Source organism: Ruditapes philippinarum, unplaced genomic scaffold (assembly GCF_026571515.1).
Source record: "Ruditapes philippinarum isolate M1 unplaced genomic scaffold, ASM2657151v2 ctg3660_1_1_1_1, whole genome shotgun sequence".
NCBI lineage: Eukaryota > Metazoa > Mollusca > Bivalvia > Venerida > Veneridae > Ruditapes > Ruditapes philippinarum.
The window spans coordinates 8,929-143,130 of record NW_026859966.1 but is presented as its reverse complement, the minus strand read 5'-3'; the positions used below and the strand labels follow the sequence as shown (position 1 = coordinate 143,130).

The 134,202-nt window shown below is 32.6% G+C and overlaps 3 protein-coding genes across 4 annotated transcripts; 1 reads left to right on the top strand and 2 right to left on the bottom strand.

Annotated features, from left to right (window-relative positions):
- Positions 1-12,524: 12,524 nt before the first annotated feature.
- On the top strand, positions 12,525-82,186 carry LOC132758444 (kinesin-like protein KIF13A; the record flags this gene model as incomplete). Its single annotated transcript, XM_060750118.1, has 29 exons — positions 12,525-12,667; positions 14,793-14,902; positions 19,464-19,610; positions 27,805-27,967; positions 29,683-29,845; positions 30,742-30,915; positions 34,201-34,347; positions 35,040-35,189; positions 36,508-36,675; positions 37,390-37,538; positions 39,262-39,394; positions 40,191-40,434; positions 41,370-41,496; positions 42,183-42,238; positions 42,658-42,788; positions 57,080-57,301; positions 59,546-59,599; positions 61,171-61,323; positions 62,340-62,417; positions 67,225-67,257; positions 68,596-68,659; positions 69,905-69,943; positions 72,051-72,092; positions 74,287-74,405; positions 76,865-77,664; positions 78,434-78,510; positions 78,775-79,242; positions 80,760-80,969; positions 81,616-82,186. Coding segments are annotated over 29 exons (4,776 nt in total), but the record flags the coding sequence as incomplete, so codon positions are not given.
- An 11,810-nt stretch (positions 82,187-93,996) lies between these two features.
- LOC132758445 (uncharacterized) lies at positions 93,997-103,480 on the bottom strand. Of its 2 annotated transcripts, XR_009629576.1 has the most exons (5): positions 103,323-103,480; positions 97,983-98,149; positions 96,874-97,041; positions 94,288-95,411; positions 93,997-94,232 (listed from the first exon to the last, which is right to left on the bottom strand). XR_009629576.1 is itself a non-coding variant. In XM_060750119.1 (4 exons), exons 1-4 carry the CDS (start codon positions 103,331-103,333, stop codon positions 95,038-95,040), a joined length of 720 nt encoding a protein of 239 aa, XP_060606102.1. In that variant the 5' UTR covers positions 103,334-103,480; the 3' UTR covers positions 93,997-95,037. The 2 variants fall into 2 exon arrangements, 1 of the variants encoding a protein (XP_060606102.1); XM_060750119.1 differs by having other exon boundaries at positions 93,997-95,411.
- A 6,966-nt stretch (positions 103,481-110,446) lies between these two features.
- Positions 110,447-113,191, bottom strand: LOC132758447 (uncharacterized). Its single transcript, XM_060750121.1, has 3 exons — positions 113,096-113,191; positions 112,279-112,350; positions 110,447-110,955 (listed from the first exon to the last, which is right to left on the bottom strand). The coding sequence occupies exon 3, from the start codon at positions 110,948-110,950 to the stop codon at positions 110,465-110,467; it is 486 nt and encodes a 161-aa protein (XP_060606104.1). The 5' UTR covers positions 110,951-110,955; positions 112,279-112,350; positions 113,096-113,191; the 3' UTR covers positions 110,447-110,464.
- Positions 113,192-134,202: the final 21,011 nt, after the last annotated feature.

The following is a 134,202-nucleotide window of genomic DNA, read 5'->3' as shown; positions in this document are numbered from 1 at the left end:
TTAAAGTTATTATTCTAAAGTGTTGCCAAAATTCTGTTGAAAAACAGGGTCTGCATCCTATTTATGACACAAAAGATGCTGCAAATCTCAACAACCAATCAGAAATGACCATAATGGACTTTCCTTTAACTAGGTTGTGTGAGATTTAGCATATTTACTTAATTACATATATTTGCAAACAAAAATGTATTTTTTAATATAACAATATGTATTTACAACAAACAAATACAAAACAAAGTGATAATGAACATAATGAAATCAATAAACAATAAAACATTGACTGATTGTTTGCATAAATTCCCTACAAATAATGGAACAAACTTTGGGTTGGTCTAAGTGGTCTAAAAGAGGTTATTCAGGTTTAATTAGTCAAATCTATAAATAGAATTCTATAATTATCACTCTTAAAATGTCAAATATATAATCAAAATATACTAAATAATTAACTTATCTTATTTCTAATTATAAATTTCTAATAATTAATGATTAAAGTAAGTAAAATGTGCAAAACAAAAGTGATACATGATTCATCCCTAATTCTATAAATAGAATAGCCCTGGAACTTTTGAGAAAGTAGTCCCCAAAAAAGTAGTTCCCTTAGGATGTGTTCAAAACTCAATATTATTTACATAAAATACAGAATTATTAAAGATACATAATATTTATACTGTGAATAATAAAAACACAAAGAAAATCATCATTAGAATACTTGAATACTTGTTAAAATGATGAAAATATTCAGCCCTTATTTAGCTAAACAAGAGTGATCTCCCTTTCCAAGTTGTCAAGGGAACCTGTAAGACTTAATCATGATTATCTCCCTTGATCATAATTAGATATCTACTGGTATTGATTAAAAGTAAATGAACAATGATGTAACTTTAAATTACAAAATATGACATAATATTTACATAATGCAGCATAATCAAATGAATAGATTCCTAACTTTACCACAGTAAGAATTGATTATCTTGGCTAAGAGTAAGCAGGGAGAAATAAATACAGTGAAACCCCTAAACAAAGGTCATTTAAAGAATCTGTAACACAATTTTTTTTATGGTTTTATATCATAAATATGATGCTTAAATTAAGATTTATCAATCTTGTAAGGTCCAAAAAGCATTATTTATAAAGGTATTACCGAATTTAAGATTTCATGTAAACAAAGGGAGGTAATAAAAAAGTAATATTTTTTATAGAGTCTAAGTCAAATTTTTCAATAAGAAATGAATGCATATATTTTAATGATTACATATAATATGTAGAAATATTTGCAGTCTATATTTTACATATTCTTCCATGTTTGAAAATTGTTTTATTAGCATAAATATATACATATATATAATTTCACTTAAGTGTGGTATGCAACCTCAATACAACATAGAGGATCTTTAATGACCTTTATAGACAAGTGGTATTTATTATGAGGTAACTTTGTTCTATTGAATCCATGAAAGTTTGAATGAAGACTGGTCTTTATGCACAGGGTGGTCTTTATTTAAAGGTGTTCTTTAACACAGGTTTGAGTGTATTATATTATTAAGTTACACACATATTATTTATAATGGTATATAGCCTGGTTGTTTAGTGGCTCTAATGAATTTCTCTGGTGTATCAAATTACGTTTTACACTTGACCAGTGCTGGTGATAGTGTTGCTAATACTATAAAATGTCATTACATATTGAATGGTCATACAGAATTCATATACTATTGAATGATGGTGAGGGAAAGGCTGGAGGGCTCATATTTCTTCATGTGAAATTATTTTATGATTTTGCTCAAAGATATGACAGGAGTGGTTTATGTTATTTGTGTTCAGAAGAATAATTATGGATAATAGCGGAGATGGCCTGTGAGTGCTCAAAGGTTCTATAAATTTTCATTTGATTTACAGTTTCCATTAATTTTCATGTAATGGACTTAGTATTTTAGTGGATATTAGCTAAGGAGTTTTTACACATTTTTGCTTTAGGTTGGTTTTGAAACTGTGGAAAAATTTGAGCTATTGCCACTGTCATGTTGACATTGTTGACCACCTGTTGACATTTGGAAACTTGATTTTGGCCATTTCTTCATGAATTGTCTTCATACTAATACCCACAAGGCCTTCAAGTTGACCAGACTGATTGTGACCTTGACATTAAGTCTAGGTCGTATTTTAAAATTTTGCTTGACTTTGCTACAACTGGTCATATCTTTGTTATTTATGAATGGGTTGTCTTCATACTTTGAAACAACATTGTTTATGACAAGACCATCAAGTTGATGCAAGACTAACTTGACCTTAAGTTTAACACAATTGTCTGTTAGCTTAGACATCATAAAAAAAATTTACAATTGCATATTTGACAATCTTTTAGCTTGACTATTCAAAGATTAGAGAGACCTATTATACTTGGCACGGAATCAGTGTTGCTTTCATCCTTTACTAAAGTTTTTATGTGCAAATTGGTATTTCTAAAAACTACTGAAGGGAATGGGTTGAAACTTCACACATTTCTTTATTGTAATTATCTAACAATTTATGGACACAACTAGGTCCCATAACTCTGAGTTATCTTTTTACAGAGTTATTCCCCTTTTCTTACTGTCAATGAGAAAAGTCTTAAGCATGCTGTCTTACTGACAAAATTTCTTGCTAAAAATTTTCTTTGACAATTACCCTGTGCTTTCAAAGAATTCACAAATTATAGCTTTCTTTACATTCAAATTGGGAGAATGTTCTGTCAAGTTCAGATTTTATAAAAAGGAAAGTGATAAAGTACATAATTATATATTATTTTTCTTTCCTGGTGATATTACAGATAAGGTATGGCTAATAAATGTAGTCCCTGTAGAATAACAAGTTATATAGGATGCTAAACAGATTGCTTTTCTATCAGTTTAGATTAATTCCCTGATGAATTCTTATATCTAGTTAAGAATAATATTGTCATCCAAATAAAACATACTGTGGAATTTTTGTCCTGTTTTGTTCATTCAGTATTTTTTTTGGCAGTCTTTTATGACAAGGATAAATATTTCATTTAATTTTTTGATAAAGATCATATTCCATTATAAGAAAGATTACATTTCGTTACTATGACAAAGATAATATTTCATAACTATGACAAAGATAGTATTTCATTACTATGAGAAGGATAATAATATTATTTCATTATGATAAAGATAATATTTCATTATAATAAAGATTATCTTTCATTATGAGAAAGATAATATTTCATTACTTTCATAGTTATGAAATACTAGTATATCTTTGTCTTAGTCTATGACAAAGATAATATTTCATAATGTCTTTTAAATTGACTAATGACACCTTTAGTATTTCAGTGATTGTATCAAAGATACATCAAATTTCAGGGAAAATAAACAACAATCAAATAATAATACCGGATTAATCGTCTCTTAAAAATTTTATTTTTCAAAATATGTATCAATCATTACAGAACATTTTGGCTCTTGATTCAGAGAAAAACTTCTTTTTCTTAAATTTTAGATTGCCTTTACGTACTAAGAAAAAAAGAATCACTCCATTGTCAGATTGTATTGTCAGTGTATTGTCAGTTTATTGCCAGTAAATTTTAGATAGTTTCCAGACTGTGCTGTCAGTGTATTGTCAGTTTGTTTCCAGTGAATTGCAGATAGTTTACAGACTGTACTGTCAGTGTATTGTCAGTTTATTGCCAGTGTGTTTCAGATAGTTTTCAGACCCTGCTGTCAGTGTATTGTCAGTTTATTGCCAGTGTGTTTCAGATAGTTTTCAGACCATGCTGTCAGTGTATTGTCAGTTTGTTTCCAGTGAATTTCAGATAGTTTCCAGTATGTTGACAGCTACTTTTTACTTTTGTTGTCAGTGTGTTGCCAGAAGAAAATTTTGTAAGGGTAAATAAAAACAAAACAAAAATGTGATGAAAGTGAAACTTATTTTCATGTGAATTAAAACCTCAAAGGTATAATAGTAAATAAGTGTCATTAATATGTTTTTGTCACTGACTGTAGGCTATAGACATCTAAGCTATGGACTTGACTAAGTTATTTACAAGCCTACTAAATTTTGTCATTAAGATAACAGATGGTAGTGTAACCAACAAGCTTGGTGACTATCTAATTGTATTATGTTAGTCATATTCGTAAGACAACAATTTATAGTTTAGCTATTTGATACACTGTAAAAAAGTTTTAAAAATTTGGATACAATAAATAGGTACATATTTTTATATTTTAAAACTGCCAGCTTCTTTGAATATGTATATATGAATGTATATAATTTGAAGGCATATTTGAATGTATTTGGTAAAAAGATAAATTCCTTAGCCTTGTACAACAGTATTATAACGAAAATGTCTTAATTTTGTGATTTTGAACCGAGTATCTTTGAATCAGTAACACTCAGTGTAACTTTTATACTTGAATCCTTGTTTTTAGAATTCTTTAAAACCTGAGTTACCTAGTTTTCTATGCGGATGCCCTTTCCTCCTTAAAATAATAAGGACATACAACCTGCACAACTTGGACAATAAATATTCATATACATCAAAGAAATTAAAAAAAGAATGTGATGAACATATATTATATTTAAAAACTGAAAAATAATGTACTTGTATTTACAAGGCCAGAAGAAATGCACAATATCAGATACAATATCACATATCCAATAAAGTAAACTTTTATTTATTAGCTACAATTGTCCCCTGAGGGAATGCAACACTCAAACTGTACCGCTGACTTTGGTAAAGTGACCAGGTAATGCTAACTGATTCATACTTTATCTATGAAAAATCTTAATTTATAGTATATATCACAAGGCTTGTTTACTTTCCTGTAGTATTCAGGGTTTTTCACATATAGTTTCTTGCCCTATATAATCCTGTGGGTTAAGGTTGTCTAAGATTCTCTAGCCTTTGAGACCTTGGAAGTTTTGAGAAGTTGGAATCCCACAAAAGATGTTGAATCTTCATACGTTACGCTAACCTAATTAATTAACATCTTTTAGGCAGTGGTCCTTTTATAATTTACATGGATATGCCACATTTATGGAAATTCTTGAATAATGTAGTGATGGGTTAAGTCTTTCTAAATTTAATAGGAGTTAACCAGTTATTGCACTTAAGTGACAAAACTGTTGTCCAATTATTCTAATTGAGATACTCGAGTATAAATTGCAGGCACAATTTGCGCTTGTTAAGCAGACGTAACTGCATATCAATATCCGGGTAGAATTTGTCGTATCTCACTCTGGATGTATCCACCCGGATATTATAGCAATAACAGTTTTCATACATCAGTCAGTTTGGCATGTTTTTGTTTAAATAATTAATGATTTTCAGTATTGTAATAGCAGGGAAAACGAGACTTATTTATTATGGTGTGGGATTGATTTTCTAAGGTTTTAAATATTGTAAATAAATGTTTTGATACTAAATTTAATATTTATTGTACTATATAAAACGGTGTCAAGTTGTCTTGTGTTATTCTGCTGCTGCAGCTGTGTGTAAAGTTTGTTTAAAGTTTTGAAATCGATGTGAAAGATTTGATATCACACAACTCAAATGAGTTACGTTGGTCGGACAATATCCAGGAGCTTGCAGCAGGCTCGGATAGAAGCTGGTAGCTAGAAGAGTTTAAAAGATGTGTTGACAGTGCGATAATGTTGTTTATTGTGCTCTTTCACTAGGGGTCATCTGTGGTCAAGTCAGGTTAAGGTCCTTGACTTCAAAGCACTTGCCTCTTACTGCTGCGGGTTTGAATCCCAACAGGGAATTTAGTTTCTTTCATGTGATGAAGCTATCCAGCTAGCTTACGGGAAGGCAGTGGTTCTTCTCAGGTTTCCATTTGTGCCTGAAATACTGCACAGAGAGCACCTGAGGTCTTCCTCCAACAGTAATGCTGGAAAGTTGCCATATGACCATTTCCTGTGTTGGTGTGACATAAAACCCAACAAAAATGAATATAGATATTTTACATATATTAATTGGCCCCTGATTTTCAAGATAAATTTTTTTCCCTCATTTTATTAACATAAGGACTGGTCATTTTGACAAATAAATAAATAACATGTATTTAGTTTATTTTGTAAATGTTAAAATATACATGTAAATTGTCAGAACTTGATGCAAACTTATATGAGAATTAGTTGAAATGCATCAACAAACTGGTAGTTCAAACTCTTATTATGTTTTTCTGTATGAGAAGATTGCCTTTGTAGATCCCAGCTTTGTTTTACCAGAGAGAAAGCTTTTAGAGTAAAAAAGGAAACTCTTGGAAAATATGGATTATACCTTAAAACATGGTTGAACTTGACTGTGAATTGATCATTTTATCATATCAGTGTTTGCTGTGCACTTCAACTCCTGGAATGGTTTGGTTTAAACTTTGAGTAATACATTTATGGAATAATTATTAGAAATTTCAGTTCCAACATCTGAACAGGTATTGTCAAGTTTTTTATGTTGATTTTAGTATAGGTGTCTCTGCATGTATATAATTATGAGTAATTACTTTTTGTTTGAATATAAAGAAATTTTTTTGTATGCTCCCCAAAGGGAGAGAATTATTATAGTCGTGACCTTGTCACTTCGGCCGTCCATTGTGCTTGTCTGGAGCATAACTTGAAAACCCTTGGACATAATTTGTTTACACTGCACACAGTGGTTGCACAGAGTGGTAGAGGGCATTGAATGCAGTGTGGAAGAACCATAACTCTGTTTTGCCCAGTTTTTGATTTTCTCCGCTTTTAAAAAAATCTTGTTTAAATATGTGGGCAGGGGTGGCAAATTCAATTGTCCATTTTCCCAGCTTGTCCCACAGCCTGTACGCACAAGAGGAAATTTTCAAGAATTTACTGTATAGATATATCCATACCGATAAGTTAAGAAATGTTTCAGATAAAAATGTAAAAAAAAGTAATTCTAAATCAGATTTTGCCGACCCTGTCAGAAGACAGACTAAAGAGAAACTTTTTTTCGGAGAAAATTGATATTTAAGAAAAAAATAATTTGACTTAACTTTGAGTGAAATTTCAGTGAATATTTCAGTGAACATTTCAAGTGACTATTTTAAATGTGATAGAGTGAATCTAAGATTGAATGTTTAGCATTTTCTATATGGTAAATCTCTCATTATCTTAACATCCTTTTAAAGTTCTCGGAAATAATGTCTGTAAAATATATGACAACAAAAGATAAATTTAGATTAATGGATCGCTCTGGAGTTTGACACTCTATCATTTGGAAAGGTTAAAACAAAAAAAAAATTCAAGTTTGTAAAAGGATGATTTATCATGTCACTGAGAAACGTTGTCTATTTATACAGGAACTGTGTTTCAAAATCAAAGACAATTTATCAGTCATAATATATCTTTACAAGGTAAACACAAAAATGCAAAATCGATCAGACCTCAAGGTTATAAAACTTCTTTTTTTTTTTTAGTTATGTCTCAAATCTCAGGATTTTCATTGGTCGGTGATGATTCTGTAGCTGTTTCTGACCAATCAGTTAATGGAGATCTGAGTTTGAGCTTAGAGAATTTTTTATAACCTTGGGGAAAGGATGGACCAATTTTTATCTCCTCTAAAAATTTTACCCTGTAGATATCTATGTTTTGCGTAATGGATTCTACGTCTTGAATTTGGAGCAGTGCATTATAGAAGTTACAGGGTAGTCAGTATCAATAATTATGAACATGTTCTGCATGCATATTTTGCCCCTGATTTGAATTTGGAGTAGTCCATAAGAAGTGATCGGCTTTTCAATGTCATTATGATTGAAAAGTATTATGCATTTACGGTGCATCACAATTATTTAAAAGTGGTAACCCTTGCATCACTTCCGATAGACTTATACAAATATGTTTACTAAATATTTATTAAAAATTATTACTGCATTAACCTTAACCTTTAATGCTGCTGGAATCGAGGTTGGTTATCTTTTGCCACCAGTATTATAGAGCCCAGCAAGCCTGCATGTCCATCTTGTCCGTTTCTGTACTGGTGGCAGAGGCTTTAATCACTTGGTTCCAGCAGGGTAAAGGTAGATGAAATTTCATCATCTCCTACACAAGGATCACAATTTTAAGCTTAGATTAGTGCAATTAGCTGGGTCTTGAATATTAAATCCTAAGATCTTGTGTACAAAGGTTATAAAAAGGTAAAATTTGAAGAAATTTATTGTGTGATTTTTTGTTTTAATTATCAAAGAGATTAACTGAGCCTTTTAAAATTTTGAAGTACAAACAACAGTATTTCATCCTTTAAAAGTGGGTGGTGTATTTTTTGTTTCATTTTCAAGGAGAATAAATGAGTTTAAAGTAATCCGCCATTTAGATTGCTCTGCTACTGTTGTTAAAGCTACCGGCTCGAAAGGTTAAATAGCTAATATTGTCACACTGTGTTTTCTGCCTTTTGCTCTCTGTTAAATGATGTTGCATGAATTCCAGGAATTAGGAAATAAAAAACAGCTGGCATTGTATTACAAGGTAATTTGTTTGACACGATATTTTGTAATCGTGAAATTTGTAATCGAGAAATTTGTTATTGTAATTACTAAGAAACAGATTTTACTTTTCTATTTCTGCACATGTTAAGTGCAAATTAGGAGTAAAAACTACCGTAGAGCTGTCATTGGTAGAAACAATATCGATGTATCATTAATATTTTTCCTATGATCCATAATGAATATACATTTCAAAATATCAATAATTTTGAGTAATTACAGAAAAAAGAATTAAAAAAATAAAAATAAATTTTTAAAAAATAGGTCAGATAATTCCAAAACAAGTATGTCATGCAACTGACACTATTTTTTTCCCCACTTTAAATATTTCTGTTACAAAACATATACTTTTATATCATGCAAAGTTAAGATAAATTCTATGAAAGAGTTTTCAATTTGCCTATACGTCTTATAATATGAAAACTATAGTGAACTTTCTATAATAGCTGATAGATTTATGTAATGGTCTTGTCTGTATATAAAATCGGATTGTCTGCGGAATTCATAGAGGATTTCATTTACTAAGATTATTTGAAATAGCAAAATGGTATTGAACAGAAGGGTTGACAGAAGAACTGTTGTAAGTCCTCTCTTTATTTCATATAAGTTACTGTAGTTCTGCAGTCATCCCTTGAATTATGTTAAGATGGTATAGAAGTGAAGGCAGGCTGGCAATTATACTGATAGGTAAGGCACAGGCACGCCAATATTTTTGCAACCATTTACAGAATTCCTGTGTACAACTTTTCTAAATTTCCACATACAAAAATCTGAATTGATAATTTATTCGTCTTGCTATTTCTTAATATTATGTAACACTAAATTTTTGTCATGGAATTTATAGTTTAATAAACAGAGAATCATTAGATTATGATATATGTGATTAAACATTATTATTAATATATTATGACATACAGCAAAATAACATGATCTATTAAATGTAATAAAGAAATTCTCTCCATTAATGAACTTGAAAGTAAATGAAAATTTCATATTTATTGACTAGCAATATACTGCAGAATCATTATAATTTGTGGGGAACTTAAATATTCATGGTTTTCAATGATATGTCAATCCACGAATTTAGGATCCAACGAAATTTAATTTCGTCTGTTGTAAGATTATTTTGCATCACATTTTTTTTATTTTACCTTTTTTTGGAAAAAAAGAAAATTCCATGAATTTTAAGAACCCATGAAAAATGCTCTGTGAGACAAAACCACGAAATTTCATGCCCACGAAATTAAGTGAATTTACAGTATTTGATTCCGTATAAGTCTTGCGTTGGATCTGGAATTATGTTATGGGATTTGTTAGTTAATGGAAATTTCTCATTATGAAAGTTAGGGGACCAATAAAGTATTAAATTAATAGACAGGGACCAATAAACTGTTGGCCCATTCTGTTTTTGAGTGTGCTTTAAGCTTTTGGTTAATTCCTCACAGAGATGAAGGTTCTTCTTGTCTTTAAGAAATTACGGCAAATGCAGCAAGTGTTTCTTCTTGTTTTATGTTGGCATCAATGTTTTGATTTAAAAGCTATTTTTTGAGGTTTTGCAATGGGGGAAAAAATGTCACATTGTAATGTTTTGCAATAGAAAAAAATAATGTGGAAATAATAATATGCCACATTGAGAGTGGAAAAAACTCTCTACATTAATCCACATTGAGAGTGAAAAGATTTCTAGATTATGCCACATTGAGAGTGAAAAAATTTCTACATTATGCCACATTGAGAGTGGAAGAAATTTCTACATTATGCCACATTGAGAGTGAAAAAATTTCTACATTATGCCACATTGAGAGTGAAAAAATTTCTACATTATGCCACATTGAGAGTGGAAGAAATTCCCCACATTATGCCACATTGAGAGTGAAAAAATTTTTACATTATGCCACATTGAGAGTGAAAAATTTTTACATTATGCCACATTGAGAGTGAAAAAATTTTTACATTATGCCACATTGAGAGTGGAAGAAATTCCCCACATTATGCCACATTGAGAGTGAAAAATTTTTTACATTATGCCACATTGAGAGTGAAAAATTTTTTACATTATGCCACATTGAGAGTGAAAAAATTTCTACATTATGCCACATTGAGAGTGGAAGAAATTCCCCACATTATGCCACATTGAGAGTGAAAATTTTTTTACATTATGCCACATTGAGAGTGAAAATTTTTTTACATTATGCCACTTTGAGAGTGAAAATTTTTTTACATTATGCCACATTGAGAGTGAAAAAATTTTTACATTTTTTCACATAGAGAGTGAAAAATTTTTTACATTATGCCACATTGAGAGTGAAAAAATTTTTACATTATGCCACATTGAGAGTGAAAAAATTTCTACATTATGCCACATTGAGAGTGGAAGAAATTCCCCACATTATGCCTCATTGAGAGTGAAAAAATTTTTACATTATGCCACATTGAGAGTGAAAAAATTTTTACATTATGCCACATTGAGAGTGAAAAAAATTTTACATTATGCCACATTGAGAGTGAAATTTTTTTAACATTATGCCACATTGAGAGTGAAAAAATTTCTACATTATGCCACATTGAGAGTGGAAGAAATTCCCCACATTATGCCACATTGAGAGTGAAAATTTTTTTACATTATGCCACATTGAGAGTGAAAAATTTTTTACATTATGCCACATTGAGAGTGAAAAATTTTTTACATTATGCCACATTGAGAGTGAAAATTTTTTTACATTATGCCACATTTTGAGTGAATTTTTTTTTACATTATTCCACTTTAAAGGTGGAAAATATTCTCCATATACCAGTCACCCTCAGCAATTCAAGTGTTAATTGTAATACTCTCTTCTGTTCTTCTGGTCCAATTTTTGTATAGCATCTTTTTGTAGGAATATTTGTTTTTGATAAGCAGCAATACCTCAATAAATTATTGATCTTCAAATAAATTATTTATTTCATTTCATGTAATTTGTGTCATTATTGCGTTTGGACCTGAATAAACATAAGTTACATAACTATATATATATATATTGTTGTGCAACAGACACTAAAAATTACAAAATTAATACAACTAGGACCATAATTATAGATTTGCAGTCTAGCCCTGCACTCTGTTACGTGTGATTCGGTGATTACACGTTAGTTATTGTCTCTGGTACCCATTCAGAAAGGCAACTTTACATTGTCGTCCTGTGTCATACGCCTCATCAACTTTTAAAGCTTCTGGTTTATTGGTTAGAGTGAACGATTTTAACATGTCATATTCAATTTAATCTAATGTGTCACCAGTTACAGTACAGTCCTTAAAGTGAACAGTTTTAAAAAGCGCCAGGCAGAATTAAATCATCAGACAGATATAATATTTTTTTACTTTGTACCATAATTTGGACTTTCATAATATTTGGACTTTCTGATGATCTGAACTTGTACCATAATTTGGACTTATGCTTTGATTTGTACTGAGACCATAACTTGGATGAAAATCCTACATGCAAGGGACTAAATTAAGTAAATAGCTGGACTTGTACAAGAATTTGGACTAATACAATAGATCTACATCTATAATCTGTATCAATTTCATAATGAATTTGGACTAATATTAGAATTTGGACTTAAAACTTTATTTGGACTAATATCATAATTGTGACTTACACCATAATTTGAACTTAAACCATAATTTGGTCTAGTACCATGATTTGAACAATTAGGGCATGAACCATAATTTGGACTAATTATATATCAAGGATATATACCATAATTTAGACCTAAACCATGATTGGGACTTTTGCTATAAATTGGACTTACCGAGTCTGAAATTCTTATGTAATTTTGTTATGATGAATGTTTCCGAGGGATCACTTTGTTTCCAGATTTTTACACCATAATTTTGACCTATACCAATTTAGGACATTTAGCACTTATATCATACTTTGAACTTATACCATAATGATACAGAACTTGTACAAAAATTTGGACCAAAATACCATAATTTGGACCAATACTAGCATTATCTAGATTACCACTAATGCATTATTGTTTTTATGATTTCAGGAACATACTTTGGTTGGTTGTCCAAATGATGTGACGAAGCCAGACATACAGCTGCAAGGTCTAGGTATCCAACCTGAACACTGTGTTGTTGATATCACTGAAAATGAAGTTTTTGTCACTCCTGTGGAAGGTGCAAGGTACATGACGTTTATACTTATTTTTATGCTGCATGGAACAAGTCCTTTATATAGAAAACATAATTTCCATGACTGAGAGGTTATGATTGTTGACTTCATATCACTTGCCTCTGACTGCAGTAGGTTTGTGCTGCCATAATAAATGTGAATAGGTTAGCAACATGCCTTGTTGAGAGTGAATAAAATAGCAAAAAGAGAGTGAATAGATTAGCAATATGCCTCATTTAGAGTTTATAAATTAGCAACATGCCTCATTGAGAATGAATAAATTAGCAATATGCCTCATTGAGAATGAATAAATTAGCAATATGCCTCATTGAGAATGAATAAATTAGCAATATGCCTCATTAAGAATGAATAAATTAGCAATATGCCTCATTGAGAATGAATAAATTAGCAATATGCCTCATTGAGAATGAATAAATTAGCAATATGCCTCATTAAGAATGAATAAATTAGCAATATGCCTCATTAAGAATCAATAAATTAGCAATATGCCTCATTGAGAATGAATAAATTAGCAATTTGCCTCATTAAGAATCAATAAATTAGCAATATGCCTCATTGAGAATGAATACATTAGCAAGATGCCTCATTGTGAATGAATAAATTAGCAATATGCCTCATTGATATTGAATAGTTTAGCAATATGCCTCATTGAGTGTGAATAAATTAGCAATATGCCTCATTGAGAATGAATAATTAGTAGCAGTATACCTCATTGAAAGTGAATAAATTAGCAATATGCCTCATAAAGAGTGAACATATTAGCAATATACCGCATTAAGAATCAATAAATTAGCAATATGCCTCATTGAGAATGTATAAATTAGCAATATGCCTCATTGAGAGTGAACAAATTAGCAATATGCCTCATTGAGAGTAAACATATTCTCTGTATGCCACATTAAGAGAAAAAAAATCTCTATATTGAGAGCGAAAGATTTCCCTATTTGCTTTATTGAGAGTGAAATTTCACAATTCTAGCGTAAAAAAATCTTCACAAAAGAAAAAATATTCTATACCTAGAGTGAAAAAATACTTACATTGGACATTTAGATGTAACGTTAACATTAAGATAAAAAAAAAAATAGAAACCACTACAAGGAAGGGTAATTTTGGCTCTTACTGTTTATTTCCCTTCTAACTGTTGCGCATTGATAATAGACACATTTATTCCAGGGGGAAATATTTTTTGTTTAATGGACTTTCGCAGCCTTTTACATTGCCCAAATGAATCTCGTCTGCGGCACCCTATGGTCAGTTAAGTTTACTTTTCAGGAGAAACTAGATTATGCGTACCAGGAATATAATTTTCTCCTCTATTAATTTCTGGAAGAGAAATAAGCTGGGTTTTTTTTTTTTTTTCGTGTTCACCTTTTTATGAACCCAGTTGACATTCTGTATGATAAGTTTGTATTTGTTCGTTTTTCTGGTGAAAAAAGTGGATTATTGCAATTATCATGATATATTTATTGGAATTAAGCTGAGAAATTTTGTACTTTATATATACTGTCTTTCTGGAATGATACTCGATCAAACCAAATGTATGAAACTAAGTCTGTAATTATATATCTTTAATTTCATCTTTCCATGTCAATTAAAAAAAATAAAAGGATGTGATGTTAAGGGTCGTTTTTTCATGCCGGCATTCATACATTAACTATTGAAAAAATTCACTTGAAATTTTACACAGTGACTGGCCAAGAGCCCTTACTGTAGCATGGTTCTTGATAAAAATAATTCCCGTTTGTGACCTTTGTAAATTCCTATCAGCTTTGAAAATTCTTTGCCAATGTGTGCCTTATTTACCGCTCTAAATTTTTAATTTGAAACTTCACAACATTTATGAAGGATAATTATGTTTGGTCACTGACCAAGACCCATAACCTAAGCATGTTCATTGATTGAATTATTCTCCTTTGTAGACATGGAAAATTTCTTTTTATGCCCCTGCTTCTAAGGAGCTGGGGTATATATTTTTAGCCCTTGTCTGTCATACTGTCTGAAGACATTGTTAGGGGATTCATGTCCTATGAACACATTTCTATTTATTTTACAGAAAATATGTAGTGTTATAAATATATATTATAATGTATGGTATATTATTTATTTTTTTTTTCAGAACTTGTGTGAATGGATCAGTGATACATCAGTGCACAAAGGTGAAGCACGGGGATAGAATATTGTGGGGAAATAACCACTTCTTCCGCATCAATACACCAATACAAAACAGTAAGTTTGGTTATATATCGATAAAAAACACAATACGCTTATCACTCCATTGTGAACAATAAAAGTTTGTCTGTACCACTGGATTAAATGGCAAAATCCCACATTTGCAAAGTTAACGATAACATCTATGGTGTTAAGTTGCTTGTTCAATGGCTTGCCCTATGATAATAGGGTTTGAACCAACATGCCACCAATGATTAGTTTACTTGTCCAATGTACAAACCACTTTGCCAGTTAATTTGATAACATAAAACAATTTGATAACATAACCAATGAGCAATGAATTATGGACAAATAAAAAATGTTGCAATATGTGTTATCTGGAATTCGACAAATATGGGTTTTTCCAAGCTAAATCCCCAACCCCCACATACACACCCTAAGCACCACCAGCACCCACAGTATAGAGCCTGTTCAGGGTGCAGAAATTTCCAGGCTGGCCTAGCTTTAGACCAGACTCAGTTGCTGCATGTTCCTGTAAGATAGAGGCATATAAAATGATAAATGACTTGAAATTCACAGAAAATTAAGATTATAGAAATATATAATCAACAAAAAAATTATTTTCCATGCCCTATTTTATGATGTATTCATTTGAGGATTTTTTTTTTTTGTACAATTATTGACTCTTGACATACATCATTTTATTTGTTCAAGCCCTCTGTTGATAATTTAGAATTACTGGCATGGTATGTTAAATTTTCCTTCAGAGATAATTGATTTTTTTCCCTAGTATTCTGATAGAATCTAAAGAATCTAATGCAGATAGACAAAGTCAATTTGAGTCTTGCCCAAATGTAAATAAGATTTGAAAGTCTTTGTGTATTTAAAATGCCCCCTGTGTTTACATAGGGCCGTTGAGGAAGAATTCCACTTTTGATTATAACATTTGTAGTAGAGGCTGATCAATAGGGCCAATTTATCTTAGCCGTGTCTTGTTAACTTGAGGAAAATTATATTTTTCTATCGGAAAAAAATAACAACCAACTCCAAGCTTTCTGTTGAGGTCTGTTTTTTTAAAAAGCCTGCCTGAAACAACAAGTTCAACCATTTATATCTCCTATAAAAGAAGGAGAAAATATAGTAATTGGATTAAGTATGTATTCCTCGCGTTATGTAACAAGTGTTGAGAGGAAATCCAATTTTAATGAATTTAAAAGAATCCAATTTTAATGAATTTAAAAGAATCCAATGGTTATAAATTTAAGAGAATCCAATTTTAAAGAATTTAAAAGAATCCAGTGTTGATAAATATAAAAAAATCCTATTTTAATGAATTTAAAAGAATCCAATGTTAATGAATTTAAGATAATCCAATTTTAATTAATATAAAAGAATCCGATATTAATAAATTTAAGAGAATCCAATGTTGATAAATTTAAGAGAATCCAATGTTAATGAATTTTAGAGAATCCAATTTTAATGAATTTTAAATAATCCAATGTTAAATAAATTTAAAATTATTAAAATTAGATAAAATTATTATGTTAATAAATTTAAGAGAATCCAATGTTAATAAATTTAAGAGAATCCAATGTTAATAAATTTAAGAGAATCCAATGTTACTGAACTTTTTATCTCAATTTTCCATTTAATTTGTTTTATTGGTTAAATTTTGAAGAAGAAAAAATACAATTGTACAAAGAGGTAGGTGGGGTTAGAAAATATTGACTTAATTTTTTTTTAACATTTAAGGAGCTGAACTAATAAAGATTCAAAAGCCTAAATTTAAATAGTTTCCAAAGCTTTTATTAAATGACATTTAGCCCATTATTTCTGTCTAAAATGCAAAAATTTCAATAAAGTATAAAATAATAACTTACAGGTAAAGAGTTGTTGCCCTTTAAAGACACAAAATGTTTCTAACATAAAAACATGAACAAGCTATGCAGAAAAGAAATAAACATTTTAGGCATTTCAACAAAATTCTGAAGATTTTAATGTGTAATGTGTTTCTTTTAATCCTTTAATGGTGATGTTGTTACAAATGAGATTTTTTTTTACTCAAAGATTTGTGTGGGTGGGACTTGGAGATTGAATTTGCTGAACCGCAAGCCTCTCGCCAGTCTTTTTGTTGTAGCTCTTCAAGGGGACATAATTATTGTAAAGCATATGAAAGGTCTTCTTTAGTCTTACTTATTTCATACACTAAGTGTTGAATAACTGTAAATTCATTCACTGAATTTCATGTGTGGGAAATTTCGTAGTTTTGTCACAAAGTATATTTTTGTGGGTTCTTAATTTGTGAACTGTTTTTTTTGCCAAAAGAAAAAAATTATATAAAGTGATTCAAAATAATCTTACAGCGGACGAAATGAATTTTTGTTGAAACTTAAATTTGTGGATTGAAATCTTCACTAAAAACCATACATGTGAACTCTCCCACTTTTAGCGGGAGACTCCCATTTTTTGCAGTCATATTTTCAAATATTTTTCTTAAAATAAAGGGTATTTTCACAAATTAAAGAAATTTTCCTATTTTTGATGTCAGAACTTCCTTCTTTGTTTATTGCAAATTCTAAAGTCTCCCTCTTTTTGAAGAAAAATCTCCCACTTGATCATCAAAAAAAGTTCACATGTTTGACCAATACCACGAAAATTAGATCCCAACAAATAATAAAGGGTTTGAGTCTCGGTCAGGCTGCACATTTTTCTCACCCTGTGACAAAAACAAATAATCAAACAAACAGACAGACAATTTTTTTCCTACATCACTTTATGATTGAAAACCCCATAATAGTGACAGTGTGGCTGAAAACTCAGCCTTGAAAAAGATAAAACATGTTATATTACTACCTACAAGCATCATGTGTCACTAACTTGATACAAAGTAGTTTTCAAACAGGTATCATTTTGTGTAATTAAGGATTTGAATTTCAGTTATTTTGTGTGAAGTAAGCACATCTGTTTAAAAATAAAATAGTTGGTGAAAAAGAAAGAACAAAGCACTGTGGGTTTGGTTTATTTGTTGGATGTTTGAACTGACAGGAAATGAATCATTCCTGTAAACACTGCAACAAAAGGATGGATTTTCTGAGTGTTTGAATGTTTTAATGGAATTTAAATGAGTTTTATGAAAAATTACCAAGGGATCTACGTTTCATTTTACCAAAGGATGTTGAAATGAGTTAGAAATTAGTGTGTAAAAAAACAGATGTTATTAAATGATAACAGAGAGACCAGCGGCAAGTAATACTGAATTTAAGTATTGGTTACTGTTTATTAGTAAGCATTTACAAAAATAAATTGGTCAAGAATGGCACAGTTGTTCGACTGCTGTAATTTTGTAAATGTTTACTTTTGAACACTAACCAAGTAATGGTTTTATAAACTGTCGATTTACTACACTAATTAACAGTTTGCCAATTTATTAAAGTAAATGTGTTACGATTCATCTGAAATATTGCAATTCTATTGGACCAAAAAAAGTTTCAAACTCTAAACAATTGTAGATTGAACACTACATGGTAGTTAGACACTATTAAGAAAAAAATTAAAAAAATGTTTTTTTAACAGTTTAAAAGAAGTAATGTTTGATCAATTTCATCTGTTTAAGACATTAAAAATATTCTTTTTCTTGTTAGCGTCAAACTAACTGAGTTGTTGATCTACTTTTATTATGCACTTCCAGATAAATGCGACGTTTAAATGAACGGTTAAATAAATGCTATTATAGACAGTTTATGCAACATGATGGATATCTAAATTTTGGTATAGGGAGTCACTTTGGTCATGTTTCAGTAATTGATCCACTCTATTTTATTTCTTAAATTATCTCATTGGTTAATATAACATCTTGATTGATCGTTCGAAAAAAGAAAATTAGTTCATTCACTGAAACAAATGATATACTAAAACTATTGAATTGTTTGCTTTTGAAGTCATGAATTATTTGTTTTAAAGCCTCGTTTGTCATGCCTTATTCTTAATAATTGTAGGACAGACTTTATAATGAGCTATGATTTTGGAAATAATTTTCTTGGAACAAACAATTTTGTTGTCATATGTTATGAAGTGCCGTAGCTCGTTTACAGCCTGAAGTTTGAAGTTTTTTTTTTCTCTATCAGTAGTTGATATGAAATAATTTTTCATGATGTCAGTGGTTATAGAAGTTTGCGGAGTGATTGAGGGAGGTGGGGGATGGGGAATGTTGAGATGATTTGATCTAACTTCATATCTATATATCCACATATGCACTTTCACTTGGGGTGTGGAACTCAATTGCAAAACGCATTTAAATTCCAAGTAAAATGTAAATTTGTCAATCCTAGCACATGTGTACTTATCATATACATGTATATATAAAAAAAACAAAAAAAAACCTTAATATAAGCTGCTTTGAAAAAAAATTCATATTTCAACATCTATATTAATTAAAAGCGTTTTGAACTCCACACCCCAAGTGTCTGTGCACATATGTAGCTTCCAGTTAGTATTTGAAATTCCACATATGTAGTTCAGGATCTGTATCCATAGCTTTGGATCTGTATCCATAATTCCACATTATGTAGCTTTGATACAAAGAAGGGATCTGTGTTAATAAGATGTAAATATTTTTCAGGTCCAACAACAAGTAATCCTGAAGATGCTGATCAAACGATCGACTACAAGTTCGCTCAACAAGAGTTGATGATGAAAGAGTTTAGTAATGATCCTATATCAGAAGCTATATGTGCAGTAGAGAAACAGTACGAGGAAGATAAACAAGGTACGTATGATAAAACTACCAACATTTTTAGTTGTTTTTTATTTGAGCCGCGCCATGACTTAACCAACGTACTGGGTTTGCGACCAGCATGGATTCAGACCAGCCTGCGCATCCGTGCAGTCTGATCAGGATCCATGCTGTTCGCTTACAAACCCTATAACAAGTAGAGAAACTGATAGCGAACAGCATGGATCCTGATCAGACTGCGCAGGTGCACAGGCTGGTCTGGATCCATGCTGGTCGCAAACCCATTATTTTGGTTCTGTTGTGACGTGGCTCATTTGTTATCTCTAATTTTAGTATGATAAGAATGTATATTAAATGGAAAAATATGTCCTCTGAGCCATGAAACTTGTAGTTGTCACAGTTTCTTATTTACCACATATTAGAACAAGTAAATGACATAATAGAACAAGAGTAATGATGTATTAGAATAAGTGTAATGACCTATTAGAACAAGTGTATTGACATATAAGAACAACTATTTGACATATAAGAACAAGCATATGACAGATTGGAACAAGTGTAGTGGTGTATTAGAACAAGTGTAATAACAAATTAGAACAAGTGTAATGATTTATTAGAACAAATGTAATGACATAGAACAAGTATATGACATATTAGAACAAGTGTAAAGATGTATTAGAACAAGTATATGACATATTAGAGCAAGTGTAATGGTGTATTAGAACAAGTGTAATGACATATTAGAACAAGTGCAATGATGTAGTAGAACAAGTATAATGACATATTAGAACAAGTATAATGACCTACTGAAACATTATTAATATTTGTGATGTATATCTTATTTGGAACTGCCATTTTCTGAAATTTTCTCTGGTGGAATTATTAAAAGCAATTGTATTGCAATTTTTTTTTTCCCTCTCTTTCTTTGTCAGTTTGATATCCAAGTAAGTAAATGCAATATTATTATCAAAGAAAAATTTAGCTAGTGAAAAAAAAGGTCAGAAAATTTTGATATTGAAATTGAGCATGTCTATTTCAATTAAAATGTAATAAAGCTCTTGGGGGAGAAAACATAAAATAAAAATCTTCCTAGCTTGAAGACAGCATAAAAAATGAGCTTTTAGAATTGAAAATTATTCATGAAGAAAACAAGGAAATTAAAATCGGACTAAAATACTGATGGAATTGTGGGAGAATTGTTCTTGATGGAGAAATACGAAATGAACTGGAATATAGTGGGAATAAAGAAAAACGCGTCTTGGAGGTATTGCGACTAGAAAACCTATCGTTGTCATGTTGAATTGCTTTAGAGTTAAAGACAGGCCAAATTGACACTTGAATCTTTAAATATTTCTACAAAACATTATCATATTCTGTTTCAAATCTGGGCAAAGGTTAGAATAAATGATTTATAGGATTTTTACAATGTTAAGAGGCTATATCTGGAAAATTGGAAAATGCCAAGGCAGATCGGAGCAAAATTTGCTAATACAATCAATCGTTAGGTTTAGAATTGGCCAAAAAATTGAACCTGTTCAAATTTGGTTAAATTTTCTTTTTGAGTAAATCTAGCCAGCTAAAATGCTTTCACTGGATATATCAATCACATTTAGTTGACATGGTTTTTGTCAATCGGAAATATTTTTGTCTCTCGCCAAGTATTCCTCATTCATCGAGCGGATACAAATTCTCAGAATTACAAAATATTTTGAGAGGGAATTGTTTCAGTGATATTGTGCATAGTGTTTAAATGTTATTAAATGATGAGATATTTCAGTGAAATGTTCTAAGAAGTCGCTCATTTTCTCCATTTTTGCATTTTTTTTAATTAAATAAAAAAGACCATTTTCTGTTTTTAGCTCGATTATTTTAAGAATAGGAGAGCTGTTGTACTCACCTTGGTGTCTGCGTCACACTTTAGTTAAGTTTTTTCATGCAAGTTGTGATCTTCAAAACTACTGAAGGGAATAGGTTGAAACTTCACATACATATTTGAGAGCAAAAATAGGAGGTCACTATCCAAGGCCCAATTAAGCCTTAAAATAAATTTCAACAGAATTACAAGTGTATGGCCATTTTTTAACTTTGAAAATTCTACATTATACAGGCTCTTGTATACAATCAAGCATTGTAGTTGAGCAAGCTATCCTACCAGCAGCTCTTGATGGGGAAAAATTATGGAATATACCGGTATAACAATGTATTGAACCTGTATGTTCCTCCAAATGATTCTGTGAAGTAATATAATGATGGGTCTGTCCTTCTTTTCTTTCTGTCACATTATCTTACAATTTAAAGGGACTCCACTGAGTTTTTTTGACATAACATGTCTGATAATAATTTGTTGAGAAAAATGTTCCATTTAATGTAGATCTAGACCAATAACTTGAGTACAAAATTTCAGTTCATTTGCTCATTCCATTTTTCCAGAATAATAATCCTAATTATGAAAATTTAGCCAAAATTGAAAAGCATTGCATTCAAATATTTCACGTTTTTTACGCTTTAAAACCTGAGTGGAGTTCCTTTAACCTTTTACCTACTGGTAACAACTGAATCTACCCATCTGACCATGGTTAACAATCCTGTTTGTACATATTTATACCCCCAAAAACGAAGTTTGGGGGGGTATATAGGAGTCACCCGGTGGTCGGTCGGTCGGTCGGTCCAGACGTCTGTTGCATTTTCCTTGTCCGGAGCATAACTTGAAAACTAAAGGTTGGAATTCAATATAACTACATACAATGGTCAAGCACATTGAGAGGAAGTGCAGTGCACAAGAACCATAACTCTATCTTGACTAATTACAGAGTTATTGCCCTTTGTTACTTTTCCTTGTCCGGGGCATAACTTGAAAACTACTGGTTGGAATTCAAAACAACTTCATACAATTGTCAAACACAATAAGGGGAAGTGCAGTGCACAAGAACCATAACTCTATCTAAAGTAATTACAGAGTTATTGCCCTTTGTTGCTTTTCCATTGTATTTTTTTTGTCCAGACCATAACTTGAAGACTAATAGTTTGAATTCAAAATAACTTCATACAATGGTCAAGCACATTGAGAGGAAGTGCAGTGCATAAGAACCATAACTTTATCTTGACTAATTACAGAGTTATTGCCCTTTGTTACTTTTCCTTGTCCGGGGCATAATTTGAAAACAACTGGTTGGAATTCAAAACAACTTCATACAATTGTCAAACACAATAAGGGGAAGTGCAGTGCACAAGAACCATAACTCTGTCTAAAGTAATTACAGAGTTATTGCCCTTTGTTGCTTTTCCATTGCATTTTTTTTTGTATGGACAATAACTTGAAGACTAATAGTTTAAATTCAAAATAACTACATACAATGGTCAAGCACATTGAGAGGAAGTGCAGTGCACAAGAACCATAACTCTATCTTGACTAATTACAGAGTTATTGCCCTTTGTTACTTTTCCTTGTCCGGGGCATAACTTGAAAACTACTGGTTGGAATTCAAAACAACTTCATACAATTGTCAAACACAATAAGGGGAAGTGCAGTGCACAAGAACCAAAACTCTATCTAAAGTAATTACAGAGTTATTGCCCTTTGTTGCTTTTCCATTGCATTTTTTTGTCCGGACCATAACTTGAAGACTAATAGTTTGAATTCAAAATAACTACATACAATGGTCAAGCACATTGAGAGGAAGTGCAGTGCACAAGAACCATAACTCTATCTTGACTAATTACAGAGTTATTGCCCTTTGTTTCTTTTCCTTGTCCGGGGCATAACTTGAAAACTATTGGTTGGAATTCAAAACAACTTCATACAATTGTCAAACACAATAAGGGGAAGTGCAGTGCACAAGAAGCCTAACTCTATCTAAAGTAATTACAGAGTTATTGCCCTTTAATGCTTTTCCATTGCTTTTTTTTTTGTCCGGACCATAACTTGAAGACTAATGGTTGGAATTCAATAAAATTTCATACAATGGTCAAGCACATTGAGAGGAAGTGCAGTGCATAAGAACCATAACTTTGTCTTGACTAATTACAGAGTTATTGCCCTTTTTTCCTTTTCCTTGTCCAGGGCATAATTTGAAAACAACTGGTTGGAATTCAAAACAACTTCATAAAATTGTCAAACACAATAAAGGGAAGTGCAGTGCACAAGAACCATAACTCTTTCTAAAGTAATTAAAGAGTTATTGCCCTTTGTTACTTTTCCATTGATTTTTTTGTCCGTTCCATAACTTCAAGACTAATGGTTGGAATTCAATATAACTACATACAATGGTCAAGCACATTGAGAGGAAGTGCAGTGCATAAGAACCATAACTCTATCTTGACTAATTACAGAGTTATTGCCCTTTGTTACTTTTCCTTGTCCGGGGCATAACTTGAAAAATACTGGTTGGAATTCAAAACAACTTCATACAATTGTCAAACACAATAAGGGGAAGTGCAGTACACAAGAACCATAACTCTATCTAAAGTAATTACAGAGTTATTGCCCTTTGTTACTTTTCCATTGCCTTATTTGTCTGGACCATAACTTGAAGACTAATGGTCGAAATTCAATATAACTTCATACAATGGTAAAGCACATTGAGAGAAAGTGCAGTGCACAAGAACCATAACTCCATCTTGACTAATTACAGAGTTATTGCCCTTTGTTACTTTTCCTTGTCCAGAGCATAACTTGAAAACTTAGTAACTGTTTGGAATTCAATACAACTTCATACAGTTGTCAAAGGAAGTGCAGTGCAGGAGCATAACTTAAAACGTACTGGTTGGAATTCAAAACAACTTCATACAATGGTCAAGCACAATAAGAGGAAGTGCAGTGCACAAGAACTATAACTCTATCTTCAGTATTTATAGAGTCATTGCCCTTTGTTCCTTTTCTTTGTCTTTTGGACTTATTACAGAGTAATTCAATTAAACTTTATCAATGGCCAACCACATTGAAAGGAAATGCAACATATAAGAACCACAACTATCTTTAATTGCCCACAACCATAACTCTATATTTCAAATCTTTTACAAGGTATTCTGTTACTAGTAACATCCTGATTTCCGAAGCAGTCTTGTGGGGGTATAAATCACATTTAGTGATAGTTCTAGTTTAAAATTTTCCCCAGATTGAAAAATGAACAAGTCTAGTTTAGATAATTAGGGTGGTAAGGGTTATGCAAGTTAAGCCGTGTGATCTGTTGTTCATCTGCTTCTTAGTTTGGTTAATGTAGGTCATATTTCGGTGGTTGGTCAACTTTGACCCGTGTTCCTAGATAACTAACCAGGTAACCATTAATCGCCAACTGCTCCGCAAGTGACTGACTGCTATTTATTCCCACATGATTTCTGAATCAGCGATGAGTGGCAAACGACCATTTAACACAATGTCTGTGAATGAGTATTAAAATCAGACAAATATCTTTTAGATTTCTAATACAATTATGTACACTTTAACAACATTAACAACGGCTCTACGAATTTTGGGTGGTATAAATTTGAAACAGATGAGATGAGCTGCACGTATAGGGAAGAGATTATCGCCTAACCCTGTTATTTCTGTAACAAAAAAAAACAACAAAAAACAGAAACCAATTTAAAACAGCCTAGCATATTGATTTTACATCAAGCATATTATATTATCCAGTAAAACAATGAACATTTGTTGTAGTTTTTGTAGATTAAAGATATATGGTCAAATTGTATTGATAAGCTCAAAGTTGATGTTTTAAAAAAAAGCAACTTGGTTTAAATATCCATTTAATCTTGTGTTGAACAGACTTTGATACTTGAAATATACATTAAAAGTATAAGAAATTGCTATATATAAATAACAGCAAACTCCATATTTTTTTATTATTTCGGTAGCGCTGTCAAAATAGTTGTTGTGCATATATCATCAGCTGAATATTTTTAACACAGTTTCTTGTTCAATTTCTTCTAAATGTGAAGAATGACCCAAAATTGAAAAAGCACTGCAACGCTTTTCACTCAAAAATGCGCAAAGAATAGCACACAAAAAATTAATGTTTTAATTTGTTTCTGAGTATATTTCTGAATCATCTTTTGCATATCTTTCTGTCTGTATTAAAGTAGTCTTACTGTTATGCATTCCCGCCAAAAGATCTTTTAACATTGGTCAATATCATGATTATTGAAATCGGTCATTACCGGAACGTTATTTTTCACAATCTTTGGTATTCAATAATTTTTTAACTGTTTATAACCGGAATTTAGTACATAGTACATAGCAATAAAGGATAAGCGATTGTAAATAATCTAATGCCCAATAATGTTCCGGAAATAACTTAATGGTACGATATTGGGCGATGTTAATTTTTTTTTTTTTGCGGGGGGGGGGGGGGGGGGGGAAACAGTATAACTATCTTAAGTGCCCAGCTGATCCCTGAAAGAAATTCAAATTTTCTTTTTCATCTTAGTGGGGTTCCTTTAATAGTCTATTTAAGGCCCATTAATTTCTAACAAGTTAATTATTAACCATACAGCTGAGCCATGACTTTTGCCTCTTTCTTGTTTTGGCAATTAGTATAATTATAGTGATTAAGTATTTTGTATGGAAGAGAAAGTACAACTTCAGGTTTAGGTTTTGCTACCTTTATTATACTGTGTTAATTTCTTCAGGTGATATGTAAGTTCTAAATTCATTATTACAGCACTATAAAACGCATGTTTGCCCTTTCTACGGAAGTAAAAACCTAATCATTTCTAAGGCTGAATGTGCCTTTAACAACCAATTAGCAGACTGCTTCAATTGTAAATTCAAAGAAAACGGAAACCCTTAACAAAATTACAGCTGGGTAATAGTTCTTTTAAGGTTACTGTATTGTTTCCAATTAACACCCACTTTCTAATTAGCCCCCCCCCCCCATCCACCACCACGTTTCGTAGCAAAAAATCGTACAATATAAATTTAGAATCTATAATAAAAATGCAATGCAAAAATTTAAAAGTAACAATGACAAAAATGTAAAATCATTAAAAACTTAATCCTGTATTACATATTATATATTATAATATTATTATGTCATAATAATGACTTTCATAATTGAACATATTAATTATAGTTCTAATTAGTGGAAACCCCCCCACCCACCTTTTGAAAAAAATGCAGGCGTTTTATGGAGATAATGTTATATGGGTCTCTTTTGCTGAAATTTTTGCGAAATATGAGGAACTTGAAAGGCTTGTCTCTTGCAGTGACATCCAAAACTGTGAATTTTGTATCTTAACTGCCGGGCTTTCTAAGGCAATTTTATTGCTGATTTATATTTCTGCATGTTCTGGTTTTAATTACGTGAGTTAAATTAAATGGATTTAAATTTTGATAGAATCATGGCATGCTAAAGGAGATTATAACCACTTGAAATTAAATCTCATTTGAGTAGCTTAGAGGAGGATATTTGATTATCATCTTATTATTGCCTTTTAATTCCTGAGAGAAAATCAGCATCTTCTTTGAATGAGATTTTATCCTATTGATGTTTTTTTGTCCCCTTCATGTTGACAGTTATTTGTTGCTCCACTTTTTCGGAGAAAAAGCAGAGCTTTTTGTCGTGACCTACTTAGCAGCATTGGTGTTCAATGTTATTGGCTAAACAATTTTAGTTTATTCACTTCAATACTTGTAATCTATGTTATACATTGAAACTTAATATGCAGGGGCACTTTGAGGAGTTCTATCTGTCAGACTCATTTTCAGATTTAAAGATCAAAGGTCAAGGCCATTATAGGATCTGTAACCACTATAGGATCTGTAATATCAAAGCATAAAATTGGTTATTAAATGAAAGTGCATTGAGTTTGGAATTTAAACCCTTTCATTTGTTTAAATTTTATAAAATCCGCTGCTTGTAAAACCCTTTTTTTGTGAAAAAAAGGTAAAAGGTACTGTCCCTCTGACCCCAAAAATTAAAAAATTGGAATTTTAATCAAACAAATTTAGCATGATTATGTTGACTTCCCTAAATGTGGGATTTTCTTTTTTATAATTATATTTATTTATATAATAATATAATATAATTTTACTCCATCAATGCCGAAAATTTAAAAATTTTTTTTAATGAATTTCCTTTGAACTCCTCAAAAAGCATTTTTGTGCTTCTTCATAAATTCAATTGGTTACCTTCCTGAATATGTTAGTCTATATTGTATTTTGCTTTGGTTAATGTTTAATATATAAGTATATAATATAAGTACATAAATGTTTTGTTTTTGTTTTCAGTGGCTCTAGAACAACAGCGTCAGATGTACGAGCGTCAGATGCAACAATTACGTTACCAGCTTATGTCACCAGGTACACCATCCATGCCATTCCCGCCTGTTATGACCCCTACCGGTGTACAAAGTGGAATACAAAGGAAATATCAACAGTGGGCACAAGAAAGGTAACTCTTATTCACTGTTGTATAATTGTCGTTAGAAGGATATTTCTTTTATACCCCTACATGTATTTATAACATGTATTTATAGAACAATAGCTTCATTGCTAACCTTGACCTTAAAATAGGGGTTCGATGGTATCGAAGGGCAAATCTCCTATGTGATAATTAGTTTCAAACATTGAGTGTGATTGTAATGCCTCTCATGGCTGATTTAGAAAATGTATGAGAGTAGTATTTGGTCAGTTTTGTTATAAAATTGGTAATTACCGGTTAGAACTGGAAAAACCAGTTAGGTGGATCGACTTCCGAGATACGACCAAAACATCTGTTAAAAAAGGCCTTAGAAATATGTAAAACAAAGAAAAAACACAATGTATCAAAATACATTAAGTGGAGCATGGCTAGACTTAAGATTTTTTGTGTCCGCAGCTATTTTTAACATAATGATTTTACCCGATATTATTTCTTCAATATTTATGTTTTCTCTATGAAATCATGTTAGGGTTTGGGTAAGAGGGTTATGGGTTAGGGTTAGGAATTTTTAAAAAAGGATTTTGCTATGGACAGATTCTAAAAGTGCTCTTTGGAGTATATGTTTGATGATAATAGTTTTGGGACACATTTGGACGAGTTTCACTCAAACTGAGCATGTGGGTGTATGGTGAAGGTGTATAGGGTTTTTTTTATTCTCTCTCAAATACAGTAAACAAAATCAACAACATTCTGCTAGTTAACTTCAGCAGACGGTAATTGGAAATTAAGGGCAATAAATTTCATGTTCATTTTCCCCGCTTTATCGGAAAGATCGGTTTTTAAAACAATATGTAGAATGAGAGAGATTGATGCTGCAAAAACAAGGGACATATTTTATCTATTCGTATCCATTAATAGCAAAGAATTGACTTTCCGGTGAAAATTTGAAGTTAGTTATTTGATTTCTTGTGATTTAATGCCATTGCATACATGAATAAAGGTTTAAAATTGGTTATTGAATTTTGAACATGGGACATCCATGTTTTATATTGATGGGAAGTTATGGTTTTCTTTTATGTCTCTATAGAATGGTTTATGAAATGATGATTGCTGTACTCAAATGTTTAGTTAAAGTGAGTTATGCACCTTGAATTAATTTTATTTACTGATTTAAGATTTCATGGTCCTTATTTTGAGGGATTGACATGTAGCTTTTTCATATAGTAAGTGAAAAATAAGCCCAAAAATTATTTATATGAAACGCCTTATAAGAAGTACAGATTAAGAGAATTACTATTTTGAGGAAAAGGTAGCTGGAATAGAATCATTTGTATCTCTTCTGTTATGAAGAAAAGGTTGACCAATTATGATTGCTGTTACAGACGCTTTCGGGAGTATTTGTATAGATATAAATGCAGAATTAAAACTGTTCTAAAGAATTTCTTTGCACATTAGAATTTGATGACAGAAATATTTAGAGTGAACAAAAAAGTTTAGAAAAAGTCTATATGAAAACTTTCTAAATTGACCTTAATGTAGCTCCTTATTCATACATTTTAAAAATTATCAACATGAAACTTGGAATACTTGCTTATAATAACATGGTACAGTTTTATGACAAGGAGCTTAATTTTTGGAGTTACGGACCCTTTTAACTTCAGAATTTTTGTCAGAATTTGTTATTAAGAGACAAATGTTAACACTGCATGCAGTGTTCTTGTATTAATTTTGCTGCATTTTTATAGAGATAAGATGTTCAAGCACAGTCTGTCGATGCTACGTGAGGAAGTTGTTAAAGCGAACTCATTGGTGCGTGAAGCTAATTTTCTAGCGGAGGAGATGGGGAAACAGACGGAATTCCATGTCACTTTACAAATTCCAGCATCCAATCTAAGTCCAAATAGACGGGTAAGATTTGTTATTTTCAACAATTTTTCTAATGTTAAAGGTGTTAAAGTCAATATAGTAACAGAGCAGTCCTTGGTCTAGTTTTAAAATTGAATAACTTAATAGGATCGAGATTTGACAAAAACATTGAAATAATTTCAATTATAAATTACAAGTAGTCCCTTTCAGGGGCTTGCTTTGTATCTAGTGATTTATATTTAAAATGAAAATCAGAATCGAAATTGTAGAAGAACAGAAAATGAACTTGTTAGTTTCCATGTCATGTCTTTGACATGAACCTCTGCTTTGAGAGAGGAAAATTATTGGAAAAAAAAGTAAAGAAAAAAAAAAAGGATAGTTTGATGATCCGTTGATTCTTTGTTGTAAATGTGAGACTCGTCAACAATATTTAGTTCCCGGCATTGAAACAGAATCCTCAATTTAAAGTGACAGTGTTCACTTGGACAGAGACATTTCCACTAATTGAAATAAGTGGCTATACAGATTTCACCACTAAACTTACAATAAAAGTGGAATTAACAGCGAAAACCATACAAACTGTGTAATGATTTATTTATCTCATCACTGACACTTGTTTAGACAAATAAGAGATTACTGAAGGAAATGGGTTGAAAATTCACACATTTATTTTAAAGTAAATTAGAAAGTTACTGTCCAAGGGCCATAACTCTAACATGGATTTTGATAGAATCATGGTCCTTTTTGAACTTTCTAAAATTCTACATTATCTAGGGTCTTGTTATCAGGCAATGAGAATAGTCAAGGACGCTGGCCTTTTTACAGCTTTTGTTACATTTTAGAAAAAAAAAAATCTTTAAGAAATAAATTTTGTTTGTATTATATCAGACATATTATGTTGTTTATTAAACACTTTGTCTGTATGATGTTATTTACAGAGAGGAGCATTAGTATGTGAGCCGGCCATCTTGGTGCGTAGAAAACATCGTGGCAGCCAGGTTTGGTCGATGGAGAAGTTCGAGAACAAGATTATAGATATGCGTGACATGTATGAGGATCGTAAATCGCAAGGAATACCTCTACGGGTAGATGACTCCGATGAATCTGAGTCGGTTTGTGTAGTCAAGCTTCGCATGACGTTTTCATATTTTTCGAAAAAATGTATATTCCCATAGTCACAACTATGTCCGGTAATAGATGTTATCTGGAACACAGTAAATATGGGTTTTTCCAAGCTAATCCCCCGATACAAACAAACATTTCTCGTTATAGCTTCACAATGCACTACCGGTCATAATAGATGAGTCAACCTGTTGCGCTTATTTTCGAATCTGTAACCTTTAAAATTTGCTTGTATCTCCAGATTAGCTGAGGAAAACCCAATATTCTAAATTCCTGAGTAAGTTTGACGGCCTGCATATTGGTCCGGTGGTAGTTATGTCCAGTCCATCTCTCGCCGGTCAACACAGGCTATTTTTGTCTAAATCATATTGTCTTAATATTTCAACTGGACGTTCCTTTTGACACAAGCTTTGTATAGACATATTGATATTTGGTCTTTATCCTTAAAATTAAATGACCGTCAAAATCAGGAACTTTTCACCGCATTTAAGCTTGTCTGTTTCGAAGAAAGTTGTTAGAGAAGGGGGGATAATTATGAAAGCAATAATTTTGGAGTTATGCCCCTTTTAACTTGGATTTTTTACAGACATGTGTTTACACTGCATGCCGTGGTGCCCCTGTTAAACAATTTTTCATTGACTTAGGAATTTTGTAAATATTTCTTGATATAGTAAAATTTGAAGATTTTTTTTTCATCAGAAGGATGTGTTAAAAAAAACAACCCAACAACTGATGAACTAGTGAAGTGGGAATATACATTTTTTAGATTTTATCTGTGCAACTAAAAGACATGAAACTGTCAATTGTTTGTTTCTGAATTTAACTAAAAATAATTTCTAAATACAAAGGTTTGGAGATATTTTCTAAATTCAAAACAATGTCCTTAAGGAAGATCATTGTTGTAAGTGGTTTGTACTTTAAGTCAGCTAGTTGCACTCTAATGGCTTGCATTTTTTTATAAATTGTGTTATTCTTATTATTGCAGTGATGTTCAGTCTTCTATACTATTATTATTATATTACGTTCTGTGACATTTGTTTTCTTGAATAATAGTTGACCAAAGAAATTGAATGCAAGAAAATTGGAATATGACTCTGTAGTTATAGTTACTTTTGATATGTGCATAAGGGAATTTAAATGGTTTACTGTCCTTAAGTGTATATTGGAGAAAAAAATTCTTAGGGGCCAGTTACACAGACGGTCGGTCCCCAATCGGTCATTTAATTTTAAATTTACTCGCTGTTATGATCAGTTGTCATGCATGATTTTATTTCTAGTTTTCTGTGTAAACAGCCATCGGTGACAGAAAGCAAACTCAAACGGGGTTGGATCGGTGATAAAAATGCTGAAATACTATCGGTTTTTATCGTTTGTAAATCGGAGCTAAATCGGGCGTAACGCTAATTAATCGGTGTTTGATAGCTAGTCATCAGTGGTAAACACTTTCGGTCAGATATGGCCGGTGATTCATATTTGGTTATCTTTGTCCGATCGACGATATTGGTGATTAAGAGCTTGCAATTATCTTGTGATATTAGGTTGCTGTCGGTTATTTGTAAAATATTTTCACCGATCGAGAATTTTAAACATGTTTAAAAATCCCAATCAGTAATTTTTCACGGATGAAACTTATCTTTCCCCAATAGCAGCTGACAGGTGGAAAACAGGTGACCAATCGGTGATATCGGTGTTAAATAAGTTGTCATCGGTTCACTCCATAATTTGGCTAAAAAAACTACCGATCAATCACCGATGGCTCTGTGTAACTGGGGTGATACCAAATGTAGGTTCTATATTTATGTTTAATGTTGATGCTCATGTCTTCTCCTTTGGCAAAATGAAAATTCTTTGGTATTTTGATCTTTGACCTTGATTCCAGTGGTCATTTGTCGCTCACTGATGATGCTATAGGTAGTAAGTCACTAGCCTAAAAATGGGTATTTAGTTGCTGGTTATCCAGAACTTGTTAGTTATCCAGAAAACCATTTAGGTGAATCAACCTCTGAGATATGACTAGAAATGTGTTACAATCGCCGTAAAAAGTCCAGACAAACTAACTGATTAAATTGACTACTTTAAATTTCAATTAGGACTATAAATTATGCATTTGTATGTAAATAGTTTATGCATGAATATTGTGATATATAGAGTGGTTGCTTTAAGTTTAGTAGGCAAAATATTTTATGTGCTGTAGTTGGATAGAAAATATTTATTATATGAGCCGCGTCACGACAAAACCAACATAATGCGTTTGCGAACAGCATGGATCCAGACCAGCCTGGACATCCACGCAGTCTGATCAGGATCCATGCTGTTCGCTATCAGTTTCTCTACTTGTAATAGGGTTTGTAAGCAAACAGCATGGATCCTGATCCCCCCGGGCAAGGGGTTTGGCCGCGGGCCATTTGGGTTTTTATGTGCGGGTTTCGCAAAAGGGTTTTTTTACTTTGGGTTTTTGGGTCTTTGACGGGGTTTTCCAAATTTATACCCACCCTTGCTATTTTTTTATTAGGTTTTTTCCAAACCGTTTGAGGGGTTTGGGAAACCGGCTCATTTGTTTTTTTTGGGAAATTTCTTTTTTTAGGGGGTTACCCCAGCTAGTTTTAAAGAATTTAAATTTTGGGGTTTTTTTGGTTTGCCTAAGTTGGGCCACTTTATGGCCCCTTTTTGGTTTTCTTCCTTCCCCCATTTAATTTTGGAAAATTTTTCCCAAAAAAAACCCAATTTTTTAATTTATTTTTGTTTTTGTTGGTTTTTGGGCTTTTTTTAAATTTTTCCAACCAAATTTTAAAAATTTTTTTTTTTTCCCGGGGAAACTGTATTAGGGTTGACTTATCTTGCAAGTTGATTGGGTCAATATCACTGAGACTTAAATAACCTTGTCTGTATTTTAGGCTATGTTTTAGCTTTGTCAGAGTATGAAGTATTATCCATTGTTGTTATTCATTGTTGTTTCTGATATTTTTGTTTTAATAGGAGATTTAAAATAGCATCAAAGGACGAGCAAAAAAAAACCCCCCAAAAAAAATGAAAATCCATTTTAAAACAAATCCTGTATTTTCAAAGCATGCAACATTTTTCTTTTGTAGCTGATTTTTAAAATAATCCAGAAAAGAACTGTGAATTTGAATCGTTAATACTGTTCTAAGAAGATTTTCAGATTGAATTTTTTTTATAATTTATTCACAAAATATGAAAATTTCACAAAATAGAAATGGAAGTCAAACACATTTCTGAATCAGCGGAGTTTTAATTACGATTGTTCTTTTATACAGGATGATGGACCGCCACAAAAAGGCGACCCGTTTTATGAATCGTACGAGAACCATAACCTGATCGGAGTTGCGAACGTTTTTCTCGATTGTCTGTTTTACGACGTAAAGCTCGATTATCAGGTGCCTATCATCAGCCAGCAAGGAGAGGTACGTACATTATTCTGTCATTAATCTTACAGATATATTATAGGTTGGGCACACGGGGCTAAATGGTTAAGGTCATAGACTTCAAGCCACTTGCCCCTCACTTCTGTGGGTTGGAATCTCTCCCAGGACTTCAGATTATTTCGTGTGAGGATGCTATCCAGCTAGCTTCAAAAATGTAGGTGGTTCTACTCAGGTTCCCATTTGTGTCTATGCATGGACAGGCACCTGAGATCTTCCTCCACCAGTTAAGCTGGAAACTCACCATATGACCATTATGATGTTGGTGTGACGTAAAACTTAAAAAACACAACCGAAATTATTTTTTTTAATTATTAAGAAATGTTTGTGTGAATTCTAATTATAAATGTCAATATTTTAGTGAAATTCAATTAAATTTATATCATTCACTTATTCAGCAATTTTTAAGGATAACAAATCCAAATGGGGGGGGGGGGTAAAAATGAGACTATTACAGCCAAGTTGTTAAGGGCACTGACTTTCAATCATTTCCATCCTCTATGGCTTATAACCCGAATAATAACCAAGGACATTACTTAAAGTGTAATTGGAAATTACTTTAACTGAAATAGGAAAAGAATTGGAAATGACTTAAACTGAAATTACTTAATGACTTAAAAGTGAAATTGGAAATGACTTAAACTGAAATTGATATAGAGTACATTAAATATCAGGTTGCTGGTAAACTACACATGGAGATATCAAAGCTAGGTACGGCCATGATGGACCGCTACGCAGATATAAATGATGACAGTGATGACGAGGAAGGTAACGAGGAGGACGCTGATCGATCTATGTCAGTAGGAGCTCCACTCATAATCAGAGTAAGTAGAAAGCCTTCTAAATTGCTGATTTTATGAAAGTGGATGATGATGAATTTAAACCCAAATAAATTTGAACACGTTTCATGAGGTTATACAGGGGTGACAAAATAAACTGTTCATATTGCCCAGGTTGTCTTACAAACCTGTATGGACAAGTGGCAGTTTTCAAGAATTTACAGTATAAATATCATACGGACAAGTTAAGAAATGCCTCAGATAAAAACGAGCAAATAAGTCAAAATCAGATTTTGCTGTCCCCTGATAATAAATTTGGCAAAAAAAGAACTTATATGTCGTATTAGAATGATTGTTACACTTACACATGGAGTCATGTGCCATGGCAATGCGGGCAATAAATTTAAAGAAAGAACTAATAATCTCAAAACATTTTTTACATATGTCATATAATGTGTATGTAAATGATTTGCCAGTCTAGATTGGTTTGGGTCGGAGAAGTCCCCAGTGTTGATCTTTAGTTTAAAGAACCTGTTCTTAAATGAGTGTGTTTTTATTTTCAGCACTGGAATGAATATTAGCGATTCAACTAAACTTAAGGGGTTTTAATGTTGAAAAATTTATTGAGTATTATCAGTAAATGTGTTTGTGTCTGCCATAATTCCGATCACACATCCTCATTTTATACTATAGGGAGATGGAAATAAGATGGGAGGAATCCCATACTAAGCTAAAAATTTACCATATATCAAAATAAACTCTTCAATATAGAGGTACTGTTTAGATTCTATAGTAACTATAGTTACTGTGATATCAGCGTGAAGGTGAGTTTTAAATGTGGATCGAGCATTTCTAGCTTGACTATGTGAACAATAGTGAGAGCTATTGTGTGACTGTCACTTTGGTGAAGATTTTGCATGCAAGTTGGTTTATACAGAATTTATTTTAGTTTGATTGTGTAGGAAGCTATAAGCTTAAAGACACACTTTCGAATCCATTTCTGGAACCAACCAGTATTGAGCAATGAGTGTACAGTTTCTTGCTCAAGGAAACAAGGACTTGCCCCTGACAGGGCTTTGATCCCATGCCGCAAGCGATCATTAGATTACTAGTCCGAGGTGTTAACCACTCGGCCAGCATGCAATTTGGTGTCACACTTTAGTTGGTATCTCCAAAACTACTGAAGGGAATGGGTGAAACCAAATAAGGATGTCACTGAAACCTCAGAAAATTCTACATTGTACAGCCTTATAATTTACTAACAAGCACTGAGAATAGTCCAGCAGCCTGTACTACTGATATCAGTTGTTGTTGAAAATGATACCTGTATATAAGTACAATGATTGCTATCTTATTTTCACAGGTAAAGATATGTGAAGCAAAAGGCCTGCCAAAAGATTTATCAAACTTTGTGTTTTGTCAGTACTCTTTCTGGGGTCATGATGAACCAATATCTGTACCCCCAGAGATTAACCCTGACACTAGTAAAGACAAGAGGGACTCCAAATGTATCAAGTTTAATCATGAAAGGGTAAGAATGAAGAAAATTGATTGAAAAAATTACCTATATCATAATAACAATTATATATAATAATATATCATAAAAACAATTATATCATAATAACAAAATCATAATAACAATTATATCATAATAACAATTAAATCATTTTAACAAAAAAGTAAAAAAAACTGAAATCATAATAACAATTATATCATAATAACAAGTGTGCATCAGATTTTATCTCAATACTTTTCTTGTTTTCTATGGAATATAACCATATTATACTTTTTACAAATGACACTTTTGCTCTTTAAATGAAAATACAATTAAAACCAGATTGTTTTAATTACGTTTTGTCATGTGATAAAAAGAATTTGACATCTAAAAAAAAGTTATGCTTGCCAATGCCTTGCTCGCCTTAAAACATTTCCTTTAACTCTTTTTCTTAACAGTTGAATTTTAATGACAACTCATTTCAAATTCTATATACATGTATATTCTACTCCCTTACAAAAAAATGCACAATTGTTTTTTAAAAAATTCTTTGACCCAATTATTTACATGTGAGATAGCTTAAAATACTACAATATACAAAATATTGTAGAATCTTCTACAGTGCCCTCCGACCTCCTCATGCCCGACCGAGGGGCGTCTAAAATCTGTACCACAGTGCCGATTAATTTAAGATTATATTCATAAAACTATGGATAAACGTTTTATATAGTCTTTTTTTATGTCTTTCAGGATTTCAAAGTTTACATGTCAGAAGAGTTCATAGAGTATGCCCAGGAAGGGGCACTGTTTATAGAAGTCTGGGGACATAAAGTTGTTGGTTTTGGTCAGTCGAACTCCCAGATAGATAGTGTGGCCAGGTCTAATTCATTGGTGGACAGGTAAATTTTGTTACGTAAAATGTTGATCAATTTCGATTGTACAAAGTTATGAAATCAATTTGAAAGATGTTTGAGAGTTTACTTATAAATGATCTTTATGTCTCGCACATAATCAAGATGCACTTTGACCCTTAACCTACTGAATTTTGTAATGTTGTAATGGTTTGTTTTGCTTTGAATTTTGATAGTCAAAATACTGAAATAGAGCTACCAACATTATATAGCCTGGTCAGAATGCGCTAAAGTGCACACTGACCTGGCTCTATACTGGTACTAAAGTCTAACCACTTTTAGTTCCAGAAGATTGGTTAATGATTTGACATCATCAACAATTTACTCAAATATAGCCTCCTTAGTATCTGCTGGCCAGAATAGCTTCAAACTGCGACAACTTCATTTGATTTTTATTCAGATTTGATGTGTTTTTAGCTCACCTGTCACAAAGTAACAGGGTGAGCTTTTGTGATCGCTTTTCGTCCGTCGTCCGTCCGTCCGTAAACTTTTACTTTAAATGACATCTCCTCATAAACCACTAAGCCAATTTCATCCAAACTTCACAGGAATGTTCCTTTGGTGGTCACCTTAAAAAATTGTTCAAAGAATTTAATTCCATGCAGAACTCTGGTTGCCATGGCAACCGAAAGAAAAAACTTTAAATATCTTCTTTTAAAAAAACGTAAGAGCTAGAGCTTTGATATTTGGTATGAAACATCTTCTAGTGAGTGTCTACCAAGTTTGTTCAAATAAAAGCCCTGGGGTCAAAATTGGCCCCGCCCCAGGGGGTCATTGATTTTCCCTATATGCATATAGTAAAAACTTAAAAAATCTTCTTTTAAAGAACCCAAAGAGCTAGAGCTAAGATATTTAGCATGAAACATCTTCTAATGAGTATCTACCAGGTTTGTTCAAATAAAAGCCCTGGGGTCAAAATTGGCCCAGCCCCAGGGGGTCATTGATTTTCCCTATATGCATTTAGTAAAAACTTAAAAAATCTTCTTTTAAAGAACCCAAAGAGCTAGAGCTAAGATATTTAGCATTAAACATCTTCTATTGAGTGTCTACCAAGTTTGTTCAAATAAAAGCCCTGGGGTCAAAATTGGCCCCGCCCAAGGGGGTCATTGATTTTCCCTATATGCATATAGTAAAAACTTAAAAAATCTTCTTTTAGAGAACTCAAAGAGCTAGAGCTAAGATATTTAGCATGAAACATCTTCTAATGAGTGTCTACCAAGTTTGTTCAAATAAAAGCCCTGGGGTCAAAATTGGCCCAGCCCCGGGGGTCATTGATTTTCCTTATATGTGTATAGCAAAAACTTAAAAATCTTCTTTGAAAAAACTCAAATAGCTAGAGTTTAGATATTAAGCATGAAACATTTTCTATAAAGTTTGTTCAATTGAAAGCCCTGGGGTCAAAACTGGCCCCGCCCCAGGGGTGTCATTTATTCACTATATGTGTAAAGTAAAAACTTAAAAAATCTGCTTTTAAGAAACCCAATGAGCTAGAGCTTAGATGTTTAGCATGAAACATCTTCTTATGGGTGTCTACCAAGTTTGTTCAAATAAAAGCCCTTGGGTTAAAATTGGCCCTGTCGGGGTGGGGGGGGGAGCTATATACAGGTGAGCGACTTCAGGGCCATCATGGCCCTCTTGTTTGTTCTTGAGAACTTTTACTAAAGGTTTGAAATTCAAGTTTGATTATAAGAAGTGTTATAAAATGTTTCAGATGGCATGAAGTAACAAGGAAGATAGAAGTATGGGTAGAGATACACGAGGTGAACGATCAAGGGGAGTATGCCCCTGTTGAAGTTAAACCTCAGTCTGACGTCCCCTCGGCTGGCGTGTTCCAGCTTAGACAGGTAAAATAATTATTTTGGTTAAGGGTGTGGTGCTATATGCTGGAACCTGCTTGTTTGCCAGCTGTTAGATTGCGTTTGTCTGGGGATGTAACTATTAGAAATAATGAATATTGAACTTCATAGATAGTTAAAAGTGTAAAGAACTACAGTGACTATAAACCATAACTCTTAGAACTTTTATGTTATCATTTTGTATGATTATTGTGTATATTACTGGTGTACAGTTTTATATTTCCACTGTGCAAGTATGCATTCATGCATTTTGTAAAATTACATTTATAATTTATAGACTAATCATTTATATTTGCTGTAAACTGTTTATTGGCCTACAAATATTGGTTAATTATTGTTTTGGGAGCCCTGCTTATCACAAATAACTCCCTAGTACTTGAAATATTGCCTATGAAACATTATATATCTTTCAACAAATAATCAGATGAGTTGTTATGAATTTCACTGCTTAGTTTATACAAATTTATTTTAGTTTGATTGTGTACGATGCTATAAGTTTATTGAAACATTCTCAAATCCGTTCCTGGACCTAACCAGTACTTAGCAATAAGTTTCTTGCTCATGGAACGGCTGGCCCCTTACAGGGTTTGAACCCATGCGTCCAGCAATTTTTAGATAACTAGTCCGATACTTTACACACTTGGCCATACTGCCACTTCCAATTCCAGCTTGATTAAACTCACAAAATGAAACGACTTACCAATGGTGAAAGTTATTTTCTTGTTTGGTCTGTTTTATGTTACACTATTTATCAAATATAGAATGTTTTCGTTGATTATTTTAGGGTCACGCTAGACGCATTTTGACACGTATAAAGTCACGGGCTGACTCCGGCACTCTTCCATTAATCTGTGATAGCGTTAGCTCCCTTGCCATTGGTTGTATATGTGCGCGATCTAAGTTACAGAAAGGCTTGGATAGTTATCAGGAAGAAGATCTGGGTCACTTGAGAGATCGGTGGAACGAGGCATTGTCAAGGAGACATAAATACCTGGACAGCCAAATTCAAAGTCTTATAAATAAAACTGGTAAGAATTAGATGTAATGTTTATAATGTTAAATGAGTAGATTTCTCAATGCGCTCTTGTTTTCATGGTCCAGTTACTTTCAACTCTTGTTTCCTTGTAATATGGATCATGCTGTAGAAATAAGCTAGGTTTATTTGGGTTTTTTCACGATAAAACTGGGTGAAAGATTAGGGGTTTTTTGCTTGCCTAAAACAGAAGGATGCAGAGTCTTATCCACCCTGCATTTACTAGGCAATTAAATTCTTAACTCTTAAACTGCAGAATTTTATTAAATTGAATTGCGGTTTTGGAACGGTCATTTTCAAACTTTTAAGAAATCAAGATAAAGAATTTAAAATTATTCAACCAACGGTTTTGTGCAGACTGGCATGTTTCTATACTTGTGGCAAAACCCAGCATGGTTAGTGCTAGTGTTGTATTAGCAAGGGTTGGTAGGGATTCAATGTCTGTAAAAGTTAAAATAGCTGTGGTGGGGAAAATTTACACAAAAACTGTATTTCCAAAACTGTCTTGTTGCTTTCAATTTCTATTGATAAAAGATCAGATTTCTTTAAAGATGATATATAATCCCTTGAAGAAATCTGCATAATCAAAAAGAATAAGTTAGGTAATGAAACATATTTTCATTTTAAATTTGATTTGATTTTCATTAAGCTTTCTTTAAATAAGGCTTTCTGAACTTTACAAAACTTTATTAACCTGGTAAGATTTACACTACCAGGTCATTATTCCAACTGGTTAAACAGATTGCCTTAACAAATTGCTGCTTGACTGGTTTACAGAGTTTTATTTGGACAGTCAATGTATAGCTTGACTAATGTCAATATTTTGTCATGGTAACGCATGGTTCACAAACATTTTAGCTTTAATTTGTATATTTTTATCACTTTTAGTCTAAATATAAACGTTTTTTTCTGATATATTTACACAACCAGATAAAACAGAGGCAGACTGTGATAGAGAAAGGGCGTTAATAGATCAGTGGGTGTCGCTGACTGAAGAGAGAAATGCGGTTATGGTCCCGGCAGCTGGAAGTGAAATACCCGGGGCTCCCGCAGACTGGTACGCATTTTTTACCATGACTGTTTTCTTATGTCATGTGGTCGTCTGATACATATTTGTTTTGTTATAATATATTTATTTAACTCATAAGAAATTGTAATGCTATGGTCCCAGCAGCTGGAAGTGAAATCCTGGGGCTTCCGTGGACTGGTACGCACTTTTTTTTGCATGACTGGTTCTATTTTCTTATATAACATAATGATATTTAACTGTAAGAAATTGTCTTTTTTATGGCCCCAGCAGTGTCTTTGTTATGGACACAGCAGCTTGAAGGTATATTCCCGGGGCTCCAGCGGACTGGTACACACTTTTATTTTCCAAGACTGGTTTTCTTGCATGTATTACTAATCAATTATATTTGTCTTGCTGAAAGATCTTTATGTTTAGCAAATGGCCTGGATATTTTTTTGCTGGCTGCTTTAGCATTTAAATCTTAAAATCTCTGAAATCATAAAAGGAATGCTCAATCAAGGCAGATAAAATCTTTTCTCCAAGATCAGGCCAGGAATATGCTCAATTTATAACTTTATCGCATGACCACAAACAATGCAAGACAAATACACATGCAAAACTGATATAAAAGATTTTTTATGATGGTTTTTTTTGTTATTCAGAGTATGATTCATTATGTTTTTGATAAAAGCATTGAAAATTTTTGTTTGAAATATTGTTCTGTATGTTTTTAGGGAGGCCCCGCCAGACATGGAACAACATAGACCCGTGTTATTTTTAGATTTAAATTGTAAGTGCAAGTTTTACCCAATTTTCATGATATTATGTAACGTCACACTTTAATTATTAAAAAAAGTTATGCTTCCAATTTTGTAAACATTGATATAACATTGACATTTCTTTGGCGTTGGCTTCTGGGTAACCTTTCTGTTACAGTCCATTATTTCTCAGAAACAATAAAAGCTATTCACTTAAAACTTTGTATACATGTTTTTGTTATAAAAGGATGCCATTTGAAGAGGGGAGATAAACATGAAATTATTGTTTGCAAAGTTGAAAAGTGGAGAATGGCTGTTTTAAGCCTGTAAAATTTCAATTCATGGAAAGCATTCTTTTTATAAAAATATGGTGCAGTTATTAGATATCAGTTGGTAATTTAAATTCAATAAAGCATCTTTATTTTAGTATCAAATATTTCCTCTATTACAGCCGATGATATGACAACACCAAATGCTAAAGAAGGCACCCAAGCTGCTGGTATTAACTCTATACTGCCAAAAGAACAATCTAATAACTACATGGCTTTACCAATACTCAAAGCTTATACTGAAACAGATAATGTAAGTTCTAAGTATTTGGTGTGAATATTGTTTGTGTGGATATTTCTCCTAAAAAAGTTAACGAATTTAAAATTGCAGAGATTTTGCATGAGGAATCAAGCGAGGGTAGCATTTAATGTCAGGTTTGTTGATATTAAAGGGGCTACACTGAGGTCTGACAGGTAATTTGGTGTCCAAAAAAAATGTAAACAAATTTCCTCACAAATCACAATATTATGACTAAAATAACAATAACTTACATTTTAACCAACCCTCTAACAACAATTATGCTAGAAAATGCATTTTCACATTAGCTTTTGATGCAAAAATGAAAGTTGGTTTTCCCAGACATGTACAGAAGTTACCCACAATTCATCGGGTATAACTAAAATACGCAACGGACATTTTTGGAACAACAGAGTAAACGGGGGTAAAAAAGTATATTGATTTTTTCTCAATACTCTAACCTATCATGTTTCAATACTCTAACCTATCATGTTTATATAACGAAGAAAACTATAAAAGATAATCAAGGTAGCAATTTCGTTGGATCCTTCCGACTTCCCTTCGTGGCGTGCACGTCGCTCGGAAGGCATAGGTCACACCAGATGGGTGACCTAGTTAGGTCACTTAGCTGGTGTGACCTAACCAACGACGAAGGGTGTGGCCCTAAAGAGAGCTGCTGCTCCCGGAAGAGGTGCCTTTCCTCCTATTGTCATTTGTTCATCAAGCGAAGAATTTGGTCCTAGAGAAGGTCTACGACGATCGACAGCTTGAAAAGACCTCCGTCGCGGCTCTTCGACATCGACGACGTTGCAGGCGAATAAGTCCTCCGTTGCAGGCTCTACGTTACCAGCAATCGTAATAGAGGCCGACTAGTCTGGGACATATGGGAAACCGGCGCCCAGTATAAATAAAACTAAAAAAAACACACACACAAATTTCGTTGTCTTGAAAAATCAAACGCCAGCGAAGTGGACATTTTCTAGACAAAACGGAAATATATTATATACATGTACAATTATTTTCATTGACTTTTCAGTTTCAATTTCAATATTCTAAGGCAAACATAATGCATCGGTGATATTTATACTATAACGAGCACAGTGTAATCACACTAATAAAAGTATTTAACGCTATCTATAACGTATTTAAATCAAATACAGTTAATGACATGTCTCATTTTATTTGATTGTTTGTTTTTGGGATGGAGTTGGGGTTACGTCACACAAAACTATCTAGGTCATTTTAGCGACTCTTCAGTTTTACTGGTGGAGTAAGAACTCAGATGCCCCCTTTGCAAAATTGTTTCTGGCACAAACGGGCATCTGTGTATGTAATGAGTGACGTTTCGTAGGCTATCTTGATAGGATCGTACATACATGTTCCACACACAATTACATCATGTTCATACCATAGGCAAAATTAAATGCACGTTCCCCTGTTGTAACAATATGAAACCCCAGAAAAAACCTATGAACCAGCTTCTGAATATGGCATTTCTATCATTATTCCACAAAAAGCACACCCCCCCCCCCCCAAAAAAAAAAGAAAAAAAAAAAAAAAAAGAATGAGTACATCAAAGTGTTGGGAACTATTACCTGCACTCCAGTTACGCACTGTGCATGTATATGAATTCGATTTAACTCTGACACGTTTTCAACAGAAAAGTCTTCAAACTATGATACAATAAATGTTTATGATTCTATTAGAAACTTGTTTAGAATTTAATGATTTTTCGGTGAAAACGATATAGTTTACTTGTACTACAGATAAGATCAAAGTGCTGAAGGCACTGAAGAAAAAACCGGATAAACAAACACATTTTCACTACAGTTTCACAGGTAAATTAATTTTATATGTCGCGGTTTACATCTTAATATCAGGTAACCTTTTCTTTTTGAGACTTTTGTTTTTGAAAATAATCTAAACGAGTAAAATAAACCCTCTTTTATGGGCAAATAATTTAATAAGTAGCATCCCCGATTTCTCTTTCATAAATTGGCTTTAGCAAATTCTTTTCTATTCAATATTAAGAACATTCTGTCAGTGACGTGTCTTCTACTTGAAATCTTCCTGGTGTGTATTTTTCGGTAACAGGAAGAAAATGACAATCTGTTCGTATCTTTCGGTAACAGGAAGAACATGACAGTCTGTTCATTTGATCATGACTGTGAAAAATCATGTTTTCTGAACCAATTTATCCTGCCGATAAAGATTTTGCAAGCAATCTGGTGGTTTATGTTCTAGTGTTTACATTTAGTATCTAATTCCAAAGAACATTTCTTAGAAGACCTTTAACGTTTGATTACGGTATAATCACTATAACCGAAATACTTAGGCCTGTTACTGTGAAATTTTCGTTCATGTGTTTAAAATACTTCAGTAGCTCTATAAATTTTCAAAACGATATCCAGTATTTCCGAAACAATTTACAAAGGCTTTTAATACGCAATCTTATAAATCTTAAAGTATTACGAGAACCACCCACCTAATCTCCAGAACATACATACGAAAAACAAGATAAATCAAAAGGCTGTAAGCTCTGTGGTATTTTCTGATCTTTGTAATCTAAATCGCACTGTATAACTGTATTATTTTCCTGTATAAGTTTATTTTTATGTCCTATAATTCTTCTTGCTTGGTACCAGAGTTTGATACATATGGAATTTTGCATGACTAGAGTTGCATCAAAAAAATCATTTATGTTCATTTTTATGACAGCCACACTTTATCCTTGCATATCGTGGCTGTTTCCATAACAAAGAAATTAGATTTTCCATTGCATTTCGGGTTAATTTCGAGGTTTTTTGTTTCAAGATAAACCTGTTGTTTAACATTGATGTAAATAATTTAACAAAAATCTTCTCGCCAAAACAGTCCGACATTGTATATATTCCACTACTCGACAGTCAGATTTATTTGTGAAATACGCTCTCGACATCGCTTAAAATAGCATTTTCATTGATTAAAATGATATTCATCCGAATGTGCATTCATTGACAATTCTATAACCCAAAGCTACTTTTAAACTTTGAATGCGTTGTAATTTGTTGGATACTTATAACAAAATGAAAATATTTCTTTCTTTTAAATCGCTAGTTTTCAGATGTTTTAAAAACTGCTTGTTGTTAGGTTTGTCGTGAAACCGCTGTGTCAGAGATTGAATGTTAGCTTTGTATTTCCTGATCTTCGATCAGAAATACAAAAAGGAATGGTAACATTCAATGAATGCAACACCCACACGACCAAGCAACACAGGACCACGGCTAAAGTATCAATGAAAAATTTAATTTCAGGCTTTCAAGTGGTAAATAAAAAGACTAAACAAAAAAAAAATGAAAAACAGGAAGAAAGAAGAGACAAAAGTAGAGAAGAGTAAAGGTTTTAGTGCTATAAAGCAAGAAAAGCATGGTTCTCTTCCTAACTAATTTATGCAATGAAATGCATCCGATCAATATTTAGCCGTTGCAGTTTTTGAAACCAGTCACGAGTATGCTATGATAAACAGGCTATAAGGAGTAAAAACACTGGTTAAGATATGCATTGCGCTTTCCCAAGTTTGTATACCGTCTAGGAGTTGGAAGTTTTGTTTGCATAATTTTATAAAATATAGTTTCAGCAATGGTTGTTGTATGAGGTGAGGTTAATAATATCTTACTGAATTCTTAATGTTACTTTTACTTACCTGCCCTTTACATTTGTCTTGCAAGTATCATGATTTTGTTTGTTTCGTTAAATTTGAAAGAGGGTTTAAAGAAGAACAGCTACATGTATATAATCAGTTTTAAGTTTATTTCACTAGTCCCGACAATAACCCTGCTGTGGAAGCTTGACTGTGTCGGGGGCTGCGTCCTGTGAACGTTGCCGTCACCTTGATTGTCTTTTTCCAGTTTTCCTTTTTTACTCTTATAACGCTCTCAATTTCTTTTCCACCGAGAAGCTTCAATATATTGTTTACATTAAAGCACAGCTCAATTGACCCATCACTAGTACGGATGCCTTCCAATAAGAAAGAAATTTATCAGGATATCTGCTAAATCAATAATGATAATAATAATAATAATAGAGCCAGATTTTAAACTCTTTTCCGACCTTCTTGATAATGTTTACCATGTGCATGAAACAGGTATCAATTACCTATAGTTTTGAATGTCTAGATCAAAACGTAGTAATTTTCTCATCAACAAAGTTTACATCCAATGCGGATAAATATGCAAGTATGTATGTAAAATGATAAATATTAAATTTCAGATCTATCTAGCAAAGGAGATCGATTTTTTTTCTTATAGAATTTTAATTATATGCACTAGACATACATAAGAATTATTAACTAATAAAGTTGAAGCCTTAATGTCCTATAATGAGGCCGGATTCATTCTCTATTTAGCCAGTGCTTTCAGTGCTTTGATCAGAGTTAAAGAGAAATATCTAGAATAACATTCTGTGTGTGCGTGTGATTTTTTATGCTTACAATACTCAAGTTCATGTTCGTTGTATAAAAGGTATTACGAAGTTTTTTTTCCTGAACGGGTGTCAGATAAACCAAAGTGACCTTTGAAATAGGACCCATTACACTGATTGACAAAGTAAATTTTCTTAGCCTAGATATCATGATATTTTAACCATTACAAAGTTAATACATACTATTTAATAATTACACGAAAGCTCTCAAATTAACATAGAATATTTGTAAAATTTGTGTATGTCAGTTTTCAACTCCGTACGTTTAGCTAAATTCATCATTGTAATGGAGAAAAAAAACATGATTACAACAATGTAATGCTTTAAATATATTGAAATTGCTTTTGAAAGATTTTTTCTCACAAGAACATATGTGAACAACAAGAAATTTAACAAACAAATCCATAATTTGCTTTTTAAATTTATGGATTGTTGGTATATATTCCACTTTCGCACTTTCGTTGCTGCCGATACACAAAAAATTCTCCGTTTCGCTTTTTAGTCATCCCGAGAATCATCACGTGACCGTTGTTTTTATTCAGATTTGCAAACTGAAAGGTGTTTAAACGCTTTTCCCACAAAATTGGAGAAAATATGTATTTCAAACGACTTGCCAATCCAAAGAACACATATCAATGTATCACTGATTCCGTTTGAATGTCCCTAACACGCAGGTAACAAAAAATTATCGGTTCGTGAAATTTTACTTTTTTTTGTGACATTCGGCCGTACCTCAGTGGAGTACCTTTAACACTAGAGAAAATTTTAGCGATATTCGTCAATTCGCTTAATTCGCAAATATTTTTGCATTGCGTCACTAACACTTATACAGTATTTTATTGTTTAGTGTGTTTGAGTTTGTTTGTTGGCGCTGTGAATCTGGTCACTCCTCTTACAGATAAAGGAAGACCTCTGATTCACTTCCCGCCCCTTTGGGAACAGCAGCACCTGAGGTAGAATGTTGAACCTCTCATTTTTCGAAAAGTTGCTGACTTACATACATCATGAACAGCTAGCTAATAGCATTTCTTAAATATTTATCCAAAATAGCTTTGTTGCTTTCGTTGAAATCTTAATACATTAAATTTGTACATTCTTTTGTAAACCAGCGTAAAACTAAATGGTCATAACTGAGTTATATAAGGTGCTTGTTCTTAAGCTTGACTACTTTAAGAATAGGGAGACGTATCCCGTCACATGTTGGTTTAATATTTGCGTGCTGATAAGCGCAGGTCCCATAACTCTGACTTATCTTTTTTTACGGAGTTATGCCTCTTTACTTACTGCCTTCCACTGAGAGAAAAGTCCAGCACACTGTCTTACTGACAGCTCTAATTCACAAAATAATCTAGTAAACACTTTATATTTCATATAAAACATTTCATTTACATAGGTTAAAGATAAAAGACCACTTTAATAAATTCCTATCACATCCAAACTCTTGTGTGAATGATTTTATATTAGATATTCCTACATGATAGACAGGAAAGTTATGAAAAAGTAGTTCCTTTGGGTATACTAGAATCACAAGAACTGACCTATAAATCACTCTGTGTTAAATAAAATGTCAAGTCCGACAGACTGGATAACATTTTACAGAAGAACAATAAGGATTTTGTTACAATTTTAGACAATATTTTTCAGATTAAATAAGCGATACCCTTGCAGAAATTACTGGTAATTTACCAGGATTTTACTAGGATTTTACTGGGAAATCCCAGGAATATTTACAGGGATAATTCCTAGGAAATGCAAGGAAATCTGAGGAATTTCCAGTTACTGGCTGGCGGTAATTGGAACGACTGAAAACTACTGGTAATAACTATAAAAAAATTGTGAATCCAGGAATGCCTTAGATTGACTTGTACTGGATATCCTAATTACTGAGAATGACCTGCCCACGGTATTTGGAACATTTTTCTAGTCCATCCCAGGCATTTCAAGGCATTTCAAAGACCTATGATAATACCAGTAACTCCTGGTATTTTTATAATCTTAGGAATGACTGAGAATGACCTGCCCACGGTATTTGGAACATTTTTTCTAGTAATTCCTTTGCATTTCAAAGAACTTGGATATCCCAGACGTTCCTGGTATTTCCATGATCTAAGGAATGGCTGGAATAGCCTAGGATTGCATTGTACTGGAAATTCCTAGCAACTGGGTATGACTGGACCACAGCTGAATTACTGTTACTAGGGCCACCAAAGGATCATTACGATTAAAATCAAATAATCAGTTTTGTAGAAGATATCATTACAAGAATTTGCTGACAATACAAGATGCCATTGGACACAGGGCAATCACATTACTTCACATAAGCACATTGTACTGATGTGAACTAAAATGTGCACTTTTAAATCCAGTTAAATGACAAGCAGTTCAACATCAGTCATAAGCAAACTATGAAATTTAATAAAAAGCATGATTGCATAATTATGAAAGTTGAAACAAAGTATTTTCCTTACAGTTTAATTGTTTTTGTATTGTTTAGACACACTTCTTTAGATATATCATTGTAGTTACTGGAATGCAATGAGCTTTGGCAATAACACTTGACTTAAGATTCCTTTTTTAAAATAGTGTAACATGTGACACCTCTTTGAATTTAGCACTAAAAGTTAAAACATTATAATACTTGACTAGGTCACTCCTAGATTTTAATTTGCTTTCATCATTTTCTTAACTGATTGAATGAGGGACATCACTTAAACAGTCTAAGAAATGTCACTGAAACAGTACAAAACATGACGCAAGAAACCTCCAGTATTACATGCAACTCCTACATTTTCTATTGCTGTCTTCTGAAATGAGTAAATCCTTGCTGTAAGATCCAATTTTTGCCGGTTTAATAATTTTCTTGTCATCAAATCTTTCATACAGAGAATCTCAGCAATCCACTGAATTGATGATCTCTGGTAATCAAATGAAATGTTGATCTTTGGTAATCCAACGACTTCTTTGCATTTTCACAGATATACAATGTATATATATATACACACAACAGATAGGAAGCTCTAAAAATAGATAATAGTCAGATTCAGACCCACAATCCTTTGCAGGCTTCGGTGATAATTGGGTTTTCTCGATAGTCTCCAATTTTCGCACTCTCGTTAAACTTGGACGATATCCATGAATTATTGTTTACATACCCCGACATAGATTTTCATCAGAGAAATATTTGTATAGAAAAGTGTGTATAGTACCTTTTACAATAAATAACTATTGCTTCTTATTTAAGCAAAAAAATGTTTCATCTTCCTCCGGGAATTCAATATGACGGTGTTTTGGCTATTTTTACCCAGGATGCATCAAATCTCTGAAAATCCCGCAACATATGATAACTTATAAGAACACAATTCTGCCACAATTCTGAACACAATACTGAATTTAACTGTGTGACATCACAGTTTCTTCTCCATGTATATTTAGCTCCATGGCATTTTGTACAACTTGCCCTCTTTCAATTAACTGAAGAATTTATGACAGTTTCTATATCAAAAGTTTTTGACCCGTTTTATAGATTTAAGCTCTCACTCTCCTCAGCTTTGAACATCATCCACAAGTTAGTTGAACTCCTCCCTTTGTGGCCTTGTGGTACCAATTCTTATCTGAAATCAAACAAATACATTTCTCTACATATGGAAATATACCAAGATATTTGAATACGAAATAAATACAAATCACTTGGCAGGACCTGAAGTGGATGCACACTTGGTTCAAGCGAGTAAAATCATTGCAAACCTGACAAAATGGTTTCTGTGTCTTAAATATTTACAAAACTCTCACATATTTTTTCAGGTAAGTGGGTTTGTATGTTATTTGATTTTTTTATTAAATGGCCATTCATGAAGGAAGTGTTTATGACACACTCTGTTCTGGGCCTAAGATTTGTAGCTTTTGGTTATAAAAAGCTATTGAAGTTATAAACTGGTCATGTACATATTTTGAAATTTGATAAGTGAAAATCCAGGGCGGTTTTTATGCTCATTTATTCACATATGTAAGTTTTGAAGTTCACCAAAAAAGGCAAACTTATGAAAATATACTGTGTATTTTTTTATTATTATTTATTATCATTGTTATTCCTGTAATTTAGTGATGTTGATCATTATTTCTGTAAAGTTGGTTGATTCTAACTCAAGCACTCAAGGAACAAATAACACAACATAATGAAACGGTTTTTACAAAGTCAATGGAAATAACTCTACAAATACGGGATAAATCCACAAGCGGAACCCAAGGTGCACAACTACATATGCTGACCGACCTTCCCGTAAGGCTTAATGACTTGATTTACATGCGACAAGTTGAAAATTGCAAAAATTTTCTAAGTCAAGGTCAATAACTCTAAAAAATAATAAATCCACACGAAAATATCCAGTGCACAACTTCACATGCTGATCAACATTCCTGCAAAGTTTCATGACTCTATGTCAAACCCATTTTGAGTTACATGCGACACAAGTTGAAAATTGCAAAATTTTACTAAGTCAAGGGCAATAACTCTAAAATACTTTATAAATCCAGACAAAAATACCCAGGTGCACAACTACACATGCTGATCAACATTCCTGTAAAGTTTCATGACTCTAGGTCAAATACTTTTTGAGTTACATCTGACACAAAAGAGAACAGACGGACAAGGGTAAATCTAAATTCCCGCCACTAAAGTGGGGCCACAAAAGTACTTGTTCAAGGTGTTAAACCACTTCCTCCCCCCCTTAATAAAATAACAGATTAAATATAAATTTTAGCCTGGCCCGGTGGCCCATGACCAGTGAAATTTTTAAGAGAATTAGTTAAATATTAGTAGAATAAATTAAAAAACGGAATTGGGACAAGTTATTAAAAAAACTTAAATTCAATGACTGGTTAGGGCAATGTATTCTTTATGTTAAGTATGCAGCACTGTTTGGCATTTTGTTCTTTGCAAAAAAAAAGGATTTTTTTTTAAGGGACCAGTATTCAGTTTCTCTAGGTGGGCTTAGGCGTGTCAAAGACAAACCATTTTTGGTTCAGGGGGGGGGGTTTTTGGGGGGCCGACAACTTTTTAGTGGTCCAATAATTCCTATACATGAAATCTAGAGATTAAATCACACACAAACACACACATACAAATCAAAAACAAACAGAAAACATGATTTCTGTTTCAAATAAATTTTTGGAGGTATCTTATTGTGATTTAAAAATACGGTCAGTAATGTGTTATATTAAAATACAGACATGATGTAGGCTTATTGAACATCATCTTTTCTTGTTGATCTTGTTTATCATATTCTAATATATAACTAGATCTACATAAATTAATGGTGATATAAAAATATTGCTTCTTTATGAAAAACTATTTTTTTCTAATACAAGTGCAAAATTGCTAAGGTAGTGAACTGTCTGCATACTAGGGTATTGAACTGTGGGGGGGGGGGGGGGTAAAAAAAACCTGCTAACATGCATTTTTTCAAAACAATATTTTAAACCACTGTGGGGGGGGGGGGGTAAAAAAAAACCTGCTAACATGCATTTTTTCAAAACAATATTTTAAACATTTAGAGGGCATAAGCAAATAATTTCCTGCAGGGAAGCACAACCATCTTCAACGATGCTTTGTTTTTTATTCATTATTATTATATCTTTCCTATTCAACAAAGAAATAAATAAAAACAGGTCGCGAAAATATGTGACAAATGTCCGTTTACGCATTTTTTCCAGTAAGGTTTAAGTATCTTAACTGTAACTAGGAATAAGCTGGAAATACAATTATTATTTCTATTGTTACAGTCGGCAAATTGTTACAAAATAATGCTTTTAATTTAGAAGTGAAGAAAGGTCATTAAAATAATCTCTACTGACTCTTCATTTTTTCTTGGGGTCATAAACACGCCGGCTCTGTTTGGGAAAAAATCAGTGTATTTATGATAATACTCACAGTGAATTTCACCGATTGCATCTTTGAAGGTCTTCTTCTGATAATTTGCTTGAGCAATTTCACCTTCCTCGTTGTATGTCTTTATTGGGGAGACGATATCAGTTCACTGTTGATATGAGACGAAGTGTCTGCCGTCTTTGAATATTGCGCGCACAATAAACCTGTGTTCTACGTAATAAACATGTGTACTACGTCAGTAACATGTGCTTGATTCACAAAATTTCGTGTAGTTCTGTTGTTTTTGCCGTCAATACAATGACTGAATAATTTCAATTATATCGTTGAATTTTATTTCAAAAATCTATTATTTTAAGCCCAACAAGCGCTTGAATTTTATACAAAGCTACAGTAGTTTCCAAAACAATTGTGTTGCTACGTCATCAGTATACGTATCCAATACGTCATGAAATTATGCTCGTCTTGGTTAGCGTAAATATACGGATATTGCTCGAGTATAATCGTAAAGGTTCGCTGGTTAAGTAAAGACTAAGTTATCATCGTTAATATCCGTCAGCCTACTTTAATTCAGGACTCTCGATTGACGCGGGGATTCGGGTTTTGACTCGTGAAAATTTGGAAATGCACAAATATGACACGTGAAAAAATCTGCACAAGAGTCAATTTGCCACTTTGGATTTTCAACTATGCAATAATAATCACCTTAAATCCACCCCTAATTAGATCTACATATATGTTCAAATCACACTCCATAAAAATGTCAACAGGCAGTATAATGTATAAAGTGGTTTATACAGCCTGTGCACTGAAGCATGACATCAGTGGATGCAATTTGACAGCGCTAAAAATAGCTCTACACAACTGATAAAAATTACATACTTCAGATGTCAATTATTGATTTTTTAAGGTTTATAATAATACGTCTTTGATTTACTTGGAGTGCCTGTACATTTGTTATTTCTTTTTGGATTATATATTCCTATTATCTATTAATTAAATGGCCAATGATTAAATTGTCATAAATGCAGGTTGACCATTAAGGTCAATTGATTATTAAATTTCAATTAGAATCTAAATAATAATAGTAATCCTAGAAAAATATTATTAAATAGATCTAGATCAGTAGGCCCTATGTTGTTTTATTTAAAAAAAGAAAACATTTTTATTTTCAATTTTATTGTCTTCCTTCTTTATCTACTTGTTTACTTTCAACAAAGAGAATTCCTAGTCTTTAGGAATTTATGTAAGATTCAAGGAATTTAGCACAGATGTTAAGGATTTTGTTCTACAAGATAAATTCTAAGTAATTCCTAAAGACTAGGAATTTTGCAAAATCTTAAGTCTTAGAAATCTCAGAAAATAAATTACAATTCCTAGTATAACTTAGAAATTGATGAGTTGTTTAAAAATTATCAGAAATGCCTAGTTCTCAGTAACTGGTATTTCCTAGGCCATACTAGAATAGCCAAGACTGGTTTTAACATTCTGGAATTTTCTAGGATCATAACTGGGAAATACTGAGACTTTTTAAATACCAGTATATATTTCTGCAAGGGTAAGGAGGTTGTTATGTTGTCTAGGGACATCTAGGTGTCTGTTTCTATCTATCTATATCTCTCTCTATATATATATCACATTAAAGTGCAGTGGGGGGGAAAAAAAAAAATTGTCTATGTTTGAAAGAACTCTTTTTATGCCACCGCAGCATCTGCGATGCGGTGGCATATAGCGATTCACCTGTGTGTGTGTGTGTTTGTGTGTGTGTTTGTGTGTGTGTTATATAGGTTATATAGTGAACTTAAAAAATCTTCTTGTGAAAAACCACTAGTCCAATTTCAACCAAACTTGGCAGGATTGTTCCTTGGGTGAAGGGCTTCCAAAGTTGTTCAAAGAATTTCATTCCATGCAGAAATCTGGTTGCCATGGCAACCAAAAGGAATTATAAGAATAAATTTAAAAAATCTTCTTGTAAAGACCCAAAAGGCCTAGAGCTTAGATATTTTGCATAAGGCATTGTCTAGTAGACTTCTAACAAGATTGTTCAAATTATAGCCCTGGGGTCAAAATTGGCCCCGCCCGGGGGTCATTGATTTTCACTATGTACATATAGTAAAAACTTAAAATACCTTCTTGTAAAAACCCAAAAGGCTTAGAGCTTAGATATTTTGCATAAGGCATCGTCTGGTAGACCCTTACCAAGATTGTTCAAATTATAGCCCTTGGGTAAAAATCGGCCTTGCCCTGTGGTCATTGATTTTCACTATATGTACATATAGTAAAAACTTAAAACACCTTCTTGTAAAGACCCAAAAGGCATAGAGCTTATATATTTTGCATAAGGCATTGTCTGGTAGACCTCTACCCAGATTGTTCAAATTATAGCCCTTGGGTCAAAATCGGCCCCGCCCCGGGGGTCATTGGTTTTCCTTATATGTATAATAGTAAAAACTTAATATAGTAAAAACTTCAAAAAAAATTCTTGTAGCAATTGACAAATGCTAGAGGTTAGATATTTTGCATGAAACATTGTGTAGTAAACCTCTAGCAAGATTGTTCAAATTATAGCCCTGGGGTCAAAATTGCCCCCCGCCCTTGAGGTCATTGATTTCAAAATATACATATAGTAAAAAATAAATAAATCTTATTGTCTGAAGGTACAAGGCTTAGAGCTTTAATATTTGTTAAATTATATCATCTAAAGGTACTCTACAAATGTTATTCAAATTTTGCCTCTTGTGTCAAAATTAGCCCCGCCCCCGGTGGCCATAGGATTTCCTTATATGTATATAGTAAAAACTTAAAAAATCATCTTCTCTAAATTCACAAAGGCTAGAGTTAAGATATTTTGCATGAAACATTGTGTAGTGAACCTCTTGCAAGATTGTTCAAATTATAGCCCTGGGGTCAAAATTGGTTCCGCCCCGGGGGTCATTGATTTTCATTATGTACATATAGTGAAAAAATAAAAAAATATTTTTTGTCTGAAGGTACAAGGCATAGAGCTTTGATGTTTGATATGTAATATCATTTATAGGTCCTCTACCAAAGTTGTTCAAAATTTTCCCCTGGTGTCCAAATTGGCCCTGCCAGGGGGCAGTGATTCTCATTATGTACACATAGTAAAAACAGAAAATAAAACAAATGTTTTCTGAATGGGAGAAAGCTATAGCTTAGATATTTGACTTGAAATGTTGTTTGGTGGACCTGTATCAAAATTGTTTTGAATTAAACCCTTGGGTCAAAATTATGCCTTGCCCAAGGGGACAGTGACCTACTTTCTTGTCCTTTGATGTACAGCAATGACATTTTGACAATGTGCACAGTTTTAGTTGTAAAATTGAACTTTGATATCAGGTGACCTAGATTTTGATGATGTGACCTACTTTCTTGTCCTTTTATGTACAGCTATGAAATTTGAACCATGCGGTGGCATAGCATTTTTCTCAAATGCAATCTTGTTTTGTCTGAGTTAGAAAACAAGTTCAGAATTTGATTTATTTCCTGCCACTTTGTGGATTTTCGTGTTATTTTAATGGTTTATTTCATTAATTTGAACATGTCTGTTGGAACAGCTGAAGTATTATAATGTAGTACTAAAGTAGGTGCCTTACTCTTGGTGGGGTACACTCAACAATGATTGATAGTCTGCAAGTTTTAGATTTTTTACTCTTCTACTGTATATACAAAATTGAATATTTTGAATATTGAAAAATGTTGGCTAAATGGGGTAGTTTTAATGCACCCGAAACATTTTGGACATTGAAAAATGTGGGCTAAATGGTCTACTTTAAAAGCACCCAAAAAATTTGTGCCATTGTAAAAAATATGGGCTAACATAAATTATTAGGAAAATCTGAAGCCCGAATTTCAATCTATAAATATTTATAGCTGAATGCAATCATCCCCCCTCCCCCTTTCAATACAGTTACTTGTTAAGGCTGACTTTTGTTAATATTCATTTCAGGTTTGTGCAATAGCATCCTGGGATTCCTCGATCCACGATTCTGCAAACCTGAACCGTATAACAGGGGCAGATAATCGTGTGTACCTGATACTGAAGATCGTGTTACGATTGAGTCATCCGGCGTACATGGAGGTTGTGCTGCGTAAACGAATCTGCGTTAACATTAAACATCGTAACATGAGTCTCACAGATAAACTGAAGAAGAAAATGTGGATGGGTGGGGTAAGGCAATACATTAAAGATATATGCTCAAAGTTGATATTAGAAAATATTGATAATTGCTACACAGTCTCTTTGTAAATATAAAATAAACATGTTTTGATTCACACAAAGTATATATGTCATGTTTTTAAATCCTTCACACTTCAGGGGTTCACAATATGAATATATAGTGTCATTAAAAAAAACCTTGCAGTAGAAAGGACCAACCTTACTTGTCCCGTATTTGGGAACTCAGCTTCTCATATGTAGTTTATAAATTCTTTTATTGAAATTAGACATATTCAGTAAGAATTTCATAGATTTCAGTAAATTTATGTAATTAAAATATTTAAAAAATGAGCATAGTATATCTTTCACTTATTTACATAAGGGGTGTCGCAGTTAGCAAAACTGTTTAAACCGTGAGCTAATAATTGTGTTAAATGTTTAACCAACCATACTAAAAGAATTCTTTGATTTTTATACCCCCACAAACGAAGTTTAGGGGGGGTATATAGGAGTCAGCTTGTCGGTCGGTCGGTCGGTCGGTCGGTCGGTCGGTCGGTCGGTCGGTCGGTCCCGTCGGTCGGTCCACATCATGGTTTCCGGACGATAACTAGAGTTTGGAATGAGGTATTGTAATCAAACTTGGTATATAGCAACCTTATGTGGAAACTCCGGTTGGTATTGCATTTGGACCCCCTGGGGTCAAGGTCAAGGTCACCGTTACTAAAAATAGAAAAATGGTTTCCGGACAATAACTAGAGTTAGGAATGAGATATTGTTATCAAACTTGGCGTATAGCAAGCTTATATGAAGACCTGGGTTGGTATTGCATTTGGACCCCCTGGGGTCAAGGTCAAGGTCACCCCACAAACGAAGTTTAGGGGGGGTATATAGGAGTCAGCTTGTCGGTCGGTCGGTCGGTCGGTCGGTCGGTCCGTCGGTCGGTCCACATCATGGTTTCCGGACGATAACTAGAGTTTGGAATGAGGTATTGTAATCAAACTTGGTATATAGCAACCTTATGTGGAAACTCCGGTTGGTATTGCATTTGGACCCCCTGGGGTCAAGGTCAAGGTCACCGTTACTAAAAATAGAAAAATGGTTTCCGGACAATAACTAGAGTTAGGAATGAGATATTGTTATCAAACTTGGCGTATAGCAAGCTTATATGAAGACCTGGGTTGGTATTGCATTTGGACCCCCTGGGGTCAAGGTCAAGGTCACCGTTACTAAAAATAGAAAAATGGTTTCCGGACAGTAACTTGAGTAAGGAATGAGATATTGTAATCAAACTTGGTGTATAGCAAGCTTATATGAAGACCTGGGTTGGTATTGCATTTGGACCCCCTGGGGTCAAGGTCAAGGTCACCGTTACTAAAAATAGAAAAATGGTTTCTGGACAATAACTTGAGTTAGGAATGAGATATTGTAATCAAACTTGGTGTATAGCAAGCTTATATGAAGACCTGGGTTGGTATTGTTTTTGGACCCCCTGGGGTCAAGGTCACCGTTACTAAAATAGAAAAAAGGTTTCCGGACAATAACTAGAGTTAGGAATGAGATATTGTTATCAAACTTGGTGTATAGCAAGCTTATATGAAGACCTGGGTTGGTATTGCATTTGGACCCCTTGGGGTCAAGGTCAAGGTCACCATTCCTAAAAATAGAAAAATGGTTTCCGGACAATAACTAGAGTTAGGAATGAGATATTGTAATCAAACTTTGTGAAAAGCAAGCTTATTTGGAGACGCAGTTGGGATTACAATTAATTGAAATATTTCTTTGTACACAGTTGATAGTTTGTGTTGAAATTTTTCTTCAGACTACTTATTTTTCAAAAAGTTGCTGGTGGGGGTATTAATCACCTTCAGTGATAGGTCTAGTTAACATTTACTTTATATATATATACATGTATATATATATATATTAAGATAGCACAACAACATATTCTATTCTGGAATAACTTGTCTGTAAGGACCATACCGCACAAGATAAGATAGCATGCAATCGAAAAAAATCTAGATTAAAAACAAAATTCTTCTCTTGACATGTAATGTTTAAAATCAATCTTTACTTTCTTAGATTTTCAGTTTATCTTGGTTACCAGTTATTGAAATTTCTAACTTATCTGCTGGGATTATGACTGAAAAATTGTCTTTCACATATACACAAATGTTATACACAAGTAAAATAGAGTCTTATATTTAAATGTCTCTATATTAAATAACACTTAAATGAACATTTTCTGTATATTTTTAGGAAAGCCTACATGCTAGTGGTGTCACATTTGATGTTGTATCAAACATTCCAAAGGTAGGATGTACTATATGTAGAGTTCATTTTATATAATTATATTTTTTCTCATTGAAGAGAGACTGGGAATAATAATATCTGTCATATTTTGCGGTTCGGATCGGAATATCCGTCCCGAGGTGACCCGCCCATTGGGCGGTAACGAGGCTTGCCGAGTTACCGCCCATGGGCGGGTGACCGAGGGAGGGATATTCCGATCCGAACCGCAAACATATGTCAGATATTTTTTCTTGCATATTCCATTATTTTTTAAATTCTTTATCTTTATTTTCAATGAAAATTTATATCATTACAACCGTAACTACTTTCATACAACATCGTATGAATTACAAAATAATTCATAACGGTAAAATGACGTCATCTTTATCGTGCCATTGTACAGCACGCGACTCATCTGGAACCCCCCATGCCAGATGAAATTTCCGGCATGGGTAAAACTAACGTAAATGCCAGTCTGATATGCAAGAAAGGTTTTTCTTGTCCTTTCTTTGAATCCTGGTCAGGTGTCCTGCCATTCATACTTAATATTCCTACCTTATTATTGATAATTTATATTTTGTGACATATTCACATGTTATATATTGTATGGGTACATTAAAACTGTAAATTGATTTTTCCTAGATAAATTTGTTTTGAAAAAATATGATAATTTTTCCTAGATAAGTTTGTTTTTCTTACCAGTTTTGAATTGACATAAAAGAAAAGCCTTTGTAACTGGTAGCTGCTTATACATGTCACATTAAGTTTACGTGATAACTGCTGATAACACTTTAAGGTTTTAAAACTTAGTTTCTAAGCTGTGGGCTGCTGTTCATCATCACTGAAATCCTTAAGTTTATAAATAAAGGGAAGCAACTTTGATTGGAAAGGAAACCATTGTGTTTCCTTAGATAATTGATGGTAATGATCTACTCCCCTGCAGGTATTATGGGTCAGTGCAGACTGGGCCGAAAACTACTACCATTCCATGGCATACAACTTTCATTACATAGAAATATTCATTGACAAGTTAATCCTTAAAGTGCTGGAACCGAAAGCATAAAGCCTTTGCCACCAGTATAGAGCCAGGCCAGCCTGCACTTTTGTGCAGTCTGACCAGGCTCTATACTGTTGGCTTACAAACTTTTAAATATTCAAATTGATATCCCTAAAATTGATAATGAACAGTCCCAAAAATGGAAGTGGGACAAGTCCATTTAATATATTCAGCATGTTAAGGGTTAAGTTTAATGGATTTAACTCACTACAGTGTTGGAACAGTACCTCTAGATGCTTGCAGAAATCATGATCACAAAATAGAAAAATATCACTTTTTTCATCAATATTTTAAATTTTTTTTATCCATTAACTTATATAAATCTGTGTGAAGAGATGAATTAGAAGTCTTAAAGTGCATTTTGGCGAGTAAAGAGTCAAAATTTTAGCATGTTATTTACTCAAGTGCCTTGTCGGATGTCCGGTATATGCCGCTAATCAGCATTTAGTGTGATTCTCCAACACTTTTTTTTAGTCTCACTCATGTTTAATAAGGTTTACTTAACTAAGGTTTACTTATTGTTTCGACTATCCAGGCATCTGAAGATTTAGAGCATATGGAAAGTCTCGCCCAGATGGCGGCATCACAGAATGAAGTGAGTGCAGCCGATGGTGAAACGTACATAGAAAAATATATAAAAGGTGTATCTGCTGTAGAAAGTATACTTACACTGGACCGACTTAGACAGGTTAGCACAATTTGTAATTTATTTTATTTATTTTAGAATTTCAAAAGGACTCCATTGAAGTTTTTGTTGTTTTTTTTTTTGGGGGGGGGGGGGGGGGTGTCGGACATGATAAGACTGGAAATATTTCTGAGATTGATGTACAAATGTAGGTCTTTATCAATTTCTTATGTTAAAATTTCAGATCATTTGATGACCCTGTTTTTCCAGAAAAATAATTTTGAGGAAAATGACCTCAATATGAAAACATATTAAATCTCTTTTATCTCAAACTGTTTATTCTGTGTACACTTGGAAAAGATAATAGGATAATTTAACTTATTTTTTCTCCAGAAAACGATAATTATTTCCTAGGTTGTTCTTAAACCCCAGTCACACTAGAGCTTACAATTACTTGCGACCACCGGCGACTTGTAAAACTGATGATCATCAGCGATTGTCTGCGACCAAAACCATTTTTGCACAAATAAATTTACTTCTGCGACTATTGTAAGACAAGTCATCATTGACAATCTCACGACAGGTCATAAGCAAACGTACGATGGTCTAAAGATTGCCTGGGATTACTTACGACTACCTGTGACCTGTCATGCGATCACCTACAACTTGTCGTACGACCATCACACGATTACTAAAGACTACTCAAGATTATCAGTGACTAGTGGCAATTTGTAAAGATTGTCGCACTTCCAAACGACCATTGTGCGACAGCCTAAGACCTTGTAAGATCACTAGCGACCTGTTTGATCGCAAGGAGGTTGTTGTGCAAGCTCAAAAACCTCTCTACGACTGAAATTGAAATAATATAACCTGCGACTGTCAAAGATCACCAATGACCATCATAAGACATTTTAAAGATTATCTGCGACCAGAGATCACTGGTGATCGTGAACTGGTCTTCACTGGTCGTAAACTCTAATGTGACTGGGGCTTTAGGAAGAGGTTAAAATTTTTTGCTTGTTTGTAAAGCAGATATAGAATGTGAAATTTGATTTTCATGGTTGTGTAATATGTTACAGGAAGTTGCTGTAAAAGAATTAATGGCTAAACAGGGGCAGTCACTCCGTAAAACCACAAGTGTTCCAAATATACATCAGGTATGTAAACTCTTGATTTGGTTCTATGACATTCTTTTGTTAAGCAATTGAAGGTTTAAGCTAAGAATCTGGGAAGGGCTTGCTGGATACAGCTAGTTTAGGGCTTTAAGTGCTTTATACAGTTTAGATTTGCAAACAAAAATTGTTTTTCTCTAAATTTTTTATCAATAGAAAAACCTAAAAAAAGTTATAAAGAAAAATAAAATTACATTAAAAAAGATTGTTTTAATGGAAGATGTTAAAGTAACATTATCACGCCAAAGAGGAGAAATTACAGTGAAGAAAGTATCGGTATTCTATTTAGATAAAAGTAATTGGGTTCATAATTAGAAATTAAGATTTTATAACTAGATTTTATCATGGCAAAAGATATCGCCATCATAGAATAGTACTATCTCAGTTGCTGGCAAAACTTAAAATTGTTCAAAATTTTTATGCTCATAACTTGAAAATAATTTATAAGAATGGAATGTTTTTGTACAGTTCCCATGGCAAAGAAAAGCAGAGGTAAGGTCTCCCCTAAATCAAGACTGAAAAGCTAGTCTTTCGAGTGTTTTTTACTTTTAACTGCAGGGATTTTATTAAACTTTGGTAGCTCACATCTGGTATTATACGGATATGTTTCTTTTGTGATGTGTTTTTTTTTTGGTCACAATTTGAAAATAACATTTGATTTGAAGTGTGATTTTGTAACATGTTTTATTTCACACCTTTAAAAAATATAAACAGCGAACTTTCAGTGTTTGCACCATGTGATATTCTAATAGATATTGGATCCGATCATCAATTCAGTCTCATTCTAATTTACAGAGTCCAACAAATCCATGTCAAATGCATGTTGAACCCCATTTAGCCTCAATTTCATTTTTTAATTTCATAAAAATCAATGAGTATTACAATCTGGCCTCTTTTTTCTTGAGTCCAAAAATCCATATCAAATCCTTATTGCACTTGAATTAGCAAAGTTGTGTCAAAATGCAAAAAAAATGGTGGTGTGAAATAAAGAGGTCATTATACATTGTTCAGAACAATACTGATTCTATTGGACTTGTTCACAGCTACAAAACCTATAACAGACTCGGTTAGCCCCTTGTTCGATATAGGTTTCACAGCTGTGTACTAGTCCAATAAAATTCAATATTGTATGTAAAAATGTATAATAAACTTATACCATTCACCTAGATGTATTCAAGTTAGACATAAAATCAGAACACTGCTTCATGTTTAGTCTTTATACTAAATTGAACTGTTGTCGAGTTATATATAAAGAAATTTTTTAAAAACTGTGAAATTTAGGGAAGCAAAAAACATGTAAGAGGAAGCACTATTTCTTACACAGTTCTTATGATAGCATACTTGTAGGTTTAAGACATGTCCATGTATTAAATTATAAATGCCATTTATTTGGTAGTTAAACTTGTCAAGAACTTAATGAAACAAAATCTTAGAAAATTTCATAATTATCCAACAAGATTTTAAGTCATCATGTACATTAATTCATGGTTAACCCAAAACCTGCTGGGCTCAATAGATTTTAACCATGTTACCAGTGCAGACTTGGCCGTGATCAGCCAGAACATTGTGTGCTGTCTGACCACATTGTCTGCACTGATCAATATTCAGTCAGTAAATATATTTGAAATTTTCCTTAGAAAAACAATGAATGGTTTTGTCCAGATTGAAAGATGGACAAGTCCATTTAAGATATTAAGGGTAGTAATGGTTAACAGTAACATATTTATATATAATATATATACATGTAATTAATAATTTAGTAACAATAATTTGTAAAGTAAAAACGAAGTTTCATGATACCAGAAGCTTTTTTTTAGCTCACCTGTCACAAAGTGACAGGGTGAGCTTTTGTGATCGCTTTTCGTCCGGCGTCCGTCCGTCCGTCGTCCGTCCGTCGTCCGTCCGTAAACTTTTACTTTAAATGACATCTCCTCATAAACCACTAAGCCAATTTCATCCAAACTTCACAGGAATGTTCCTTTGGTGGTCACCTTTAAAAATTGTTCAAAGAATTTAATTCCATGCAGAACTCTGGTTGCCATGGCAACCGAAAGAAAAAACTTTAAATATCTTCTTTTAAAAAACCATAAGAGCTAGAGCTTAGATATTTGGCATGAAACATCTTCTAGTGAGTGTCTACCAAGTTTGTTCAAATAAAAGCCCTGGGGTCAAAATTGGCCCCGCCCCGGGGGGGGGGTCATTGATTTTCCCTATATGCATATAGTAAAAACTTAAAAAATCTTCTTTTAAAGAACCCAAAGAGCTAGAGCTAAGATATTTAGCATGAAACGTGTTCTTATGGGTGTCTACCAAGTTTGTTCAAATAAAAGCCCTGGGGTCAAAATTGGTCCCGCCCGGGGGGTCATTGATATTCCCTATATGCATATAGTAAAAACTTAAAAAATCTTCTTTTAAAGAACCCAAAGAGCTAGAGCCAAGATATTTAGCATGAAACATGTTCTAATGGGTGTCTACCAAGTTTGTTCAAATAAAAGCCCTGGGGTCAAAATTGGCCCCGCCCCGGGGGTCATTGATTTTCCCTATATGCATATAGTAAAAACTTAAAAAATCTTCTTTTAAAGAACTCAAAGAGCTATGGCTAAGATATTGAGCAACAAACATGTTCTAATAGGTGTCTACCAAGTTTGTTCAAATAAAAGCCCTGGGGTCAAAATTGGCCCCGCCCCAGGGGTCATTGATTTTCCCTATATGCATATAGTAAAAACTTAAAAAATCTTCTTTTAAAGAACCAAAAGAGTTAGAGCTAAGATATTTAGCATGAAAGACATGTTCTAATAAGTGTCTACCAAGTTTGTTCAAATAAAAGCCCTGGGGTCAAAATTGGCCCCGCCCCGGGGGGTCATTGATTTTCCCTATATGCATATAGTAAAAACTTAAAAAATCTTTTTTTAAAGAACTCAAAGAGCTATGGCTAAGATATTTAGCATCAAACATGTTCTAATAGGTGTCTACCAAGTTTGTTCAAATAAAAGCCCTGGGGTCAAAATTGGCACTGCCCCGGGGGTCATTGATTTTCCTTATATGTGTATAGCAAAAACTTAAAAAATCTTCTTTGAAAAAACCCAAATAGCTAGAGTTAAGATATTAAGCATGAAACATCTTTTAGTGAGTGTCTACAAAGTTTGTTCAAATAAAAGACCTGGGGTCAAAATTGGCCCCGCCCCGGGGGTCATTGATTTTCTTTATATGTGTATAGCAAAAACTTAAAATCTTCTTTGAAAAAACCCAAATACCTAGAGTTTAGATATTAAGCATGAAACATCTTCTAGTAAGTGTCTACAAAGTTTGTTCAAATAAAAGCCCTGGGGTCAAAACTGGCCCGGCCCCAGGGGTGTCATTATTTTTAACTATATGTGTATAGTAAAAACTTTAAAAAAAATCTTTTTGTAAAAAGCCCAATGAGCTAGAGCTTAGATGTTTAGCATGAAACATCTTCTTATGGGTGTCTACCAAGTTTGTGCAAATAAAAGCCCTTAAGTTAAATTGGCCCTGCAACGTTGGGGGGGGGGGGGGGGCCTATATACAGGTGAGCGACCTCAGGGCCATCATGGCCCTCTTGTTTCATTTTAGCTATATTAGATTTTAACTGAACCAAGTCACTTGATTTGGCTTTTGAGAGAGTGGCCTTTAGAAATACAGGTTTACTTAAGTTGAAATAAGGGATCTGTGCTATGGATATCACTGCTTAAGATAGGTGGTATGCATGTACACGTAGTTTAGAAGTCATCGAGGTTAAACACAACACTGTGACATCATATTAGTTTAAACAGAATTTATTTTTAGTTTGATTATGTTAGAAGCTATAAACTTATTTAGAAACTCTTGGATCCGTTCTGGGAACTAATCATATGTTTATTGCAACACTCTTAGATCAGTTCCTGGAACTTACCAGTACCTAACAATAAGTGTAAAGTTTCTTTCTCAGGGAAATAATGGCTTGCTTCTGATGGGGTTTGAACCCACTACGCAGCCAGGAATCCTTAGATTTCTTGTCTGATGTGTTTACTGCTGGGCCATGCTGCCAGACAAGTGGCAACTTATTCAAGTTGGTTGAGCTAGGCTTCCTGCAGTAATTATAGGTCAGCGGTTCTACTGTTACATGGAATGTATGAAATGATATAATAAATAGAGCCAGGCCATGACAAAACCAACATAATAAGTTTGCAACCAGCATGGATCCAGACCAGCCTGCGCATCTGCGCAGTCTGATCAGGATCCATGCTGTTCGCTATCAGTTTCACTACTTGTTATAGGGTTTGTAAGCGAACAGCATGGATCTATTACAAGTAGAGAAACTGATAGCGAACAGCATGGATCCTGATCAGTCTGCACGGATGCGCAGGCTGGTCTGGATCCATGCTGGTCGCAAACGCATTATGTTGATTTTGTCATGACGTGGCTCATTATTATGCTTTTTCTAGCTTTCTCTGCTGAAGAGCCATCAAAAGATACAAACAGTGTTTATTGGTGTGACTTATGAAAATGAATGAAAGTAATAAAATTTTATTGAGTTATAACAGTGGTGGCATGGCAGAGTGGTTAACACAATCAACTAGTGATTTAAGGATAGCTGGTCGTGGCATTGCTTAGTACTTGTTGATTCCAGTAACTTTGGGTCCAGGAAAGGATTCAAGAGTGTTGCAATTAGCTTACAGCTTCCAACACAATCAAACTAAGATAAATTCCTATAAACTTACAGTGATGTGTTAAACCTTTTATATTGCTTTGTTGTTAAGCTATTCATGCAGTGTTTATGTGTTTTTCTCTACAGTTAATGACCACCCCACCAAGGTTAGAAGAAAGGGTACGTATATTGATATACAGTTGTATACACTTACGTTTTCTTGCATGCAAAGCATTAAAAAAAAACATAATATACCACAGGGTTTCAGATACAATTTTGGAAATATATAAATTTTAAACTATCAAGCCGTCTGGTGGCAATTAATTTTAGTTAATACCAGTCCTATGTGATCAGTGCAGACCCAAATCATCCAGCAATCTTTTGCCATCTAATCATGGTCTGCACTGTTTGCTATTCAGTTACTAGTTCTTATTTTGAAAATTATCTTAAAAATAATGAATGGTTTTGTTTAGAATTACAAGTCCATTTTAGATGTTTTGTGTTGTGATGATGATAAAACTTTAAGGCATTTGAAAGCATGTGCTGTTTTAGAGAATTATTTTTGGCCAGGTTGCTTGGGTGCAAACAAAGGTTATAGTATGGTGAATGTCAGGCGGCGAATAGGGGGGCAGATGGCAGACTGTTCAGTGAAATAGTGGGGAGGGGGGTGCAAACTGTTCAATGAAATAGGGAGAGAAAAGACAAACTATTCAATAAAATAGGAAAAGGCCAACTGTTTACTGGTAATGAAAAAGGAAAAAATGGCAAAAAGTTCAATGAAAAGGGAATAAAAGGCAAAACTGTTCAATGAAATAGGGAAAAATGACAAGCTATTCAATGGAATAGGGAAAAAAAGGCAAACTGATAAACGAAATAGGGGGGAAAAGGCAAAACTGCTCAATGAAATATAGGGAAGGCAAACTGTTCCATGAAATAGGGAAAAGGTGAACTGTTCAATAAGATAGGAAAGAGGCAAACTATTCAATGAAATTGGGGGGGGGGAGGCAAACTGTTAAATGCAATAGGGGGAGGAAAAAGGCAAACTGTTCAACGAAAGAGGAAAAAAAAGGCAAACAGTTCAATGAAATAGGGGGAGAAAAAAATGCAAACTGATCAATGAAATAGGGGGAGAAAAAAAAGGCAAACTGATCAATGAAAAAGGGAGAGAGAAAAGGCAGACTGTTCAATGAAAGAGGAAAAAAGGCAAACAGTTCAATGAAATTGGGAAAAGAGGCAAACAGTTCAATGACATTGGGGGAAAAGGCAAACTGTTTGAAGAAATGGGGGGAAGGGGACAAACTGTTCAATGAAATGGGGGGGCAAACTGTTCAAAGAAATGGGGGGAGGGGAAAAACTGTTCCATGAAATAGGAAAAAGGGCAAACTGTTCAATGAAATAGGGAAAAAGGCAAACTGTTCACCCCTTATCTTACAATTGGAAATTGAAACAAAACTCGTTTTAGTCTGAAAGTTGAACCATTTGATTATTGTTGTATTATTTTTTTCCTTTTGGTTTTAGATGAGATTTGAGAGTATACAGGATCTGTCTATGCATGATACAAGCCTACGCACTGGAACAGCAGGTGATTATTTGTATTTCTTTTTAACATAATTATTATTGCAAATTATTGCTATAATGGAAAAAAGGGGCTTATATAGCTGTTTATCTTGTGTTTTCCTATGGTCTACTACTTTCTAACTACTTTTTAACATAATTGTTATTCCAAAATATTGGTATAATGGAAAAAAGGGGTTTTTATATAAAAAAATGAGTTGACTTGTTTTTCCTATGGTCTTCTATTTTCTACATAATTGTAATTGCAAAATATTGGAAAAATGGGAAAAAAGGAGGCTTATATAGTCAGTTGTCTCTTTTCCTATTGTCTGCTACTTTCTAAAAGCTTTTTAACGTAATTATTATTGAAAAATATTGCTATAATGGAAAAAAGGGGGCTTATTTAGCTGTTTATCTTGTGTTTTCCTATGGTCTACTACTTTCTAACTGCTTTTTAACATAATTATTATTGCAAATCATTTCTATAATGGCAAAAGGGGATTTATATAGTTGTATTGTTTTTCCTGTGGTCTTCTACTTTTTTACTGGTAGTAGCTAGTTTTTTGGTAGCTCTGCAAGACTTTTTTTTATACATATATATAAATGGAGACCCAAGTCTTTTAATCTGCTTCATTCTAATAAGCAGACTTATTTTCATGTATACAAACTTGTAAAAGAAGAATTAAATTTAAATAAGAATCAAATAAATCAAATATCCAATATGATTTAATGTGACTGGCATAATGCTTTTGATTCATCACTCCTGTCCTTGACCCTAGAATACAGTATAGTTATCATTGTTTACTACCTTGTGTTTTACTTGAAAACCAAACATTTAGCCATCTTGGTTGAATAGTAAAGTGTCCCTGGCTGAATCAAATTTTGGTGTTTAATGTTGGGTATATTAAACTTGCAAGAAGTATTGAATTATTTTTCTTTCTTTTTTTCGCCCGGGACATTGAACTTTTTTTTCTGCTGGAGGCATTTCAAATACCTTTAAGTAAGGAAGTTATTCGTACAGCTTGCAGAAAAAATTTTATACTTGATTGCTTGATTTTCATTATACCATATTCCTTTAAACTCAAATCCTGTATAATGCTTTCCTAGTATCGAAAATAGCTAATACAAATCGAAAGAAAAAATGTTTTCCGATTATTATTTAGGTATTTTGAAAATTGAAATATTATTTAGGTATTTTGAAAATTGAAATTTTACTTACAATATATTTTGTGTGTTGTATTTTAATCTTGCTAATTATTACACATTTTCCAAGCTACCTGGATGAGTGAGTGTGTAAATGCTACTGGGTCATGTATGTTTACATTGGTTATATATTTTTATATACACTGTACTTTGAATTGTGTCGCTCATATTATTATGCTAAAATTCACCTGCAGTAATGATATTTTTTAGCTTCTTTTTGCTTGACGAAACTTGTTTCTTTTCAATGATATTTCTAAATTGCTTTTCTTGAACTTTTTTCTCAATGCTCAGGGCTTTTGACACTGACTTTTTACTTGATGTTATTTTAAAAAATACATAGCAGTTGAACAAGTTTTTAGAAATTTGGAGCTTTGGTCTGGACTGTTAAAAAAAATGGGGTTATAGGTCTAAATTGGGAAAAAATTTGCTTATCTATAGTCAGAATTGGGAAAAAAAAATATTCATAGTCAAAATTGGGAAAAATTTAAACATTTGGATAATCTGCATTAAAGGAATGTAATTGGATAAAAAGCAAAGAAAAGGTTAATAAAATAAAATAAAAAATGTAAAAAAAGCCCTGAAGTATAAAGTAAACATTTGTGTCTATACTCAGTAAGATAATTTGTGTTTCAGTAGGCAACATGGACATAAAAAGATTATTAGAAAATATGTTTTTAATCCAAAGTTGCTTACAAAATGTTTCATATAACTGTTGAGAAGTAATATTTAACTAGCGCCTAAGTTTGATATCACATTTCACTGTGAAATGTATTTTTTTTTTTGTATCGTCCAATTTACATATTACTTGATTACTTACATCTCATTATAAAAACAAATAAATGAAATGGTACAATAATTTGGAAGTTTTATAGAAGTGGTTTGATGATGATGTATAAATCTACATGTTTGTTTGTTATTTCTAAATTTCACTTTCTTGTTTACCATTGAAAAGTAGTGGTATGGAAATAAAGCAGATACAAATGTTTAAGTGGTATAAATAGATCTATAGCAATTGTGTAAATGATATAAATAGATCTGACACAATTGTTCAAGTGATATAAATAGATCTGATACAATTGTTCTAGTGATATAAATAGAACTGATACAATTGTTCTAGTGATATAAATAGATCTGATACAATTGTTCTAGTGATATAAATAGATCTGATACAATTGTTCTAGTGATATAAATAAAACTGATACAATTGTTCTTGGGATAAAAATAGATCTGATACAATTGTTCTAGTGATATAAATAGATCTGATACAATTGTTCAGGTGATATAAATAAATCTGATACAATTGTTCTAGTGATATAAATAGATCTGATACAATTGTTCTAGTGATATAAATAGATCTGATACAATTGTTCTAGTGATATAAATAGATCTGATACAATTGTTCAAGTGATATAGATCTGATACAATTGTTCTTGGGGTATAAATAGATCTGATACAATTGTTCTAGTGAGAAATATAGATCTTATACAATTGTTCAGGTGATATAAATAGATCTGATACAATTGTTCTAGAGATATAAATAGAACTGATACAATTGTTCTAGTGATGAATATAGATCTGATACAATTGTTCAGGTGATATAAATAGATCTGGTACAATTGTTCTAGTGATATAAATAGAACTGATACAATTGTTCTAGTGATATAGATCTGAGCCAATTATTCTGGTGATATAATTAGATCTATTGCAATTGTTCTAATGATATAAATAGGTCTATTGCAATAGTTTTAATGACATAGATAGATCTAATACAATTATTCTAGTGATATAATAGATCTTATGCACATGTTGGATATACCCTTTAGTTTAGTCTATATTATGAGTACTAAATGAGAATAAAAAAAGACCCAACCAATTTGCACCTGTGGAAAGAAACCTTGCCAATTTGCACTTTGTTTTAAGCTGAATCCATCTTTCCAGAATATCTTCTTATTTAATTAATGTTATTTTAACCACTTTTTAACTAAATGGATTTTACAAGCCATTTGATTTTGATATGGTGAAAAACATTTTTTTAAAAAAATGAAAAAAAGGATAATTTAGATATTAGATATTATTAAAATCCAAAATCCTTCTATTTTAAATTCTAAGATAAGGTTGTTATAATATTCATAAGTAAGAACCAGATATGAAATAAAGCATAAAAAAAGCTAAAGAACAAGTCTTAATGTTTCTAATAAATGCTCCTGATTTTACAGCTCGTCCCAGCTTTCTAGATTTGAAACTGCCCTCCCTCAATGGTAAACATAGTGTTCTTTCTTAGCCTGTGCCTTCACCCATTCTTCTATGCTTTATGTGCAACTATTTTAGTTCTTAATTGAAAGTAGTTGAAAATTTGTTAAAGAATGACACTGTTTAACTGTATTGATTTTATTTTATTTCATACTTTCGTTTAGTTTATTTTGCGGACAATTTTTGTTTACGTCTGTGTACATGTACATGATTTTTTGTGTGCTAGATAGATACACAATTTGTTTTAGTGATACAGTGTGACATTTATGTGATAGATTCAGTTTGTATCTCCTGTTTAAAACGTTAAGTCATATCCATATTTTACTGAATCCATGAATTACAAGTTATACTGTATTTGGGTAAATCCATGAATTTCACTCATACTATATTTTATGGATCCACTGATTACAATCATGCATGATTTAAATGAATCCATTGATTACAGTCATTTAATAATTTAAGTGAATCCATGGAATATATTCATACAATAATTTAAGTGAATCTATGGCTTACAGTCATGAATCCATTGATTACAGTCATTCAATAATTCTAAATGAATCCATGGCTTACAGTCATGCCATGATATAAGCAAATCCATGGTTTGCAGTCAGCATGATTTAAGTGAATCCTTTGATAACAATCATTCAATGATTTAAGTGAATCCATGGATTATATTTATTCAAAGATATACGTGAATCCATTGATTGCAGTCATGCCATGATTTAAGTAACCAAAATGCCCACAAGCAAAGGAATAATTAAGTTCTGTTGAACAGGAGCTTAATTAACACCATTGGAACAATCTCAAAGAAACCATGAACTGGATCTTTATTTTCTGTATACCTATTGGCAGTTTTTGGCCCATTTACATTGGGTTTGTCTGTGTACAATTATCATTATTGTGATATCATGGCCTGTTATGCTTAGCTGTACTGTTCAAGTTTTAGATATAATTGTTTGTCTTGTTCAAAAGAGTCTGAGTCAGTGTTACCTTGTATGTTCTCCACGTCTGTCTCTTGTAAAGAAGTTGTAAAGGTCAGTTTGATATTTTAGGCTGTCATGAATTCATGTTAGAAGTAGGAGTTGTTTGTCAGAAAGTGGATCTTTAAGACATGTAATTACTTGAATTCCCAATGAATTCTGTGATATTTTAATACATTGGCACCCTGTTGTCCAAGGTCTCAAACCGCGATATATATATTGACGGCTTGGTGGGCAAGGGTTGTAACTCTTTTTAAATGAAGAATATGATCCTTTCACATCAAGCTGTCGATATATATATAAACAGGGTTGATTAATGAATGAAATTTTCCTCCTTGTTAACTCCTACATTTCCCAGGATCTCGTTCAATTATCAAGCTCTGGGATAAATCAAGGGTTCAGTCTGTTCCATAGTCTCTTCACCAGTTTTCTTTTATGAATTTTTCGTATATATTTTTGTGGAACTATTTTAATGAAACTACCCACATTTCTGTCTTCATAGTAATAAATGGTTACATCACACATGAATTATGTTTATGCAATAAATTTCATAATCCACTTACAGAATAAGACTTAACTAACAGTAATTTATAATTTCAAGTGTAACTTAGTATCTAGTCATGTTCCCATTGCATTATTTGTTACAGGTATTATACAACATTCGGGGCAATTTAAGTTTCTGTCCAGAAAATTTATAAAACAGAAATATCATGGCCATAGAGCAGAAATTTTCATTCAGGTCTTTGATAAAAATGATACTCAAAAAATACTTATTAGAAATGAGAAGGGTAAAACTAGAACAATCCCAAAAGGGGCCATTTAATCATAATAGCATGTAAGAGTGCATTATTGCTGCGAAATATTTCAATTTTTGTTACAGATATAGCATTGAAAGCATGAATTTCTTGTTTTGCCAGTGCATTTTTATCAGCTTTTATGCTTTAGAAAATCTTACAATAATATTTTAAAATAAGAATCTACATGTTTATTGATAATATTATGAATATTATGATAATATTTTATCCAGTTTTCTTTAATTCTTCTAATTTTATAACATACATTTCATTGTATATGAATTAGAATTTTTATATGACTAAACTAAAATGAAAAAAAAGTTTGTGAAAAAGGTAAAAGAATTAGCTTAGAAAGTTTTGAGCCAATTAACAAATTGATAATTTAATTGAATTCATTAAAGTTTAATTAAAAGTCTTTAAAATTTCAGTGACTCCAAAATCTGCTCTGAGCCCACTGGCATCAAAGCTAAGTGTTGGAATGAAACCATTACAGACATTGCGAGAAGAACAACAGCGCGAGCACAAACCACTCCTAGACACTGACCAGGTATGGTCTGTACATATAACTCTACATTAGATGTGTATAAATGTTGGTAGAGTTACCCTAACTCACCTTTATCTTATTGTTGGTAGAGTTACCCTATCTCAACTTGTCTTATTGTTTGTAGAGTTACCAGAACTCAACTTGTGTTAATGTTCATAGAGTACTAGAGTTACCCTAACTCAACCTATCATAATGTTAATAAGGTTACCCTAACTTAACTTGTTATAATGTTAATAGAGTTACCCTAACTTAACTTGTTAGTTAAAAGAGTTACCCTAACTTAACTTATCATAGTGTTCATAGAGTTACCCTAACTTGTCATATTGTTCATAGAGTTACCCTAACTTAACTTATCATAATGTTAATAAAGTTACCCTAACTTGTCATAATGTTAATAGAGCTACCCTAACTTAACTTATCATAATGTTAAAAGAGTTACCCTAACTTATCATAATGTTCATAGAGTAACCCTAACTTAACTTATCATAATGTTAACAGAGTGACCCTAACTTGTCATATTGTTCAATGAGTTACCCTAATTTAACATGTCATAATGTTAATAGAGTTACCCTATAGCAACTTGTCATAATGTTAATAGAGTTACCCGAACTTAACTGGTCATAAATTTCATGGAGTTACCTTTATTTAACTTGTCATAATGTTAATAGATATTGTTAATAGAGTTACATTAACACAACTTATCATAATGTTAATAGAGTTACCCTAACTTGTCATAATGTTAAAAAAGTTACCCTAACTTATCTTGTCTTAATGTTAATAGAGATACCCTAAAGCAACTTGTCATAATGTTAATAGAGTTACCCTAACTTGTCATAATGTTAATAGAGTTACCCTAACTTGTCATAATGTTCATAAAGTTACCCTTACCTAACTTGTCTTAATGTTTGTAAAGTTAGTTACCCTAACTCAAGTTATCTTAATAAACAGTGGAAGCTGTGTTATCCTAACTTGTTCAGACAAAAAGAGAAGTTGTTATATCAATGCATCTATAGTTGTAATTTAATGTCAGATTTGACTTTTATTAAATCCTCTTTTTTATATGCCCGAAAGAATTTCGGGCATAGTCTGTTATACCCCCTGGCGTTCGTCCATCTGTCCGTCCGTACAAACCAGAGCTACATTATGGGGTTTGGTCTATTGTTCTCATAACAATAGATGTTTTTGATGTCATTCATTCCGTTTCTCTTGTGGGGTTATTTTCTGCATTGTTGGGTTAAAAAGAACAAAAGAAATAACAAAAGAAAACCCCATAATGTAGCTCTGGTAAGAATGTCTGTCCATAAGCAATTTGGTTTCAGAAGCATAACTTAAGTTCCATTTGGCCTACAATATTCAAACTTCATTGGATGATTGTCCATATTGAGTAGAAGACCCCTATTGATTTTGGGGTCACAAGGTCAAAGGTCAAGGTCACTATTACCTTAAAACGGAAAACAGTTTCCGCTCAATAAGTTATGTATTAATCAACCTACAGCTGTAAAAAATTTTTAAGGATGAACAGCCATGTCCAATCATGACCCCTATTGATTTTAGGGTCATAAGGTCAAATATCAGGGTCACAATGATCTTTACACTGAATATTGTGGTTTCTGAAGAATAACTTAAGTTTGATTTGGCCCGCAATGTTCAAACTTCATAGGATGATTGTCAATATTGAGTAGACGACCCCTATTAGTTTTTGGGTCACAATGTCAAAGGTCAAGGTCACTATTACCTTAAAACTGAAAATGGTTTTTGCTGAATAACTTAAGTATTAATCAACCTACAGCTGTAAAATTCTATAAGATGAACAGCCATGTCTAATACATGACCCCTTATTTGATTTTAGGGTCATAAGGTCAAAGGTCAGGGTCACAATGACCTTAACACTGAAAATTGTGGTTTCTGGAGCATAACACAAGTTCCATTTGCTTACAGTGTTCAAACTTCATAGGATGATTACCTATATCGAATAAAAGATCCATATCTATATTGGGGTCACAAGGTCAAAAGTCAATATCAAATGACCTTATAATTATTTACTATTCAGGCTTAAATGCTCAGCGTGTGATCTTGTTTGCAGAGTCGAAAAAAAAGCTATGTAGGATTGAAGTCTTTTCATGTTCAGTCATGGTAATTTTTTAAACCTTTAATATGCACATTTAAGTGTATATTACTATCATTTCAATTAAATTTTTGTTGTATCTTATTAAGGAAAATCAGAAAGCCATGAAACAGGCCAAAACAGGCCAATTGGGGAAGGAAGACGTAACGACGAATCTTAAATCGTTCTGGTAGTTCTTCAAAACAAGAAGTTCTTGAAAATAAACAAGATCTGTTGAACTTAAAGGAAGAATTTAAGAATAAAGAAACTTATTGAAGCGTGAACCCTGCTAAGTTGTTGTGAAGTTTTGATGAATCTGTAGAGAGTCAACGCATTCGAAATCAATTAGTATTCGTAATCAGCGGATAATGTTGATTCGGAAAATATTGGAGAAAACGGAAAGGTAAATTTGATTTCTCATTCCGGAACGTGCGATAGTATTGCTGAAAGTCATGGTAAAGGTTATACTCCCAGTATGACCTCTAGTGGATATGGGTCACAGGCCGTTTCGACCTTGACTTTATCATCGGAGGATTCTTTGAGTCTAAGAAGTAACGATGATTCTGATTTACACAGAATGTCACGTAGACCTGGAATTGAGCACTGTAGCAGTGGAGACAGTGACGGAGATGATTCGGCTCAAGGTCATTCAAGTGCAATAAGGTCAGAGGTCATAGAGGAGATTGAAGGTCAAGTTCATGACTTGAATCTTTGTTCAAGCAATGAAACTTTAGAAAATCTTAATGTAGATACAAATAGTGTAGAGGACGTAACTCAAAGTAAAAATGATGGAAAGTTGAAAGTCAATGATTCAGAAAATACAGATAAAATTTCACTGAAATCTGATCTCACGGAGAATGAAGATGATGATGATGAAGAGGAAAAAGAGTCTGTTCAACTTCATATTAGTGAGGAAGACCTGAGCTCTACTGGTAAAGATGAGTATGTTGTTGAAAAGGAAAGAAATCTAAGTCAAGATAATGTGCAATGTAAGAATGATAATAGTAAAGATGACCAGGTGGTTAATAATAATGCTGATGATGCTAATTGTGATAAACATGAATCAGAAAACCAAAGTCATGGTAGAAATAGTTCAAGATCTACCAAAGGAAGTGATAGTTCCTTTAAATGCTCCAGCAGGACTCTTTACTTTCGACAGTGTTAGATCGCTTACAGTCTAGGAAGCCATGTGAAGAACTAGAAAAACTAGGGACTAGTTTGACCTGAATAATTCAGAATTTGTTCTCAAATTGAATGAAACAACTGATAGTATAAAAGATAAAAGCTATAGGAAGATAGAGTAGCTCTGAATCAACCGAGGTTAAAGACCAAATAGATTTCAGATGAAGTTTTATGAAAAGTGGTTTAAAATTGATGCCAGAGAATCAGAGTACGCCAGAAAAAAGGGAGAAAAGAAAAGCCTGGGACTTAGATCTGAGCCGAGACCGTGTCGGATTGCATCAGTTTACTTTCTGACAATGATTTTGTTAAGATTCAGTCGTTACAGGAGAGAAGTAAGAGAAACAGTCTAGATTTTCGGTATGAAAACATCTGTCAGGTACGTTTCCCATATATTCTTTTGACCCTTTATGTGCAAGAACGAAAGTAATTAGCCTTTGCCACCAGTATAGAAAAGAGTTTGTACAGTCTTAAAAGTGCTTAAATTTTAGCCCCTTTCTGGAAAAATGCTTAAAATAGAAAAAAAAAAGTGCTTAAAAGTCCTTGGTATGCATGAAATAAAACTGATTGAATGGCATAGTGTTAAAAATCAACATTGAAAATATGGGTTGAATTAAAATACGGCCCTTAAATAGCATGTATGTAATGAGAGTAGATAAAAAATGATAAATATTAAAATTGCTGGTTTACTAGTCTGACCAGGCTCTATACTTTGGCTGTTCAATTTCAAATTTCTTATCCATTTAAGAAAGTTAAAGATAAGAGTCTTTGATACTGGGGACCGAGGTTATGAAGAAATTCTCCAAGATCCAACTCGTATCTCAGGTATTGATTGTGTCAGAAACTGCCACAGAATGTTCACTGACCAATGAAAATCCTTGAGATTGGAGACAGAACTCAGAAAAAAAAAAGTTTTTGGCAATAAGTACAGTTATAGTGATTTAGTATTGTGTGGAAGTCAAAATACTACTTTGTTTGCCTTTTGCTACTTTTTTAGCTCGCCTGTCACAAAGTGACAGGGTGAGCTTTTGTGATCGCTTTTCGTCCGGCGTCCGTCCGGCGTCCGTCCGTAAACTTTTACTTTGAAATGAATCTCCTACATACAACCATCTAAATTTCCTACCAAAGGAAGTGATAGTTCCTCTAATGCTTCCAGAGGACCTCTTTACTCAGACAGTGTAGATCCTTACAGTCTAGAAGCCATGGAAGAACTAGAAAAACTAGGGGACGAGTTTGGACCTGATAATTCAGAATTTGTCTCAATGAATGAAACAACTGATAGTATAAAAGATAAAAGTATAGGAAAGATAAGTAGCTCTGATCAAACCGAGGTTAAAGACAAACAAGATTTAGATGATAGTTTTATGAAAAGTGGTTTAAAATTGATGCCAGAGAATCAGAGTACGCCTATAAAAAGGGAGAAAAGAAAAGCTGGGACTAGATCTGAGCCGAGACCCGTGTCGTGCATCGTTACTTCTGACAATGATTTGTTAGATCAGTCGTTACAGGAGAGAAGTAAGAGAAACAGTCTAGATTGTTCGGATGAACATCTGTCAGGTACGTTTCCATATATTTCTTTGACCCTTTATGTGCAAGAACCCAAAGTAATTAGCCTTTGCCACCAGTATAGAAAAGAGTTTGTACAGTCTTAAAAGTGCTTAAATTTTAGCCCCTTTCTGGAAAAATGCTTAAAATGAAAAAAAAAGTGCTTAAAAGTCCTTGGTATGCATGAAATTGATTGAATGGCATAGTGTTGATAAAAATCAACATTGAAAATATGGGTTAAATTAAAAACGGCCCTTAAATAGCATGTATGTAATGAGAGTAGATAAAAAATGATAATAATTAAAATTGCTGGTCTTACTAGTCTGACCAGGCTCTATACTGTTGGCTGTTCAATTTCAAATTTTTATCCATTTAAGAAAGTTAAAGATAAGAGTCCTTTGATACCTGGGACCGAGGTTATGAAGAAATTCTCCAAGATCCAACTCGGATCTCAGGTATTTGATTGGTCAGAAACTGCCACAGAATGTTCACTGACCAATGAAAATCCTGAGATTGGAGACAGAACTCAGAAAAAAAAGTTTTTGGCAATAAGTACAGTTATAGTGATTTAGTATTGTGTGGAAGTCAAAATACTACTTTGTTTGCCTTTTGCTACTTTTTAGCTCGCCTGTCACAAAGTGACAGGGTGAGCTTTTGTGATCGCTTTTCGTCCGGCGTCCGTCCGGCGTCCGTCCGTAAACTTTTACTTTAAATGACATCTCCTCATAAACCACTAAGCCAATTTCATCCAAACTTCACAGGAATGTTCCTTTGGTGGTCACCTTTAAAAATTGTTCAAAGAATTTAATTCCATGCAGAACTCTGGTTGCCATGGCAACCGAAAGAAAAAACTTTAAATATCTTCTTTTAAAAAACCATAAGAGCTAGAGCTTAGATATTTGGCATGAAACATCTTCTAGTGAGTGTCTACCAAGTTTGTTCAAATAAAAGCCCTGGGGTCAAAATTGGCCCCGCCCCTGGGGGTCATTGATTTTCCCTATATGCATATAGTAAAAACTTAAAAAATCTTCTTTTAAAGAACCCAAAGAGCTAGAGCTAAGATATTTAGCATGAAACATGTTCTAATGGATGTCTACCAAGTTTGTTCAAATAAAAGCCCTGGGGTCAAAATTGGCCCCGCCCTGGGGGGTCATTGATTTTCCCTATATGCATATAGTAAAAACTTGTTGGGGGTTGGGGGGGCCTTTATACAGGTGAGCGACCTCAGGGCCATCATGGCCCTCTTGTATGACAAATACTTTCAAATTCAGAGCTTTTTTCACTAGGTGTTAAGCATTTGGAATGCTATAAAACAGTTATTTAAACCTTACAAAACTCCAATTGCCCTTTCTAAAGAAGGGAAAAATTAATTTCTTAGGCATAATGTGCCTTTAAGCTTTGAATAAACTAAGGTAACTTAGATAATGTAGTTTTATTGTAAAGATGCATTTTACAACAAGACAAACCAACATAAGTAAAGAAAATAAGAAAATTTGCAAGAATAACAATACTAAAATGATTCCTTGTAGAAGACTCTATGAGCGTATGTTCGTTCGGTTCCCGGGCAGACTTGGATAGACTGTCAGAGGTACCGATGCCGTCATGGATACAGGTTGGAGAAAGTGTCATGGTAACCACTTCTAAATTAGCTTCAAAGATGACGGGGGTCGTTCAGTTTGTTGGAAATGTGGAATTTGCGAGTGGCCCGTGGGTAGGCGTTGAATTGGATTTACCAGAAGGTTGGTAGATTTGTGTCCCATTCTTGATTTGAAATAACACTTGTGGCAATACCTTAGTGCTAAAACAAGTTAACTCCCATTGAAATTCAATACCAGTTAACTAGTTACTTCACTAACATGACGATTATACTATTATATGAGATTGAAAAAGGAAACATGTCTGTAAGAATGTACTCACTTAGTTTGTTTTGAGGTCTCTTTTAGAGAGGGAATTGAATACTAAAATCAGTTTTTGAATATATCTGAATTAATTAATTGATTTTTATAGACCTTGATAAAGGTTAGTGCATACCCGAAACCAGTAGGTTTTAAATAAATTTTTTGAAATTGTCCCGATTTGTCGTATGTTCCTCTCATAGTTAAAAATGCTCGTTATTTAATATCCAAATACCCAAATACGAATAATGTAATTCAGTTTAATATCGTTCGGGAAACTGTCTTATTTGTGTTTAACAGTTTTTAATGTCAATAATAAGATACAGGAAACCAAAAGATAAATTAATAAATGTTCTGTCTCTTATTTAATGATATTGCAAGACAATTGTACGTACATGTAGGTCTACGACAGTCGTTGTACATGTAGGTCTATGACAGTCGTAAACATTGTGTTTTCTGGTGTGAAAAAAGTTGTTTCTTAAATTTACAGGAAAGAACAATGGGTCTGTAAATGGGATTCCGTACTTCCGTTGTCGACCAAGGCATGGAATATTTGTTAGACATGATAAACTCATAATGGACAAGAAACGACGCGGGTCTAGGAAAAGTGCTGCTAATTTGCTGAATCGTAAATCACTTGGACATGTGCCAGGAAGTAGTCCTTCATCTAAAGCGGGCACCTCTTTCACCAAGAAAAAGTAGTTCCACCGGTCATCATTTAATACTGTATCATAAAAGAGATTTATTTTGTCAAAATTTTGACTTTTTAAGTGTTGTTGAATGCATGAACGGTTATTTTATTGCTGTCTTTAAATATGCACAACTGTGAAGAATTTAAAAAAAATAAATCTGTTGCGAAATACTTGATCGATCGAGTGTACAGGGCTAAGAGGAGATAACCGTGTAGGAAATTGTTTATGGAATTATTTATTCATATATACATGTATATATGTGTTAACTTTTCATGTTAAGAAAACAATGTAACATAAGCCTCGCCTGCTGAATTTTTTTTGATTTTATCGAATAATTTTTTAGCCTGATTTCACCAAAATGGGGATGTGGTTTTTTGTGTCGCCTTGAAAAGGTGACATATAGGGGTTACTTTTTGTGTCGCCTTGAAAAGGTGACATATAGGGGTTACTTTCGTCGGCGGTGTCGGCGGCGGCGTCGGCGTCGTTGTCGGCGTCGGCGTCGTTGTCGGCGTCCCCTAAAGCTTGTCCGGAGCATAACTCAGTCACTATAAGTCTGATTGACTTCAAACTTGGTATGCATGCTTCTTTTAATAACCCGAAGTGCAGTGCACAAGGACTGGTACTCTGCAGTTCTTATTTTTTGAGTTATTGCCCTTTGTTAATTTTCATACTTTAATTTTGACCGGGCCATTTCTCTTCAACTAAAAAAGCTATGGACTTGAAACTTCATAGGATGATAGATCTCATTATTAAGAAGTGCAGTGCACAAGAACCAGTACTCTGCACTTCCTAATTTTGAGTTATTGCCCTTTGTTAATTTTCATACTTTATTTTTGTCCAGGCCATTTCTCCTAATGTATAAAAGCCATGGACTTGAAACTTCATAGGATGATAGGTCTCATTAATAAGAAGTGCAGTGCACAAGAACTGGTACTCTGCATTTCTTATTTTTTGAGTTATTGCCCTTTGTTTATTTTCATACTTTAATTTTGTCCGGGCCATTTCTCCTTAAGTATAAAAGCTATGGACTTGAAACTTCATAGGATGATAGATCTCATTATTAAGAAGTGCAGTGCACAAGAATCGGTACTCTTCATTTCTTAATTTTTGAGTTATGGCCCTTTGTTAATTTTCATACTTAATTTTTGTCCAGGCCATTTCTCCGAAAAGTATAAAAGTTATGGACTTGAAACTTCATAGGATGATAGATCTCATTAAAAAGAAGTGCAGTGCATAAGAACTGATACTCTGCATTTCTTATTTTTGAGTTATTGCCCTTTGTTGATTTTCTTACTTTATTTTTGTCCTGGTCATTTCTCCTCAAGTATGAAAGCTATTTACTTGAAACATCATAGAATGATAGATCTTATTGATAAGAAGTGCAGTGTACAGAAACTGCTGCTCTGCACTTATTATTTTTTTAGTTATTGCCCTTTGTTATTTTTCATATTTCATTTTTGTTCTGGCCATTTCCCCTAAACTACATTGTTCACAAGGCGACACATCCGACTCGCGGAGTTCTAGTATAGGAGAACGTCTTGTAAAATGAATATAGAAATTGATTGTTTAAATCTCATAATTTGTGATGGACTCTTACCTCATGCTTTTAATGTTTTCGAAAATGAGATAAGGGACCGACGGCTTGGCAACATGCCATGAAAAGTAATCGTATGAAGTTTATCATTAGGCGTGTGAAATCGGGTGTATATTAAATGACATAATTTATAAGTAAAACAGGTGGCTGGTCTTCAAATTGGTTGAAAAATTTTTAACTGAAAAAAATGTATCCAAGAAAGAGGCCGTATTTATTTTCCTTTTTCAAATGTTAGGTTGTCAAAAATGTACTGTCTCATTAGTACACAACGTATTTACAACATATATAAATTTACAACATATATATGAATATATATACATGCATAGAATAATTATATACATATATAGATAGAGAGAAAAAGGTTGTCTGGTCAAAGTTACTGTGTAGCATATAAAATATTGAGCATAATTTTTTGTTTCTGTGTGTATAAAATGTGTTATGTTTGTGTACTACATGTGTTTGCCATTATATGATTTAAATAATTGATTGCATAGCATGCTGTAGGTGAATGAAATTTTAAGGAATCCCTGCAAAGCCAGTTCACTGATTTAATTTTCTTGATAATCAGATAAACTAGTTTTACTTTAACCATAAAATATTCTGTTAATTGGAATTCTTAGAATATTTTAAGATATTCAGCTACCTTTCGGAATGTTGGTGTTTATACTCGGGGTGCCGGTTCATGCCTGAAATAATGCATGGCATGGCACCTGAGGTCTTCCTCCACCAGTGACAAGCTGGAAAGTTGCCATAATATGTCCTCTACAGTGTTGGCCAACCAAAAAAAATAAAATAAAAAATGGTACAAATGTTAAAAATATTGCAATGATACAATGATAACTTTTCATACTCAAGGCATAAAGTATTACCTCTGGTTTTAGAAAGCTTTTAGATGTGTTTCTTTCATAAATGTTAAATATTTTATAAAAAAAAGTTGGACATGTAAGAAATGCAGGGATTTCCTTTCCTTTGTTTAAATTGTTTTAGGTTGTGCTTCTTTAATGTAAATGTGAATTTAATTCATGAGTTGTATTATAAAGTGACATTTTTTGGCAATTCTGTATATAAAATGGCTAATGTTATAAAGATGAGTATTTATTATAATTTATGTATAAAAAATCTTGATTATGTTTGTTAAAGATTCAAGTATAGTGAAGTTGTGGCTGTGTGGTTTGATTTTTTTCTCAGCTGATATATTATTTGAGCTGTGTCATGACAAAACCAACATAATGCTCAGGCTGGTCTGGATCCATGCTGGTCGCAAACCCTTTATGTTGGTTTTGTCATGACACGGCTCATTTGTTTTCGTAATTGTTATACTTGTTTTAGATTAGGTTTAATCAAATTTTCTCATGATCCAGTATCAAAGTAAAGGAGGTGTTAAAACTTACATACCAGTGTGCTATATTAGTTGTATAACTTTATTATAGATTTTTGCATATTTGAACATTTTCAACACATCAATCTCTAGGAGTTTGCATAACTAATCTGAAATTAGTTTCGTTTATACAAATTTATTTCAGTTTGATTGTGTTCGAAGCTATATAAGCTTATTGAAACTTTATCAAATCTGTTCCTTTAACCAACCAATACTTAGCAATTAGTGTAAAGTTTCTTGTTCATGGAACAACAGCTTGTCCCTTACAGTGTATATCATGTTAACATGTGATTATTAACTTTAAGGGCGTGAATTCCAATGTTTTGTCAAAAATGTTATTTTCGTGGGTTATCAAACTTGTGGATCATCTGCTTTTGCAAATAATTCATGGTGAAATAATCTTTCAGCGGACAAAATGAAATTTCATCGGATCTTAAATTTGTGGATTGACCTTGTGTACAAAAAGCACGAAAATTAGTGCCCGACAAATGTTTATGATTTTGCAATACTTTATTTACTCACTGATTATTATTATGCCCCCCTTCGAAGAAGGGGGGGGGGGGTATATTGTTTTGCTAATGTCGGTCTGTCTGTCGGTCTGTCGGTCTGTCCGTCGGTAGACCACATGGTTTCCGCTGATTATCTTGAAAAGTATTTATCACAAAGTCTTCATATTTTACATAGTGATTGGTCATAACTAGTAGATGACCCCTATTGATTTTGGGGTCACTAGGTCAAAGGTCAAGGTCACAGGGACCTTAAATGTCAAAATGGTTTCCGCTGATTATCTTAAAAAGTATGTATCACAAAGTCTTCATATTTCACATAGTGATTGGTCATCACTAGTAGATGACCCCTATTGATTTTGGGGTCACTAGGTCAAAGGTCAAGGTCACAGGGACCTTAAATGTCAAAATGGTTTCCGCTGATTATCTTAAAAAGTATGTATCACAAAGTCTTCATATTTCACACAGTGATTGGTCATAACTAGTAGATGACCCCTTTTGATTTTGGGGTCACTAGGTCAAAGGTCAAGGTCACAGGGGCCTTAAATGTCAGAATGGTTTCCGCTGATTATCTTGAAAAGTATTCATCACAAAGTCTTCATATTTCACATATTGATTGGTCATAACTAGTAGATGACCCCTATTGATTTTGGGGTCACTAGGTCAAAGGTCAAGGTCACAGGGGCTTTAAATGTCAAAATGGTTTCTGCTGATTATCTTGAAAAGTATTCATCACAAAGTCTTCATATTTCACATAGTGATTGGTCATAACTAGTAGATGACCCCTATTGATTTTGGGGTCACTAGGTCAAAGGTCAAGGTCACAGGGACCTTAAATGTCAAAATGGTTTCCGCTGATTATCGTGAAAAGTATGTATCACAAAAGTCTTCATATTTCACACAGTGATTGGTCATAACTAGTAGATGACCCCTATTGATGTTGGGGTCACTAGGTCAAAGGTCAAGGTCACAGGGGCTTTAAATGTCAAAATGGTTTCTGCTGATTATCTTGAAAAGTATTCATCACAAAGTCTTCATATTTCACATAGTGATTAGTCATAACTAGTAGATGACCCCTATTGATTTTGGGGTCACTAGGTCAAAGGTCAAGGTCACAGGGACCTTAAATGTCAAATTGTTTCCACTGATTATCTTAAAAAGTATGTATCACAAAGTCTTCATATTTCACACAGTGATTGGTCATAACTAGTAGATGAACCCTATTGATTTTGGGGTCACTAGGTCAAAGGTCAAGGTCACAGGGACCTTAAAATGTGAAAATAATTTCTGCTGATTATCTTAAAAAGAATTCATCACAAAGTCTTCATATTTCACATAGTGATTGGTCATAACTAGTAGATGATTCCTATTGATTTTGGGGTCACTAGGTCAAAGGTCAAGGTCACAGGGGCCTTAAATGTCAAAATGGTTTCCGCTGATTATCTTGAAAAGTATGTATCACAAAGTTTTCATATTTCACATAGTGATTGGTCATCACTAGTAGATGACCCCTATTGATTTTGGGTCACTAGGTCAAAGGTCAAGGTCACAGGGACCTTAAAATGTGAAAATGGTTCCCGCTGATTATCTTGAAAAGTATTCATCACAAAGTCTTCATATTTCACATAGTGATTGGTCATAACTAGTAGATGACCCCTATTGATTTTGAGGTCAAAGGTCAAGGTCACAGGGGCCTTAAATGTCAAAAGGGTTTCCGCTGATTATCTTGAAAAGTATTCATCACAAAGTCTTCATATTTCACCTAGTTATTGGTCATAAGTATTAGATGACCTCTATTGATTTAGGGGTCGTTAGGTCAAAGGTCAATGTCACATGGGCCTTAAATGTCAAAATGGTTTCCGTTGATTTTTCCATAATTGAACACTTCCATGTACCCATTTTTGGCAAGTTTTTTTAATAAAATTACCAATTATGTGAGTCAATGGCTAGAAAGGGGGGTATATGTGTCGTTTGACATTCTTATTGGTATTCGGAATACCTATTAAAATGAAATGGTTATGTCAAAAACAAATTTAATTATTTTTCACTAAAAAAATTCATACTGGTTAAAATGAATTCGGAACAGACGTTTTATTATTATTTCAATCATTTAAAAGTTCAGTAATCAATAAATGACAGTTAACTTGTCAGATGATACCTGATTTATGATAGTAATCTCATTTTTCAAAATGTATTCTTATGATGCTCAAACACACAATGATAAAAAAGGTAGTTTAGGTGGAAAAATAAGATTTTTTTTTTTTTAAAGCCGCATGCCTCCAGATGAGCCAAAAAAAAATTCAAGATTATCAACTTTGATTTAAGATATGTAAAGATTTTTACAATGCAAGTAATAATTTGCATGTTATATGCAGTGAATGACTGATTTTGCAGTATTTAACACAATATTTCTACTGTGTGACTTAAGCATAAAAGGGCTATTTTTGCATAGTTTGACCTTTATTTGGTAAGTTACCCAGACTGATTGGCGTTTGCAATGGGTAAATTACTTTCTTTGTTCACATGACAATAATTTATATTTTAATACATTTTTTAAAAATTTTCATGAAAATTAGGGTGAATCTGGAGGCGTGCGGCTTTAATTTTGAATTTAATGTCGCCATGAAGAAAACCTATGAGATGATGTGATAATGTTACGACTTGAAAAGGGATGATATGAAGTTCTAGTAATGTGAATCATAAGTTATTTATAGATTATGATAATTATGTATAATAATTATGCACGTTATCATTATGATAGAATATGTAAATTAGATAAAATAAAGTCTTTCAGTTTATATTTGTTGAACAAAATTATGTCATGTAAATTGTTGTATACTGGCCATTTGAGTTTTTAAATCATCGATGTATTGTGTTCTGTTGAAAAGTTTGTTTTACAAAGGGCATCAAATTTTAGGTCCTAAAACTCACCACAGTTTGTTTGAATTGTGTCGAACATTTTAGATATATGAAAAGTAGATTGTTTTGGTAATGGTAATTAGACTTTTACAGTATTTGATCATGCAGGATTTGACCTTCTCACACTTGACCTTTAACATAACCTTGAGCAGGCAAGATGGCAGCATATGTTTTTCAAGTTGCCTTTTCGAGCCAAGTTTTATAAAAAATAAAGAAGGAACACATTTATGTAAAGGTATATCTGATATCACATTTTAATAAACTTCGCATAAACTTTTTACTATATAGCCTAATGAGACGTCACATGGTGTTTTTACATCTATCATCCTGAAAATAAATATATAAATATTTCAGTTCTCAGATTGCTGATAATTATGCTCTATTACCCAGAAAGACCTGTGTTATTTATATACAATAACGGGCATCAGTGAGTATCTAGATAGAATCATAAACCTTCAATAATGTTAAAAAAAATCTAATTACCATTAACAGGTTGATTTGCTTTGTAAAAGGTTCAACTTATTATTGATACATGTATATTTTGTTGTCTTAATTAAAATACGACATCTGTTTTATCTTTAGGCATCTTTATGTTAAACCATCTTTCCAATTAGGGTATTTTAAAAATTTGATATTTACATATTGACATAACAGTAAAAATTTATCAATCTTTAACCATGCTGTATACTGTTTATTTTATATTTTGATTTACTTAAAATTGATAATGGACAGTTCCAAAAATAGAAGCTGGACAAGTCCATTTAAGAAATTCAGCAGATTTTAAAGAGGTTTTGTTTACTCATTAATTGCTCGTAGGTTCTTAATTATCTTATATTAATATTTGAATAGTTCTTTAATGATCTATGGTTATCAATATTAAAGTCATTCACTTACCTTTATTTGTTTGGTTATCGGTATGAACAGTTGTAAAAGGTTAAGTATTTTGTTTTACTCCAATAGCTGGGATGTGAATGGTAATTTAACAAACAAAATTTTAGAATTTTATAGTTATGATCTTTTTGAACCTGTCTTGCATTGGAAAATTTGCTCTCTACTTGTCTATGACCTGGGACTGAATGGTCTAAAAAAATGAGCGTCATACCAAAAATCAACCACATACTTTGTGTATGTAAAGAGATAATTATCTAAAGAAAAGGTTAATGGAAATATATTTCCAAAAAATTATTGTTATTTTTGTTCAAATTCTTGGAAATGGTACCTTTCCTACCTCAATGTTTGTTTCTCTTATAGTTCACATGTTTATACAGTTGTTAATTGGTTTGTATTAAAGTGTTAGAAAATTCATATCATAAAATATACAGTAAAACTTGTTATGAAGGACCGCTGTCTACAGTAAGACCTGTGTAAGATACCTCTTTATAGAAAAATCATCAGATGTCAACTGATTCCATTTAGGTAATGTTCTAACCATGATTTTATCTAGGAAATTGAATTTTCTTATCTTATCCGAGGTAAAAAAAATCATATTACAATATTGGACTAATGGGCCTTTAAAAAAGTAAGTTAGAAGTAAGGATACACTTCTTACAGATACATGTATATCTATAACATAGTAAATCAGTCTGTATTTTAAACTGCCATTTTCTAACCATTTAAGCAGCATGATAACAGATTTGTATTAATATTTGTGAAAACTGAAAACTTGTTTAAGGAGTCAAGTGATTAAAATCTTCCATAATCACAGAAATTGCATGTAGCTTGTGAAAATATGTAGAACTTTATCTTTTCTTTGTATAATTGTGGTGATTAAAATTTCTGTCAAATGAAATTTTGCAGAGTCACGGTTTTAATTACATTATTTCATGATTAAAGCCATGTTATTAAAGCCTGTGGCATAAAACATTATAAAGTTTCACGGTGGTTGTAAATATTTGTACTCTTTTATTATTTTTTTCTCAATTTTGAATTTTTTGGTCATCTACATAAAATACTCTTCTGTTGGCATGCTGCTTTAACATAAATGCTCTGAATGTGGATAAATTTGTTGCTTGTATTCTGTTTCATTCCATTACATGTGTCAAAGTGTGATCCTTCTTGGTTTTACATAATTATGTTATTATAGCAGGGGTAATAAAGCAAAAAGAATTCAGAAACTAGCCAATTATTTATTTTGTTTTGCTTACATTTACTTACTCACTTTGTGTTGTTGCTCATAAATACATAGTCAATTTAAATTTTTGTATATCAGAAAGGTCTACGATACGATAACTTCTTTGTTATTCATACTAAGAGCAAGAAGAAACTTTTCCTAAAAATGTTCGAGTGAAATTTCTACTATGCTCCCATGTTTATAAAAGTGGTACAGGATTCATACGAGGATTTTGAAGACACTCACCAAAAGTTTTAAAGTAGAGTGAAGTTTCTATTATGCTCGCATCTTAATTAAAAGTGATACAGGATTCATAAGGGTGAGATTTAATGCCAAATAAGATAAGATAATCTGCATATATGGTTTTGTGATAGAGGATTTTCAAGGCAGTCATTAAAAGCTATAATATTTCTTTATATTAGTTGTTTAAAAAGTATCACAATATATTTAGTGAGAGATAAACAGTCCTCAACAATAGTATAGGCAACTGTGTGCTCGTGCTCGGGGTGGGTTGGTACGTATGTGCGTCCGTGATTATGTGATCATTTACATTTGTTCATTAAGATTTTTCAGCATTTTGCTTTTTGCCATGCTTTGATTACTGTACTTGGTGCAATATTATACATATAGTAGAGCATTCCATTTTATATCATAATTATTATCATTGCCACCGTGTGTTTGTAGACGTGATTTGATGCATGAAATATTGAAATATATATTTTTAGAACATAGAATGTTAACATAGTATGTAGACGTTTACTCAGTACAATGTTTACACAGTATATACATGTTAACACAGAACATACTGGTAGATGTTAACACAGTACATAGATGTTAACATAGTACATATAGTTAACACACGATAAAGATGTTAAATGTTAACACAGTTGTTAACACAGTACATATGATTATGTAAACACAGTACATAGATGTTAACACAGTACACGTATATTCATGTTAACACAGTATATTCATGTTAACACAGTATGTAAATGTTAACACAGTATGTAGATGTTAACACAATACATAGATGTTAACACAATACATAGTTGTTAACACAATACATAGATGTTAACACAATACATAGTTGTTAACACAGTACAAAGATGTTAACACAGTATGTAAATGTTTACACAGTAGTACTGCATAGATGTTAACACAGTACATAGATGGTAACAAACATGATTTAAAAAGAAAGGTTTAGAGGTTGTGCTCTGGCACTGTTGTACTGTGCTAGGGATGTTATTAAAATGTGCTAACTCTTGAAATTCAGTGAAGTTATTCATTAAAATATTAGCTTTAGTTTGGCATGTTTTGTGATTTATACATTTAAGAATAATTTACAACATTTTTATAGAAGTTTATTTTTAGAAAATTAAATAAATCATAGTCTTTTCGTTTAGTTTTTTATATCTAGGACTTTTAAGTCCCAGTTTATATCCATACTAGTGGACAATTCTATACATTTGATTTTTACGCTAAATTTGATATAATTTCATCTTATTTTCAAGATTGATATAATTAAATGATAAACTTGTTCAATGTTATATTCCGTCATTCTGTGAGGATACAAATATGGCATGTTAAGGGCATAATGTGGGCATTACAAGCTAAATCGCAACTGAAATAGTCTCGAGATTTGCTATATAAAATTCTCACCTTGTTTTAAAAATTATTTATTTATTCAAAGAATAATTGAATCTTACATTCTTGATACATTAAAGGTCATGTAATTGTAAAATCATTCTCACTGGAGCATTAAAATTTAGTTATGTTCTATGTTAATTTTTGCTGGGACATAATATATAAGGGGATAGGCAACTAGAGATTATTGCAGCTTTATCTTTTGAAGATCAAGAAAATAAATTGTCACCTTTCTGATTCACATATTGAGTGCCGACTGGTAGATAAACAGTATCAAGGGGTTTCCTTATTGTTTATGTATTTTATTGACGGCAAATATCATTTTCCATCTTAATTCTTTGATTTGACAATTATATGAAAAGATTTTTCTAAAAATAACATATTATTAAACCTTTAGGAAAGCTGAAGGTTGTTTCAATTGTCTGAACATGATTTCAATGTCATTATTATAAAAATGATTATTAAAATATGATTTAAACACTATGCTCAAAGATGATTGGCAGTCAATTGTACGCCAAGGTAAGACTGCTTATCCAGTTGGTAGTTTCTTGTTCCGTTATAGTATGTCACAGCTAAGATTTAAAGAGAATTCAATTAAAAGTTTGAAAATTAGTTTAAATTGACTACTTTGAATTGAATGGACCTTGCGGAACATTTAACCACACCTTTTCCATTCATTGCTAGCTCAACTGCTCATAAACAGTATCACAAACAAAACCATGTGTTCTTTTGTGCAAACCAGGTCAACCAGTGACTATGCACTATCTCAGTGTAGCAATTAGATAACAGGTTAGCCAATTTACATAAATCTGTAAACACTGGTAAGGTCCATTATTCAACCACACAAAAAGTTTTCAAAAGAGTGTGTTTTCAGGAATGATGCACTTTCCATGATGGAAATGTGATTAAATTTGCCATTTCATCTTTTCTTATAAGTGATGAATAAGGAATCTGGTATTTACTTTGGAAAAATTTAAATCGCATAATACTTTTTACTTCACCATTTGAATGACAATGTAATACTTTTAAATGTTGCCATATAAAAAAGGAGAATTTTACCCCAGATGCTTAATATATGGCGTTTAAATGTAATTCAGATTTGTTTAAGAAAAACCATAATTTTTTTTTCTTTTATATAATCATTATTATGTTGATTTATGAAGTCTATTTTTTATTGCTTTATCATTATATGCATTAACATGATCAATGTTAAAAGTGTTTAGAAATTATTAGATATACTTTAAAGCCACTTTCATGTTTTTGTGCTGAATAAATGATTAAACAGTTAACCCTGTGTTGGATTGCTTTTGTGTTTGTCCTTTTGTTTTTACATCAAATTAATGTAATTCATAATCATCCCAGATGACAACTTTTCTTTAAAAATCTTCTTCCATATGTTTTGTACCAGGCCTTTTCCTAGCCAGTTTGGGAAACCTTGTGTCATAAAATTGCTAAATTGGGGAAATTATTTGGTACCTTTTGAAACCTCCCACATGCTCTTTTTGCATAGTACATTGTATTTTGAATTTTGCAAAATTGTTTATTCCAACCAATGCCAATATCATTCAAAGCATGAAAATTATAGTTACATTAAAATTTAACACAAAATGTGTGGAAACATTTGTTTGATACCACACTGAAATGAACTCCAGCAAATTTGCCAGTTTTGATATCGAGAACTTCAGTTCGATTGGGAGTTTTTAAAAAGATTGGAGGAAAAATGCATATTTGAAAAGGAAATGGCATGTGTATGCAGTCAAGACTAAGAACTTACAGGTTGATTAAAAGTTGGACATATTCTCAATATTTCACTTTAAGTGATACACAAGAGAAATCATTCTCAGAAAGACCATGCTAGATAAACGGGTGTTTGTCAGTGATTATTTAAACCAAATGTTTTGTATAAACAATTAATAAAGTTCATTACACGCAAAACTCAAAGAGTTACAACATTGCAATGTAAAGCATTACTTTACTTAGCATTATCAATCAATATTAGACTTAAAGAAGTAACTGAACAAACATACATTTTGTTTACAATATATTTTTATTTGCATTTATGTACAAAGCAAGCATTTGCACTAAATTTAAGTACATATTACACCTCTTCTTGTATGTACAAAGCAAGCATTTGCTTGTATGTACAAGGCAAGCATTTGCACTAAATTTAAGTACATATTACACCTCTTCTTGTATGTACAAAGCAAGCATTTGCTTGTATGTACAAGGCAAGCATTTGCACTAAATTTAAGTACATATTACACCTCTTCTTGTATGTACAAAGCAAGCATTTGCACTAAATTTAAGTACATATTACACCTCTTCTTGTATGTACAAAGCAAGCATTTGCTTGTATGTACAAGGCAAGCATTTGCACTAAATTTAAGTACATATTACACCTCTTCTTGTATGTACAAAGCAAGCATTTGCTTGTATGTACAAGGCAAGCATTTGCACTAAATTTAAGTACATATTACACCTCTTCTTGCATGTACAAAGCAAGCATTTGCTCGTATGTACAAGGCAAGCATTTGCACAAAATTTAAGTACATATTACACCTCTTCTTGTATGTACAAAGCAAGCATTTGCTTGTATGTACAAGGCAAGCATTTGCACTGAATTTAAGTACATATTACACCTCTTCTTGTATGTACAAGGCAAGCAATTGCTCGTTTGTACAAGGCAAGCATTTGCACCAAATGAAAGTACATGTACATATTACACCTCTTCGTATGTACAAGACATGCTATGCTTGTATGTACAAGGTGAGCATTTGCTTATATGTACAAAACAAGCAAACAAAGCAAGCATTTGTACTAAATGTAGGTATATGTACATATGCCTCTTGTTGTAATTATGTCCATTACCACATCTGTTCATAGTATTTCCCAGACTTTACACTTCAAATTATTCTACACCTAACAATGACTAATAGTTCTCTACCATCACAAGCTCACTGTAACTCTCAATTATTTACAACCCACTTTGCATTGCTTTCCTGAATTCAAAGAGGCGATTTTTATACCATCAAGAAAAAAATGCTAATTTATTATCATGGCCGTAACACTTTACACGACGTTTGGCTCTAGAGGTATCGTGTCTTCATAGTCATCTTTCTCCGACTTCCCATAATACAGCGAGGCTGACACTGCCGAGGCTAGAGACAGGAGGGCTGCAAGGAGACCGAAGTAACCTGACCATCCTATCTTTGCCGATGAGAAGCTGTACGGGGTAGCGCCACTGTCGCTAAAACTGCTATAATCTGAATCACTGCTAACATGGGTCTCAGAAAGATAGCCTTCCTGTTCATAGTATGGTGCGGGGGTAGTGGAGGTTACGTGACTTTTGTATGGCAAAGGTGTGACGATGTCGGTCTCATCACTGGAAGGTATCATTGCTGTGGCGGCAATTATGAGAATAAGCAACAGTAAGCTTTGATACCCTGCAAGAAAATTAAAAGTGGGACGTCAATATCTTTTTTGTATAAATATAGTTTATTTTCAAAACATACCTTGAAAGGTTACGCCAAACTGCTGTGCAATATTTAAGTATTTAGTACCACTTAAGCCGGTGCTATAGGCGTAAGGATGTTGCACTTTTTCATTATCCCTCATGTACAGATTCAATTAAACCGAGTCTATAATTTTCATGTAATTTTGTTGTGAGTGATGCTTCTGAGGGATCACACTTTATCCAGATTTTTCAAACAGTTACACAAACTTTTATGCAGGCAATTACTCAAATACTTACAAAATTAAATTAAATTTAGAAAACACAGTATCAAAATTGTCTAATCGATATATAAAATAATTTGCTTCAAAACTGCAAATCATGATATTTCAAGTAAATTGTCACAGGGTGAGAAAAATGTGCTGCCTGAGCATGACTCAAACCTTGGACTCTCGGGAATACCGTACCACGACTCTACTGACACTTGCACACTATCTCCCCTAATTAGTGAACATTTCTAAACCATAAATCTTATAAACAGGAGTATAATTTCATGAAGGAGGCACTTGAGTAAAACCATCAACCTTCCTTTACTTAGCTGGATTATAGCTTTCTGACATGAAAGAACCTATATATAGTTGTTTCCTGACGGAATTCAAATTAACTATGACAATGGTCATAATTGAGCCGCGTCACAACAAAACCAACATAATGGGTTTGCGATCCAGACCAGCCAACTCTTCCGCACTGTCTGATCAGGATCCATGCTGTTCACTATCAGTTTCTCTACTTGTAATAGGGTTTGTAAGCGAACAGCATAGATCCTGATCAGACTGCGTGGATGTGCAGGCTGGTCTGGATCCATGCTGGTCGCAAACCCATTATGTTGGTTTTGTCACATCAGTGACCATCACCTTTCAGCCACTTCAAATGCAGAAAATAGAGGGAATTTGTCTAACCTAACAATATATTTAATAGAATTCATATTGCTTCTCTCAACCTTGTCCATTTTGTCTTGTCCAATACTATTCAATGTGTAAGTATTAAAACAGAAGCAGAATTGTATCAGTTTATCTAAAGGCTGCCAAAAATCATGTGATACCCTAACTTAAATACCACTTACTATATAGGAAAAGACAAAATACATGTCTGACCTTCCTCTGTAACAATGGTCTTAGTTTATGTCTACTATAAATTCCATTCACAGTAATTTGAATTTGATTTCAGACTTTTCTCCTTTTCTGATTTATTTACTATATTTTTCCCTTCAGAAAGCCACAGGTTGTTTTGAAAATTGAATTTTTTTTACTGAAATCATAATGTTCAATCACTGTTATATTGCTAATCTTCATTCAAACCGTGCTCTTTGCATCGTCAGAATCTGATACCCACGATTGAATATGGTTCGGCCATGGGTATCCCACGACATGCTCTTTGATGAATACAAGACTTACCTGACAGCCAGGCGAGTATCAGTGCGGACAGGTCCCGGTGTTTCTGTGGTCCTTTCAGTGCGGTAAATGCCTGTAGGATGGCTGCTGTGAAGATCAGGATGAGGGGCATGAAGACAAAAACGATCAAACATACCACGAACGGTGCTCTAAAATTCTCTGGGATGTTACCTTGAAAAAAAAAAGTAATCAACATAATAACAAAGTTATTTTTACTTGTTTGAAAAACAGAAAATAACAGACTTACTCTGGAATTAAGAATATTTGGGGTTTTTTTTTTCCCAGCTAATCCATACAAACAAACTTTTTACAGTTAAAATTAGTTTATTGTTAAATACAATATCAAAATTTGTCATCACATTCCAGGCATACAGCATTCGATCAATACTTGTAAAGAACTTTAAAGGTACAGCAGGTCTCAGAAGCACAAATTTTTCACTCTTAAGACACAATAAAATGCATTTTATAACATTTTAGAGCAAGTTAAATGCTTATAACTTGAAGAAAGAAATGCTGAATGTGACATTATTTGTCAAAAAAAGTCACAAAATCAAAAGAAAGTAGTATTTTGACTTCCATACAAACATGGACTTTAATTTCCAAATAAATTCAGTGAAACAAAATGCTTTAAAATCACTATAATTGTACTTACTGCCGGAAAAGCAAAAGAAAGTTCAAATATTTATCAAAAAAGTACATATTTTGGAAACTATAACAAAAAACAACAAACATATACATGTAATGCTTTTGTATAAATAAGAATTATTTAAAGGCATTTTGGGAGCATAAGTGCTTTTTAATTTTGATGTACTTTTAAAGTATCTAAAAAGTTACTCATTGGGCCATTGGCCAATTACCTGGACCATCTTTTTCATCTTTTGCATTTTAGCAATAAGTACAGTTCAAGTGATTTAGTATTTTGTATGGAGGTCAAAATACTACTTTGTTAAATTTTTCTACTTTTGCGAAAATTTTCTTCTTTTTTTACATTAATGGCTACTTTCTTTTGGTAACAGCCATCTAACTTTGTCTTAAAACATTATTTAAAATTTATTTTAACATTATAAAATTCATATTTGCCATTACTAAAGGAGTAAAAATTTATGACATACCTACAGTTGATGCACAAACATCTCCATAGCAACCTGATACAAAACCTGCGTGCATTTCCCCGGCACAAATCCAATGGTTAGAAAACAGGGCAATCATTCCAACTAAAACAGTTGTGCAGGACAGGGCACAACTTGCCCTTGCTAGGTTGACTCGTTTACATGGAATCCTGAAACAAAAACAAAAAGTTTAGACTAGGAATCCTGAAACAAAATTAAAGTTAAAGACTTAAAAGTTACATCACTTAATTCACATCAGATTTTCTATTAATTCTAAGAACTTCAGCTTAGCTGAAACTATTGAAAGGGTGGCAATTGTTTTCTTTTTATCCTGACTGACTAAATAGTGCTCAATTTCTGTGATTCTGCCCTGCCTAAAATAATGCAGGGAAGTAAAGCTGCAAGGTCACCATATGACCTATACCATGTTAAAGATCCTGTAACACAATTTTTTATAGTTTTAAATCATAAATATGATGCTCAAATTAAAATATCAATATTGTACGTTCCAAAAAGCATTACTGTATGTGTATTAAAATTCGTGGAGGCAAATTTTCGCGGAAAGGACCACTTTGGGGGTCTATACAAATATTCGCGCTATTTTGAATTCGCGGAGGTGACCGCCGAAAATCGTAAATTCGCGTAGACCACTCGGGTTAAAAAAAGGAAAATAACTGTAATCATCGTGGGAGTTCACTGTTATTTTCAATACCAGGAGTCAAACAATACTCTATTGTACAGAAAAAAGACATTGTCTAACGGACAGAAAGAATGCCCGTTAACAAGCATAATTTTTCACAGTTTGCATCATAAACGTCTTGACATCTGATCAGATCATGTTATGGTTTTTCTGAACAAACAATTAAAAACCACAAACATAAACGATTTTAAATGATGAATAACTTGGAAAACTAACCACAATTACTCAGTAAAGATTTAAATAAAAAGTGTGAAAGCATATCACACACTGATATACATTGTTCTATAGAAGCGCGAAAATATGACTATTAAGAAATTATTGGTGTAGAAATATTCGCGCTAAACATGAATTCGCGGATCGAATGTCACTGCGAAGATCGCGAAAATTTGAAGCCCCTGAATATTTCTACACATACAGTATTTATAAAAATATTACTGAATTTAACATTTCATGTAAATAAAGGGAGGTAATAAAAAAATTATTTTTATCAAGTTTAAGTCAAACTTTACAATAAGAAATGAATGCATATATTTTGATGATTACATATAATATGCAAAAATATTTGCAGTACATATTTTATATATTCTTCGATGTTTGAAAATTGTTTTATTTGCATAATTACCGTATGTACATATATATAATTTCACTTAGTGTGGTTTACCACTTTGATCACAACATACAGGATCTTAAATTGGTGAGATGTTAAACCCAATCAAGAAAGAAAATTCTAACACTCCTCGTTATTTTGTCACTATAGACAAAGAAGAAAAAAAACGGTGTTAAACTGCCAATAAACACTGGTTAGGGACTACTTGTATATGCGGCTGTTATGTTTTCTCCCTCGATTATATAGTTTACAAAGCCTTTTAAAGCAACAATAAAAAGCATTTTTATTTATATTTTCAGTTCTTATAATGTTTTCTTTTGATACAATACAATAATATCTCACATACACTAACACCACAGATTTGATCCATAAAAGTTAATAAATATTTTGACAAAACGGCGCTTATCCGTAAGCAGCATAATGACGTCATCCTAGGTTTACAACTCATTCATAAATGTTGAAGTCATTTCAAACATACAAGAATGATAAATTGGGAACTGATGACGTAAGTTTTTTTGTTGTTGAAAACTTGAAAAAATAACTTCTTAATTGCTTCTTTTGTTTAATAATTTCTATATCTTAGCAACAGTAGGGTGCGACATCAAACAGCATTATACAATCAAAGCACAGAAGGCGCTGAATTTGTTTGGGTATCAGAATGTCAGAAAGGTGAAGGTTGTGAGATTATAAAACAATTTGTTTTTGTATAGTGCCATCAATGCTTTTGGACAGCGTTTTAATTGTAGTAGATTGGCTATAAGCCTAATTGCAACACTGATATTCAATCCAATGTTTATTTGACTTAAACAATTTGAAAAAAAAAGTTGCCTGAATTAGGATTTGAACTCCAGACCTCTCGCTTCCTAAGCGAGCGCGCAATCTGCTCGGCCACGGTAATTTTATGTGCTAACGGTCTGAAGAAAAGCATATTATTCTAAATTAGGGTGTGTAACGACGCTAACTGTTGTAACACTTGTGTATATAATCATGGCGCTTACTATAAACATGTATATCTATAAAAAATAAAATAATATTGGAAATCTTCTACCATTCGAAAATTATTTTGCTTGAAAATTAATGCGCCTGTCATATGACCATATTTACGCAGTGATCTCCCCTGATTTTTTCGGCCTTAGTTAACATATCAAGGGAATTAACCGCTTCAAAAAAACAGACTACTTTCTGCATTTGCAATTAACAGCATTAGAGTCTGAAATTTCGCTACCATTATTTGTTTGGTCTGACGACCCAAACAAATAAAATTCGGCACTGGAAGTTATTTCCACTTAAAAAATAACATTAGTGGTCTTTCTTATTTTATCTTGTTAGAATCGAAATAATATCGGTCTGAGCAGTGTTTATCGTCTATTTAATACCGGTTTTGTCGTTTTGATGCGAAAAAACTAACCACTCAGACCTACGGCCTTCGTGGTAAATTCCTACCCATCAAAACCCCAAACCAGTGTTAAATAGCCGATAAACACCGCTCAGACCGATATTATTTCTTAATCAATTTCTGATTATAGCTACATAAGTTAATGCATTCTTATATTTTTAGAAATTAGTTTAGGCTGTTTTTTTGTTTTTTTTATAAATATGCTGCTTTATTGATAAATATGAGCACTGCTTTTTGATAAATATGCTGCCTTTTCATAATTATATGCTGTTTTTTGATAAATCTGCTTTTTGATAAATATGTGCTGCTTTTTGATAAATATATGCTGCTTTATTGATAAATATATGCTGCTTTTTTATAAATATGCTGCTTTTTGATAAATATGTGCTGCTTTTTGATAAATATGCTGCTTTTTGATAAATATATGCTGCTTTTTGATAAATATGCTGCTTTTGATTAATATGCAGCTTTTTGATAAATATGCTGCTTTTAGATATATACTGCTTTTTGATAAATATTCTGCTTTTTAAATCTGCTGCATTATTTGCCATATCATTTCATTTTTTCTTCCTTTTTGAATTTACTTGCAAGAATTAATTTTAAATTGTTTTACTGCATCTGGTTTTAGAATACCTTTAAACTAATAAATTATATAGTAAATTTTTCTAAATACACATGATAAATATAAAACGCAGCCTTTAATTTTCACACAACCTACTTTGTTTTTGTAGCTTTATTGCATTAAACATAATGTTATGAACTCACAACTGGGAATTATTGTAAAATTGTACTAATTAGTCAATAATATATAAAGGTCAACATAATATTTCCATAATATCCAGTGTTTTTTTCTTTATATAACTACTACCCTAAAACAGTTCTGTTCCCAATAGAAAATAGACATTAAAATTCCCAATTTCCAATGTTTAAATTCCCAAAATGGCAGTTCAAAATTTCTACAAGGCCAAGTGATTCTCTGAAATCATTTAAATCCAACATATTCATATAAATCATCACTCAATAGTTCAACCTGGACAGTGGAAGCTGTTAGCTATCTTTATTCATGATGACTTTAAATATCTTATTTGTAGCTGAAAAAATGCATTAAAAAAATCCCAATTTAAGTAAAAATAACGCATTTTTTTCCCAATCAGTCTGGTACCGGCACCATTCCCAAAGTAGTGGAAAAAACGCTGATATCTGACTAGTATATAATGCTTCAAGATAATCAACTACATGTACACAACTGATTTATTAGGCCAGCTTTAAAAATATCTTTGTTTCCCCAGTCCCAACAAGGCCCATGCCAGTTTGGTTAGTAGGTAGACAAAATAATTTATTATGCCAGTTTGGTTAGTAGGTAGACAAAATAATTTATTATCATAATTTTTTTATCCAATTTTTTTTCCTATCTAAAATTATAGGACATTCAAAACTAATTGTGGATGCTGTTTTAGCATCTGTTTATAAATTGGAACCATACATTATTAACTTTCAGAGTTTTATTCAACATTATCCCTGTATAAAAAATTGAGATTGTATTAACCTACAATTCAAAAACATGATAATGAAGATGTGATTCTCATTGACAGACTTCCATGTTTAGTAAAAAAAAAAATTTGGTAGCCAATATTTTTTTTGGTAGTTGTGACTTTTGTGGGCATGGGAAACAAAAAATATTTTATTTTAGGCCTTATTATATAACAACTTATTTTAATTATAAAAATCCATTACCAAGTAAAGTAACTGCTTCATAAATACCTAATGGCAATTTTCATTGCATATAAATTTTGACCAATGGCAAATTGAGGCTTTCAAATATATTTTCTATACATGTACTTGAATACTTTTATAAGAAAAAATTACATGTATAATTGTATATACATGTACAGACTTTTACCTGCACAGAGCTACTGTATAATTATTTAAACTTACTTCTATCTAAATAAGTCCCAACTTTTACCAAATATGTATTTGTTTTTCTCTTTGAAACAAACACTGTCTTAGATCTAAAAATATATTTATTTATATTTTTTTGTTACGTAGATATAGGTCTTATAAATATTTCCTGTCCCACTCCTTTGTGTATAGATCGAATTACTGCTAGGTACATGTATAAAATTTATTGCTGCATTTAACTTAATTGCTGCATGAAACTTAAAAAAAACAAACTCAAAATGCCTGAAGGGATTGAAATCCGCAAGTCGAGCCAGTTTTAACGTCCATTCTAGATAGAAATTGCTTTGTTTCTTTGAATGAACCCATCACACGGCATCAGTTTGGCAGGAGAAACCGATTCATTTAAACCTTTAAATCTACTAGGTACAGATTATTCTGAATAAATTAATTTGATGCCAGGCTTAGAAATTGTTTAATACACGAGAGTTAAATTCACATGGCTACTAGGAAATGATATACCTCGCCATATTGGAGGTAGACTATTGATCTTTTATTTGCCTCCAAAAGTAAAAGAACAAGACAAAAGAATGTAGATCTACTGAACCTAGATTTTACAGCTAGATCATCAACGTGCATTATAATTCAAGATTTAGCTCTAGATCTATGATAACTTGCAATAATTCTACATCTAAATCTACACAAATTTCTAAATTTTCGGAAAATATAAACAAAGCTGCATACCTCATTCTCATTCCGTTTTCCTCTAACTTGTGATAAGGGAAACACGAGCGCGTTGTTTCTATATGTAACTCACATCGTCTGTTGAAACATGTTGAAACACAGCGAGCTAAAAATAACCTCGAGAATGATGTAAATGCTATAAATAGGCAGCGAATAAAATCGATTGCTTCTTAGAACTGAATCGCACCCTGTTCCAATTACGTGAAGTGGATCTGTGGTAAATTTACTTTTAAAAAAAGGTAAAATATTGGCCTTAATAGGATGTGGTTTAATTTTCCGATGTCAGCTAGAGATTTTCACCTTTTCCTATGTGTTTTCGCTATGATTATATTCTTATAAATTATAAACCGGGTTTTTAAAAAACTGGATCTTTTAGTACAATTGATCATAATAATAGGGGTCTGTATCAAGCTATTGGTGATGAATTTCACTATTTATTTGAATGTTCGTTCTTTAATGACATAAGACGTAAGACGTAAATCTCTTCTATTCATCCCAATATTTTTTAAACTTAACATATTAATGAATACATATACATATGTAGTTGTGGATTCTACTAAAATTATCTTTATTTTGTAAAAACATTATATGTTAAAATTTAGATAATTAAATTAATACTTCTCATTCTCCGTTCCCATTTGTTAAAATGTAAAATACATGATGATTTGTATTGAATTCAGTACTTGAAATGAACAATATGATATCCTTTTTTTTGTTTATTTAGCTAGTCATAATTGTATTCTTATAAATATTATTGTGATATTAGTGATTTTTGACTGTTATTTTTCTGTTTGTTTGTTGTTATAACCAGTTGCATATTATATGCCTTGGTTTAATAAAAACTTAAAATGAAACTTTACAATCATAATCTGAATATTTTTATTGATATTCAAATTGATACATTATACATAAGTATTGCATAATAATGACAAATTATTGTAAAGCGTGAAATATTTGTCTATTCGTTTAAAGTTTACAATGTGTTGGTCAGTACTTGCATGTGCGCTGGATAGTGAATTATTTAAAGGTTTATGTATTCAACCTGACTTTTTATATTTATTATTTCAAATTTCTACACTGATATTCGTTTACACTACTTTATCAGACAACTTAATATTAAGCATGTGCATTTTTTACACTCGCTAAACTACAAACGATTAAATTATCTAAACGCACATCTGTGCAAATATTGTGTTATTTTCCCATTTTTACTACACACAATGGAGAACCTTTAGCTGAAGCTCTTGATACTACTCAAAGTGCAAAAATCTATATAACTCCTGCACAAAGCATTGTTTGAATTTTGATAAACGATACTTCCAAAGTGAGTGTTTGAAATAGGTGTGATAGTAAATTGCCTTAAAATGAATTGCGCATACAGTACACATGAAATCATTGTTAAACTGATAAACCCCTATAATAATATTTTGTTCCGGAACATTTTATTCTGTTTATGTACATTTTTCACGTGTATTTAATAATAATGGAGACATTTCATGTTACAACTCTTCTGAGAATCGACCATAATTAAGATTATATATGGAACAAATATGATTTTACAGTTGATAAATACATGTATAATAAAGATAATTTCATAAGATATTGCTTTATAACCTTAGAAAGGCGCATATAAGCCACAAAAATAGATATCTTATTTTTTTCTTTCTATAGGAATAGCAAACATGTGTTTAATAATGTTATAATTGTGGATTTAGAACATTTTAATGCTAATTACCCGAAGTAATTAAGTCGAATGTGAAATAATTTTTGATAAAGGTTGACTTCCGTGCAAAATAATAAATCACTATAATTGTACTAGTTGCCTATACGCCATGGAAGCAAGGGTGGCCAATTAAAAACAATTTTTTTTTTGAAAATGCGACAGCTAATAAAAAATGAAAGCTTTTAAAAAATGAAAATATTACCATTTTTGAGAATAATAGGCCTTCTCCAGGAAAACATCACACCTTGATATTGTACAAGTATGTAACATTGATAAATGAAACTCTTTTAGAATTTATTGTTATAGTAGTTTAGTTATCTGTAAAATGGGCTAATTATTTTATAACCAGTAAATGTTGAAAACATTTAAAAAGTCGCATTTAACTCTTTCCCTCATGAGCATATTGTGAAAAGTGGCCGTTTTCATTGAAAAGCCTCCTGTTACAAGTTCAAACTGCTATGAAACTATGACAAATGCTTCAATACTAATCAAACTTGGCACACATGTTGACTGGACCATTGTCTTTGTAACGACATGCTCAGTCTTAAATTTCCTGTTACCATGGCAACGAGGGGACATCTCAAAATTGCCAAAAATCACTATTTTGCCTTGACTTTTTCCATCAAAATTGATTTCAAAGTGCTGCAACTTCTCAATGCATTGAGATAGAGTCAAAGGCTTTTCAGCGTTGGTTACACGTTATCTTATTATCGAACTGGGGTCAATTTTAGCCTCTCGCAAGTCCAAATTTTTCTTGGCGATGAGGGGGACTCCGCCCCCTTCAAACCCCCCAAACACAGAAGGGGACACATCCCCCTTCTGGCAACCCCCTGATGTATCTTTTGGATGGGGGCGGCGTCGAAAAAGTGCTCACTTTTTTAGCAACATTTCTCAAACGAAAACATGTGTTTTGGGCCCAAATAGGACATGTTTTCACTATTTGAGGCCTAAAAGAGGGGTGGGGGCGGGGTCGTAAGTGCGTTGTTTCGCGTATATATGAGGTAAAGGGTTGAAATCAACAGAAGCGAAAACATATTTGACGAAACAGTTAATCTTCTTGGAATATATATTGACCAACAATTGAATTATAAATGGCACATAAGCAATATAATTTATGGTAACAGGTAGGTAGCAAATCTACATTCTCAAAAGAATAGGCTAAACCTTAAATCAAAACAAATTGGTTAACAGTCTTTTATATCTTTATATTGTCAAATTTTAGTTTTTTCTCTAAGTTATGACATTTTTGGAGTATGAGTACACAAAAGGGATACAGGCATTTCTGTCTTACCTTCGCTACAAAAATAAATAAATTAATTAATTAATAAACATGCAAACAAATGCAAATAGTAAGTTAATGCTAAAATTTGTTGAGTTGCTTTATTTATTCAATAAATACTATAAGTGTTACAGTTAGAAGAACATTGATTATTTCATGTTTTGAGAACACTAAAGTATAAATGACATATCAGGTGAACATATTTCTAATTTTTTTTATAACAGTACGTCAGTGGATGTTCTAATTAAATTAAGTGTGATTGTCAGACATATTTTCAATCATGGTATTATTTGAATGGACGAAAGTTTCAACGAATTTGAAATAAATACATGTATATTAGCCTCTCATTATACAAAGATTACACGGGCTGCCTTTGATTACATCACATGCCATGTGGTAAAACTTGTGATGCAATCCGTATTGCTTCCAAGATGATTATGCAAAATCGGCAAGGTGTTCTGAATGCATTTTCTTTTTGCTCCGAAATCAATGTAAAAAGATATGAACATTGCAGGAAATGTTTCATAATTAAATGTTGTTAACATTCACTTTTGTTTTCATGTATAACGTTCTGTCATAAAAAGTTAATATGTAAACTTGTAAAATGAAAGATAGAGGCTTATGCTTTTGAACTTTTTGAGGTCTTTCTTGAAATGTTTTCTGCTTTTTTATTTGATTTAGTTGTCAAGAACATATCTTATATGTCTTTTAAATATTCAAATGTTTTACAGATCTCTTAAGTTAGGTGCTATGTTGGTGTAGTTTGCACTTTTCACTACGGTCTATCAAACCGAGTCTGAAACATTTTCAATTTTGCCGTTTTGGACGTTTTATCCTGTCACTTGTATCAATTTCGGCCCGATAACAAGGTGCCGTATATTTTTACTCATCTACGGCACTTGATCACGTGGTATGCATGAATAGGCACCTGTTTGCCGGACTACTTTTCAAGAAAAAATATAATTATTATTATGGATTTAACTCAATACAGGATTGGAGCAGTACCTCTAGACGCTTGCAGAAATCATGATCACAAAATAGACAAATATCGTTTTTTTTCGCCGATTTTTACATTTTTCATTCATTATCATACATAAATCGGTGTGAAAAGATTAATTCTAACACTATCGGAAATGTTTCTATATAAAAAAAAGAAGGCCCGAAGCGTGCATTATTCTGCAACAATGCACTCGCCGTTCTTATTATCTCCCTGTGTATTTTCACATTGAGGGCGCCATTTTGTTTGAAAAATCTGATAAATAAAAACAAATTTTTGTCGAATTTTAAGTTGTGAAAACTATCTAGAATGATAGAAAATGGTCTAACTAAGAAAATAAATCCGAACACCAATATCTTTAATTCAGTCGTTAACGCTGTACAGACGTTTAAAGTGTTGTTTACGTGACGTCACAATGTAGCGCCAAACAGCACGTGCAAAACAATCAAAATCAAGTACGCTATTTTAACGTCGCAGACGAGTTAAGTTTTACATTTATTTCACTTTTAATAATTTTTATTTCGCTTGGAAAATTATAGAGTGAAATAAAAATAAACAAACAAAGTTTTATCAACGTTTTCAAAATTCGTTATTCTCAAAATGTTTCTACACACGGTAGATTTAACGACAGTTTTTTTCAACCCACTGGAACGGCCTTTAAAGAACGTTTCTATTGGAAACTCTGAGGCGAAAACAAATTTAACCGCCAAATATAAGTCCAACTTTATAATAATAATTATACTTTTTCTTGACGTGTTAGAATGGAAATAGATATTAATTCTTCGTGCATTATTGTATAATAATGCACGTTTTTCGTTCAAATGCTTTGTAATTAATCACTCAGGCCTATCGGCCTTCGTGATTATATTACTACGCATTTGAACTCAAACCGTGCATTATTCTACAACAATGCACTCAGAATTGATATCTATTTCCTAATTAGACCTATTTTAGTTCATTCCGTTGGGTAAAAAGGCAAGATTTTAGCATTTTATGATTCAAGCGTCTTGTCCGGTATGTACCGGAATACGGTATTTAGTGTCGTGCTCCAATCCTTTTTGGCTTGCAGCCACGGCTGCAAGCCCATTTGTTTTGGAAAACTTGTTCCGGTTAGGTGGTTTCCTGCTTACATTTGTTAGTGCATGATTGAACGAGAAACCGGCTGCAATCGTGCCAATCGCAACTTTCTGGCCCTTTCCGTCACTCTTCGGTTTAATGATTATAGCCGATGTAGTTCCAATTGCAATCGTGACAATTCGGGCGATTCCGTCATACTGCGGAATCAGACGAAGTAATATTACGGAAATCTAAGCTATTTTAGTTACTTCGGTAATCCCAGTTTGTTTATATAAATAGGATTTCTATTTTTACTTGATTTATCGGTTTAAACCGTAATAAATTATAAACGAAATTGTTACGTTTCAATTCTTTTTCAAGACGCAAAAATTAGTTTCTTTTATAATTGTTTTTGTCTGTATTAGTTTTGTATATTAATTAACATATATACCTTATACAATAGAGGATGGTTACGTCTTTAAAGGGTGGTCTTGCTTACCAAATCACAGAGAATATTGGTGCATGATCGAGTTATATTTAGATCTAATGAACGCAGTGAGGTAATCTAAAAATAGCCCATGCATATCATTAACCTGCTTATTAATTGGTACCACGTAACGAAGTATTTTAGTGCATTTACTTGTCCATAAAGATGCTATATAAATGAAATTAGCAACTGCCAAAACGAATGATTTCTCTGGAAATGAAATGTGCACACTTGTTTCCTTTTCAGTATGATAGAATAGTTAGTATTTTTATGATTGATTATTTTTTTTATAAGTTTTATACAATAGAGAATAGATTTCAAATCGTTTTGACAAAAAATATTCGTTTTTACAAAAAAAAAAAACAACTAAATAAACACTTTATGAAGGCACAACTGTGCAAGCCTTTCCTTTTAAAAGGAAACTTTATTTTAGTCACACTCTATTATTATAATGTTGGACTTTATGTTTGGTGGTTAAATTTGTTTTCGCTTCAGAGTTTCCAATAGAAACGTTCTTTACAGGCCGTTCCAGTGGTATGAAAAAAACTGTCGTTAAATCTTCTGTGTGTAGAATAACGACTTTTGGAAGCGTTGATAAAACTTTGTTTGTTTATTTTATTTCACTCTATAATTTTTCAAGCGAAATAAAAGTTATTAAAAGTGAAATAAATGTAAAACTTAACTCGTTTGCGACATTAAAATAGCGTACTTGATTTGATTGTTTTGCACGTGCTGTTTGGCGCTACATTGTGACGTCACGTAAACAATACTTTAAACGTCTGTACAACGTTAACGACTGAATTAAAGATATTGGTGTTCGAATTCATTTTCTTAGTTAGACCATTTTCTTTCATTCTAGATAGTTTTCACAACAAAATTCGACAAAAAATTGTTTTTATTTATCACATTTTTCAAACAAAGTGGCGCCCTAAATGTGAAAATACACAGGGAGATAATAAGAACGGCGAGTGCATTGTTGTAGAATAATGCACGCTTCGGGTCTTCTTTGTTTATATAGAAACATTTCCGATAGTGTGATTAAAGGTAGTTTGCCTAATAAAATTCTTTAAAAAAACGGTGACAGGATAAATAGAATAATAGATTGGTGCCGTGGATGGAGAAAGTTTATCTGGCGAGGCGGAGGAATTTATTTGGTGAGCCGAACGTGGATGGAGAAAGTTTATCTGGCGAGGCGGAGGAATTTATTGGGTGAGCCGAAACGTGGCTGGAGAAAGTTTATCTGGCGAGGCGGAGGAATTTATTGGGTGAGCCGAAATTGAGAAAGTTTATTTCGGCTCACCCAATAAATTCCTCCGCCTCACCAGATAAACTTTCTCCATCCACGGCACCAACCTATTATTCTCTATAGTTAAGGTTTCGGCATTTTTCTAATGATTTTTTGAATTAACACAAGATGGAACAAAAAATTAGGCCATCAATTCTGAGTTTCCGACATAATTTCACTTTAATACATAAGCATTCTCAATTCACGTACTGTAATTTGTTAGAGTTTGTTAGAATCTGTTAAAGATAAACAGTACTTATACTTGTTATGTAATTGATAATAATACAAAACGAAGACGAGACTGAACTACGTTTATTATTTTGTACAAACAACGCATGTTAATTCTCTACCGTTGATATAAGGTGGACACTCTAAGCTTTTACCACAAGATGCTTCAACAAAGTACAAAAGGCCTTCATCATCATTTGTCTTTCCTCCAACCACAGACTCTGGATTCCCATCTAAACAAATGTAGTTTGATTCGTGTGTAGCACCATCATATTCACTAACAAGATAGCCACTGTACTCTTTAGTCCAACCAGTGTAGCAATCGGTCCTTCCAGGCATCATTAAACTTGAGCTACGGTGACTGTGACAAACCGCACATACAGCGTCCTCGTTGTAAACGTTATGGCCGAAGAATTTGGCAGCGCCATCTGCAGTGTGTTCGTAGAATTCATACTCAACTCCAGATAACTTTGTGTAACCAATAGATTCATCATAATGACTCCATTGTGGATCAGGTGTTAGGCATAGGAACTCTGCACCTCCTCCTGATATTGTGTAGGCGCTGCTTGCCATGTATCCTTTTTAAACAAAAACAATTGCAAACCAGATCATTTGCAAAGCATTTTTTATTTGTTTAAAAAATTACACTACAAAAACCTTATGAAAAGTCCCGCTGTTTTTTATAGATCATTTTGAAAGAAAAAAATGTATACGATGAAAACCTCATGAAAAAATTATACTGTCAAAGTTTGAGGGAAACACGTTTTTAATACTAATTACATTCTGGAACACCGTCCATGTTTACCCCGCATGTATACCCGTCATTACAATATACATGTAGAATCTTTAACACATTTTTCTGTTCTAATGTCTCCCAAAATGTTTTGTCTTTTAAGATATGGATTTTCTATAAGCGATTGTCTTTGAAGTTATGACTTAAAGGGGCATTATGCCCATTTTCTTGCTGTCAATTTGAGCTGAATTAGTAATATATTTCAAAAGATTGTTTAATATAATAGTACTCGACCCATAGCTGACATTGAAAAATTCCAAGAAAAACTACCTTATAGAACGAATTTCCCTCTTTTTAAAAACTGAACATAACTGATACATAAAGAACGATATTTATAGAAATGCCCATTGGTCATATAGATTAATAACTATTTTTTCATAGTAAAATATCAAACGAACACAATTATGGCAAAAATGTAAAGTTATTTTGACTTTCACCTTAGCACTCACCATTTACACTTGAATGGACATAATGTCACTTAAATTATCGATGAAAAAAATCTTATATCCTGGCCCCATGTTCACTAAGATTTAAGGATCAGGATAAAGATCAGGGTCAAATTGAAAACTCAAATAGTCTCCACTGTTTTCTTCATAGATTAAATATTTATTATCAACTTGATATAATTGGACTTGAAATTGTATGTTTATGAAATTGTAGAACACATTTATTGTTATATAACAAGATACAGACATTTTACAGTTGATTCAAATATCGATCATGATCCAAAAATTGATCCTTATTTTGATGCGATTATTAATTTTGTTTATTCTTTTATATGTTAATTTTTTTGCTATTTATCTATTTTATGCTAAAATATGATTGATTCTTTGAAAGTCAGCAATATTTACATGTAGTTTATGTACTGTTTACTTTGAGCGAAATACGAAGATTTTTTGTTTTATACAACAAATTTAAAAAAAAACAACAACCCACCAATAACAATAAATTAGGGATCATTTGTACTCTCCTGCACATTGATCGAATGTCTCACTATCGCTCACTTTCTAACTCACTGAGGTGCGTAGATCATTTGATACTAATATCCTGATCTTTTTTATTTAACACGGGGCCTGATACTCTAATACTTTTAAACTCATTTTCATACCAGAGTAGACGAGTTCTGTATTGTTACTAGGACATGTTGTTCGACCCCATCTGGTGTATGTAGTACCAACGCCTATAAAATATAAGTAAAACATACATGAAAATATCATACATTCAGTAATAAATAAGTAAAATCATATCGGTTAGTCATTGAAGAAAATTTAGAGGTATTATAACCATCTATTTGTGGTTTAGATGAGAATACATCTCATAGACTTACTTACTAAATACTTAATAATATGTATAATAAAGGTAATGAGACTAAGGCAGTGATGATATTTTTGAGTTTTATCGGGCCATTCCACACTGAAGAAAGAAAATGTAATTACACACATGATTTTAACTATCCACAAAAATGATATTAAGTGTACGTAACAAAAAATGCAAATATTTGTATATATTTTTAGAAGATAAAGTTAATGACTTCTTGTTCAACTAAATATCTGGTAAAAAAAAAATGATCGGTTATATTAAAATCAGCAAACTTACATGAAAATTGCATTTTAGTCCACAATTGAGGAGCAATAAAAATTGTAACAAGATTCTCATTTTGATCAATCGCAACTTTTCGACCCTTTCCGTCATCTTCGGATAAAGACACAATAGCGGAGATGTAACGATTGGATTCACATCCGTTTACCGGACGACGTAAGGGAATCAGAAAGATTCTTAGAAAGTCTTAGAAAGACCAGACTGAAATGTAGAAGGGAAACAAACTTAATGGTTGTGCCCCACATACCATTGTTTTGTTTGAAGAAGAACAATCTAAAAAGGAGAGATCCCTACGATGCAAATTTAACAGAAAAACTAAAGCTTACCTTGACTATTTTTCAGAGATTTTTGGGCAGTGCTTCAATTTCCAAGTTTTTTGCTGCTAAAGATTTTGTCAAATCTCCAAGTTTTTTCATTGATCTTTTGCAATTTCTTGAGTAACATCTATTTCACTCACAAAATGTTTACTTTTTGAAGATTGTCCAAATCCACAGCATATAACTATGAGCGCAATGGACCAATTCATCTTCCAACCATAAAACATATGAAGAACAGTAAAATAAACAATGTTATCCAGTCTTATCTTTAACGCTTTTAATTTAAAGGTCGTGTATTTACGTCAAATTTAATCTAATGTATTCAGATAAGATATACGAGAGAAATATTAATGTACTTGATATGCTCACAAACTTTATTTCAACTTGTTCGTCATATTAAAGGCCTGCCGAAACCAATTCCACCCATTCCGTTGACGAGGAAAATATTTTTGATTTTTCAAGACATTGATCTAATGTTACCATTTCTTTCTGTTTCATTTGCAATATTTTACTAACATTAACATTTTTAAACAAACATTTAACCGTCTTCTTCAAAGCTTCAGTTGTTTTGGTTAAAACATTTTGGAATAAATAATACAGTAACCATTTTTCAACCATTTTCCTTTTCGTCTGTGATAATATAGCTTTATCCGCGGCTAAACCGACTGAGCTATTTGGCAGCTTTTCCAATAACCTCCTAATTAGTGAACAGTTCAATGCTGTGGCATTAACGATTCTGATAAGTATACTTTTGTATGTAAAAGGTACAACTCATAAGATTGTACATACATTCAATATATTACAAAATGCAAAAACAACACCATTGTGATTGATCAGCTGTTGTCGAGTAATATTTTATGCTTATTGAAACTGACCACAGTACTAAATACGACAATTCATTATAAATTTTAAACTTCATTCAAAATAGACCAGACAATTAAAATTCTTTTATTTTAACAACACTACATACAACTTCATTTTGCAATTGTTCATCAACTAGCATTTCACCTTTTTCTGAAATCATGAGTTCGATTAGCTCAGTAAACAAGAATTTAAATAAATAATGCTCCGGAAAACTCTACTTTTGTTTAACAATTGTTCAATAAGCTAGGATCTCATATAGACTGCAGACTGCTCTGCTTCGGATATCAATCACTTAAGCAGCTAGCTTTTCATCTACTCTAAAGAAAGGTCATTAGACAGTTAACAGTTAACATCTCACCTCCAATAGATCGTCATACGACATTTTTTAAATGTGATACTAGCATGTGAAACGTTGCCAGTAGGCAGAAATCTTTAAAACCATGCACAAACACAGGTAAACAATTTATATTGACCGCTTCAATGTTCCAATAGACGACACAAGAATTCCTACCATTGACATTGATTTATCAAATAAGGCGTGGTTTGATAAAGTGATGAAATCACGTGACGATAGCCTATAATATTCAGCAATCGCAGACAAACTGTACAGATCATTCTCAAAATGACATCTGTTAACACCGTTTTGTTTGGACTAACTTTTGGAGTTTTCGGTGCTCCCGTTATAGTATGCAGTAGCGTTGTGAATAATACTGCTTACTTTCAGCGTTGGTTACTCGACGATATTCGTATCAGTAACGTCAACGTTACCCTGTCCAGTAAATCCTTGACACAATGTGCATTTGCATGTATGAATTTCAATGGATGTGTATCTTTCAACTGGCATACATCAATGGCATGTGAACTGAATTCGAAGGCGTTTGATTTTTCCACATTTATTGAGCGATTTCAACCGGAATGGAGGGTTTATGAAAAGGGAAATTGTGGCCTGGGAACTAAAGCTGGACGTCATTGTATCATGCTGCCAAGATTTCTTAATCAAAAGGAGGGAAAATCCTTTATAGAGGCAAGAGATGCCTGCTTGTTAGGTCATTCCGATTTGGTGAAGATTGTAAACCAGACAGAAATGACAAATTTCAATGAATATCTTAATAACTTATTTCCTACCTTAGGAGACTCGTATGGAAGCGTTTGGATAGGTCTTAATAAGGTCAACACAACAGATTTTGTTTGGAGCGATTTGACGGAACCTGTGTACTCTAACTATTTACAGGACGAGCCAGATCTTAGTAAGAGTTGTGTCCTTGTGACAAACTATGAACAGAACTGGCTGTGGAAAGGTGAATCCTGCTCTAGCACGTGGACATTTGCTTGCGAAAGGAGAAACATCGCTTAAAATATACGGACAAATTACATTAAAAAACGATTTAAGCTTTTTTTTTCTTCTCTGAGAATCCTGTCATTGTAATATTTTAACACAAAATCTTGAAAACTTATGTACAGTCATTTAGTAGTGTATCGCATCATTTTAATGTCACTTTAAGTTATTTATAATTACATGTACTACTATTTGAATGTTAAAATTTGAATAAAAAGTAAATGATAAAAAAAGAAGTAAAAAGAAATAGATAACAAAAAAAAAAAAACAATAAAAAAAAGATGGGCTCAACCCCGCTCTTAGTTTTGAATATCAACGTACTTAAACCCGGAAAACTCTAATTACCTTATTCTACGTGAAAATACTTGTAACGGCCATTTTTAGCTTCTTTTTTTTTAATTGAACAGATTTTTTAAATCTATTAATTATTACAGCTTTTTATTCATTTATAACATGTCTATTATGAAATTAACTTCTTTCATACTCCATATATATTTGTTTCTATTATACGTATGGTTATATATAAATTTTCTCAGAAAATTTTACATCACCGAAATATTTAAGAACTGAAAGGAGAAGAATTCTTTAAGACCTAGTCTTTCGTTCTAATACTCTTCTTTGAATATTGTCAAATTTTGTATGTGTACTTATATTTCAAATGTTATTATGTACATATTCTGAGAACAAATATGTTTAAACTATTATGATATTTTATGCGCCGAATTCTAATTTTTTTTGCTAGTTTGCAACAGTTAAAATACCAAGTTTACTTTATAATATCGCCTCAGTCATCGTTAAGTGTATCAAACAAATATATGGCTTATCTTAAAATGATAATTCTTGAAACAAAGTGATTCCTCGGAAGCATAATCATAAGTCTTGACGAGAATGCGCAGTCTATTCAATTCTTTGTTTATTTAAGAAAAAATATTATCCCAAACTGTGATTTTAGGATTTAGCTCAATACAGGATTGGAGCAGTACCTCTAGACGCTTGCAGAAATCATGATCACAAAATAGACAAATATCGTTTTTTTCGCCGAATTTTACATTTTTCCTTGATTATCGTACTTGATTCGGTGTGAAAAGATGAATTAGACCTGTTAAAGTTCATTCCGTTGGGTAAAAAGACAAGATTTTAGCATTTTATCATTCAAGCGCCTTGTCCGGTATATACCGGAATACGGTATTTAGTGAGGTGCTCCAATCCTTTTTTTAGTCACAGCCGTGATTTTATTGCTCAATAACATCACTGTTTGGAGTTCGGATGTAAAGAATTATATCACGAGGGCGTAGCCCAAGTGATATAATGATGCACATCCGAACGACAAACAGTGATGTTATCAAGCAATAAAATCACCGATTTGGATATATATTATTTCGATTCTAACACGACATCAACAAATAAATGCTGCCGTACCTGATATTTAGCTAAATTGCGTCTGATTTGTTTCCGTACTTATTGTCAGCGCGTCACATTTTAGTGGTTACGTCACGTGTATAATGATTACGTCACATGTCTAAATATAGAAAGACAAACAGTGATTTCATAGCATAATAACACACACTTTCGGTTCTTCTATGTTCAATAGTCGTGTTAGAATTGACTTTAACATAATATTATATACAATGTCTATCGCCAATACATATACTTTTCTGGCGGCGACACAAGACAAAACAATACATTTTTGAACATGAGAAAAGCATGATAATAACAATTATGGATATAGATACTGTCTGTTGTGTACAAATGGAAAGACATGGCAAAAACCCGATAAATGTATGGTTAGTGTATTTAATGTGCAATTGAAGATTCGGGTATCCTGCAAAAACAATCTGAGTTGTTGATTCATCACTTCATTTGTTTATCAGACGTTTGAAAAGATCATTTGTTGATAACATTAAGAAACTGTATTTGTAACAATATTTCTTAAATTTTACTTTTTATACTGGACCTTTTGATACTTTTTTTTGGTTTTGAATTTCCCAAATCACGCACTATATGTCATTCATTTTTGCTGTTGTTTACATGTAAATTCGAATATTTTTTTGCAAATGGCGGGATAGAATATTTAAAGGCATGGCTCATAAAACAAAAACTTTTCTTTCGCGGAATTACCATAAATGATATTTTGTCAAAAATGGCCAACTAAACAGAAATGTGTTAACCTCATTTGTGCAAAATCAAAATCAAAATCAATAATTTATAAGTTTGCGAAATATGTATACCATGCAAATTTGCGAAATGACTAACCATGCTTATTGTAAAGCTGATAGTACAGATACTTATATTATACATGCATTGCATTGTGCACTTCTAGATCTTTAAACCATGTCTTTGTACTGAAAATTGTACTTATTGCCATGGAACATGTTGTTTTAATGCAATAAAATATTTGTAGTTGTAGTTGTCTCTACTGTCTTTATAACCCTCACGAACTAGATTTTTAAAAGGCAAAATATGCCTTAGAAGTGAATAAGGTTGTCCATCTTAAGAAACGGCAAACATGAGTTTTAGAATGTTTAAATGATGGTTTTACATCATGTTGTAACATACTTATCACCAAACAAAAGAAACACTGAATGTGAGATTATTTGTCAGCAAAGGAACAAATATTAACAAAGTAGTATTTTGACTTCCATACAAAATACCAAATATAACTATTCTAATTAATAAAAACAACAGAAGCAAAAAAAAAATGTTTCAGGTACCTGAAAAATGAGTAACATTTTGAAACCTATAACATGACACCAAAAATAAAAAGCTTTTGAGAAATAGAATTAAAAGCATTTTTGGGGCATAATGGGCGTTTAATTATAGTCATATGTGAATTTTAAGCACTTGGAGAAATGTCTCTGGGGACTGATTGACTTCTATTGTCTATCATTTTGACTTTTGTTTTAATTGCTGTCAAGGGACAGATTTTCATATTCATTTTAACATTTGATGCCAATGAAAAAGAGGCAAACAGCACTTTTGGTCACTAAATGTAGATCCAAAAGATCAAGATTTTTGAGATATGTTATCGCTTTTGTTATGTTATTAAACAGTTCATCCGTACATGACAAATAAGGTTATTAAAAGTTCACCACAAATTAAACTCTATGAAATATAAATCAATATGGACTTTCGAAAACCAAATAAAGGTTTAACCCAAACTGGTTAATTAACTTTCGTCTGTTTTTCAGACATTCAGAATATTGCAGTCACAACTGCTTGTTCAGATCAATTTAAGTTGCCTTCTGCTTTTATTTTCTTTTTGAAAAACAATTTTGTGTTGTTTCAGACTAAGTATTTCGATCATCTTATCTGGGAAGAATGCACCATATTACTGTTAAACCTTCTTCAAAACAGCGTCCCGAGAGCTATTTATAACGATTTGTCTAAAAATAACATATTTAACCTTTAGAAAATCTGAAGGCCGCTTTTATCATGGAGTCATATTGAACGTAAATTTTACCAATGTAAATTATATTGAAGAATATTTTTTTTAATTGATATTATATCAAGTTCTTTTGATTTAATTTTATCTTAAAAGTGTGTAATATTACGTCGTAGCCTTAAGTAACTTGTTTCTCTTTAAATTAAGGGACTCCGGTCACTGATTTTTTAATGAACGTCCATTGATGTAAGTCTTGAACAATAACTTGTGTGCAAAATTTCAGATCATTAGTTTGGATAAAATGAAAAAGGTACTTATTTAAATAAATAATTGTATGCGCGCATAATTAAAGGGCTATTGGTACTTTAATTGCGAAACGGAACGAAACGAAACGAAACGGCACGAAGGGCACCATATAGGAGAAATTAAGAATTCAAGTTTAAATTTTGAAAATCAATATAATCATAATAGTAAATAATATGAACTCTTTATAATCATAGTCATGTATATGAACCAGACATCAACCTTATATTATTTACAGGTCCGGATATATATAAAGTCTCGTAAACAGTACTTAACATAAGCTGTCGGATGATAAAACTCAAGAAGCCCGTTAAGAAATAAAATAAAGTAGACCACATAAACAGATAATCTGCAATTTTATGAACCGTTTTTTTTTCCGGCAAGTGCTTGTCGTCAAATCAGTCTGTCCAATAGAAGAAAATAATTTTATGTGTATACATGTACCCGTATTTTGTGAATTATACCATCACAAATATCCTACATAAAAGGCAATATGGATGTACAGCAAAACGTATTCAATTTCATACATATATAACCTAAAAGATCAATGTTTCAAATTCTATTGAAATATATATTTTTATTTTACTTTAAATGTTTCTAATTCTTTACCATTGCTGAAAATCCAATTAATTTTGTTACGAGTAATATTCTTTCAGGCTTTCTGCTGGGACATCAGGCAAATTGCCATAATTATTGATGAGTGACCATTTATGATATTTTAATGTGCCTAGTAATTTAAAATTAATGGAAATTTGATATGTCGAGCGCATTAAGGAGAACTAAAATTTATTATACGTGTAATTGATTTAGCGTCTCTAACTATGTATTGCTTACGAGAACTTTGAAACAGAAAACTCCAAAATACTACTTATAAAAATTAGTTAATATTGAACTAATAATTATATAAGGACGCAAAAATGGATCTGTTTGTTTTGTATTTTACCTGGCATTAGATTATTGATTGACTTAAATATTCATAATTGTATTGGGAAATGCTTTTCGAAGTGGTAATGGAAACTTGTTTTACAAGACATAATTAATGGTGTACTGTAAAAGTGCTTTTTATTTATAGATTGTTACATACATTTCTAAAAAGTAATTGAAACTCGTGGCTGCTCAATGTATATAATCATAGAAGCTAATGCAAAACGCCAAACTGTCCGTTTGTACTGGTTTACACCGCGCAGTCTGATGAGGATACATGATGTTCGCTTACAAACCCTATAGCTTACAAATCTTATAACAAGTAGTTAAACTGTTAGCGAACAGCATGGATCCTGATCAGACTGCGCGGGTGCGCAGGCTGGTCTGGATCCATGCTGGTCGCAAACGCATTATGTTGGTTTTGTCGTGACGCGGCTCATATTTGTATAGAAAGGCATATGCCTCTTTTGATTTTCATCAGCAAAAGTTAATCAAATTGTAAAACATGTATATACAAATTTAACGGAGCCAGCTTAACATGGGCACAAAGAGCATCTGGACATTTAGGTGAAACATCTTTTCTGGTTAATAGAAGTTCATTATTTGAGCCGCGCCATGACAAAACAAACATAGTGCGTTTGCGACCATTATGGATCCAGACCAGCCTGCGCATCCGCGCAGTCTGATCAGGATCCATGTTGTTCGCTATCAGTTTTTTTCTACTTGTTATAGGGTTTGTAAGCGAACAGCATGGATCCTGATCAGACTGCGCGGATGCGCAGGCTGGTCTGGATCCATGCTGGTCGCAAACGCACTTAATAATATGTTGGTTTTGTCGTGACGCGGCTCATTTATTGACTTGACAATTGCTTTATTGTCACTTGCTGTCCACACAATATACACATGCAGTATACTTTCAAAGTGTGCTATTGCTGAATAATCATCTCAGTCACAACTCGAGTAGCCATTTATTTCATGAAAACCAATGCTCATATGATTTGGTTTAATCCCTATTGTTATTGTTCATTACTTAATTGTGCAGAGCAAAAAAATGCATTTTCGAGTTAAACACAATCTCACGAAAAATGGACTGTTATTCTTCTTTTCGTCTTGTAGGTCCATTAAACTTCGTGAGCTTTGTATCATTCGTAAAGTACAAGGATTGTAGTCCAAATGTTTATGTGTTTTCGTATTGAGATATAATTTTACAGAGCAACACCAAATAATGCCTATACATGTACAGTCAACTGTAGTGTTATATCGATATCGCTTTTCTCGAATGTTCGTTACCTCGATCAAATTTTTTAAAGTTCTTTCTTTGTCAATGTAGAATAAATTTATACTTATTTATACTTTCTTGTCCTGAATTTTTCAGTGTATCGAATTGAATATAATGTATATTCAATTTCGTCTTATAAATGCAATAATTAGCCCCGAACATGTAATAACTGTAAATATGCGATTATTCTATCAGGAGGATTAATAAGCGAAGAAACGAGATCTTCATCATGTCTTCGTATCGGTGAAGTGAGTATATTATCGTGTCCTCGCTTCGTCTTTTCAGAGGCGAAGACACGAAATGGCATAAATCAGCCACCATATTATCATAAACATTTAAAGATATGTCGTGATGTGACCTAGATTCTGAAGAGAAAAAATTAATAGTTTAACCCAATCTCGTTGATTGTTTATGAACTTGAACCTATTATTTCTTATATGCAGTTTTACAAGAAAATAGTCAAATATGAATCAGGATTGTAACACATATTTCTTTCAGCGTCTTTGTAGCGTATTTCACGAGTGTCGGTAGCCACGAATGAGATATATGATAATCTTCATACCGCGAGATGAAAATAAATTCCGTTATAGTATCATCTTTTATTTTGGTGTCCTATTATACGAGTAGATTCACAAAAAATACTCATTGGCTAATTAGCCAAACCATCTTTTACTTTTATTGCTATTTTGCAATTAGTACAGTTATAGTGAATAGGTATTTTTCAGGGGCAGTGCAAAATAATACTACTTTGCTTACATTTTGCTACTCTTGTGATTCAGCGCTACTTTATTCAGCTGATAATCAACTGACAAGCTCAAAACGTTATAAAACTCATGTTTGCTCTTTCTAAGGAATAAAAAAATTGTGCCTGAGCCATGATGTACCTTTAACATACAATACTGTGTCAAAAGGGGACTTATATATAAACATATTTAAAATCATACATGTGTTATCTTTAACAATTGCAAAAATAAAAACCAATTTTAAGGCTCAATTAATTGACTTTTAAATTGTGGGTGGGTGAAACTTGTAAATAGGCAAAAAGTGATAAGGATATGGGATGGTGCAAAACGACAACCACAAAACAAAAAAACACATAGCAGCAGCAACAAGAACAATAATAAAAACAACAACAAAAACACACAACAACGACGACGACGACAACAACAACAACAACAAAGCAACAAAACAAACAAACAAACAAAAAACAACAACAAAAACTGATTAATCATCTCCAACCAGAGATTTTCCATACTTGTATATTTCTCCTTTCAAAGTTCAAACTGAATTTTTTTCATTCTCTCAAGATCTGACCTTATACAGAATGACATTATGAGCATTAGAAATAATAATAATGGGGGGATCTGCATAAAAAATAACAGGCAATAGTGAATATTAGCTACCTGAGAATAAAAATAACTCATGAGGTGGAGCACTATTATAAATGCACTACTACCGTGAGATACATGTGCTCATGGTGCTGTTTTGTTTTATTTTTTTTATATATTTTTTACATCCGAACCAGTCGATTTTTATCAGGGGAGAGAACTAGAACATTACGTTTACTTAAGTCTTTATAGATTACACGCCACTAGGGAATACACCGATTGATGTCAGTCGTGCATTACCATTTTTACGGAGTCGAAAAAGCAACACGGGTCATAATTAAATAATGCGTTAATACTTCTAAGAGGATATTTTTTCGTTTGCGTGAAATATGGAATATATTTTCACTCAACATGAAAATATGTGGCATTTTATCATGTTGAGTGAAAAATATATACCATATTTCACAAAAAACGAAAAAAATAACCTTTTTATTTAATTTCATTATCAAAGAAAATAGTAACGAATCCCCTTGCTTGCTACCAACTGCAATTGTACAGCGCGCAGTAATTTATGCGTAAGCACGCGCTGTTTGGCGCTACATTGTGACGTCATGTAAACAACTCTTTAAACGTCTGTACAGCGTTAATTACTGAATTAAAGATATTGGTGTTCGGATTAATTTTCTTAGTTAGACCATTTTCTATCATGCTAGATAGTTTTCAAAACAATATTCAAGAAAAAGTTGTTTTGTATTTATCAGATTTTTCAAACAAAACGGCGAAAGAAGTCCCTTAAAATAAATATGAGTTTTGACTCCGCCCACTTTCATATTTATATTTCATATTTATTTTTAAAAAATATGAAATATATTTGACTGATATAGCACCATATTTCATGGGTAAAATTAAATAATAAGAGGATATTTTTTCGTTTGAGTGAAATATGGAATATATTTTCACGAAACATGATAAAATGCCACATATTTTCACGAGCCGGGACGGCGAGTGAAAATATGAAGCATTTTATCATGTTGAGTGAAAATATATACCATATTTCACGAAAAACGAAAAAATAACCTTTTTATTTAATTTCATTATCAAAGAAAAATGGTTATGAACCCCCTTGCCTGCTACGCAACTGCAATTATACAGCGCGCAGCAATATAAGTATCGTCTTGTTTTGCACGCGATATTTAGCGCTAGATTGTGACGTCACGTAAACAACTTTTTAAACGTCTGTACAGCGTTAATGACTGAATTAAAGATATTGGTGTACGGATTTATTTTCTTAGTTAGACCATTTTCTATCATTCTAGATAGTTTTCAAAACAAAATTCAACAAAAAAGTTGTTTGTATTTATCAGATTTTTCAAACAAAATGGCGAAAGAAGTCCCTTAAAATAAATATGAGTTTTGACTCCGCCCACTTTCATATTTATATTTCATATTTATTTTTAAAAAATATGAAATATATTTGACTGATATAGCACCATATTTTATGGGTAAAATTAAATAAATGTTTATATTATAGTAAATTATAGTAACGCACGTGGCTTTTCATTGGATAATCGTGACGTTTACACGGCTGCAGTCGATTTATGAAGTATTTTCATTTTTTCTCTCTATTAATGGAAGTTTGCAGTATTATAAATCCGTTATAAAGGTTTTTGTTAGGTTATATGGCATTATATATAAATGGTTATTTGCAATATAGCCCTCGTCTTACGGCTCGGGTTATATACTAGTATACAAACAGCCGTTTATATATTTATAGTATAGGGCCATATAACCTGTCAAAAAGCTTTATAGCATATACATGTACTATAAACGCGTCAATGAAAAGGTGATTCCTTTTTTACTGTAAACAGTTTTGTGTGTGTGATAAATTAACCATTTATTCTTCCAGGAATTTTCAAGTTATGAATACAAGTCGACATCGAAAATCAGTTTACAATTCTTTGTCAACATTGGCAGATTGTGACTTTTTTATGAGACGCCATTAATGCCTGTAATAAATCCATTTGTAAAAGTAAATACTTGTCATCTAAAGCTGGTTGTAAATGATGTTTCCCTAATACATATTTTATACAACATGCGTTGTTTTGAATGGGGTTTAGAGCTAAATCGAGATGCCTATTACTTGTAGAATATTTTATTGTAACTTGATAAAAATGATACCAAATTATCTATTGTTGACAGAATGGTCTTTATAAATTACTGACGATACGAGCTGACACAGGGTATTTCCATATTTAATGTTTCGTATCGGTTTCTGATATTGTTCACATATATTAAATAACAGACGTTCTATTCAGTACATATTTCCAGTTATGACAGATAGAATGGAAAACAAGTTTTGCTTTGGAACCATTTTCAGGCAAATCTATCCAATTTAATACTTTCATTTCATGTTTTAAATTGCATTAACATTAACTTATTACATTATGGAGCCGGACGACATATTATGCTGTTTTTCGGCTAAAAAAACAGTTCACATACATTCATTTTTTGGTCCTAATCTGTATGCTGTTAACAATCATACAACTTGGACCTTGTTTTAAATATGGTTAAAAACAAATGGACATTTTTAAAGTTTAAATGTGGAATTCTGCGTAAGCAGATGTTTCTAAATTCAAAATGTTACCGTGTTAAAATGTTGAATTCTGCTGAAGCAAGTGCTAGGGGTCGTGGAGGGTAGCTTGCACTTTCCAGTACTGTCCATGAACAAGCTCAATCAAACCAAGACTGCAGCATTTTCAATTTTGCCGTTTTTGTACTTTCGTCTGTGATTGTTTAGCTTTAAACTGAGCTTTTCGGCCGCTTACACACAAACTATCTACCCTAATTAGTGAACAGTTAAATACTGTGACAATTCTGGTTAGCATTCATGGGTAGGTAAGTAAAAGGAACAACAAAAATTGAGCCTCATACGATTATACGAGGGGTTAACCAAATATTCGTGGACTTTTTAAATATCTCTTGAACGCCAACATGTATTGTAATGAAATTTTATCAGCATAAATTGTAGAATATTATCAACACATTTTGAAAGAAACAGTTAACTGTGTCAATAAACAATGATTTTATATTGCTTTTAAATAAGCACATACACGGCACCCGGCGCACGGTAGAAAAGCGCAGTAAGTCATCGTATATTTCTTGCTAAAAAACTAAAAATTAAACGTAGAAAACCCGCTGAAAATCGCACGTTTCTTCTATGATGTCATTTAAGTAATTCTTTTCCGTTTATTTTTGTTGATATCGCTAGAAACGTCAGACGCCTTAAGTGTTTACAACGGGAAACGGACACGCGGTAATTAGAAAATCGCGTGATCATAAAACGATCATATTTTTTTGTTGTAATTCGGGAATGAAACCTACAAAAACATTTGATAAAAATCAGCAGACGAATTGTGAAAATAAAATTTCACGATCATAAGTGTTAAAAAGGCATAAGAAATTAAGTGATGGGCATTACTTTGAGAAGCAGTAACCGTCATTGACCGCGTAACGTTGAAGCACAAGTTGTACGTTAATATTATGACGTTGACGTCAATAACTTTTTGGAGTGCTCCGCTGTCGCCGACATGTGTTTATGTAAATAGAGAATAATAGGTTGGTGCCGTGGATGGAGAAAGTTTATCTGGCGAGGCGGAGGAATTTATTGGATGAGCCGGAGGCGAACCAAATAAATTCCGGAGCAGAGCCAGATAAACTTTCTCCATCCACGGCCCCAATCTATTATTCTATTTATCCTGTCACCGTTTTTTTTAAGAATTTTATAAGGCAAACTACCTTTAATCATACTATCGGAAATGTTTCTATATAAACAAAGAAGGCCCAAAGCGTGCATTATTCTACAACAATGCACTCGCCGTTCTTATTATCTCCCTGTGTATTTTCACATTGAGGGCGCCATTTTGTTTGAAAAATGTGATAAATAAAAACAATTTTTTGTCAAATTTTGATGTGAAAACTATCTAAAATGAAAGAAAATGGTCTAACTAAGAAAATGAATTCGAACACCAATATCTTTTATTCAGTCGTTAACGCTGTACAGACGTTTAAAGTATTGTTTACGTGACGTCACAATGTAGCGCCAAACAGCACGTGCAAAACAATCAAATCAAGTACGCTATTTTAATGTCGTTAACGAGTTAAGTTTTACATTTATTTCATTTTTAATATTTTTGTTTCGCTTGAAAAATTATAGAGTGAAATAAAATAAACAAACAAAGTTTTATCAACGTTTCCAAAATTCGTTATTCTACACACAGAAGATTTAACGACAGTTTTTATATTTTTTCTTGAAAAGTAGTCCGGCAAACATGCATACCACGTGATCAAGTGCCGTAGATCAGTAAAAATATACGGCACCTTGTTATCGGGCCGAAATTGATACAAGTGACAGGATAAAAATAAATATTGTTGTAATGAAAGAAGCTATTCACATGAATTTTTCCGTGTTTATTTGTTATTAATTCTTCTAAGCAGTGTAAAATTTCAAATTGATATCTCAAATATATTTTACCCAAAAAAGAAAGTCCACGAATTTTTGGATAACCCCTCGTACATGTACATACATTCTGGTACAGCTTTTTTCGAGTAATATTCTATGAAGGTTATTGAAACTGACCACAGTACTAAAAACGTCATTTTATTATTATAAATTTTAAACTTCATTTAAAACAGACCAGGCATTTAAGATTCTTTTATTTTAACAACACTCCATTCAACTTCATTTTACAATTGTTCAGCAACTAGCATTTCACCTTTTTCTGAAGTTAAGTCAGTTCTATTCGATATGGGGTCACCTCGAAACGACATTGGAATCTGCTCAGTAAAGAAGCATTGAAATAATCCTCCAGAAAAATTCTGTATTTGTGTCACAATTGTTCAACAAGAAAAGCATTGATGCAAAGCATCAAAGGGCGTCCAAGCAAGAAATGCAGCAGGTGAAGATGAACTAGTAGACATATGATGACAAGATATTGTTATAATCTTTTCAATGGTTAATTGGTTTTTATCACTTATGAATGAACGGACGAAAGACATTGTTCATTATGAACTTTGATTGGCATGCTAGAGATTTAGAATATTACTTGTTATTTCTTTATGATCGTGATTATTAATAGCAACGGATATACACGTATACAATCATTTATAATCCATATGTGTAACGCATGATCAACACCACACTTGTGTAATTATTATGTTATCGCTATTAGAGAAGAACCCCTCTTAAGATATATGTTCATATAACACTGGTGATCATGTTGAGCATAATTGTTTATTATACAATAATTGTAATATCTATTTTAATAAAAAAAATTTAAATATTTTATGAATATTGTTTTCTTTTCTTTTTTGTGTTTCATGTGCTATTTTAATACTACTCTTTTTTTATTAAAATTGTAAAATAAATTTTAAGAATTCAATTGTCATATTGACCGACGATTATAAGTCAAAACTTATCTGGAAAAAGTCAATAAATTATGGTTAATCTTTCAATATATAATATTGCTTATTCTTAAACCATGTACATGTACATTTGTACTTTTCTTTATCATTTTTAAATTATCAATCAATTGAATAATTCATAAAATCTTGTAAATTTGTAACTTTGAATAATTCCTCGGCATCTTTACTAAACACGAATAACAAATTAAATAAAATGTTTGAAAGTTGATAGTGTCATATTAAAACCATAAAAATGTACCTTTTTTCTCAATTATTGTACATATTTATTGTTTTTATCTCATATAAATAAAATGAACCATGTTATTGTTAATTGTTGTTATTGGTTGTTTTTTTTTTTGTTTTTTTTTTATTGTATGTTTATGTATAATAATATTCAATAAATTTGAGAGTTGATTTGGGTTTATTAATTATTGTAACCAAACTAAGTGACAAACATTCATTTTGGAAAAAAAACTTATTTATCTGTAAAATATTTGTTCAGTTCTGTAACAATATCAAACATCTACTCAAAACCCGGTAGAGACCGGACAATCAACGTGTGATATCACAAGTAAATCCTGGTCAAAATAGACCGGGAAAGACCGGGGATTACCGATAGGAGTACATCCCTCTATAAATAGATTTTCGGAATGTTTAGGTCATCCACTCATCATTCTATTTACAGCTTTCGGATACATGTAAAACAATAACATACCATAATAACCAACTGTATACTACAAAATGATAAATAAAATAAAGTTTCCTTTTAAAAGGAAAGGCTTGCACAGTTGTGCCTTCATCCCAACCCTTTAAAAAAAATTTTTTGTTTGTTTCAATTTATTATCACAATTTTTTTGAATTACGGTATTTGTATATCATAAAGGGTTTATTTAGTTGGTTTTTTTTTGTTTGTTTTTTTTGGAAAAACGAATATTTTTTGTCAAAACGATTTGAAATCTATTCTCTATTGTATAAAACTAATAAAGAAAATGATCAATCGTAAAAATACTAACGTGGAGATCTATCTGTCATACTGAAGGGAAACAAGTGTGCACATTTCATTTTCCCTTTTTCGCAGAGAAATCATTCGTTTGCTTTATAGACAAGTAAATGCACTAAAATACTTCGTTACGTGGTACCAATTAATAAGCATGTATCAACACAAATACGATGCGCTATCTGTAGATCAGCACGTGGCAAGGTTAATGATATGCATGGGCTATTTTTAGATTACCTCACCAAGAAGTTAAATTGCGTTCAGTAGATCTAAATATAACTCGATCATGCGTGATTTGGTAAGCAGGACCACCCTTTGGAGACGGAATACTACTACAGTCACCATTCTCTATTGTATAAAACTAATACAGACAAAAAACAATTATAAAAGAAACTAACTTTTGCGTCTTGAAAAACAATTGAAATGGAACAATTTTGTTTATAATTTATTACGGTTTAAACCGATAAATCAAGTAAAAATAGAAATCCTATTTATATAAACAAACTGGGATTACCGAAGTAACTAAAATAGCTTAGATTTCCGTAATATTACTTCGTCTGATTCCGCAGTATGACGGAATCGCCCGAATTGTCACGATTGCAATCGGAACTACATCGGCTATTAATATTAATCCGAAGAGTGACGGAAAAGGCCGAAAAGTTGCGATTGCCACGATTGCAGCTGGTTTCCCGTTCAATCATGCACTAACAATTGGAAACAGGAAACCACCTTACCGGAACAATTTATTCAAAACAAATGGCTTGCAGCCGTGGCTGCAAGCCAAAAAACGCCGAAGAGCGCTAATTATTGGCGGGAAAGGTTATTTCATTTGAAAATGTTTGCATTGCGAAATTCTCCAGTTCGCTATTCATTGTACATATCGGGACATTTCATTTTTAATTAATAATCAAGCACCCTCATACCACTCGGAATGATCGGCTTTTATCATGACTCACTATTGCTGAGAAATTGCTGTCGCCCCTTCACAAAATCTGATTTCATTCCATAAAGGGCGCCGCGCTTCGGCACGGACATCTCATATAGCCTGCTGACTGCTCTGCTTCGGATATCAATCATTTAAGCAGCTAATATTTCACCAACTTCAAGAACATGTCATTAGAAAGTGAACAGTTGGTTAAATAAGCTAGCATCTCATTTACCCTTTAGATAGATCGTCATACAACATTGTTTTAAACGTAATACCAGCATGTAAAACGTTGCTAGTAGTTAACAAACTTCAAAGCCGTTTCCAAACACATGCAAACAATATCAATCATTTAAGCAGCTAATATTTCACCAACTTCAAGAACATGTCATTAGAAAGTGAACAGTTGGTTAAATAAGCTAGCATCTCATTTACCCTTTAGATAGATCGTCATACAACATTGTTTTAAACGTAATACCAGCATGTAAAACGTTGCTAGTAGTTAACAAACTTCAAAGCCGTTTCCAAACACATGCAAACAATTCGTATTGACCGCTTCAATGTTCCAATAGACGACACAAGAATTCATACCATTGACATTGATTTATCAAATAGGCGTGCTTTGAAAAAGTGATAAAATCACGTGACGATTTGCCTATATTATTCAGCAATCGCAGAAAACATGTACAGATCATGCTCAAAATGATATCTGTTAACACATTTTTGTTGGGACTAACAATTGGAGTTTTTGTTGCTCCGATAATAGTATGTAGTATCGTTGTGAATAATATTGCTTACTTTCAGCGTTGGTTACTCGACGATATTCGTATCAGTAACGTCAACGTTATCCTGTCCAGTAAATCCTTGACACAATGTGCAATTGAATGTATGAATTTCAATGGATGTGTATCTTTCAACTGGCATACATCTATGGCATGTGAACTGAATTCGAAGACGTTTGATTTTTCCACATTTATTGAGCCATTTCAACCGCAATGGAGGGTTTATGAAAAGGGAAATTGTGGCCTGGGAATTAAAGCTGGACGTCATTGTATCATGCTGCCAAGATTTCTTAATCAAAAGAAGAGAATATCCTTTGAAGAGGCAAGAGATGTCTGCTTGTTAGGTCATTCCGATTTGGTGAAGATTGTAAACCAGACAGAAATGACAAATTTCAATGAATATCATAATAACATATATCCTACCTTAGGAGATTGGTATGGAAAGACTTGGATAGGTCTTAATAAGATCAACACAACGGATTTTGTTTGGAGCGATTTGACGGCACCTGTGTACTCTAACTATTTGCAGTACGAGCCAGATCTTAGTAAGAGTTGTGTCCTTGTGACAAACTATCAACAGAACTGGCTGTGGAAAAGTGAATCCTGCTCTAGCACGTGGACATTTGCTTGCGAAAGAAGAAACGTTGATTGAAATATAGGGACAAATTATATTCAGAAACGATTTAAATTGTTGTTTTTTCACTGTGAATCATGCCATTGAAATATTTTGACCTAAAATCTGGAAAACATACAATCTATGTTCAAATTTCATATTTGAAAATTTTTATAATTACTACACAATCTCTTTGTTAATACAAAATAAACATGATTTAACTGCACGCAAAGTCGATATGTTGTGTTTAAAACAATATAAGTAGCTACAATATGAATATATAGTGTTAAAAAAAATGGCAGTTTTTTTTTAGAAAAGACCAATTTTACGAAGCGCAGCTTCCAATACAATATTATTCATTCTTTTATTCAAATTGGGCATATTCGGTAGGAATAGCATAGATTTTAATAAATTTCTGTGATAAATATATTTTACGCAAAGATGGGCATAGTATCTATATTGAATACTGCGTCTCCTCGACTTAGCGTCGCTTTAAGTGATTTATAATTTTGAATGTTAAGAAAAAAAGGAAAAATAATTTGTTGTGTGTTAAGATTTGACTAAAAAGTAATTAAAAGATGTAAGTAACATCATACCCGTTCTTAGTTTTAAGTGTTAGTAATGTTAATTACGATCATTTTTAGCTTCTTATTTGTTTTATGAATTGAATTGTTTTTTAACTGTTCATTATTACAGCTATTATATCTTATAATATATCATATGTCTATTAGGACCTTTTTTAGCCATAATCTGTTCAAGTTTAAATGTTTTGTTGATTTTGCGACAGTTGATATAACAAGTATTCTTTATAATATCACCTCATTCATGGTTAAGTGTATTAAACAAATCTATGGCTTTTTTGAAATGATAAAGTCTTAACGAGAATATATATATTCAATGTCTATAGCCAATACATATAGTATTATGTAGGCACAAGACAAAACAATTCATATTTTGTACATGAGGAAGGCCATCATAGCTTTGATGTACGTATGGAAGGACGTGTAAAAGTTAATATAGTTAGTAGTGTCTTTGGTGTGCAAGTGGTAACACGAGGAAAGGCTTTGTTTCAAACGGATATTGCAACCAAACAGACAGGTGACTTTTAAAGATTCGGGTATACTGCAAAAACAATCTGAGCTGTTAAAATTAATCACTTTATTTGTATTTTAATCTTGGGTATCAAACGTTTGAAAAGATCATTTGTTGATAACATTAAGACCTTCTTAGTTCGTGCCTGTATATTGTCACAATATTTCTGAAATTTTACTCTTATACTGAATTTTTATACTTTTTTTTCTGTTCTGAATTCCAAAAATCACACGTACTCTATGTCATTCATTTTTGCTGTTGTTTGAGTGTTAATTCGAATATTTTTCTGCAAAGGGCGGGATTAAATATTTAAAAGCGGGGCTCATTTTTCCACTTTTATCGAGCAATTTTAACCACATTGTAAAATTTATGAAAAGAGGCATTCTAGAGGCCTAGGAATTACAATTGGACGTCATTGTATCATGCTATAAGGTAAAATCAATATGGTTTTCAAAGAAAATTTAATATTGAATATAGTTTTGTTATGCATGTAGCAATTTTTTGAGAAAATGTTTGACCGCATTGATAGGGGCTTTTTATGGAGTAAGTTTTACTATATGAAAACATTAATACAAAGTTTGTTACTGCATGGCACTCTTAAATCGTTTGTGAAATTAAAAAAACATGCATTCGTATCTTATTAATTCTAAAATTGGTCTAAAACAGGGATATCCGGCAAGCAGCATATTGCTTTTTTCTCAATGATATATTAAATAATATAAATAGAAACATTTCTGACAATTATTGTCTAGATTTCGTTCATCTAATTATCTAGCTGTTGACCGTGGACTATATTGTAATACACCAAAACATGAAAGATTGTGTGGAAGTTGTAATGCCGGTCTTATAGAAAATGAATATCATGTTTTGAATTCCAAGACTTAAGAATTAAAATATATAAAGATATATGACTATACGTGACCAACTAAACATAAATGTGTTTACCTCATTTATGCAAATATATATACTACTATGTATGTACAATGCAAACTTGCGAAATAACTAGTCATGTTTACTGTAATGCTTTTAGTACAGATACATATATATTATACATACAGTGTGCTCTTCTGTAAATCATGTCTTTGTATTGCAATTTTTACTTATTGCTATAAAACATGTTGTTTGAATGCAATAAAATATTTGTAGTTGTAGTTGTCTCTACTGTCTTTATAACCCTCACGACCTTGATATTTACGAGCACATTATGGCAAAAAAAAAGTTGACATTTTTTCCATCTTTAGAAAGGGCAAACATGAGATTAAGAATGTTTAAATGATGGTCTTACAGAATGTTGTAACATACTTATCACCAAACTAAAGAAACACTGAATGTGAGATTATTTGTCACAAAGAAGCAAATGCTAACAAAGTAGTGTTTTGACTCCCATACAAAATACCAAATAAAACTATACTAATTAATGAATACAACAGAAGCAAAAAAAATGTTTCAGGTACTTGGCCAATGAGTAACATTTTGAAAACTATAACCGGACACCAAAAACAAAAAGCTTTTGAGAAATAGAATTTAAAGCATTTTTTGGGCATAATGGGCGTTTAATCATAGTCATATGTGAACTTCTTTGTCTATCATTTTGACTTTTGTTTTAATTGCTGTCAAGGGATCTTCCCTTTAACAGATTTTCATATTCATTTTAATATTTGATGCCGATGAAAAAGAGGCCATTAACACGCTTGGTCGTAAGATTTATCGTAAGTGAATTTTTTATCTTAAGATAAAATTTTAACTTACGAGTGACTTTGTGAAAATGACTTAAGATTTAACTTACGATTATCGTAAGTGAAAAACTTAAGATAGAATCTAAATCGTAAGA

Bases quoted from the DNA above. Each gene is read 5' to 3' on its own strand.
- LOC132758445 (XM_060750119.1), bottom strand. The intron at 97,042-97,982 runs GTATGTCATAAA...TTTTTTTTCAAG, and splicing joins TGTTTGTGCATCAACTGTAG to GTAACATCCCAGAGAATTTT. The intron at 95,412-96,873 runs GTAAGTCTTGTA...ATTTTCTTGCAG, and splicing joins GATACTCGCCTGGCTGTCAG to GGTATCAAAGCTTACTGTTG.
- LOC132758447 (XM_060750121.1), bottom strand. From the start codon at position 110,950: ATGGCAAGCAGCGCCTACACAATATCAGGAGGAGGTGCAGAGTTCCTA.